General features: G+C 52.5%; 6 protein-coding genes and 1 long non-coding RNA gene across 19 annotated transcripts; 2 read left to right on the top strand and 5 right to left on the bottom strand.

Moving 5' to 3' along the window:
• Positions 1-3,625: 3,625 nt before the first annotated feature.
• LOC122374161 (myosin heavy chain, muscle-like) lies at positions 3,626-43,577 on the bottom strand. Of its 13 annotated transcripts, none has more exons than XM_043352750.1 (41): positions 43,523-43,577; positions 35,763-35,897; positions 35,308-35,461; positions 35,030-35,173; positions 34,561-34,717; positions 31,140-31,167; positions 29,420-29,522; positions 28,985-29,077; positions 28,436-28,598; positions 28,134-28,237; positions 26,397-26,534; positions 22,351-22,470; positions 21,474-21,623; positions 21,164-21,334; positions 20,764-20,943; positions 20,056-20,218; positions 19,863-19,915; positions 18,023-18,110; positions 16,407-16,524; positions 16,055-16,172; positions 14,713-14,849; positions 14,464-14,590; positions 13,788-13,997; positions 13,270-13,509; positions 12,815-13,088; positions 12,140-12,282; positions 11,781-11,906; positions 10,529-10,632; positions 10,132-10,210; positions 8,583-8,726; positions 8,113-8,280; positions 7,764-7,870; positions 7,272-7,503; positions 6,934-7,086; positions 6,370-6,801; positions 5,963-6,103; positions 5,596-5,783; positions 5,285-5,411; positions 4,584-4,724; positions 4,165-4,308; positions 3,626-3,909 (listed from the first exon to the last, which is right to left on the bottom strand). In XM_043352750.1, the coding sequence occupies exons 2-41, from the start codon at positions 35,816-35,818 to the stop codon at positions 3,799-3,801; spliced, it is 5,829 nt and encodes a 1,942-aa protein (XP_043208685.1). In that variant the 5' UTR covers positions 35,819-35,897; positions 43,523-43,577; the 3' UTR covers positions 3,626-3,798. The 13 variants fall into 13 exon arrangements, with proteins under 13 accessions (XP_043208685.1, XP_043208682.1, XP_043208693.1 ...); XM_043352747.1 differs by lacking the exon at positions 26,397-26,534 and adding an exon at positions 26,207-26,344 and having other exon boundaries at positions 43,523-43,559; XM_043352758.1 differs by lacking the exons at positions 10,132-10,210; positions 26,397-26,534 and adding exons at positions 9,780-9,858; positions 26,207-26,344 and having other exon boundaries at positions 43,523-43,559.
• On the bottom strand, positions 43,523-51,795 carry LOC122374162. The gene is made up of 4 exons (XM_043352761.1): positions 51,310-51,795; positions 49,222-50,355; positions 47,663-47,795; positions 43,523-43,695 (listed from the first exon to the last, which is right to left on the bottom strand). The coding sequence occupies exons 1-3, from the start codon at positions 51,544-51,546 to the stop codon at positions 47,670-47,672; spliced, it is 1,497 nt and encodes a 498-aa protein (XP_043208696.1). The 5' UTR covers positions 51,547-51,795; the 3' UTR covers positions 43,523-43,695; positions 47,663-47,669.
• Positions 51,796-59,229: 7,434 nt separating this feature from the next.
• On the top strand, positions 59,230-62,274 carry LOC122374164 (serine/threonine-protein kinase meng-po-like). The gene is made up of 3 exons (XM_043352762.1): positions 59,230-60,174; positions 60,337-60,500; positions 60,653-62,274. The coding sequence occupies exons 1-3, from the start codon at positions 60,088-60,090 to the stop codon at positions 61,638-61,640; spliced, it is 1,239 nt and encodes a 412-aa protein (XP_043208697.1). The 5' UTR covers positions 59,230-60,087; the 3' UTR covers positions 61,641-62,274.
• A 7,309-nt stretch (positions 62,275-69,583) lies between these two features.
• LOC122374159 (growth factor receptor-bound protein 2-like) lies at positions 69,584-77,951 on the bottom strand. The gene is made up of 5 exons (XM_043352746.1): positions 77,544-77,951; positions 76,185-76,282; positions 75,099-75,218; positions 71,420-71,585; positions 69,584-70,754 (listed from the first exon to the last, which is right to left on the bottom strand). The coding sequence occupies exons 1-5, from the start codon at positions 77,619-77,621 to the stop codon at positions 70,581-70,583; spliced, it is 636 nt and encodes a 211-aa protein (XP_043208681.1). The 5' UTR covers positions 77,622-77,951; the 3' UTR covers positions 69,584-70,580.
• A 5,889-nt stretch (positions 77,952-83,840) lies between these two features.
• Positions 83,841-93,535, bottom strand: LOC122374166 (annexin A8-like protein 1). The gene is made up of 9 exons (XM_043352764.1): positions 93,363-93,535; positions 88,279-88,340; positions 87,858-87,972; positions 86,803-87,007; positions 86,235-86,387; positions 85,917-86,025; positions 85,538-85,602; positions 85,062-85,243; positions 83,841-84,551 (listed from the first exon to the last, which is right to left on the bottom strand). Exons 1-9 carry the CDS (start codon positions 93,366-93,368, stop codon positions 84,498-84,500), a joined length of 951 nt encoding a protein of 316 aa, XP_043208699.1. The 5' UTR covers positions 93,369-93,535; the 3' UTR covers positions 83,841-84,497.
• A 3,875-nt stretch (positions 93,536-97,410) lies between these two features.
• LOC122374156 lies at positions 97,411-108,935 on the bottom strand. Its single transcript, XM_043352745.1, has 14 exons — positions 108,217-108,935; positions 106,238-108,128; positions 105,789-105,994; positions 105,089-105,386; positions 104,514-104,657; positions 104,021-104,155; positions 103,741-103,808; positions 103,058-103,172; positions 100,458-100,668; positions 99,875-100,027; positions 99,425-99,545; positions 99,022-99,071; positions 98,417-98,607; positions 97,411-97,686 (listed from the first exon to the last, which is right to left on the bottom strand). The coding sequence occupies exons 1-14, from the start codon at positions 108,933-108,935 to the stop codon at positions 97,633-97,635; spliced, it is 4,356 nt and encodes a 1,451-aa protein (XP_043208680.1). The 3' UTR covers positions 97,411-97,632.
• A 2,323-nt stretch (positions 108,936-111,258) lies between these two features.
• On the top strand, positions 111,259-112,189 carry LOC122374158. The gene is made up of 2 exons (XR_006255166.1): positions 111,259-111,423; positions 111,685-112,189. It is a non-coding gene; the product is annotated as an uncharacterized LOC122374158 (long non-coding RNA).
• The last annotated feature ends 12,862 nt before the right edge of the window (positions 112,190-125,051 follow it).

Genomic DNA, 125,051 nt, shown 5'->3' with positions numbered 1-125,051 from the left:
AAGCTGCCAGAGGCGGTTGACCCCTACTTACCCTCACGAGCCTACTGGTTGATCTGACCTGACCTGACCTGACCTGATTGAATGCTTAAAGACATCATCGGGATCAAAACTAATACGATATTCGTGATCAGCACGCCGAAAAAACAAAAGAGCCCTACTTAACGACTTCTAGCAGGTCCCGATTTTCCCTAGTTTTGGGTCATTGACATGACCTGGAAGGTCAACCAATGACCTAGGGTCTTTGAATTGGGTATCATCGGTTTCGTCTCGTGACGGGCAACACGCTCGTTTTTTTTCCGCGAAGCTCTAGGTCGATCAGGGGCTTAATAGCAGCCGGCAGCTGCTGCCACCTAGCGGCACGGCCCGGAACTTAGCGGTGCGCGCCGGCGCGGTCGACGCGGCAGTCAGTTGGCTTGCGGACCGCGAGACGAAAGGACGGGGACGCGGGGCTGTCGACGGATGTGTAAATAGTGTTGAGGGATGTTGACGGATGTGTAGATAGTGTTGTGTAAAAGTGAAAATACAGAAGAAACGTTACAAACTGGCGCGGTCGGTAGGACGCCACGACCAAAAAACCGGAACTGGTGAGCCAGAATCACGGTAAGGTAGCCGCGACCGGCATTTTGATCGATGTTTTCGGCAGATTAGGATATCGTGTAGTGTAAATATTACGATCGGTTAATATCAATTTGAGTGAGAAATGGATCCCAGGTTGATTTTTATGTCAAAGGCAAATGGGCTTTGACCCTATACCTACCGGTGCAAATGGGCAGGAATGGCGCCGCTGGCTGACCCGTTTCGAGGCACAGACTTGCTTGGTCTGCACCGGAACGTCTGCAGTGTTTGCCGGCCCTGCTGGAAGATGGGGCTCTGGACCTATATGCGTCGTTGTTGGCGGCTGCCCAGGCCGATTATGCACAGGTTGTCGAGGCGCTGAGTGTGCGTTACGGCTCTGAGGCTGGTCCACTGCATGCACAGGCGGAACTGACACGCGCGATGTAGACACCTGGAGAGACAGTAGCCGATTTTGCCGATCGTATCCGTCAGCTGGGACGCGCCGCGTACCCAGACGAGGGCGTGAAAGACGCCACTGTCGAGTTCCATTTGACGAGCCGTTTTCTTTGCGCCTTGCGGGCTGCATAACGAGCAGCTTCAGAGTCAGCTGTGCAATAACGCTGGCAGCTGCCATTTCTGCAGCCCGAGAGCTGCAGACACGTCACGATGCAAAAGCGGCGGAACACCTTCAATTAAAGGGGGCACTGTCGACTTTTGGTCCCATTCTTTCCATGCAACGCCCATAGAACTAATGTTAAAATGCCAAAATCAAAGGGGGCACAGTGCTCCGGTGCCCTCCCCGTTCTGCCGCCTATGTCACGATGCGATGCTGGCAGTCCAGCAATTGGCTGCGGCGGTGGCTGGCACCGTTGCAGTGGCGGCTCCTGCTGCTAACTCACAGGAGGCCGCAGTCGCGGGTCCCGTGACGGCGCTGCCGCGCGGTCGGGAAGCAGTATCAATCGCCGGTGGCTTACCGGCCGCGGGGCGAGGCGGCGATGAGACAGACGGATCGGGTGCGGGCGCTGGAGCGCCGCATGGTGGAAATGCAGCAGATGCTGCACGAGCTCAGCACGTCTGGCCACCACGGCGGGCAGCTGGGGGGCAGACAGTCTGGTCAGCTCGCCTATGATCAGTCAGCGGTGGCTTTAACGACAGCCGCGACCCCGGTCAATCTGCGCTGTTATAACTGCCGCCACATCGGTCACACGCGGCGCGCGTGTACGGTGCAGGAACCGCAAGCAGAGGCCGCCAGTCCGCCGAAAACGGAGGTCGTTGCTTGTGAGGTGAGGCTGGGCACATGGTGCGTAACTGCCCGCGCTCGGCTCGACAGCCTCCCACACCACAGAGACTATCGTTCTGTCTCGGCTGCGGTAGGGACGGGCATTGGCTGGCGGATTGCGGCATGCTTCCAGTCCCGATGGACCAGCGGTCGCATACCGGACCAGTCCAAAGCAGCCGTCACGAGCCCCAGTACACCGGTCAGGAAAAATGATGGCGGCCGGTGCTGAGGGACAAGCATCGGCCCGGCGTCCATCAGGGTCCCAGATCACGGCGTCGGTGGTCGAGGTGCAGTTGGGAACACGGCGAGTCTGGACCCTGGTGGATTCCGGGGCGGACTTCACGATGATTCGCGATGGTCTGCAGGAGCATGTCCAGCGGGAGCTGTAGTGCCGGCTAACGACGCCATCCCAGACGGCGCGAGGGGCGGGCGGTGAGCCGCTTCACATCGCGGGGGTTGTTCAAGACCTGACAATCGAAATCCAGGGAAAGACATTCGCCACTCCCAGCGCCCCAGTGGTCAAGGGACTGATGTACGAGTTGGTCCTGGGGCGTGATTTCTGCTGCCGTCATGGCACTGTTATCGATGACGAGGCGGGAGTGATCAGACTGGCAGGGATGTCAATCCCTCTGCCTCCGGACAGCGCCATTCGACCCAGTCGGGCGAGAGTTCTGTTGGCCGCCACGACGGTGGTGCCGGCGCGGTCAGTCATCGTCGTCAGAGCTTCTGTGGTACCAGTCTACGGGAGGGTGAGGAACCCGTGTGCGCTGCAGGGAGTGATCGAGCCCAGTCACACGGCGCAGAGGGAGGACCTCCTGATTCCGAGGGAGGTGGTGACTGTGGATGGTAGTGGCACTGTTCCGATACAGCTGACTAATGTCGGTTCCCACGAGGCCAGATTGCTTAAGGGCAGCAATATCGGGACGCTGTACACGATTCTACCGGGGGGGGGACAGCGAATTCGACCTGAATGAGGATGATGATCTTCACGCCGGCGCTGTCAACGGTGGCGGGTCGCCGCGGGGCAGCGACGGCGACCAAGGCGATGATGATGTTCCGGCACCAGTCACAGCAGTCAACGTGGACGGCTCCGACATGTCTGATGGTGGTAAGTCCCGGTTAAGAGGCCTGGTGTCGAAGTACCGGGACATATTCAGTCAGCACTCAGGAGACATTGGACGCACCCACTTGGTGCAGCATCGGATTGACACAGGCGATGCCACCACGATCCGGCAGCCGGCCCGCAGAATACCGACGTCAATACGAGACCAAGTGGAGCTACAGAACGAGCAGATGCTGAGGGACGGGGTGATAAAAGAGAGCACGAGTCCATGGTGTTCCCCCGTCGTCCTGGTGCGAAAGAAAGACGCCTCTTTTCGCTTCTGTGTACACATGAGGGCGGTGAATGGAGTCACGAAAGGAGTGGCATACCCTCTCCCTCGAGTTGATGACGCGTTGGACTCCCTTGCCGGTGCGCAATGGTTCACCACCCTGGATATGGCCACCGGTTATTGGCAGGTTGGCATGAGCCCGGAAGACAGAGAGAAGACGGCCCTCGCGACGGGACGAGGTCTGCAACAGTTCCGCGTAATGGAACACGGCACCCGCCCCATCCCCCCTCGACCGGTGAGCGTTTCAGATTCCACACCGTTCAAACGTTATCTCCCCAGTTCCCAGTTCACAGCGCTACAATCATAATAGACGAGCGCTTACGCTGGAACGGTCACTTCCGGCTTGGTTCAAGCCACTACGGTTCTCCGTACAGTTCTTCACCGATCTCAAAACAATCCGTTTCACCTTGGTTTTTTATTCATCGTTGCGTGACAACACACGAGCACCGCGACATTCTAGCGTACTACAAGCGGAGGATGGGACAGGGTGGGAGGGTGGTGGGGCGGCAGGCGCGAGCCCGCGGCGCCAGGGGCTGCCGGCGGGCGCCCGCCACCGCCGCCGCCGTGCGCCGTCTACTTGGCCGGCGTGACACCGCGCGCCGTGGAGGCGCCGCGGCCGCGCGCGCGGAACTTGGCCAGGGTCGACTCTGCCTGGTCGCACCGCTCCTCAGCGGCCTCCACCTCCTGTGGACAGAGGATGGTGGGTCAGACGACAGAGGACAGCAGCCGGTGGTGGCCCATCTGGCTTGTGATTTATCCGAGGAAAAAGCATGCTAATCTTTGCTATACTATTCAATACAACTAGCGAAAAAAGCAATACATAGGCATATTTGTCAGTGAAGTTGAATCGATGCGCGTCGCATATTACTTGCTCATGAGCGGCAGTTTAAGTTGAACGACACATTTAACACACAATCTGACGGAGTGCTCCCCACTAACCTGTTGGCACTTGCGATACTTCGCGAGATTGAGCGCGGCAATCTCCTCGGCCTCGTCGATCTGCCGTTTGTAGGTCTTGATTTTCTGCTGCAGTGAGTCGACCAGGTCCTGCATGCGCACGTGGTTCTTCTTGTCCTCGTCCGCCTGCGGAGAACATGGCGGGGCTGATTTAGATGCAGGGTAACGTAAGGATTCCACAAGAAATTCAAACAAAGCCAGTTTAGTGGTGAGTATCCGACGTTTCTTCTTTCTCGGGGTTCAGATGATGCCGTCAAGACAAGGATGCGAGACGATGGTCAGCTGTGCTCTCATACACTTTGACTTTAATCTTAGTTTCTGACCGATGAGCACAAAACGAACCCACTGTCGACGCGCCCTAAAATATCAACAAACAAACGAACAAAATGTCCGTTCCTGACCTGGAAGACGAGCTCCTTGATGCGCCGGTCGGCCTTCCGCAGGTTCTTGGTCACGTCGCTGTGGCGGCGCTGCTCGTGGTCCAGCTCAGACTCCAGCGATCGCAGACGCTCCTCCAGCTTCGAGATGATGCGACGGCCGTTCTGTCGATCAAACAGAGCCGGTTAGGTAGTGTGGGAGGAGTCGTTTGCAGGAATGGAAAGTCAGCTGCAGAGGAGTTATCGGAAGAATGAACTATATGAGGAGGAGGATATTATAACACACAAGTGCCGCTGTGAACACAATCAAATACGTCCAATTCTTTAAAATTCAGTACTCAAAAAGGGCGATGAGCACAGCTCAGACCTGAGCTGGATAAAAGGCTTCCAGTATGAGGCATGGGAACCAGGACCAAGCAGCCCCCGGTCCCGGCGAAGCTGAAGTGTGACACCCTGCTGCACCCGACACTGGTGCAAAGCACCACACCAGTGCTTAAGCAATACACTACAAATAGTGATTGGCGCTTGTCAACGGGGTCTTGCCAAACTGGGATGCCAGTCTTCCAACAGTATCTCACACCAGAGGCTTCAATAATTGAAAACTTATCCGGGCCGTATGTTGAATGAGTTGCACAACATGCTCTAAGGCAAATTACGTCTCTTATCGTATGCGTCCTGTCTCAGCACTCGTAGTGTCCCGCGACTGTCTCGATCCCCCGGGTTACCTTGACGGCGTTGGCCTCAGCCTCGTCCAGGCGGACGGTGAGGTCCTTGACGGTGATCTCCATGGACTTTCGGCTGGCCTCCTGCTGCTGGGCGTTCTCCTGCTCGGCGCGGAGCTCGTCCGCCAGCCTGCGCACGCGAGGAAAGATACGGTCAGACTCAGAGACCAGATTCACGTGAGCGAAGCTTCAACAGTTACCGGACTGTACCATAACGAAATTGGCTGGCTTGTTGAGTGCTTCTGTCTAACTCTGAGCGTAAAGCAGATCCACAACACGTTGCAAAACATGTTACAAAAGCATGTTTTCGTTACCTGGCGGCGTCGATCATAGCGCGCTTGGCCTTCTCCTCGGAGGTGCGCGCCTCGTTGAGCATCTCGTCGAGGTCGACGTGCAGGGTCTTCACCTCCTCCTCGAGCTTGTTCCTGGCCATGGCGGCGCTGTTGTAGTTTGCCTCCGTCTCGGAGAGCTGCTGCTGCACGTCGCCGAGCTCCGCTTCCGCCTGGAGAAAGCGACCGACCAGGTCACTTACAACGGATCATTCAACGGATGAGGAGTAAGCGAATACATCTCCGAGTACCTCCTTCAGAGGCTAACCCACCTGACTGGCCTGCCAACCATTGGCGTTCATGCGACCCCTTTCCCCGTAGGTACTCCTGTCGTCCCGGAGAGTGTACTGACCTGTCGGCGGCCGCGGTCGGCTTGCTCCAGCAGCGTGCGCGTCTCCTCCAGCTCGTTGTGCAGCGCGTTGGCTCTCCTCTCGGACAGGCCGAGCGCCTCTCGCACCTCGGCCTTGGAGCGCTCCTCCTCCTCTAGCTGAGTCTGCAGACGGCATAACGTTCAGCGTTAATGACAATTTTCATATGAAATTAAATGAAGTGGACAATCCCCTTAGTCTTCGTATATGCTGGAAGAGGGGGTGGAGTCCTCACTACGTTCTCAAATCTGTGTAATTTAACGATGAAAGACATTAAAAGTCAACTTTATATACCAAAACTGAGTTTTTAGAAAACGACATCGGTTGGAGACTTTCTCGTCATAATTCCTACCACACAGCAAAGAACAGCGTATCAGATGTCCTGCCTTACCTGCAGTTCACGCAGCTCGTTCTGTACGCGCTTGATGTTCTTCTGGGTCTCGAAGGTCTCGACGTTTGCGCGCTCGACGGCCACCTCCAGCTCGGTGATGTCCTGTTCGAGTTTCTTCTTCATGCGCATGGCCTCGGTGCGGCCCTTGGCCTCGGCCTCCAGAGAGGCCTGCATGGACTCCATCTGGCGCTGGTGGCTGCGGCGCGCGTTCTCAAACTCCTCCTCCTTCTCCTGGATGCGGCGCTCGATCTCCTGTCGCGCCTGGCCGAGCTCCAGCTGGCCGCGCAGCACCTTGTTCTCCTCCTGCTCCAGGGCGGTCTCGGCCTCCTCCAGAGCCGACTGGAGCTCCTCCTTCTCCTGCTCAACCCGCTGGCGGAGTTTCTCCACCTCGGCCAGGCTGCGACCACCGTCCATAATCTGGTCCATCAGGTCCTGCGAATGGGGACGGGCAAACGGCATCAGCAACGGAATATCCCACCCAGCTCACGATGTGTACGTTACACACCGCATGGTACGGCAGTTAATCACGTGTTTAGAAAGCAGCAGTACCTATTCAGTACCTACCTTGACCTCGTCGGCCAGGTTTTTGTTCTCGCGCTTGACGGCCTCCAGCTGCTCGTTGCTCTCGTCGAAGGCGCCCCGCACACGGTACAGCTCGGTGCTGTAGTTACGGCAGTCCCGCTGGGAGGCATCCAGCTCCGAGGCGACGTCATCCACCTGAGAGAAACGCCGGCCCAGTCAGCCATGAGCGCTGCGGTGGTTCCCATGACGCCTCCATCTCTGTTAAAGTGAGCTTAAAGAAGGCGCAAGCCGAAAGCCCTTTAGGGTAAGATGATCAAATGGAAACACTTTTTATGCACCGTAAAATGCCTGCAATGGTGCATGGAGGACGTTTCTATCACCTTCATCTTCCACTCGGCGATGATCTTGTCGAAGCCCTTGGCCTTCTTCTCCATCTGGGCTGCCAGCTGCTGGGCGCGCTCGACCTCCACGTGCATCTCGTCGATCTCTCCGGTCAGCCGCAGCTTGATCTTCTCCAGACTGATGTTCTTCTGGTTGAGCACCTCCAGCTGCTCGGTGGCCTCCTGGAGGCGGACGGCCAGCTTCCTGCGCTGCTCCTCGAGCTCCTCGGCCCTGCCGGAGCGCGGCACTGCGTCAGCAGGGTCCGCCGAGATGGACAGATGGCACTGCGAGCACCAGGCTGCTTCAGTCTTACCGAGTCATTTGTTCCGGAAGTTATTAGAACAGCAGCAAAAAAGACAAGGCTGCAAACGGGACATGGTTACATCTTTTACACTACAGCCGAAGGTGTTCCAAAGTGTTTGTGTATCAAACAGCGATGAACGAACTATTTTCTAGCTTGTACCTCAACCAGCGAACATCGGCTGTCTCACCTGGCGACGCCCTCCTGTTCGTATTTGTTGCGCCACAGCGAGCACTCGGCCTGGGCCTTGGCCACCTGGCGCGTCAGGTCCGACCTGCTCTCGGCCTCCTCGTCCACCTGTCGAGTGTCGAGGTAAGCACCGCGGTAACGTATCGAACATGCCTAGTTCGTCATCAACGTACAAAATCAGTCATAATGATGGTGTTGCTAGTCGTAAGAGTTGAAGTAGAGCGACGTTTTACTGCTACAAAATTGGAATATGATAACAACATGGCAATATGAGGACCTAGAATAGGGTATGCGTATGTCAGTATCGTCGTTCCACGATAATCTCTCCCCTCCCCGTTGCCGCCACTGACCGACTCTCGCATGGTGTCCAGGTCGTGCTCCAGGTTGCGGTATTTGCCGAGGATGGTGGCGCGCTCGCGGCTCTCCTCGTCACAGACGCGGTTGCACTCGTCCAGTTGCGACTGCAGACTGCTGCGCAGCTTCTGCAGCTGCGACACCTGCGACTCAGCCTGCTCCACCTGAGGACAGCGGTCAGCAGAGGTCAGTAGAGGTCAGCAGAGGTCAGCGGTCGGCGGTGGAACGGTCGGTAGAGATCAGCGGGTACCACCACTCAGCGAGAATTGTCAGTGGAGACTGATACAGCGACGTCGGAGAGCGGTTGCATCGAAAGACCTTTCTTCAAATGCAACTTATTCATCAAGAATGGTCTTTTGATGCCTACCATCGCTTCGAGCAACGTCCTTTCCGATAAAGTGTATTGTGTGCTACCATAGCTTGTATTTTCAAACGTTCCGTCAGAAGTGATGGCTAGGACACTAACCTCGTGCAGCAGGTCAGAGTTTTCCATGGCCAGCTTCTTTTTGGAGGTGTCGAAGTCGCCGAGGGTGCGGTTGGCCTCCTCCAGCTTGGAGTTGATGCTGGCCAGCTGCTCCTGCAGCGCCTTGGTCTGCTTCTCCTCCGCCGCCTGCCAATCGATGACGGTCAGAGGCCGAACGCACCGAGCGAAACCGGCTACTGAGGCCGCATGTAGCAGCAGAACTGGCCAATGAGGCCTCCCATACCGGGCAGCGGCATGCCAGCCAAACTATGCATCAGTTTACCGACACTTCAATGGACAGATTTGGCGATACAACGTAAACCGACTCTCGCCTCCGTCAGCAGCAGCAAGATTTCTAATCCTACGTGGAACAGAAAGGTACATGGGGATAGCCGCTGAAGTAACTTTCACACGCTTAGCTGGAGTGCAGTGTACATATTTTCGTTATCATTAGATGAGACGATTACGTAAGTACAAATATTTACCAGTCATTAATGAGATTGCTGTGAGACTCACTTGATGCATTTAAACGTGACACTCCTTTTTTATTTAATTATTGTTGTATCGCTATCCGAGTATCGAATCAATGTCATGCCTGAAAGTTGACTGGGCAATTGCTTTTAGGAAAGCAACGGACCGATGTACTTTAATATAGCTTTGGAATTATTAGGAATGTTGATATAATCGCTGGCTGAATAAACATCCTTACAGCTGAAGTGAGTCATATGGGTAATTATGTAATTAAATATCAATCACAACATTTTATAATGACACACTGCATGGCAGTTTACGTTTAAATAGGCCAGTCAAGACAGCCGAGCGCCAGCTCCGCTGTCACCGCAGTTTAATGGTTAGGCTATCACGGAGCGCGGGATAGCTCGAAATGGGAGAGGGACCCCATGCAGAGAAGCGCGCGCGGAGTGTTACCGTCAGTTGGCAGCACTTTCCCAGCAGTGCGCCTAGTGCCGCCGCGTCGCTCCTCAGATGGTCAGTGTGCCGCTCTATGCTACAAACACAAAAGAACCAAATCCTCGCAAACATTAACGAAACAGGCGGAAACAAGTTTCTCAGAAAAATATCAGTATGGCGGGCAAAATCAGCATTCCTGCAAAATAAAAGGTGTTAGCTGGGTATCAGCTGGACTCTATGATACAGCGGGCGGCGGGCCGTGTGTTGGTCTATGCTCTCAGAGAGCGCTACCTTCTCGTTGTTGGTGAGGTCGAGCGCGGAGCGCAGCTCCTGGGTCTCACTGCGCAGGTGCTCGCCCTCGCGGTCGGCCCTGAAACGGTTCCGGCCGTGCAGACAGATATAGCGGGCGGGCAGGCGGACCCGGGGTGCCGAGCGGGCGGACAGACACAGACACGGAGTCACTCGGCCACTGCGGGGCGGCTACTCTAGGCACAGAGGTCTAACACATTGACTACCGACTCGAACGGGGGCACTGTTCTACACGAGTGACTAGAGACAAGGACCGTGGAAGCGAAGCGCGGGAAGTCGCCTGGTCCGCTGCGCAGACGGACAGAAACAGGAACCGTCCGACTAGCAGGTATACCTTCTCGCCGTAGACGTGGTCAATGGCCGAGCGAATCTCGTGGCACTTAGAGCCATTGTCATGCTTCTCCTTCTCAGCCCTGGGGCATTGTGCAAGAGCGCGATGTGGGGCAGGAGTTGTAACCGTCCGAGACGAATCACTCACACTTGGCCAAATGGCTAACCATGTGCTGCTAGCAAACTTCTCTACACTTGAAAATACGATATACAATAATTGCCAATCAAGGAATAATGAAATAAACTCGACCTGTCTGGCGTTATCTGCATACGTGATACGTGTAAACTCATCAGAGCACCCTCTCTTAGTTTTGAACGTTTTCATTCCAAAAGAAGACTCTGATCACCGATCCTGAGTAGTCATAAAAACGGCCTAGAAACCGGCTCCACGGTTAACTCACTTGGCCTTGGACTTGTTGAGCTGGTCGATTTGTTCGGCCATCTCCGTGATGGCGTCGTTGTGCTTGCGTCGCAGTCCGGCCATGGTCGCCTCCTGCTGGATGGTCTGTAAGCGGCCAATCGCCGGATCAGAACACCTCGGAGAGGACATTCAGGCTTACACATCAACTGGATGGTACAACTACATACAGGGTCCGGCAAAAGTCTTGACGTAGTTTTAAAATCGTTCCACACTTCAAGCCATTGTAAATAAAAACGTTGTTCAGCGCTCAATGTATTGTCCACGGACAAGCAAACACTTGCGAACACGGTTCGGCATACTGGCCACGAGAGTGGGGAGCACAGACGGCTGGATTCGTGACCACGCAGACTTGAGCTGCGTCTCCAGCTGCGCGAGGTTGGTTGCTGGCGTCTGTTTGTCGAGGTCTTTCTGGACGATCGCCCACAGCTCTTCAATGGGATTTAGGTCGGAACTGTTCCCCGGCCCCTTTTCCTTCACCCAGAAGTGCGGCAGGTTGTCTCAGCACCACTGCTGGGCTGTGGCAGAGCGATGCGCTGGAGCCCCTTCCTGCATGAAGATGGCTTTCGACCTCTCAGCCACCATCCGTCGCTTCAGAACAGAGCCATTTCTGGGAGTTCCTCCGAGATGGTCTCCACATAATACTTGGTGTCCACCTTCGTCTTGGGCGGGATGACATGGAGCAGCTCACTGAGCACTTAATGTGACACCATCTCCCACACCATCAACTTCGCTGGGAATTTGACAGGAGCTGTGGGCACACTGGCTGCGTCGGGCGCCCAAACAAATGCGGCCATTCTGGCGATTTGGTGGGTGTTAAGTGCTTCCACCACCTTTGCACTGGTCGGAGAGGGGCGCCGACATTATTCGCGACCAGACTTTGTGACATTCCCGCTTGAATCATGCCGATGGCTCGATTCCTGAGACTGACATCGTAATATTTGACCATGGTGTTTTCAGCCTTCATTTCAACTGCACGCTCGCTACTCAAATGACCTCGCACAATCGGCCGCTGACCCTTAGGTTATCTGTGGTCTCATACCCCGGGGCACAATAGATGCGCTGACACAATGGCGTTGGAAGCAAAACGCTGGGTGGGGCAAAACGCGCATGGGAAGACACAGAAACTAGAATACCACATACGACAAGACTTTTGCCGGACCCTGTACATACCACGGGGAGCGTCGGTGTGCCGGTGAAGGGGTAGTGCCGCTCCGCCGAGCCCTGGACCGTACCTGTTCCTCAATGTCGCGGCGCAGTTTGGCGATTTCGTTTTCGCGTTTCTTGTTGAGCTCCATCTGGGCGGCGGTGGCTCCGCCGGCCTCTTCCAGACGCTCGGTCAGCTCTTCCAGCTCACGGGCCTGTCGGCGGCAGCAGAAATGTCAACAGCTGCAGAGGTACCGTGACTGTGGACGAGAACGGCAGCAAAACCGGCGCGTCGAGTTCACAAAACAGCTGAACTTACTACAGACGCTAAATTGTAACAACGTAGCTCTTGTACATTGCATAGTCGCTCGCGGAGGTTAACGTCCCTGGGTAAGATAAGGACGTAAAAATACCGGACAGCTGTCATAGCTGGCCAGTGGCCACTGACCAGGTCGGCACGCTGTTTCTCGGCCTTGGCGCGGCCCTGGCGCTCCGACTCCAGCTCCTCTTCCAGCTCCTCGATCCTGCCCTGGAGCTCCTTGATGATCCTCTGCAGCCGAGTCACCAGGGACTGCTCCTCCTCCAGCTTGGCTGAGGCCAGAACACAACGTCAGGCTGGGCGTGGAGGAAGAGTGATAACATCAACGTCCGAACTCCGAAACACAGTACATACATAACTATACCCTCACGGCCACTGTCTTGAGCGCTCTCCGTTGTGAAAATCACAAGTATCAAAAAGCAGTGATTCGTGTCACACTCAGGATGTTCGACTTCATAAATATGCAAGATATTACAACAAAAATTACCCGACGTTTCAAATTGGATGGAATATTTCAAATGGATTTTTTAGGCTTGCTTCTGTGGCCGCATCTTTAGTCAGGAGAGATTATGATTTGTGAATTGTTTCTTTGTGACCTGTTTGCAGACAGGAAGTGTTACTACGAAGAATTGCCCGCGCTGTTACACATCCCATGTTCTCGTAGATAAATGTGTGTCTTTTCATTACCCTTGAAAAAGTTATAATAAACGAAACGTCGGGTAATTTTTGTTGTAATATCTTGCATATTTATGAAATAATCGTCACATTACAAACTCAACATGTTCGACTTCCTTTGCTACTTACTGGACAGCTGGGCGATCTCGCGGTCCTTCCTCAGCATGGTCTGCTCGAGCTCGCGTTTGTTCTTCTCCAAATCAGCCACGGCCTCCTGAGTCAGCTTGAGGTCGCCCTCCACCTTCCGCTTGGCCTTGTCCATCTCGGCGCGCGTCTTCTTCTCGCGCTCCAACGAGTCCTCCAGCTCGTCCAGCGTCTGCTCCAGTTTGGCCTTCACCTTGAGCAGGTGGCCGACCTTGTCCTCCTGGCTTCCGAAGTCGTCCACCGTCTTCTGCTGGTTCTCCTGGAGGATAGAGAGTGAAAACATTCAGATAGAGTACAAGCATCCTTTATTGATCAGGTCGTTTAACATTAAAAGCAATCAACGTTTTCTGCAGGACATTGACCTGTCATTATGAATGAAAGCAAATAGAGTTTTTAGGTAGGATACAATCAATGTAGACCAGTAGTCAATCGTATCTAACCTGGAGGCGCTTCTTCTCGCGGTTCAGCTTGTTGATCAGCTCGTCCTGCTGGGCGATCTCGTCGTTGAGCGTGCGGATCTGGTGGTCGCGTGCCGTCTTGTCGGCGTCCAGCTTCTTGGCGCTGAGCTCGACCTCCTCGAGGTCCTTGCGGAATGAGCTGATCTCCTGCTCCATGCGGCGCTTCTCCTGGGAGAGCTTCTGGCGCTCCTCCTCCTCTGCGGTGAGGCGCTCCTGGGCATCCTGTGGAGCGTTGGGACGGGAGATCAGACATCAGTCCTACTGAGAACGGAGCGGTGGGACGGGAGATCAGACATCAGTCATACTGAGAACGTGACTACGCAAGGTGAGTCCTGCTGCAGAGTTTATGTGACCATTGGTGCATACAACGTATAATTCGAACGTTGGAATATTCATGGCTCCAAGTACATTTGAGTTTCAGCAAGGAATAGTTATGACATCGATAAGTTTCTCTCTCGCCTTGGTTGCCGAGTACAGAGACGTCTGTGTGCGGCACTCACGTTCAGCTGGCTCTCGAGGTCGGCCTTTTGCGCCTGCAGCTTCTGCTGTTTGGCGATCTCGTCTCCCATCTCGCCGCGCTCAGCCTCCAGCCGGGCGGCCAGGTCGGCCTTCTCCTTCATCAGACGCACGTTGTTCTCCTCGGACTCCTGGCGCGCCTTGGAGATTACATCCAGGTTGGCCTCAGCCTCCTCAGCCTCCTCCTTCAGTTTCTGCCGAACCGGGAAACACCAGAACGTCAGTCTGACGCGCGGTCTTGTGGCAGTCAGCGGCTATCTGGCATCCGACCTGGTGCATATGACGCACACAGCACAAAAGCATACAGCATGTACTGTTTCTGAGCTGATTTCGATATTGAACGTACCTACGACCTTCGCCTAAGGTTATCCGTTGTGCCTGGTACGATTGCCAGCCGGTCGTCATTGATCTTTGCGCCATAAAACTCTGACAAGGTGAACACGTCAATCGTTTACAAGTGCTCGGCTGGCGCAAATATTTACTGACGAGAATAAAGGAGAATAAAGAGCGTTTTTCGCTCTCCGTTTTCGATACCGGCGTTTGGCGCTGTCCCGTCTACTGCATTTCAGGTTTGAGCGTGTTACGTCTGGCTTGCCCTGCTGACTGTCATCTACACTGAAAGTGAGTGACTCGACTCTCATTGGCAGACCGGCCGCGTACCTTGATCTCGTCCTCGATGCGAGTCTCGTAGAGCATGGGGCGGACGCGGATCCAGAGGCGGAACCACGGCCAGCCGTTCAGACGCATGTACTTGCGGATGGCGCGCTGCACCACCAGCAGCATAGACCTGGGCGTGGCGAGCGCAGGGTCAGACAGGAAATAGCCAACAACGACACCAAACAAAACGTCAGACAGACACATATAGGATATCTGACATCGTCAAGCCAACTAGTGAAATCACTTGGTTACCTCTGTTCCTTGAGCTTCTCGTATTCTCTTCGGGAGAAGTAGGAGCGGATCTGGGCCTGCATCCAGGAGAAGATCATGTTGAGCTTGTCGTCACGCAGCTCCTCGAGGTCGCCGAGCACACCGGCACGGAAGAACACCTGGCAGCGGCATATCGAGGTCACCAAGAGGCAACGGGGGAGGCACTAGTGCAGTGGATAGTGAAACGCTTAGAAAGAACGTGCCGTTTCGGAGGCTGTTATGGGACGTGAATGGAAATGAAAAAAATGGAAATGAACCATTGAGTCAATAGTCTTATCGTGTGAAAACGAGGCATTTATTCGTTCGTCATGTGAACTCCTGTGGTAACCTATACAGCAGAGCGCCTGCATCTCTCTGCACGGTTGACGGACGCCTCGGCGCTGCCGCACATGCCTTGGTAAGTCCGAGCCGGTACTTTTCCTGGTCGAGCTCGATCTTGTTGAGGATCGCGGCCGAGGCCTCCTTGTCGTCCTTGATCTTGTTCACCTCCTCGACGGCGAGGATCTTGTAGCTGTACAGAGGGTGCGAGGGGTGTGCTGGTTACTACGTCAGCCGCGGGCGTCAGCTCTCAGTGCCGGCTGAGCCCCAGGATGAGGGGAGAGCTGGTACCGTTCTGCTGCCCCCCCCCCCATTTGAGTGACTCACCCACCCAGCCCAGCCATGGGAATGTTCAATAAATTTTGGTGGCGTTTGCCGTTGGCAGAACAAGTACGAGCTCTTCCCTTATCTGGTTTAGGCTATGACTCAACTATGCAAAATGGACGGCACGATCATTTCTACGAGCTGGGGCAGCCACAGGCGATTGTCATTGGTAAGGCTAGATTTCAAGTGTGAGCGATTGTTACGCATTGGTACAGTGTAAAACTTGTGTTGAGAGTGACCCGAGCTCTTTAAGCACCATGCGTCAATCGCCCATGGCTGCAACAGCTGTTGTCCCTTGTTATGTGAACGACGACACAGCTACATTGCATCGCCATCTCACTACGACCAGTGCAGCTCGCAAACGACACATCCATGTTAACGAAGTCACGTCTAGGACTAACACTAAAACAGTCTACAACAGGACACTAGCGGTGCACTACATCACTACGCGTCTGCCGCTGCTGGAAGACCTGAAGACTGAGTGCTGGAGCAGCATGGTAATCACTTGACTGGCTTAACTAAAAATCGAATCACTCTGTGAGCACTAGAGCAGCCACTATTTAAACGGACGGCTGACGAAGCGCTGGTCAGGTGCCCACGTCGCCGCGTCATGTCGTCTACTGGACTGGATCTACTGCATGCCACTGCACTGCGGGACGAAAGGACCACCTGGCGGGTGTACCTTGGTCAGACCGAGGCGGAACTTATCCTCGTGCAGGTTGACCACCTTCAGACAGGCGGCGCAGGCCTCTCGGCCATCCTTGAGAGCCTCCATCTCCTTTGTCGCCAGAATGTTATAGCTTTGGGACACGGGGGTGGTGTCAGCTGTCTGTCCGTTCCCGCTCAGTTCAGTGTGTCACCACTGGCTGAATTACGGCTGGCCTAACAGGGAGGTGATGGCACCGGGTAGCCGGACCCTCGAAAGCGTCTCTTTATTATGTTTGATGAGTGGGGGTGCGCCCTATCGGGGATACCATCTGTGGACCGTAGGAGCGAGGTGAGGGGTCAGCGGAGGTCGCAGGGTGAGCACGTACCGGTGGCGGAAGTCGTGGTAGGGCAGCCGGTTGGGGAAGCCCTTGCGGCAGATACGGATGCCCTCGAGCACACCGTTACAGGTGAGCTGGTGCATCACCAGGTGGGAGTCGATCACACCTGCGGACGAGTCGGCACGGAGTCAGTGGACCGACCGAACGGGGACGGACCCGCAAAATCTCGGCTCACCGGCTAATGAAATTAGACGCATCAACTCTCCCACCTTAGTGGCTACACCTCAAAGAGATGTTGCTCTATAAAAAGTGGATTTTCATTGCATTGTTTCAAGGACACTTAACTAATGCTTTTGGAGCTGTTGAAGAGCTGGGAAAGCCATGAAAAGGTCGATATTTATTGAAAACAAAAAATACGCGGAGGTAAAACTTATTAATATGTTGATTAAATACGGTAAATAACCAGTAATGTTGCATTTAAACAGCGTTACAAGAAGAGAAGGCGGCACAGATAAGGCGTTTTTATGGACGCGCAACAGAAGACTATTTTGTGAAAGCGAAATACAATGCAAAAACGTATTATCTTTTTAGAGGCTTATAATAAAATACTGGATTTAGATACCTACCGCGAGCATTTTATAAAGAACATTTAACGAGCGTAATTACTTGACACCACCAAAGCGTAAGCTACTGTCTATGTATTCATTGATATTGAAATTGAACAGCTGGCTGCAGATGACCAGCGACATCGTCATGCTGCGTATGTGTCTGGCAGGCAAGTCTGGCTGTATGACGCGGCTCAGCCATGCAGATTCAGGACACTCAGGCGCCGGGGCGCGGCTCGGTCATGCAGAGGACGTCACCCAGGCACAGGATGCCGGGCCGCAGACCATGCCCGGCAGACCTTACCGGGCGACTTGGTCTCATTGGGGATGATGCAGCGGATAAAATGGGGCGACGTGGCCTGCAGCGTGGCCATCAGGTTGTTCAGCTGCTCCTGGGACACGGAGCCGGACGGTTAGCGGGGTGCTCGGCAAGGGAACGACGCCTACCGCAGGGTCAGGCAGGGTCAGGCGGGGTCACTACGGGGTCATCCAGCCGTATGTACACCTGGGGTCACTCAGAGGTGCCGACTGGCAAGCGGGGCACTCCAAGCGTAACACAGGTGAAAGGCCTGTCCTCTGGTCTGAGACTCGGGGTTGATTTAGGGTGTTATGAGGAGGTGAGTAGCGGATGTCGTTCGCTGGTGATGGGGAGCCAGCGCCGGGGGGCACTCCGGCGCGGCAGTCTGGAGTTTCAGGTACTCAGGGGCGGCAGACGGAGGGTGCTCAGCCGGATCTCGGCCTCAGCCATCCACAGCCAAACGGTGCTCAGCCGTTTGTAGGGTGCACCGGGTCACAGGGGCATCTCACGCTAGGGGCCAGGGTAGCAGGCAGGTCAACACTGAGGGAGGCAAGGCCATCTTCACACGCAAGGGCACATTCGGCCACACACCGCCTCAAACAGCAGGCTCTCGGTCCAATCCTGTGCAAAGGGGAGGGGAATTTCCACCGCTAGGTCAGGGCACAATGCAGGGTCAAACCATTCTCTGGGTCACGGCACGGCTCCCCGCCGGTGAGGGTTCACTGCCGGCGGGTGTGTGGTGCGTCGGGCCGGGGCCTTACCGGGCGATTTGGTCTCGTTGGGGATAATACAGCGGATAAAGTGCGGAGATGTAGCGTTCAGCGTGCTCATGAGTCCGTTCAGCTGCTCCTAAAACACCGGTCACCGGGGGTTAGCCGCCGGCAGCTCACCGCGTCAGATCGTGACAGCGGGACACCGGGCGCGGGGCGGTCGCCGAGAGATCCGACCGCCGCCCTGGAACCTCTACGTGGCTGTAATTAAGACAACCGATTTCCTGTGATCTGTTCAGGGGGAAAACCTAACGATAAAATGACAAAGGAATTGTTCAAAAGCATAGCCATATTTTATCATCCGTCACGCTCCAAACGTAATCAATATCGCCTCAGAAAACCGCTCAGAAATCAGGTGTGCACTGTGCAGTTTTGTATACAGTGCTATCCTTACTAGCGCGCAGGCATGGCACTGATTTTTGAACGATTATGCTTTCATCTGTATGAACTGAAGATAGAAATTATTTTTGATTTTTTTAAGTTGGTTTGTTACACAGCTGATCATTTATAGTATTATGTAACATTTAGCATTATGAGTCCTTTTTTGTTCATGCAAACAATGGCCGAAGAACAAACACAGTGCGTCTTGGACTTTGCGAGTGACTTTAGCATCTTTTTCGCTATAAAAGGAAAAAACAGAAAGCACGAGTCAAGAATGGACTTTTGCAAGCATGATCTCGAAGGCGCTTAATTTCAACTCTGAAGACAGAGCAGCGTGTCACAAGAGAATAACAATTGCTTTGAGTGGTCCGATGGGGTACGTTCTGACGAGCGTTGTTGCATCACATGCTGGACTATCCGGGAAGGTGCAGACAGCTAAAGACGCATACCATACTGGAGTGCAGGGGCACAGGGTACTCACTACTCACACTCTTGACTCTAGATATTGAGGGAGGGGAGGTGGCGCAAACGGCGGCCGGGGGCGGGGGGAGGGGTCAGGGATTTTGCCAAAGGCGCTCACTAAAACACCATCTGTTCAGAAGGGTTGAGATGCGGGACACATTGTCCGAGGTGCTGATCACACATCTTTGGTGCAAGGTAAACATATTCCCGATGCATGATGGCAATCATTCCCTCCAATGCAGGGCTCATGTCTTTCCAATGCAGGATATCCAACTCTCCGATGCAGGGTGATGCAGGGTACTCGTCTTCTGGTACGGGGTACACTTGTCTCTAGTACAGAATGCACACTTGTACGATGCGGGGTGTACGGCACGGGGTGACGGTACAAAGAATCACTGATAAGGGGCGGGGAGCGGGCCGCTACACGGGTTGGCCAGAGAGGGACACGGGGTCAGCGGCCCGCCCAGTGGCGGCGCGGCAGCCGGAGACCCGTATACGGAACACCACTGGTCCGGCAGGGGTCACTCTGGGTTGACGGGGGGGGGGGGCGGGAACGGTCCGATGTACAGGCATCACATCGAGCGGGTGGAGGTGGGGGGGGGGGGGACCGGGCAGGTCAGCCATCGGCCTACAGGGGACACATTGACCGGACAGTCGGGCAATACCTCCTGCAGAGCTCAGCGCACTGGGTCAACTGTCACTTGGAAAGCACGAGTGAGACGCAGCGTCTTCAGCATCGCAGCGACGCCCTAGTGATGAGCAGAGGAGCGTCAGAATATTAAACAATTGTAACTAGCATGAAATGTTTTTGGTGAATGGTGAAAAATATTGATCAACAATGAAAAATGGCTAAGAACGAATACAAACATTACGGAGAGCTCGGCCCCGACAGAGTGGACCCCAGTTGAGTGATAATCCCTGACTCTGCTCGGTGAAGAGGCGACAGAGTGGATGCCGCCGTCCCCAGTGGTCCGATCCCGGTACTCACTCTGTACATGGCAGATACGGTCTGGAACGCGGAGCCCTTGGCGCGCTTGCCACCTGCGGCAAAATTCGGGGGAGGGGGGGGGGGGCGGACGTCAGCTATGCGTCTCCCTCAGCTGGCCCACTCGTACCCCGCTACCCTCCGGCCCCTCTGTTTCCCTGCCGTCCTGCCGCGGCTCTGCGCCTGCTCCACCTACCCTTTCCGCCGCCGCCGCCCTCCTCCTTTGGCGCCGATTGTCCGGGATGGTCGGCGAACAGGTCGACCAGCAGGGCGTTGCCGCTCTTCTTGAACTGGTCGACCACCGTGTCGTTCAGTGGGTCCTTGTTCTTCTCCAGCCAGCCCACCAGGTTATAGTTCACCTGTCCGTAGTAACGTGTCATGTCACCACGTTGCGCACCACCAGGTAAAGTGCACTATCCGAACTTCCATAGCGCACACGTTCAAGGGGAATGGATGAACATTGAACACTGAGCTCAATTAAAAATAAAAAGTGTCACATAGATCGCGGAACATTAGAACTTTGCAAGCAGGTGTACCCTAAGCCATATTTATAATTATCAAAATTCAGATTCAGATTCAGATTCAGATGTGTTTCGAATCATCCCACTTACGTTGGCTTCATGTTTGAATCACGTCATACTTGGTAGTTGCAGATATAAACACGCGAGAAAAGGCACATTACAAATGGCATACAAGGTAAAATAGGGAAAAATATGAAACATATTAAACATTTACGTGTCCAGGGCAGAGATAAAACCAGCTCTGCCGCTACATCCAGGGACAGTTGGCGGCAGGCTGTTCCAAGCGGACGCCGCCCTATTTGAAGAAAAAATGAAATTGAAAAATGAAGTGACGATAGTGAGATAATATTAGTCTCCTACGGTGTCGATCCCGCAACTCTTACCGTTCCGGCGTAATGCACGATGGCGAAGTGCGACTCGCTCTGTCCCGGCTTGGCCGGCTTTGGCTTGACGAAGAGGGGGCACTTGCCCAGGTGGTTGGTCTTCAGCTTCTCCTCGAACGTCTTGTCGGTGGCCTTGGGGAACATACTCTCCTCCTCGAGGATCGAGAGGACGCCCATCGGCTGCCGAGCGCATAGATAGGGTGTCAGATGACACGCTGAGGTCTTACATCACACAGACGTCTGGCGCAGCCGACTCCTACACAAGAAACAGACTGCAACATACTCAAAACTTTTCATTAGTAAGACGGCATAACATACGATTCATCCGCCTGCAGGCAGATAAAATCATGGCTATAAACGGTTCCAGTGTATCATGCAGGGGTCCCGGTAGACGAGTCACCTTCTCCATGAGGTCGATGCATGCCTGCAGGTCCATGCCGAAGTCCATGAAGACCCAGTCGATCTCCTCCCGCTTGTACTCCTCCTGCTCCAGCACGAACATGTGATGGTTGAAGAACTGCTGCAGCTTCTCGTTGGTGAAGTTGATGCACATCTGCTCAAAACTGTTGAACTGTCAAACAGAACGGGGTGCTCTGGTCAGCGGCCACAATTCTTGCCGGGTAAGTATATACATTTATTTAATTATGACTAGTCCTCTCGAATCACACATCCTGTCGATCCGATGCCATTTTCCCAGTCGCTGAACTCACGTCAAAGATCTCGAAGCCAAAGATGTCGAGCACGCCGATGAATGAGGCGCGCTTCTGCTTGGTGTCCAGCGTCATGTTGACCTTCTTGACCAGCCACTTGAAGAGCCGGTCGTACATGTTTTTGGCCAGCGCGCCCACGGAGTAGTACACCTGGGCACAGGCAGGGGCGGCGTGTCACCCGCTGATCAACACGGCGGTACGGACGGACCGAGCGCCTCGGAGCGGCGACTCGCACGCCGCCGAGCGGCCGGCGAGCTCGTACTGCGGCACAGCCTACCCTCACGGCGCGCAGGACACTGCCATCTAGCGGCCGGACGGAGCAGACTCGCACTGTACTGCGGCACAGCCTATCAGTCACGGCGCGCAGTACACTGCCATCTAGCGGCCGGGCGGGGCAGACTCGCACTGTACTGCGGCACAGCCTATCAGTCACGGCGCGCAGTACACTGCCATCTAGCGGCCGGGCGGGGCAGACTCGCACTGTACTGCGGCACAGCCTATCAGTCACGGCGCGCAGTACACTGCCATCTAGCGGCCGGGCGGGGCAGACTTGCACTGTACTGCGGTATAGCCTAGCAGCCACGGCGCGCAGGACACTGCCATCTAGCGGCCGTACGGGGCGTACTCCCGTTAACCCACGTAATGCGAATGTGAGCAAATATTGCATCGTGCTATCCTCCCTGCCGATGATGGTTCACAAAGCTGAAAGGTATCAATATGACGTTTGCTTATCAGAATATGTCACTCACATAAACTGCTGTGAAATGATTCATAACTCATCCAGAGTAAGCTGACATGGTCTTTATTACGCCGACCTAGAAAGTCGCCCGTGAGGTCACCAAGCGAGCACTGGTTGTGCGGCTCTCAGGCCACTCACCTGATCCTTGTTGCGACCCTGGTTGACAAAGTCGTTGCCGACCTTGATCCTGGGCTTCAGCAGGTTCTTGTAGAGCTCGACGCCGTCTGTCTTCAGCAGCTTGGCGACGTTCTCGCCCTCCTGTGACGCGCCGAAGAGACAATTCGACGGTTATTTGGGCTCAGGTCGGAGCACAGCCAACCAGTGGTTACCACAGGGAGTTGCGGTTGGTCACGAATAATCGGAGCAATCAAAGTTATCATTGAGGGCAGCACATGAAATAATATCACAAGGAGCTATAGACGGCCATGACAGTAATACAGACGTCACAAGAAGTTTCCGGTGAATGTCAAAACAATATGCTGTGGGTAGCACAGAATGTCATCAAAGCAAGGCGCAGTGGGTCCCCGGAGACTGCGAGAGTCGCTTGAAATAAAGGAATTGTCAGTGGTATTCAATGGTTCTTACCAGGCTGACAAGTTTGAAATTCAGTGATAAGGAACGATTCAACTAGTCAGCAAACTCTATTATTGAAGGGGCTGAGATGGGAAGAGGGAAACATAGTACTGTCATGAGTGCAGTCATTAGTTCCGGAACTGTTATCAGTATGCACATATTTCATATCATACACAATATGAACACGACCCATCTCAATGTCTCCTGCCAAGTTGACAAGAGATTTGCATCCGTTGGAATCATTTTCCATAAAATTAGACGCGACTATCACGCGACAGTCGACTGATATGGTAGTGACAGACCACACAGATTCTGGGATTTGTCGTATTCGAGGCTTTACTTCAAATAGCGAATAATGCTCCCCTCCACTTGGAGCCTCACATACAATATGAGAACATTCACAACAGTCCGTCTGCCATTTCTCTGGCCTTATAGCAATTAAACACAATTTTAGTTCCTGAACACCAACCTACATATCACTATCAGCAACAGGGCTGCGGAGTCGATGGATTTTAAGGTGACTCCGACTCCGACTCCGAATCCGGCTTCAAAAATCGACTCCGACTCCGACTCCGACTCCGCCTCCTACTCCGGACGGTTCTATTGAAATCCATATCATGATATTGAAGTTTATGATGGAATGTTTTTTATCTTGCCTAGAACGATCCCTTATGCATTACAAGGTTTTGCGTTGCAAATACATATGCATTGAAAATAGCATGCAGAATTAAAAAGCAGGTTCTGGGGAATTCACCGTCTTCTGCTTCTTTCGCTGAAAACGTTCCTCCAAAACAGAAAAAATGGTCCTTTTTCGACAAAATCTTATTTCGGGCGCAGTATCGTCACTCATACAGGTGCAGTGCATGACTTTGGGCCATGCAGCGTCAACTCCGATTCCGGAGTCGGAGTCGGTAGGATTATGGCGACTCCGACTCCGACTCCGACTCCGGGAAGAACTGTCGACTCCGACCGACTCCAACTCCGACTCCGACTCTGACTCCGCAGCCCTGATCAGCAACATACGAGTCTTACAGCAATCGGCTTTAACCCGCGCACCGACGGGGGTCTGCGCCAACTTCGTACCGACGGGGGGGGGGGGGGGGCGGATGACCGCCCCCCCCTGAGATCTCGAGAACGAAGCAAGATAGCGACAAGCGGTAAACGGCATCGGATACGCACGGCCAAGATCTACAATTTTTACTAAGGTCATTTTCAGGTCAGGTCAAAGATGACGTCACAGGGGTCGAAAAAGTCAAAATGGCGGCGCTAGATATGGAGAGAGTTTTTGTCGAATAACTTTCGAACTAGTCAAGATAGGAACAAACTAAGGGCATCATCGTGATCCTCTTGTCAATCCGCATCGAATGATATATATGTTGACCTCGAAAGGTCAAGGTCAAAGGTTGACCTCAGGTCACGTGACCTCGAGGTCATCATGCATATCATTCGATGCGTCTTGACGAGCTGAACACAATGAGAACATCCACGCGTCTGTATCTTGTTCCTGTACGGAGTTATTGGCCAAAAACCTTTGGTGACCTTTGATGACGTCACATGACCTCACAGCTGCCCAACAGCAAAACAGACCTCAAGGTAGTGAAGGTTGATCGTATATGAAGTCATGTATGGTATATGGGGCCATTCTGACCCGTTTTAGTGGTAAAAACAGGGAGTTGATTTTTCCCCCATTGACTTATAATGGGGAGGTCGCGAAATTGACCTGACCTTAGGTCACCGATATCAAAATTCCGAGATAAACAAATTGTAGCTACTAATGACCTAATAATATCCTGCGACTTTCAAAGGCCTCCGACATCTACTGTAGCTCTGGCACGGTGACAAAGTTGCAAAAAAGTGACTTGAGGTTGGGTCATTCAAAGTGACCTGGTGACCTGACCTTAAAAGGTAGGAGGTTCAAACTTGCACACCATGTGTAAAATTGATGAGGTTATAGTCATACCAAATTTCGTGGCGCTACGCGCCGCGGTTTTCCCGCTATTCGCGAAAAACCTCAGGGGGGGGGGGGCGGATATCCGCCCCCCCCGTCGGTGCGCGGGTTAATAACAAATATCATTGTTTAACTTCTTCAGTGCCCAATGTAACGTGTTAAAACTAATGATTCCAAGGCCACTCCCATCATCTCAAACATTTCTGCTGGCAGGTTTTAGTGTTCAGATCGTGCAGAGCTGCCTGGGGGACATTCCCAAGCAGTTCAGTGTCGGGTTTCGTGCGGGTGTCGAGCTCGGACCGGGTAACCCTCCAGACACCGGATCTCAGGGCAGCACGGGTCACAGAGGGGTGACACAGAGGGGTCACACAGTGGAGTCACACGTGCTGGCTGCACTGGTCTAGCGTCGCGGTCTCGGCTCCAGAAACATGCTGACGGACGGGGAGGGGGGGGGGGGGGCTGGGTGAGAACAGAGAGGGTCAGTCTGCCCGGGGCGCCAATCACACGAATTACTCTGAAAGGCATTCCGGTCACTAATGTTCACACAAAGGGGTTCGTGTGCATCCACGGCCTTCAGGCGAGTTCCAGGGGTGCATTCAAGGGAGGGGGGGGGGGCATATTCCGCTAGATGTGCTCGTTCGCTCTGCGTGCTCCACTATCTTGCCCTGAGGGGACGTGGGGTCGAGTGCCAGGACAGTCGTTGGTCACGTGACTTGTGTGTGGACACAGCAAGAGGCGTCAGCTGTTGTAAAATGACGTCATCAGCAATAACATGTGGTTCGTACCATGCCAGGTGTTTCTAGCTAGCCTTACACACACACACGTGCAGGGTTTGAGAACGACTCATGTAAGGGTGATAATACAATTAGAAATTAGATCATAGCAAAGTGACATAAATTCCAAAGAGTCCACACACATTGCCGTCCTTTGAGCTATTCAGCATGCGTTTGAAGCATTGGCACACACAAACAAATGGTCATGCATTTAAAGATATTTAGGTGGCGTCTATAGTTAAGAATGCGTCAACAAATCACCTCAACCTCATATTTAAGCTGCCATGAAGTGGCGATGGCACCCACAGTAAGTCCCTCATTCGTCTAAAACCCACGATTGTAAGAAGTGAGAAATGATTATTCGACGCTGAGACCTGGTCTAGCCTTTTATGATAATCATGATATGATAATGAGGGTTTTCTCATACGACGTATATCTCAGAATTCATCGAAGTGAACTATTCGTTTTCTAATTCAACAAACAAAGCTTAAAAGATGGATGGCAAGACATTTTTTTTCTGATGAAATGCAGGACCAGGACTCAGCAGGAAGCCTTTCGAGAGAGCCAGAGCATAAGTGAGGGCCTTCATGAATTCAGTTTAGCAGCGACCAGCTCAGCACAGCTCGGCGGCGATCAGCTCAGCCCAGATCAGCAGCTCAGCAGCTCAGCCCAGAGCAGCAGCCCAGCGGCTCCGCCTTACAGCCGTGCCGTCCGCCTCCGCCTGCTCCTCGCGGCCGCGCTGCTTGAACTTGAGCGTGCCCATCTGCATCACTGACGAGACGATGGCGTAAATGTTGTCCTTCTCTGCCTGGGTGAAGGCCAGCACGTCGAACGCTTGCTGCGGGTCGACAAGGCGGTCAGGTCAGCGGGTTGGCGGGGTCAGCACGTACTGAGGTACCGTCGGCCTCTGCCTGCTCCTCGCGGCCCTTCTGCTTGAACTTCATCTCTCCGAGCTGCATCACCGAGGCCACGATGGCGTAAATGTTGTCCTTCTCCTGTTGGCTGAAGTTCAGCACGTCGAAGGCCGTCTGCGGGGGCGGGGGCAGCAGGGAGGCGGCGGATCAGCAACTAGCAAAGAGTGTGGGCGACAGCACCGGGCCCTGGGGCACGCCACAGCTCACAGCGAGAAAGAGAGGGAGAGAGACAGAGAGGAGGGAAAGAGGGAGAGAATAAGGGAGATGAGATGGAGAGGGAGAGGGAGAGAGAGGGGGAAGAGAGAGAGAGAGAGAGAGAGAGAGAGAGAGAGAGAGAGAGAGAGAGAGAGAGAGAGAGAGAGAGAGAGAGAGAGAGAGAGAGAGAGAGAGAGAGAGAGAGAGAGAGAGAGAGAGGAAGAGAAAGATTGCGGACGGCAAGCATGAAGCAAACAAAGCAGTAAGATAGATCATTGCACCAGGCAGCAGAGGCATTACGCATGTTGACTGGATGTTATTTGCGCTTAGAGCTGCATCAACAGTTATCCAATCCGCGGCAGGAGTTGACAAAGTTCTCTTCCTACTAAATTGAAACTTAACCCACGAGCCGCTGGGGGGGGGGGGGCATAAAGTTGCCCCCCCTTTACGTTTTGTGGAATATCTCCGAAACCTGATGAGCTACGAACGTGAAACTTGGCATAGCTTCAAATGAATACCTAGGCAATGTCTGAAGAAAGTTTGGTGGTTGTAGCATCTAAGATGACGTCACAGTGACGTCATAAAGTTTTGTCGTTTTCCGATATGGACCGTTTCTGATGACGCTGAGCATGAAACTCAACTGTAAATGAACTAGACAGCACCTGCTGTCATCCTAAAACATCTAAGTACACTTCCATCTAGTTCGTAACCAATAATCGGCCCTTTATATTCGGTCCCATATGCCTGATGTATCGTGAGGAAACTGAGAGTCGCAAATCTATAATTTGACTTATGACGTCACTGTGACGTCATTTCAAATGGGATCGACACCAAATTTGGACACAACCTCGGCTAGGTATTCAGGAAGGTGTGTGCAAAGTTTCGCTTCTCTATCTCGTCGCGTTGCGACGATATCGCCGCGGAAGTAAAGGGGGGGCAACTATATGCCCCCCCCCCAGCGGCCGGCGGGTGGCGCGGAGGCCCAGCGGCCGCCGGGTTAATATTGAATTTTTATTTTGTTTATAGCGCCGGCAGGTTGATAAAGACGGCAACATAAGCATAGATAAGCATTACCGCCGACGATGAATACAGAAAAGACGCTCACGGGATCTGATTGCTTAGTGTTTACGTTTGAGGCCCAAATAATTCTAAATAGCCCACTGGACTCACCTTCACAGGGTACGCTGTAAACTTTTTCACAATGTCAATCACCTTTTTATGTATATCACGCTATTTACAACTGTTCCAGTAAAGTCAGGATATAAAAATTGACGTAAGAAACACAAGAGAATATTTTTATTGATTCGTAACATATTTGCAATGACGAAAAAGAATGTGAAAAGTGAATACAAATGATGGGTAGCGTGAACATTCCTAGATATATAGAATATATGCAGTGACCGAAGAGCTGTTCCTGCACCTCTACTGAGAAAATATCCTGACCGGTTCCCTTGTCGGGATCGGAACATGAATTCCTCCGAGCGTTAACAGTGACGCCGCGAATGTCGATGAACTTACGTCCGTCATCTTCATCTCCTCGTGGTCGTCGATGCTGTCCACGGTGGTCTTGCCGTTGGAGACGTAGTGGTAGTCGTAGATGTCCGTGGAGAGCAGCAGACGATCTGGGGAACAGACAAGGTCACATGACTGACCCGATGACTCCAAACGGCTCCTCGGACTCACCACAGTCCACAATAACGAATGATCACTCAGTGGGCCTATTGGAGACACCGAGGATATATGTGGGCTGCAATCGGATGTTGTTGAGCCTCTGTCCCTCCCCGCGCCGCTGTCCCGTGTGTCTGTCCTACTCCTCTCACCGAGCAGGCCATCGATGGCGCCGGACATGATCTGGTAGAAGATGTGGTAGGAGCGCTCCAGCGGGCCCTGAGAGATGACGCGCGCCTTCTCCAGCAGGTAGGTCTCGATGTCGGCGCCGGCCAGCTTGCCCAGCGGGCCGAAGTGGATACGGATGAACTTGCCCTGCGCGCAGACAGGGGACGGTGAGCAGTGGTCCAACTCGCGACTGGCCACGGTGGCAGCGAAACAGAGACCTCATCATGCTAGCATCGGTATAAATGTAGTGCAGCTCGGGGACGGCTCTGAGCTGGGTTGTATTGTTTTTACCAAGCCGCCCTCACAATTACACCTGAATGAGTTCGTAAAAAATATTTAGGCGTGACATTGATACGGAGCCACCGAACTGTTTCCCCAGTCCTTCATACAAATTGGTAAAACTGTTCACTGACGGTCTACATCTCCGCAGTGATTGTGTCCGCAGATATTGCGATGTCCGAGTCGTTTCTGATACAGAGTCGCGCTCGGCCCTGCTGAATCGGCCGCCCGGCGCAGCGCAGACCAGGACTCACGAAGCGGGACGAGTTGTCGTTACGGGTGGTCTTGGCATTGCCGAAGGCCTCCAGCACGGGGTTGGTCTGGACGACCTGGTCCTCGAGGTTACCCTGCGGCCACCAGAGCTCACATAGGTCAGCCGCCGCCAGATAGGGGACCTGGTTACTAGGTACATTGACGTGGTGGCGAGATGGCGACAGATTCACAACACCGCTGCTCTGAGTCGTACGCGCGTGAGCAAAATGAAGCGGTGACGCAATGTCCTGCTCACGCTAAACATACAAGAGTATGTGGCTGCTGCATATTTTCCACATCTATTATATTACGTCAAATACAATATGTTATCGGTGAAAGACACCCTTCGCCAAAATAATCCTTAATTGGCATTTTCTATATGTTAGATTACGTAGCATGTTAATGCGTATACGTCGGTGAGTCTAGGTGCAACTCGCCTTGCTGGGCTCCTGGGTCTTCTTTTTGCCAGTGGCGCCCACATTGGCGAAGTAGGTGATGACTTTCTTGGTGTTTTCGGTTTTTCCGGCTCCAGACTCACCGCTGCAGAGTTGAGAAGGTCATCAGAGTATACCGGGGGTAAACACTCGCCACTCCAGAGTCAAGGAGGTCAGCAGAGTATACCGGGGGTAAGCACTCGCCATTCCAGAGTCAAGGAGGTCAGCAGAGTAAACCGGAGAGAGAGAGAGAAAGTCAGAAGTTCCCTTCTCGTGGCTCAGAGATGACAGATGTGCAGGGATTTGAGAATATTTGAGAAATTCAAAGTTATATTTAAGATTTTAGATAGAAAAGCCAAGTAAAACGTCTTATTACTTATGATATTACGTAGAAAGCATTACGTTTCGTGTCAAATATCATTCTTTTTAAAATCACTTTTCAGCGAACGTAATGATTTGTTGAGTTTAACATCGAAGGCATGTACAACCAATTTAGTTAACCCGCGCCGTGCTGGTGGCCTGAACTTTCCGCCGAGTGCTGGGGGGGGGGGGGGGGGCGTTTTCACGCCCCCCGTCTAACTCGGCTCCTGGGCCACGTAGCGACACGCGGTAAGCGGCAATCGAAAGAGCGTCAAAAATAAGGACGAAAACACTTCGGTCATTTTTTGGGTCAGGTCAAAGGTCAGGTCACCAGAGGTCACCAAAGGTAAAATGTTGACTATTTCAACATTTTGGAAACTGCCAACGGCTATCTCGGGAACCGATAGAGCTACAGCGCCGCGGAAAAGCGCATTCGATAGCCCTTTTACAGACCTTTCTGAGTAATGTTCTCAGATTTGACCTCAGGTCAACGGTTTAGCCTCCAGAGGGCAAAAACTCCAAAAATAGCCGTTTTTACGAAAAACGTTTTTTCGTCAATAACTTTTGACTCATAAGCGCCATGACATTACTTTTGCCAGCATCGTGTTCCTCTCGTCGAGACGCGTCGAATGAACTATTCGTTGACCTTGAAAGGTCATTTTGAAAATTTGACCTCAGGTCAAGGTCATGACCTGACCGAAAAGGGTCATGTTGCATATCAGTCGATCCGTATCGTCGAGCTGAACACATCTGACGTGTTTTCACCGCTCTAGCACGTCTCTATCAAAAGTTATAGCCAAAAAACTGCTGGCGACCGTTCATGACCTGAGATGACCTCAGGGGCACACAGAGGGGTCACAGGTGCATTTTTCCTATTCAGTGTGTCATGTTTACCTATGAACCGATGTTTGAGAGCGTTTTGAACGATATTCGTCCAAAAGAGGCGCATTTCAATTTTCTCCCATTGACTTATAATGGAGAGGTCGCAAAATTGACCTGACCTTAGGTCACAGATATCAAAAATCCGAGATATACATTTTATACATACTGTTACTCATATCAATCGCTGAAAGTTTCAAAGTGATCGTTCAGTCGGTGTAGCTATAGCGAGCCTTTGAACTTTTTCTGAGGTAAGGTCACTTGACGTGACCTGGTGACCTGACCTTGAACGGCCTAGGTCTGAAATTTTCACAACATGTGCGGAAATGATGTAGGAACACGTGTACCAAAAACGGCGGCGCTGCGCGCCGCCGTTTTTGAGATATTCGCGAAAAACCTGAGGGGGGGGGGCGTAAAAACGCCACCCCCCCAGCACGGCGCGGGTTAAGACGTTTGTCAAAAACACACGCATACCCCTACTTACGTAATAAGGATGGACTGATTCACTCCATCTGAAATACAATAGGTGTCGTTAAAACATGAAGTATACATATTATGCTAGTTTTCATCAAAGATGTTTCCTACATTCATTTAGGCCAGGTCGGGTCAGGTCAGGCAAGGTCAACCTGTAGAAGTCCCGCTGGGTATTCGTAGGTAAGCCGCCTCTGACAGCCTCGCAACATGTTGCGAAGGCACCAAAACTACTTCGTAAATGTTCAAATAGTTGCTAAATTCGGATTCGACTAACAACTAGCCTAAAAATAAATCGAACTTGGAAGAGTGACCCGAGGTCATCAGAGGTCAATAACCTGACCTGAACTTTAGGTGACCTTGACACCCAACCTAATGTATGGGACCGGCGTCATATAACATGCTTCAACGCTTGAAACTACAAAAAGACTGCAAACGCGCGGCTAATGCGAGCTGACATAAGCCGAATCGCGATTCCGGCCAAACATGGTCTAAAAGTAGGTCGCAGGTCAAAGGTTATTTGGTTCAGGGTCATAATTTTTTATGATAGGTGTTAAATAGATTAACGCGAGGGTAGATTTCGTCGCGATCGACCACTTTTTACGCAAGTTATTTGCGGAAGACCTTAGCCCTATTCCTGGCGGGCTCCGCCGGGACAAGAAACTGGCGGGGGGGGGGCCGATTCGGCCCCCCCCCTGAGATCTCGAGAACGAAGCAAGATAGCGACAAGCGGTAAACGGCATCGGATACGCACGGCCAAGATCTACAATTTTTACTAAGGTCATTTTCAGGTCAGGTCAAAGATGACGTCACAGGGGTCGAAAAAGTCAAAATGGCGGCACTAGATATGGAGAGAGTTTTTCTCGAATAACTTTCGAATTAGTCAAGATAGGAACAAACTAAGGGCATCATCGTGATCCTCTCGTCAATCCGCATCGAATGATATATATGTTGACCTCGAAAGGTCAAGGTCAAAGGTTGACCTCAGGTCACGTGACCTCGAGGTCATCATGTATATCATTCGATGCGTCTTGACGAGCTGAACACAATGAGACCATCCACGCGTCTGTATCTTGTTCCTGTACGGAGTTATTGGCCAAAAACCTTTGGTGACCTTTGATGACGTCACATGACCTCACAGCTGCCCAACAGCAAAACAGACCTCAAGGTAGTGAAGGTTGATCGTATATGAAGTCATGTATGGTATATGGGGCCATTCCGACCCGTTTTAGTGGTAAAAACAGGGAGTTGATTTTTCCCCCATTGACTTATAATGGGGAGGTCGCGAAATTGACCTGACCTTAGGTCACCGATATCAAAATTCCGAGATATACAAATTGCACATACTGGTACCCTGACTAAACCCTGAAGAGAAGAAATTGATCGGTCAAAAACTCTAGCTCTGGCGTGATTGCAAACTTTTCTGAGGTAGCGTCACCAAACCGCCTCTGGTGACCTGACCTGAGGTCAGATCAGCTCAAAATTTTCAGACATGTTGCGTAGAAGCCTTTTAGGAAAAGTCAGAAAATTTGAGCTTCCTAGCTCAACGCGTTTGGGAGATATAACCAAAAAACCTCAGGGGGGGCTCCTGAGCCCCCCCCCCCGCCAGGAATAGGGTTAGGGGGATTGCATTAACCCCTCCCCTGTGCCGACAAGGATTGATTCAGGCTTCCATTAACCCGCGCCCCGTAGGGGGGGGGGGGCCGAAACGGCCCCCCCCTGTCCTTTTCGGTCGATATCTCCTAAACGGCTGGAGATATCGCCACCAAACTTTCAGGACCCCTCCGGGCATCAATTTTACACATTCTGACCAAAAATTTTTCCAGAGGCTATGATAGGTTGGCCACAAATGACGTCAGAGTGACGTCATGTTCTGTCATTTTCGACCGAAAAAAGACCTTCGCGAGAAGACCTGTCAGGACTACAGCTTTGAAGATACAGAAAAATGATCAGGACATAAAAGGTGTAGAATTGACAGGACTACAAAACTGCTATCTCGAATTTTTGAAATTTTTGAGTTTTGACCCCCAAAAATCAAAAAAAGCATTTTTTTGGATATATTCGCCAAAAAATCCAAAAAGTTTTTTGAGTTTCGAAAAAACCGGAATATATGTGATAGTGCCTACCGTCTTCTATCTACATACCAAATTTCAGATCGATACCTCGTTTTTTGGCCAAGTTATAGCGAAAAAACTGTTCAAAAATGATGACGTCAAATTTTCAAACTCAATTTTTGGCAATTCTAGAACTCGTAGAGCAAAACGAAGACCACCATTAGACTCCCCGTGACAAGCTGCATCGAATCGATACCCATTTTATGCAAAAATATCAACTTTGAAATTTGACCTAATTTGACCTGACCTTGACCTGACCTTCACAAAAACGTGACCTAGGCTGGCCCCAAAGGCTGCCTAACCCACATAATCGCATTTGTCATGTAAAATGGACCATAAAACATGTATCACACGACACATTCATATTGTGACCCCCGGTGACCTGACCTCGCTGTGACCTGACCTGGTATCAGTGACCTCAGATAGCAAAGTATGTGTTTGACGAACAATGTACCATCGATGGTTTTCAATAAATTACCAATTTACTCGCTTTCACAGCACATTTCTTGAATTGCCTGTGAACGGTGAAAATCTGACCTTTGACCTGACCTGTGACGTCATCGGTTTGACCTAGGTCAATGAAATTTGGTCACAAGGTAGTTCCCGGGTGGGGCTATCGAACGCCGTTTGAATTTTGAAAATCGGCCGGTAACTTTCCGAGATCTTAGGGGGGGGGGGGCCGATACGGCCCCCCCCCTACGGGTGGTAGGGTCCGCCGGTAGCCCTACGGGGCGCGGGTTAAGTATCCAGGACCATTTCCATCAGAGTATACGGTTGGCGATGGTCGGCTGTCGTTTGATGAGGCCGGCAGAGGGCCTGGGCGGCTGCTGGGGGCTCGGCCCGCGGCCAGGTCACCAGATCTCCGCCGCGCCCGCCCTAAATACGGCCAGCCGGCCGGCTGGAGCGGGCTTCCAGCCAACGGCACCGCCGCTGGGGCTAAATCGGGCTGCCTGGATCCCCCTCTCTCCCTCCCTCCTCCAGTGGGGCCGCCGCTGGAACCGCCGCGCTGGCAGCGGCGGTGGTGGTCCGGGGGGGGGGGGGCGGACTCGTCCGGGGGCCGGCTCTGGACCGGCAGTAAACGCCGCCTCTCCGGTGGATGGCGCTGTTTTCACCGTCTGACTAATGATGACGGTGATTCGGTTATATGAGGCTCCTAGCGGCGCAGTCGGGGTCCGCGCCAGCAGCTATCGTTTGGATACACGGGGGGCCGGCAGGGATCGACCGAGCTGGTCGGCGCTGAGCACGACACCACAGGACGACTGCTCCCGACTGCCCGGGGACCTGGTAGGACAGCCACGGCCGATCCCCTGCGGCACTCACTGGCCATCATGTCGTGGTAGGCCTCGTCGGCCAGCGCGAAGATGTGCGGCGGCACCTCATTACGCCTCTTGCCCTTGTAGATGTTGATGGCGCGTAGGGTGTAGATGGGGAACCGCTTGTACGGATTGATGGCCACGCAGAACAGACCCGAATACGTCTGAAACGGCGCGCCGGGTCAGGTCAGAGGTCACTGAGGAGTCACCGGGTCAGGTCAGAGGTCACTGAGGAGTCACCGGGTCAGGTCAGAGGTCACTGAAGAGTCACCGGGTCAGGTCAGAGGTCACTGAGGGCTGAAACAGAGGAGCAGAGTGGCATAACACACACAGATGTTGGCCTCTTGCAGTCTAATAATAACCTTATACGTGCTTACTAAATGTGTTTGATTTGTTTTCAGCAAACTACAATCACAATGTAAAGTTTTCACTGCTACCCGTCTTCCACACGGGCTGCTCCGTCCACTAACACTTACGTAGATGAGCTTGGTGTAGTAGCGCTGTTTGAGGTTGTGCAGCACCGAAGCGTCGTTCAGGTAGGTCAGGTTGGACATATCCTCACATTTCTCGAACTTGGGAGGGTTCACCTGCTGTAGCGACGTCTTCTTGAACTCCTTCTCCTGCGGGGGGCGAGGGAGCCGGAGGGTCGGGGTTTGGAACGGACAGTTCAGGAACAAATACCGACAAGTAAGTTCAAAAGATGAAGACTCTAAGCACATCTTAACATTGTAAACCAGTTATAGTTGGTGCGAACCTCAAAGTTGGGCATCTGGACGATGGTCTTGTCGCCCTCGGTCTTGACGATCTTCCCCAGGAGGAAACCCTCCTTGGGGTCGGGCACCCAGCAGGCCGTCTTGGCATCGTACGGCTTGGTGCCATCGATGCGCTTCTGCTCGAGAGAGACGAACCTGGGAAGGGACGGTGGAAGGGCACGACAGTAAAAGACGAAGTCCCGGGGGGAATAACTTAGGCAGCAGCACCAGGCATTTGGAAAGTCAAACAAAACTTATTGAGCTTACTGTTCTGATATTGCTTATGTGTTGTGTGATGGCTATGGCTGAGTAAATATTTATTCAATAATAAAACAGAGTGGCGGGGCACCGGCACGACTGAGGTGGACGGTCTAATGTACCGTCGCGAGGGAAGGCGGCGGGGCGCGCTGAGCGGAGCGGAGGAGAGGTATGACCCGCTGAGGGGCGGCTCACTCACAGGTACGGCTCGGGATCCGGCTCGTCCTCCGGCTTGTACTGCTTCTCGATGACCATGGCTGCCGGCTGCGGGGCGGCTCAGAGCTGAGAGATCGGCGACCTACGCACTTCGGCTGCGGCCTCGGAGGCTGGATTCCTGCGGGCAGAAGAGCGCGCCGTCAGCGGCGCTGACAACGGGACGCTGCGGACGAAGCGCGGACTGCGGGCGGCTCCGTGCACATGTCAGGTGGACCCACTCCCTATCAATGTCTCATTGCCCAGTGATATGGAAAGCTGCACCTCCACCCACCCACCCGCGGTATTACGTGCGTGGGAGGCACCCCAAGGCCTGATTCATTCGTCAGAGGCCGAGTGGGCCATCGGAGCTCGGGGTTCAGACGTGAGAGCACAAACACGGCCGAACGTGACTGAAGCCGCCCGCCCGGCGCGGCGTATGCAGCTCCGGTGAGTCAGTCTGTTTTGCCGGGACGCAGTCCGCGGGCTCTGGTCAGGGAGGCCACTCAGTCAGTCTGACCGCGGTGCGGGTGTAGAGAGGAGCCGCCGAGGGTTCGCGTGCACAGTGGTCAGTCCGCGAGGCCGTGAGCCCCAGTGTAGTGGCGTGAACATGATGTGCTGGTTCGGTGACCCATCCACAGTCAGTCACCGTGGACGCACTAGGCTGACGAGCCAAGGTGCAGCGGTGTGAATTAGAGGTGGCAAAATGTGGACCCGAGGACCCGGTCCAAAGAACCAGTCTGGACCCATATGGGTCCAGACCGGTTCCTGGAAATTTTCTGACGGGTCAAACCGGGTCCTACCATAAACTATACATCTTGCACACTACACATTATTGCAAAATATGCAGTGAATGTTTCTTTGCACACAGTAGCTCATGAGCATTCCCAGTGGGAAATAGGCTGTTTTACATGATGCCAACTAATGATACCTACAAGTAGTTTGTATTAATTGACTTTTGGGGAACGGGTCCAACTGGTTCCGATTCCAACTAAGACCGGGTCCGACTGGTTCCAGAAATGTCCAGCCGGGTCTGGTTCGAGTCTGGTTCCCAAAATTTTCATCTTTTGCCATCTCTAGTGTGAATACTCTGCTGCCCCGGCGACAAGGACCCGCCGCGGGTGAAGAGAAGTGAATTGATCATGTATCCAGTGATAGCTCCTACAGTGCTCTAGATTAAGTACGGAGACCAGGACTCAAAGATCAGAGTTATAGTCTACAATATTATGTTTGAAGGTGGTGTTACCTGTTTAATACCCCAACTAAGGGTGATGGTGCATCACCGGTGCTACGTTCACTAGATGGACATCAAAGTGAACGACCGATTGTGAATTCGATGTGATTATGTCCAATTACAAACATTTATGAGTAGACATATGCTTTTTCTAAATCTTAGCGAAAAGAAAATGGTAGAATAAAAAGGGGTTGTTTAGGTTAGGGGGGGGACATTTGAGCCATTCTGTTCCGGTTCATGAATTCTTCGCGCTGCCAGCCATGTCTGACTTGAAATAAATTTAGCTATCAACCCATGAGCCGCTGGGGGGCAAAAAGTTGCCCCCTCCCTTAACCCGCGCCGGGCCGGTGCTCTGAAATTCCGCGCCGGGCCGCGGGGGGGGGGGTGTGTTTGAACACCCCCCTTCTAACTCGGCTCCTGGGCCACGTAGCGACACGCAAAAAGCGGCAATCGAAAGAACGTCGAAAATAAGGACGAAAACACTTTGGTCATTTTTTGGGTCAGGTCAAAGGTCAGGTCACCAGAGGTCACCAAAGGTAAAATGTTGACTATTTCAACATTTTGGAAACTGCCAACGGCTATCTCGGGAACCAATAGAGCTACAGCGCCGCAAAAAAACGCATTCGATAGCCCTTTTACAGACCTTTCTGACTAATGTTCTTAGATTTGACCTCAGGTCAACGGTTTAGCCTCGAGAGGGCAAAAACTAAAAAAATAGCCATTTTTACGAAAAACGTTTTTTCGGCAATAACTTTTGACACAAAAGAGCTATGACATTACTTTTGTCAGCATCGTGTTCCTCTCGTCGAGACGCGTCGAATGAACTATAATATGACCTTGAAAGGTCAACTTGAAAATTTGACCTCAGGTCAAGGCCATGACCTGACCGGAAAAGGTCATGTTGCATATCAGTCGATCCGCAACGTCGAGCCGAACACATCTAAGGCGTTTTCAGCGCTCTAGCACGCCTCTATCAGAAGTTATCATCGAAAAACTGTTAGATTCTGCTCGTGACCTGAGATGACCTCGGGGACATAACGAGGGGTCACAGTTGCCATTTTCTGGTTCAGTGTGTCTATCTTACCTACATCTCGATGTTTGAGAGTGTCTAGAATAGCGTTCGTGAAAAACAGAAGCTTTTCAATTTTCTCCCATTGACTTATAATGGAGAGGCCGCAAAATTGACCTGACCTTAGGTCACCGATATCAAAATTCCGAGATATACATTTTATAGATAGTGTTGCTCTTATCAATCGCTGAAAGTTTCAAGACAATCGTTCAGTCGGTGTAGCTATGACGAGCATTCTTATTTTTTTCTGAGGTGAGGTCACTTGGCGTGACCTGGTGACCTGACCTAAGGTGACCTGGGTCTGAAATTTTCACAACATGTGCGGAAAAGATGCACGAACAGGTGTGCCAAAAACGGCGGCGCTTTGCGCCGCTGTTTTTGAGATATCTGCGAAAAACCGCAAGGGGGGGGTGTTCAAACACCCCCCCCCCCCGGCCCGGCGCGGGTTAATATTTTGTCTGATACCAGATAAGGTAGGAACTTAAAACTTGGTATAACTTTGAATCAATACTTATGCCATATTCAAAAAAAGGTTTGCTGGTTGTAGCATTTATGATGACGTCACAGTAATGTCAAAGTTTTGTCGTTTTCCGATACCTATGAAGCTTTTTTATCACTAACCATGAAACGCAACGTTTAACCCGCGTGTAACAAATTAAAATGTTCGCCGTGGAATCTTCTGATAAAAAGAGTTCAGTTCGGCACCTCACTGTATTTCTTGACTCGAGACAGACGAGAGATAGAGTCAGTCCAGGAGAGTGACCGAGAGCAAGAGAGACTGAGTCACATGGCGAGTGACCGAGCGCGAATCGTCGGTGGGCTGCCGAGACTCGGCAGAGACTGCCCAAGACTAAGACCGACCGCGACTGAGACCGAGACCGAGACCGAGACTAGACTAGACTGACGACCCGGCGGCGGCCGGCGCAGTCGTCGACTCCGAGTAGAGGTCGCCTCGGTCGTACAAGCTCTGACATATGGCCTACAGCGGCTGACACTGTTACACCGCGCCCCACTGGGAGAGGGCTATTCATAGCCCCCTCCCGTTATTCTGCAATAACTTCCAAATCCCTTGAGGCATCGACGCCAAACTTTCAATACCCTCGGCTGCATCAATTTGACACCTTTTGTTAGAATATAAACTTCGTAGCTATCATAGATCGGCTGGAAATGACGTCAGAGTTACGTCATGTTCTGCCGATTTCGACGCAAAACATTTAACCACGGCAATCGCTCCCAAGAGCTCAGTTTTTGAGCCAGATCCAATTTCCGTTCATGAGAGGACTTAAAATAGACTGCGCTATCAAACTGCAATCTCGGATTTTCAAAACTTTGATAGTTTTGGAAATTATATAGGTATATTAAAATTCAAAACTTATAATTTTATCTTTTTCCTAAACGTTTTTTTTTCTCGAAATAAAACGGAATATATGTGATATAGGCGCATGCTCATGACCTACTCTAGTAAGTTTTAGCCAGATGTCTTCAAAAATGGCCAAGTTAACGGCTTATAGCAAAAATCTCACAATTATAAAGTTTTCAAATCAATTTTTCCAGTACGTATTTGAAATCGTACAGCAAAAATAAAGAACACTATCGTGTTCCTGAGCTCAAACTACATCTAACAGACACCATTTTTATTAAAGAAAAATTAAACTTTAACCCTCGCCCCACTGGGGGGGGGGGGGTGCTAATTTGCCCCCCCCCTGTGGTTTTCCTCAATAGCCAGAAAACGGCAACGCGCAGCGCCGACAAATTTTCAGTACCTTCCCGGGCATCAATTTGACACCTGCACACAAAATTTCAAATCTTAGGTTACCCTAGGTCAGAAGTTATTGAGGTCAAACTGAGGTCATGTTCGAGCAAAAATGAGCAAAAAGATGCAATCTTGAAACGCTCACAAAAGCTACAGTTACCAAGCAATTTTAAAGTGCTTTTGATGGTCATTTAGAGAAAAGACTGCGCTAGAAAACAACTATCTCAGATTTTCAAAATTTTTGGATTTTGACCCCCAAAAATATGCATTAATATGCAATATGACCCGTTTGGTCACGTCTAGAACTTGACCTTTTGTCAAATTTTCAGCTTAACCGCTTCAGCTTAACTTTTATTCATTCCACACGTCTCGGCAATAGAAGTATTATGGTGATCACTGATGGCAACGTGATACCACCTTTATGTCAAAATTTATTGTAGAAAACGCTTTACGCAAAGTCATTTAGGTGTACCTAAGATCTTGCCCTCGAAAGGCGCAATTGTTGACCTTAGGTCAAATCTACGCACATTTTTCAGAAAGTGTTTAACCCTATTAGTGGCAGGGGGGGTTGTTTTTATCCACCCCTCAGGTTTTTCGGGAATATCTCCGAAACCGCTGAAGCTACGATGCTGAAATTTTCTGACTTTTCCTAAAACTAAATTGGGCACATTCCCTGACAATTTCAAGTTCATAACTTTACCAGGGACGGCTCCAGAGCACTGGGAATTGGGGGTGCTATTCGTGAAGCGAGTCATTTGGGCGAAGATCACGATGCTGCACCAGTTTTACGAACAGTGAATGAAAGGTATCATGTGATAACATATACAAAGTTATTGTGCATCCTCTTTTGACACGTTTTTGCTATAATAGGCGGATCCAGGCGTCCAAAAAGGGGGGTTATGTTTTACCTCCCAACATAGGTGCCCTGACACCGCCTATGCATGACCAATACAATTGTAGTCGTTCTCTCATAAGAAAATTGTAACATAACAAGACCATTACCACCCTTTTTAGAAACAGTACCAACAAAAACCTTATTTACTATACTTTTTGTGTACCCCCAATCTCAATGATCTGTATCCGCCTATGATTTTTGAAAATGCATATTTTTAGGATCCATGTGAATTCCTGGTTCATTCTCTATCGATCGGCAAAAGTTGCGTTAAGATTGGTTCAGAAACCTGGCCGTGATAAACAGTCTAAAATGTATCTGCAATTTGCCCGTTTTTACCCCCCTCTACCCCCCCCCCTATTGACATTTTTTATTTTTATTTTTTTTTAGAAATGTAGATCTCGTTGAGCGAAATCGAATGCCGTTTGAATTTTGAAAATCGGCCCGTTAGATCTCGAGATATCAAGGGGGGGGGGGTCGTAAACAGCCCCCTTGCCACTAATAGGGGTAGCCAGGAGCCTGCCACTAATAGGGTTAAAAGGGCTATCGAATAGAACCTATGCTTTTCCGAGACGCTGTAGTTCCCTATTCATTCATGTTTCTTAAGTTATGCGGCGATTTCTCCAGAAGTGTTGAAATAAGGGATATTTGACCTTTTAACCTTCGCCAATCGCCGTATTGGGGGGGGGGGGAGGGTATTTTCACGCTCTCCTCCGCGTCATCGTTTTCGACAACAAGCCTGTTCAATGTTCATACATCCTCAACAAACATGCTGTAAAAATTTCAGATCCGAATCATTCAAGGTCAGGTCACCAGGTCACTTCGAAACCTCACTTCATGAAAAGTTTCAATGCCTGCCATAGCTACACCGAGTGGCCGATCCCCACTCGCATGTCCAAAATGTATGCCTCTGAAACTCGATGTCCGCATGACCTAAGGTTACATCAATTTTGCGACCTCCCCATTGTAAATCAATGAGAGAAAATTGAAACGCGCCTCTTTTGTACGAACGTTATTGTTAACACTTCCCAGCACCTAATTACAAGTAAAAATGACACTCTGAATCGGGTAATGGCACCCGCGACCCCCCGTTATGTACCTGGGGTCATCTGGGGTTACAAATGGGGTCTAACAGTTTTTCGCTAATAAATTCTGAGAGATGTAAGCTAGAGCGATGAAAATACCTTAGATGTGTTCAGCTCAACGAAACGGATCGACTTATATGCACCATGACCTTTTCCGGTCAGGTCATGACTTTAAACTGAGGAAATTTTAAAGTTGACCTTTTAAGGTCTAATTATAGTTAAATCGACGAGTATCGACAAGACGCAAAAGTTATTACAGAAGGCTACTTTCTCGTAAAACGGCTTTTTACAGTCTTTGCCCTCTGTAGGCAAAACCGTTGACCTGAGGTCAAATATGAGAGCAACGTTCAGAAAGGCCTTCGTTGCAAAAGGCGACATGAAAACTCAGACCACCAGCATGGCGCAGGTTAAGACATTTGGCGGACCCAGCCTAAAATTGGATCCGGCACTAACTTCGCTATATCAAACGGCGCTTACCGCGGGTCGTTGCGTGGACTAGGAGTCGACTTAGACGGAGACTGTTCACCCCTCCCCCTCCAGCCCAGCGTGGATGGCGCCGAGCACCAGGCATTGTTAGCTGATTTAGAATTGAGTGCCCATTTCAACAATTGAGAGCTGGTGTTGGCAACATATTGCAAGACTCGCACCGTGTTGCAGGGCCAAAGCATCAGTGGTTACTGGTTAGATATAAAACTATTATGAAAGTACGGGACGCTTGCCTGTTGATATGACCTGGCCTGACCCACCAATCCAACTGCAAGGATATATCTTCTTTGATCAAAACAAATGCAAAATCCGAAATAAGGGTCCAGGAAAGCTTCTTCTTGAAGAAATTCTAGCTGGTTCCCAGATTCCCGACGCTTGTGTCATTGACCTAGCCCGGAAGGTCAACTAATGGCCAATGACTTTAGTGATGTGCTGAGATCGTATCTGCTTGGGCTGTCACCGGCGGATGTCACGTGTAGTACGCACACCTGTGGTATGTGCATCCAGCCACCGGGTCGCCGTGTTGTGTACGGAACGTGCAGAACGCATGCGGTACAGATAAAGACCGTGTACAGGGGAAGACGTTTATTGCCCGCTCTCTCACACAACCAGGGGCAGACGGACGGCCGGACCGACTGATCCTGTCAGCGCCCGGGGACAGGGCGTGAGTGTGACAGACGCATTACAGATCAGACAGGCGAGCCAGTCCCGTGCCGGGCCGGTGAGGACGAGCACACACACACACTACAAACCGCAAACCAAACCGAGCGAGGGACAGCAGGCTACAAACCATTCAGAGCAGAGGAGCAAACCAAACAAGAGATCCCGGCGATTAAAATTCCGTCAAATACTCCAAGTCACAACAACTTCTAGCTCATAAACACCAACATTCCTTGGCAACACCTGTCCCATTAGGAAATGATGCGTATTTGAAGCTCCGTGCTTCTGTCCATACTTAAATTGATGATTTGACAGATTTTTCGAAATTATTTAACATTTACAAACGTGATGGATTTCCCAAAATAAGGACTCCCGCCGGTTTCAATCAGAGGCATGCCACGTCTGGGTACACCGGAGTCTGCAGTCCGTGTTAATGTTGTCACCCTATATCGTGCTAGGGCGGCCGGGCCGACTGGACCCGGCCTGGCTTGGTGGGCCGGTCGGGTCGCGTTACCTGCCAGCCGGCTCACAGACACACAGACACACACACACAGACACGGCGCACACTGGGTCGGCTGCAGTCCGTACCGTGTCCGCCCTGAAGTCGCAGTGAGCTCGGAGAGCACCTCCGCCGGCGACCCGACGCGGCCGACACCCGAGACGGGCCGGCCGACCCGCACCGGCGACGCCCATTGGCCGGCCGGCCCGCTGGAAGGCGCTGCCGACCAATCAGAGTCGTCCAGACTGCGCCCACGGCCGCACTGGAAGCACCAGGACCCGATTTAGTAGGGCTCTGGAAATGTGCCTGGCAGCCCCAGCTGCTGGATGGCACGGGGGGAGGGAGGGAGAGACGAGAGGAAACCGAATTCGAGGTCATTTTCACCCATCCAAACCCCCAAACACGTATAAATCACTTATGGCTTAATTACTTCAAATGTCTTCCATGATTCCCTGTCCAGAAGTGATCTCGCTATGACCCATCACCCGAGCTGAAGCTTCTTGTTTCTCTTCTTACATGCCACTCTTAAAAAAATGTATGGACTAACCTAGCGTTAACACATCCTGCAAGGTTGAATCAAGTTAGATGAATAACTATAGTTTTTATGGATAACATGTTGTATTTTTAGTGACATATTGACAATGTACCGGTTCTAGTGATCTTGTGACCCAGTGTAAAGGCAAAACTACTATGTTGGGTCAGGTCGTGTTGGGTCAGAGGCTGGGTGCCCAACATAGTAGTTTTTGCCTTTGTGCGGCAGTGCAAAGGCAGGAAACTCCCAGGAAACGTGTCAAATGAATGTCCCAAGTGGTGTCTGAAACTTGGTGGCGCTATGCGCAACGGCACTCACGCTTTTAACGAAAGGCTCTGTTGTTCTGATGCTGCTCAACTAGCCCAATTTCATCCTGATCTAGTGACCTCTGAGGTCAGGTCAAGGGCCCCAGGGTACGGCTCAGTTTTTGGTGAATAATTTCGCAAAAAAAAAAAAACGGCCGCAGAGCCGCGATTTCGGCAGCATCGTGTTTGCCTCGCTCAGGCGCGTCGAATGATATACTTTTTGTTTGGATGAGCACCCTAAGTTGACCCTAAGTTGAGTTGAGACCCACCCTAAGTTGAGGTCAACACCCTAAGTTTTCGCCCCCAGGTCACGAAATTGGTCGCGACCAATTTCGTGACCAATTTCGACACGGTAGTTAGGAGCCTGACCAACATCGATTACCTCACCAGACAGCTCCAGAAGGCGTGGGCTAAGCTCTGGCCAGCATTGCCTTACATCCTGGTAGTGGTGTCAATCATGCCGGAACGGTTTTGTAGTTATATTGTACAGAAACAAGGATATAGTAGCTAATAATATTTTCATGTCACTGCCGTTTTTTCCATCGTTAGAAGGCGAAAAAGTATGCTCACGTAGTGACTTTCCACCTTGTATGCTGTATTTCTCCGCATTTTTTTTCATTAATCGCCGAAACTTAACCCTCGCCCGCACATGCCATTTTCCCATCCTAGAACGCACATGGGGGGGGGGGGGTGGTTGCCACCCCCCCGCGCCATTTCGTTCCTGTTGGAGATAGAGCTTAGCAGTAAAGACCAAAAAGATTCTTTGGGAAGAGACGAATCCAATGATACCCAGTTTTACCTTCTCAGGTCAGTCATTGACCTTCCAGGTCAGGTCAAACTAAAAAATGTTGCTGTTTTGGGTCACCGTTGGATATCAAGTGCGCTGCTTATCAAATACCGATGACGATGCTGTTTTCTGGTGCCAAGCCAGCTAGAACCTCTTTGTCACACTATCCGACCAGAATTTTGCTGCTGAGGTCATTTCAGGTCAAGTTAGGTCAAGGTCAGTTATATGTGTTTGTATGTCTGTGTGTGTCTGTGTGTACACGGATGTGTGCACCGATTGTTTTTGGGTCCATATCACATGAAATCATGATCTGAGAAGCTTTTACCAAAAATGCAGTCAAAAAACTTCACAAAAAGTAAATTCAGCTTGCCTAAAACGCAATTATCTTAGATGACCTAGGTTGACCTTGACCCTGACCTTGACCCCTGTACATCGTCGAACAACATGTTTCATGATAGGTGGGAGGTAAGACTGGCAAAAAAGGCCGAAATCAGGGTGTCAAAAGCTCACAAGGCCCATGGCAAACGCAAGATGTTGAGAATTGGCCATTTGGGTCATGACATGACCTGAAAAACAAGGTCATATCTCCCAAACCAAAAATCACAGAAACTTGAAATTTTCAGTGGACATCAAAAAAGGATAGACGAGCAGCTATACGAAAAATCAGCCTTCTAGCTCTAAAAATGTTGAGTGCAGAGCAGAAAGACTGCCTGGGGGGGGGGGGGGTGGCAACCACCCCCCCCCCCCATGTGCGGGCGAGGGTTAATCAGGATACCAAAATCAGTGATGTAAAACTGTTGATTGGGGAGGGACTCGAGGGAGAAGCGTTTGGCTGATGAAGAGGGGTAGGAAATGTTGATAAAATGTCTTTTATAGACCCGACTTTATAAAATATGTGCACGATAAAGAAACACATATATAAGGGTAAGCAGCGTTCGAGGCTGGCGATTTCGTATCTCCGCCGGCTGGGGCCGTCGGCGGCTGGCCCGTGTCCAGAGTAGAGATAGTAATTCGTATTCGTTTCGGGCTACACTGAGGTAAAAAATTGTTAAAAACCAAATATTTCGGCTTTATTGAGTAGCCTTGTTCACTGGTTTGAAATATGAAATACAAAAAGACGATACAAATGTGATGACATGCGAAACAGGTTCGTGCTATCAATGATCTGTGACTTCCTTTTTTTTACACTGTGCATACGCTGAAACAACCATACAGTTCAAATCATCACACATCGTAATGACAGTCGTAATAAGATATTATAGATCGTCTGATTCGTATCATCGTCGAAAGTCGGAAACGTATATGCGCCAGACGGTCTCTTATAAAATGCATTAAAACCTGTACTTTGGCTATCATGCAAAGACAAGAAAGAGTACCTAGATACTTTTGAGATGCAAAAAAAAAACAACTATGGTTCCCCATTTTCTCTATAAAACTAACACATGTCAACACAAAGCAACGTCCCAAATCGGGCTAATGGTAGCTTTGCCCACCCCCCTATTCATTGCTGACTTGTGTATCTTTATCTCTAGAGCTTCCCGAATCGTTCTTCTTTTCCAGTTCCGTTCAATGGCCAAGGTTGTAGCTTTTCGCGGGTCCAAATCTCTAGCACATGAGAAGGCGTGTTGTGCTGTAGCCGATGTGTCCGTGCGACCATGTCTTATATCAGCCACATGTTCTTTCAGCCTCGTAAGCTTGGGACGTCCACTTTCTCCGACATAAGACTCCCCGCAATCACATTTAATCTGATAGATGACACCCTTTTGCATTTCTGGATCCGTCTTGTCTTTTACTCCGACTTTCGACGATGATACAAATCAGACGATGTATAATATCTTATTACGACTGTCATTACGATGTGTGATGATTTGAACTGTATGGTTGTTTCAGCGTATGCACAGTGTAAAAAAAGGAAGTCACAGATCATTGATAGCACGAACCTGTTTCGCATGTCATCACATTTGTATCGTCTTTTTGTATTTCATATTTCAAACCAGTGAACAAGGCTACTCAATAAAGCCGAAATATTTGGTTTTTAATTTTTTTTTACCTCAGTGTAGCCCGAAACGAATACGAATTACTATCATTTACCTGAGGAAGATTAGAAATGACACTTCGTCAATAACAGAGTAGAGATGTCAATCGGATACCAACTTTTTGGTATACCGATACCAAACCGATACCCACTTGGTACCTATTTGGTATTTCAATCGTAATGTGTTTGGTATTTTGTTGGTATCATGAACCCTCACTAATGTATAAGTGGCTAAGAAATCGGTAAAAAGTTGGTATTTTCCTCATTTTCCCAAGTTGGTTTGGTTTCGGTATTTCCCCGTGGTTTTGGTTGGTATTTGGTTTGGTATCGGTATTCCGATTTACCGTTATTGACACCACTAGTCCAGAGAGCGGCTCCGGCAGCGGCTGGCCCGCGGCCAGAGCCAGGCGGAGACTCTGGAACGCTGGAACCGCTCCCAACACCGTCTCATGCCATTGGAATCCAGGCAGTGCGGCCGAAAAGATACATTACAGCATTATGAATACCAGAGGCGTCACACAGAGGACGGAATACCAGTGTTGTCAGATACGTCACAGGGGTGGCACGTACCGCTGGGCTACCCGAGCCGTGGCGGGGCCGCGGTCAAACACTGATGGTCGAGGCCTTCGGGCCCACAGATGCGGATGTCGTCAATGGCAATGCTGTCCAGAGGCTGGGTGCCGCGCGAGCCGAATATGATAATCTGAAAACAAACGCCGAGGCTCACTAGGGCACGGTGTTTGGCGCCAAAAGACGCACCACAGGCGGCCGGACGTATGGGGAATGCAGAAAACGCAGAACAGGTGATAGGGATGAGAGCTTATACATAGGGGAAGGTGGGGTAAGACGGCCCAGCGGGGCAAGACGGACCACCAGTCCTCCCGGCTGAACCGCTGCTGGTATCTACTGCTTTATGCACTCACTATGTTTGTTTTCCTTCGTAACAATGGCCACCTTGAGCTCATGCTGCTAGGATGCATAGCTTTTGAGTTATTGAGAAAAATGTTGTTTTTCGTCAAACCGATCTAATATAAGAGGTCTACGGGTGATTCAATTACGGCGCCTTTCTTGCATGATTAGTTTCTATTTTGCACTTTACTGTGAAGAACAAAGTTATAAACTTAGTTATAGTCACACTTTAGGAAAGGCAAGGTTTTGCAATGTTGGGCTATTTGACATATACGTCATGATAATGACAGAATTTAGATTTGGGGCAAGACGGACCACTGACTCCATCTTACCCTGTGGTGGTCCATTGTACCCTGCATATGGAAAGTTCTTTTCCAAAACATTGACACAAGTTTAAGTAAGCTAATTTTTCAGGAAGGAGTCTTTGTTGCACGTGAGCCATGCATGCAAGTGCTCAGTTAGCATGCATTCATGCCAAACGACAATCAACACACATGTTCCCAGCTTTTAGCTGCACCTCCATCACACATGAGTAAAGAATAAAGGCTCATTTTGTTATTTTACCATTCTGGTTACTTTTTCTTACAAGAGTACAGAGCAGAGGTGTAACACACATGAACGGATAGCAGGCACTGCTGGGTGGTCCGTCTTACCCCACGTTTTTTCTTGTCTGAGTTTTTGACATGTCCCTCTTTAAGAGCATCCACCACCTAGATGTCTTTAAGTTGAAATTTAGTCTTTACACATATCAACAAAGGAAGGATTGAGCATTCCGAAGACTATAAATATATGAATTACGAGAGCAGTGTAGCAAGATATGCGGCCTCAAACCTTAGCTGGTCCGTCTTACCCCACCTTCCCCTACATGCTGCGTTCTCGGCAAAGGTCCAGTGAATTAAAGTGAATTGTCCATACACAATACATATTCTTTGTACACCGTAAGCATATCCACAACACTAGATACACAGTTATCTGACTATTGCTACTGCACCTGATCTGTTTTAGCCTGCCTGTTGTGTTCACACACCTACACTCTGACACTAGCCGGTGGCGGTATGCGGCGGGCTGGGATCGGCCGCTGGCCGCGGCGGTTCGTTACCTATCCCAGCCGCCGGCCGCGGCGGTTCGTTACCTTGGCCGGCCGCGGCGGTTCGTTACCTTGGCCGGCCGCGGGTCGGCGGTTCGTTACCTTGGCCGGCCGCGGGTCGGCGGAGCGTTACCTTGGCCGGCCGCGGGTCGGCCGGCACGGCCACGCTGACCTCCGTCCAGCGGTCGTTCCCGGGCGCGGCTGTCTCGGAGAGGTCCAGCAGCGACTCGCGGTCCTCCTCCTCGCCGACGCACCGTTTGACGAACAGCGCCGCGCCGGCCGGCACCTGGGAGCGCAGCCAGTAGCGGAACGAGAGCCGCGACCCGGCCGGGAACACCAGCTCCGCGGTCATCTGCAGCCGCGCGGCCGCGAAACTGCTGCCCGCCGCTGGCGTCAGGAAGACCAGCCAGTCGCCGCTGGCCGGCGCCGGGAAGTCCGGCACCGTGTCCCGCAGCCGGGAGAAGGCGCTCTGCTCCCAATGGCCGCCCGAGTCCCACCGGCTCTGGCGCCAGAACAGACCAAAGTCGTCCGACTCGAAATCGTCGCAGTACTCGCCCGGAACGGGCGCCGGAGTGGTCGGTGTCCAGCGGGTGGTGGGATCCTCCGTCCAGCGGGTGGTGGGATCCTCAGTCCAGCGGGTGGTGGGGTCCTCAGTCCAGCGGGTGGTGGGATCCTCTGTCCAGCGTGTGGTGGGGTCCTCCGTCCAGCGGGTGGTGGGGTCCTCTGTCCAGCGGGTGGTGGGATCCTCCGTCCAGCGGGTGGTGGGATCCTCTGTCCAGCGGGTGGTGGGGTCCTCCGTCCAGCGGGTGGTGGGGTCCTCTGTCCAGCGGGTGGTGGGATCCTCCGTCCAGCGGGTGGTGGGATCCTCTGTCCAGCGGGTGGTGGGGTCCTCCGTCCAGCGGGTGGTGGGGTCCTCCGTCCAGTGGGTGGTGGGATCCTCCGTCCAGCGGGTGGTGGGGTCCTCCGTCCAGCGGGTGGTGGGATCCTCCGTCCAGCGGGTGGTGGGGTCCTCCGTCCAGCGGGTGGTGGGATCCTCCGTCCAGCGGGTGGTGGGGTCCTCCGTCCAGCGGGTGGTAGGGTCCTCCGTCCAGCGGGTGGTGGGATCCTCTGTCCAGCGGGTGGTGGGGTCCTCCGTTATTGTTGTAAGTTCTGTGGTAGTTGTCAATGAGTTGCACTCCTGGTTTAGCTCCATCGGCCCACATATTGTGACGTCGTCGACAGCAATGTTGTTCTGTTCATGATTTGCGCATCCACCGAAAATGATTATCTGAAATGATTAATAAGTGGCACTTTGTCATACGTCATTAAATGATGAATAAAAAGAGTATTAGGTTCATAAAAAAGGAAAGTCTACCAAACCAGAGGAGCATACTAACCCGCCCCGTGCTGGGGGGGGGGGGGGGGGGTTCACCATTGAACTCGTTTGTTGTTGTTTTTATCACTCAATAAAACGTCCCCCCTCCTTTCAGCCTTTTCGCAAATATCTAAAAAGCGGCGACGTGCAGGGCCGCCGTTTTTGACAAACCTGTTTTTACGTCTTTTCCGTATATGTTGTAAAAAATTTCAGACCCGGGTCACTCAAGATCAGGCCACCAGGTCACTAGGTGAACTCACGTCATAACTAATCCAATGTCTTCCATAGCTATACCGAGTGACCGATCACTTTGAATCCTTTATTGATTGGTTAGAACAACAGTGTGTACAAAATTTATATCCCGGAACATTGATATCGGTGACGTAAAGTCTGGTCAATTTTGTGACCTCTCCATGATAAGTTAAGTTATGGGACAAAACTGAAATGCACTCCTTTTAGACGAACGTCGTTCTTAACCAGCGCCGGGCCGGTGCTTCGCGACTTCCGCGCGAGGCCGGGCAGGGGGGGGGGAACACCCCCGTCTAACTCGGCTCCTGGGCCACGTAGCGACACGCGGTAAGCGGTATTCGAAAGAGCGTCAAAAAAATAATGACGGAAACGTGTCAGTCATTTTTTAGGTCAGGTCAAAGGTCAGGTCGCCAGAGGTCATCAAAGGTCAAATGTAGCCCATTTCAACAATTTTGGAAATTGCCAATGGCTAACTCGGGAACCAATAGAGCTACAGCGCCGCGGAAAAGCGCATTCGATAATCTTTTTTACAGACTTATCTGAATAATGTCCTCCGATTTGACCTCAGGTCAACGGTTTAGCCTCCAGAGGGCAAAAACTCCAATAATAGCCGTTTACCTTCTGCGGCCGACTGCTGTCGGGGATGGGCACGCTGACCTCGGCCCACTGGGTGCTGTTGGGCCCGGAGGTGTTGGTGAGTGAGAGCAGCGGCTCCTTCTCCTCCACGCCGTCCACCTGGCGGCGCACCTCCAGCGTGCCCGAGCCCGGGTAGTCGGTGCGCAGCCAGTAGCGCAGCGACACGCTCGAGCCCGCCGGGAGCACCAGCGCGCTGGCCATCTGCAGCCGGGCGTACATACACGTATATCTGGTAGGGGTCGGCCGTCAGGTAGGCCACGGTGCTGCCGGCGGCCGGCGGCGGGAAGTCGGGAACGGCCGTGCGCAGCTGCTCGTAGCCGGTGGCCTTCCAGTGGCCGCGGCTGTCCAGGGGGCTGGTGGACCAGAACGGGCCCAGCTCGCCCCTCTCAAAGTCCTCGCAGTAGTCGCCGGCGGCCGGGGTGCCGGCGGCGGCCCATAGCAGGAGCCAGGACAGCATGCCGGCGCGGCGCGGGGGTCGGCAGAGTGAGCTCGACAGGGCCGGCCGGCGGCCGCTCCACATCGGCCTGTATCGGAGCGGCACGGCCACCTGGTCGGTCCCACCGCTAGTGACGGCAGCGCTGCTCCGACAGTACGCGCCGGGATGATCCTCGATATGAAGCCGAAGTGACAGTCATAGTGAGACGCATTTCTGTACCGCTACAAAACGTATATGTAGGTTCGGACCCCCACCCCCACCCTGCGTCTCAGGGTTTCCTGAAGTACTCATAAACCGTTATATGACTTTCGCCGGCTAGGTAATCACCTTCACCTTAGATTAGATCTTAATTTGATATTAAGGAGCATTTATTCGGCGTATGTCGACGAGAAAAAATGAGCCGGTAAAAGAAATCATTCAAAAGACTCATGCGTCAAAAATTATCGACGAAAACATGAAAACGTAAGCAATTAGTGTCTAAAAAAGAGGGTAATGTGTAAACAAAGGAAACGTCATTTTTTGTTTAGTTAAGAGTATATATCCTGGCAGGCGGTGGGCCTCCTGGTCACCATCCGCGCGGTGGGTGAGGGGGAGGGCATTTTTTGCTCCCCTTGTATCTCCGAAATTACTAGGCATTAGACAAATTCGTAAAATTCAAACGGCATTCGATAGCCCTGTCCAATTGAGTAAAACACTCCGCAACCCAGCGAATGTTTTGGCATGGGGAGTGTCGAGCGCTTGGACTTTGTAAAATTTGAGCGGTGTGTGTGTCTCAGAAACAGATGGCCAACACATTCGGCTACGATATGATGCAAAAAAATTACCCGTGGCACCTCCCGTCTGTTCAGGAATGTGGTCGTTTTGAAACAGAAAATGGTGCCTTGGATGTCGGCGCCAGTCATCGTGAAGGAGTTGGTGCCAGGAAATACCTACAAAATACTCGTGAGTGGTGTCGATGCAAGCTGTCGGCTTTCAGGGAGAAGCAAATGTGGCCGGGGAGCTCATCAAGCCTAAATCCGACGCAGAAACTGCAGGGGATTTCCCTGCAAAAGCTTGAAAGCAGTTCATCTTTTACCATCCTCCGACAGCTGACGGAGCGACGAAAATGGGTATCAGCAAATATTTTTGGAGCTACAGCAAAGGATTTGGTTTCCAACATTCCAAATTCGCTGTCAAAGTACGTATATTTGTCTAGTGTACGCATAGGCATCAAAGCCGTATATTTTTGGCTCATTCTTATATGCTTTATTAAAACCCGCGCCCGGCTGGGGGTCCTGGATTTCCACGCCCTGCTGGGGGGGGGGGGGGTGTTTGAACACCCCCCCTTGTAACTCGGCTACTGGGCCACGTAGCGATACGCGGAAGGCGGCGTTCGAAAGAGCGTCAAAAATAACGACGAAATCACTTCGGTCAATTTTTTGGTCAGGTCAAAGGTCAGGTCACCAGAGGTCATTGAAGGCAAAATTTCGTCGATTTCCAGGTCGAGTGTCGAAAATTTCCAAGAAGCCAACGCATAACTCGGGAACCAATGGAGCTACAGCGCCGCGGAAAAGCGCATTCGATAGCCCTATTAACGCCCTTTCTGAGTAATTCTCTCAGATTTGACCTAACGTCAACGGTTTTGCCTGCAGGGGGCAAAAACTGCAAAAATAACCGATTTTTTCGGAAACAGTTTTTCTGCAATAACTTTTGACTCAAGCCTTGTACGAGCTTACTTTTACCGGCATCGTGTTCCTCTCGTCAAGACGCATCGAATGAACTATAACTTGACCTTGAAAGGTCAACTTGAAAATTTGACCTCAGGTCAAGGTCATGACCTGACCGGAAAGGGTCATGTTGCATATCAGTCGATCTGTATCGTCGAGCTGAACACATCTAAGGCGTTTTCATCGCTCTAGCATGCCTCTATCAAAAGTTATTTGCGAAAAACTGTTAGACACCATTCGTGACCTAAGATGACCTCAGGGCATAAACAAGGGTCACGGACACCATTTTCATGTTCTATGTGACTAAACCACTTGTAGTTCGGTGTTTGGGAGTGTTTATAATGTCTTTTGTCCAAAAGAGGCGCATTTCCATTTTCTCCCATTGACTTATAATGGGGAGGTCGCAAAATTGACCTGACCTTAGGTCATCGATATCAAAATTCTGAGATAAACATTTTGTACATGCTATTGCTCTTAGCAATCGCTGAAAGTTTCAAAGCGATCGGTCACTCGGTGTAGCTATGACAGACATTGAAACTTTTTATGAGGTGAGGTCACTTCAAGTGACCTGGTGACCTGACCTTGAATGACCTTGGTCTGAAATTTTCACAACATGTGTAGAATTAATGTATGATAAGGTATACCAAAAACGGCGGCGCTCCGCGCCGCCGTTTTTGAGATATTCGCGAAAAACCACAAGGGGGGGTGTTCAAACACCCCCCCCCAGCAGGGCGCGGGTTAATTAACATGGAAAATGTGTCAACGAACTTTTGAGACACCCTGTAGGTTAAATTTCAAGGTATCTGATCAGATACATGTATCTGTTTATTTGTAATAAATTTCAGAAGTTATATTTGTATCTTTTTTGCAATATCTTTCATTTTTCGAGAACACAAAACGAAACATATAGACTGTGCCACAGTGCTGCTCGCTGCAGCAGCGACAGCCAGCCGGACAGCCCGGCGGTCGTAAAACGGTAACAATAGTTACACCCACCTGCTAATTTGATCGAAGCTATTACGATACGGTGCAAGGCCCTCTAACCAGGTATGGACATCGGCCAATCGGGGCGAATCACGGCCGGCGGGAGGATGACGTCATCGGCCCATACTCCGCCGACTCCGCCCACCCACGGCAGCGAAACTGAATGGGGTTTGCGCCAATTGTTTCGTGATCGATTTTATCCAACTGGAATGCAATAAACGTTCAGCGGCCTCTTAACCCTTTGACTCAATATCCTTGCAACCTTTCAACAGCAAAAAATTGCAGCTAACTTTCTCTATTTTGCAGTCGGTGCCGACGGTACCGACTGCTGTACCTAAGCCGTGGGCCCGCCCGTAGCAAACGGGTAGACAGAAACTAGGTGACCAAAACACAAAACCAGCTGTTTTGTACACGATCATTAGCATGTCATAGGTTGATATAAATGCCAAGCTATGCACAACGCACATTCGTGGCTAGACAGCATAGAAGTTAGAACCAAAAATACTGTCAACAAAATACTGTCAACTACTGAGTTCAAGCGCGGATCCAGCTTGGAGTTGGGGAGGGGGAGGGGGCAACTGTTCATCGACGGCGGACATAGTGACTGTGTGGAACTCATTGTAGTTTTGGTTATCGGCTCGGGAACGGTCGACGGCACTGTGCTGCTGCTAGGTGCCTCCTCTGTCGTTTGACGGGGCTCTGGACTTGGAGCACCTGCTAAGCTTTGACTTACCGCTACGGCTCCGGTGCCATCGGCTCAGAGACCAACAGGCTGTACCGGCCGGAACTGATCGGCGATTCTAATTATGTTAGGCTGATTAAGAGATTCTGCTAGTGCGGGAGGGGCAGATGGAGCCTGGCCGGTGGGTTCTGCCTCAACGCGGGGCTGATGGGGTAAGGTGCAGCCCATATACAAAAAAGTAAAAGCGTTGGAAATATCGCTTCACAAAGTCAGAGCATTTAGCATGGAAACGCTATGGCCCTAGGAACTGAATGTCGTGGCGAATTTCGATGCAACCAAATTTCGGCGGGGACTTGCATCCACCTGCCGCTGGTCAGCCGTGCCACGGACGCTCTGGACTTGTCGCTGCCGGTGCTGGCCGAGCTGGCCGCGCTCTGGGCCGACTGCGCCGAGCCACTGCGGCCATGGTGCCCGACCTGTACCAATAGTAGCTGACGCCGGGGCGGCGCTCGGCGAGGCCGGTGCTAGTCGGAGATGGGGCCGCTGCCGGCTGCGGTGTCGCGCGGTGCAGCTGCTCGGCACGCTGGCCACGCCGCCGCCACCGGCTTGATGGCAGACAGCTTGCAGGCGCAGCTGGCCGCCTGGAGTCAGCGGCCTGTGCTTGAGCTGGCCATGCCATTCGGCATTCGCTGACATGAAGACCAGCCAGTGACCGTATACATTCCTGCCGCGTGTCGTCCAGCTGGCGCTCAGCTCCGGCAACGCGGAGCTAAGACCTCCGGGCTCCGCGTGCCAGCTTGCTGAAAGCCGTGACCGCGTTCACACTAGGTGAACCGCTTGCTACACGGCGCTATCACGAATAAGGCATTTACGCGATAATAACCAGTTCAGAAGTCTTGTACTTACGCGAAAAGCTGAACGAGGGGGTCCAAATGGGTGAATTCCAGATAAAAAGGTCAAATTAGGTCACGCTGGGTCATTTCAGGTCACAAAGGTCACTTTAGGTCACCTCAGGTCACCCTGGGTCAGGTCAGGTCACAGAGGTCACCCAGGGTCACGATGGGTCAGGCCAAGTCACAGAGGTCACCTTAAGTCGCAATGGGTTGGATCACATTGGTCAGGGCTATCATGGGCCGATGACGTCATTCCTGCTCATCAGCTGGCTACAACATCGGCCTATGGCACAGCATTACGGTGTCACCCCCCTGATACGGTGTGAAAAACGAAAAATCGCATCACGCATAAAACTTACCAGCTTCGTCACAAAAAAAGCATTAAAGGTAGTGTGCCACCTTTGAAAGATTTCCCATTTTATTTTTCCTAGGATAAGAAGCGTCTGTTTTTACCTAATATCGCAAAAAAAATCAAAAATGGGCCTGGAATAGTGCCTTTTTCGCCTAAAAGTTTATCGGTTTTTCGATATGTATAACAAATGTAGTGGGCTCACCTGCAAACAGGCGTCGGCAACAATCGCGAATGCGGCGCACATGTGACAATAAGCAAAGGTCATTATAGTGTTACGACGTACGGGAATGAGTTATCAGCTGTCTAATCGTAGACAACACAATGTCGAGCCTTAAACTGTAAGCCTGTATTGGTATTGTTTCTTTTATTTGGCTGTCGAACATTATTTATGGTTTGAAATATGATTTTATGTAAAATAATTGATATGAAAAAGCCGTCTAGTCATAAGTTATGACCCCATTTCACCACACGCGAGTGGCAGAAATGACCATGATCAGCTGACGCAGTTTTCTTGGCCGAAGTCAGAGCGCGCAGCCCGACGCGCCACCACCGCACCACAAAGTATGAGCAGAAGCCGCGCCCAAAGCCAGGGCCCCGGTAACGTGAGGTAGCCGAGTCGGGGCAGCGTGCGCTGACCCAAGCCGGGGCCGCAGCTTTGGGCGCGGTCTACCGCATCCCCGCGGGCAGCCCCGGGCTATCACATGACACCGGGAGGACGCGCGGCTCAGGCTTGGGTCAGCGCACGCTGCCCTGACTCGGCTACCTCACGTTACTGGGGCCCTGGCTTTGGGCGCGGTCTACCGCACCACCTAACAGGCGTGTTCGAAACCGCAGGAGCTGATGATGAACGGGTTTATCGAAACTTGATTGGATGAGCATATCGGTAATAGCGATTTCAGTGTGTGCATTTATTGTTCATAGTGGTGTGAAATGTGGTTGGGGTACGACCGACAACCCGTCGGGGCGAATTTCGCACTGGGGTACTCAAAATTTGAAGAATTTAAGACGTTTCCATGAGTTTTGAAGGTATGGATAAGTTCTAAAAATCCGGTTCTCCTTATCTGGGCCATTAACTCCATACGGTCCAGGAAAGCTGGCACACTACCTTTAAATAACCTATATTGGGACAACACACCAATCGCATAATTCCTCTAAAAATGCCAACTCGTACAAGGTCGAGTTCATTTATGGCCAATATTTTTCTCAGGTTTCAAAGAGACCTCGCCGGCTCGCCTGTCGTACTACATCCTCAATCACTCCGAGCACAATATATTGCTACCACACGGCACGACTCCGCGCGCCGGCCACCTATCGGCAAACGTTCTCGCCGCCGGCCTGGTTCACCAGGTTCCGTTTGCCGGTCTTGAGCAGCTCCTCGCCGTGCACCGTGTTCCCCTTGATGTGCACGGTCACAGAGAAGACGGTGTGCCAGCGACTGTCGGCAGCGGGAACGTGCCGTCAGGGGGTTACCGGTAACGGAGCACTGCACGTCACGGAGACCGCGGAACGAGCCATCGTACCATTCAGGAGGAGGGGGAGAGCGAATCGTCACACGGGAGGCACGGTGGAAATTATCACAGAAAGCACGTAACGTCACGGAATCACGGGGCTTAAACACCCAGCAAACATGCCCACATGGGTCCCATATGGGGTGAACATGGGCCAGATGGGCCCACGTGGGACATGGGCTACAGATGGGCTACCCACATGGGCCCCATATGGGATAAAAATGGGCCAGGTGGGCAAAACGCATGTGGGCTGGAGATGGGCATCCCATGTGGGTCCCATATGGGATGAACATGGGCCAGATGGGCCGACGTGGGACATGGGCTACAGATGGGCTACCCATATGGGTCCCATGTGGGCGCCGCGTGGGTCCCATATGGGGCCTACGTGGGCTGGCCCATATGGGTCCCACGTGTCACCCACTGCCATTCCCATGTGGGACCCATATGGAAGAGGTGGGGGGCCCATGTGGGCCCCATATGGGAACCATGTGGGCATGTTTGCTGGGCAGCACAACCGCGGAACGAGGCAGAAAGCACATGACGAACTTGTGGTGTCGCGCCATCTATGTGAAGGGGCGATACCGGTAGTGAGCGCGCCTGCCTGCCGGCGGGGGCGCACCAATCGCCGGCCGGCGCAGCTCGGGCAGCCGTCTCACGGCGGCGCCCGACCGGGCAGACCGGGATTCGTTTTACGCCTAGAATACACCTTATACAGCTGTGCTCGGATGGCGCGCGGGAGCTCGAGTGGAGGACGGATTACCTCGAGCAGAGGCCAAAACAGGACTTCGTGAAATCGCGAGTTTTACTTTGCAAGAATTTGACGCTGCCACTTACAAGGTGCTGAAAAAGCACCCCCTGAGATTATGACAATCTCCACTTCTGACAGTGACATCGGATGTCAGCCTGGCGGTGTCGCGGTGCCCGCTGACAGCTCTCCGTTGTTGTGACGCCGTCACTGCCGATAGAGATCCCACCTCGCGTGCCGGCAGTCTGCCAGACGTGCTGGGCGGAGGCCAGGTGCCGTCAGCTACCGGCCGTCCGCGCTGGGGCAGTCTTATGATCTGGGACAGTCCAATGAGCTGGGACAGCACTATGAGCTGGGACAGCTGGGACTCGGAGACGGGCTCACTGCTGGGACGCTGCAGGAAACGCTAACTACAAACGCTGCTAATGAGAGGTTTAATGGAGACGTTTGGGACTTCTGTCGAAGCTAAAGTGTCTCGTGTAGGAACCACTGCCTGTGCCGGGCCGGGGTAAACACCGGGCTGCCAGGACGGCTGCTCTGGAGACTGCGGCCCATTCCGGGCCCGCGGTAGAGCGGGACGGTCTCGGCGCGCGCTCAGTCGGGCCGGCACCGTCGGCCGAGTCGCAGGTGCTGTGGCACAAGTGTGGTACTTAAATAGCGCAGATCGGCCGGCGCGGTGGTCACGACAGTCGGTGGCAGAGCCCGGCCCGTGCTGCTGACAGTGGCAGAGACACCGGAACAAAGATCGGAGACGGAGACGCGCAGACGGAACGGAGACTGAGACTGAGGCAGAGTCATAAAGACGAACAGGCGGGAAGACGTAAGTAGAGAAGAATACTTAGACGGACAACAATAGACGGACAGCTAAGCGGAAAGGCGGTATCGTCGGCGGTGTAGTGAGCTTCTGTATACCATGGAGAGCTGCCGACGCTGGTTCGAAGAGCGGCTGAGCGGCTGCTGAGCGCTGCGTGAGCTGCCGACGGCGGGTGCCGCCGGTGCCAAACACTGTCTGTGCGCGGCGCACCTACCCTGCCACGGGCCGGCCGACGGCGCTGTCAGCGGCGCAGTCTGGCAGCGGGTGACGAGGTAGGCGGAGGGCGGGCAGTGTGAGGGCGATCCGAGAAACGAGCTGGCCCAGCTGCAGTGAGGCGGTGAACGGAGTCACACCAGATACAGTGACCCAGAGAGCAGGATTTGTCACCTGTAGTGACTCGCGGAAATTATTCGTGATAATTACTTTATGCATGATAGAACCGCGCCACAAGGTGTGCGAGTGCTGAGTTAGTTCAGGTGATAGGTACCGTGTTACCACTGAAGTGGTAGAAAAAAGTGTCTAAAGTGATTTCGTTTGTCAGTGATGTCTCACAGCGCTCATGCTGACGGAGCAAAGTGAAGTGAGCGTCTCAGTGACAGCTTCGGTCGAACTCGAGCGGGGTACTTTCCAGTGACTGAGCATGAGCGACCGGCCCAGAAAATCCGGCCACAGCTCCAGTGAAAGGAAGGGAAGCATTCACCAGATCAGGAACCTGAAGCTGGAGGAGGTAAGTCAGCCGCAATGCCGGATATCCCATTGCACGATAAACGACTGCAAATGCTGACAGGTTGCTAAATGAGCGGTTTGATTTGCTACAGACGCTGAATGTCTGTGTGACTGTGACTGGTGAAATAGAGACGCGTTCAGACTCTGGCTTCCTCCATGTCAGGTGAAGCTGGAGGAGCAGTATGAGGTGCTGCAGACTCTCTGCGAGGTGTGGTCCGGCCGTATTTTGCTGGCTGAACACCGCGCCAGCCGACACGAGGTCATCCTCAAGGCGCTTCACAAGGTGGCCACCAGCCGGGCCGACTTTCTGCGCGAGTTCCACTACAGGTGAGCTCGGCCGCTTCCAGTGTATCCCCCCGGTACTGAACTACGCTCAAGACGGAAGCCATGGTCCACTCTGTCTTATAAAGGGTGATTGAACGGATGATCGCTTCGTGTGTGACGCGTGTGCTGACCCGTACCTCCCACCCGGCCGGCAGTTACTTCCTGAGTCCCCACCGGAGCATCGTGACCACGTACGACGTGGCGTTCAGTACGTCCGACATGTTCGTGTTCGCCGAGGAGTACGCTCAGTTCGGCGACCTGGCCTGCTACGTCTCCAACGGCGGCATCGGCGAGCGCAACACCAAGCTGCTGGCGCCTCAGCTGGTCGCTGCGCTCGACTTCATGCACAGCAAGAGCCTGGTGCACCGCAACGTGCGGCTCGACAACATCCTGGTCTTCAAGAGCGACCTGTCGCGCGTCAAGCTGGCCGACTTTGACCAGACGCGGCCGGTGGGCTGGCGCGCCCGGCGCGGCGACGAGTGGGCGCCGTACGCGCCGCCCGAGGTGGTCAGCCAGCCGCGCGGCGAGCTGTACACGGTGGCGGCCGCGCACGACACCTGGCAGCTGGCCGTGGTGCTAGTGGTGTGTCTGACCGGTGCCCTGCCCTGGCAGCGCGCCGACAAGACCGACGCCCGGTACGCGGCCTTCTGCCAGTGGCGCGGCTACCGGGCGCTGCGCGCTCCGCACCGGTTCGGCGAGTTCTCGCTCCGGCTGCAGGGCCTGCTGCGGCGGCTGTTCGAGCCGCGCGCGCGCCGCCGCTGCGCCGTCACCGAGATCGGCCGCCACCTGGGCCACCGCTGGACGGCCCGCTCGGCCTCGGCCGCCGCCGGTGACGGCGTGGACGCCGGCGACGCCACCTCGGTCTGCTACTCGACGTGGTCGGTGCACTCGTGTCAGCAGCAGAAGAACGCCGTGCTGGCGCCGCTGCGCGCCCTCGGACTGGAGACGGTCGTCGATCACGACGCCAAGCGGCAGCGGCTGCGGGACTGGGTGGCGCTGACGGCGCGCGGGCCCGCCCTCGAGGAGGGTGAGCCGGAGCTGACGGAGGGCCGCGGCGGCGGGAGCCAGAGCTCGGCGGCGTCGGCGGCCTCCTGTCCGCGGCACAGTCCGGCCGGCTCGCTGGCCGAGGAGGACGCCGAGTAGACCCTGAACTGTCGGGTGAACTGGCGTGGTAGAGAGCTCCGACTCCAACGACTGGACTCGGCCAGACTCGTGCGCTATCCAAGTGGTATACGATCAAAAAGGTCACGATCAAAATGGTACTCGATCAAAATGGTAGACATACGATCAAAATGATAGATAAACGATCAAAATTAAATAGCGTACTTTTACAACAACAAGTACGTGTTGACCAATGCTGTGCACTGGCAGATGATTGTAGATTATTTACCAAGTCTCGCCGTGGCGAAACTCCTAAAACGTTTGTATCACGGTGAGGCTAAATATCCCGTGTCTGTGCAGTGTGAGCGCATGTCGATGCCGCTATCGTTGCTCTGTTGTGACTGTTCGCTGCATGATTGCTTCGTATGACTGCAACTGCCAGCCGCCAGAAGCTGAGATGAAGCGACTGCCTCTTGGTGTGCCTGGACACAATCGGTGGCTTTGGACCTGGGCCGCCGTCTGCGGTTCATGTTCCATGTAACGAGCATCACCTATTTACCGCGTGCATGTCTTCCTCGCATTATTTTTGTGCCAGACCAATCGGATTGATCCTCACACATGTCATAAGTGAACGGTGTGACATTTGATATACCGAAATAAATGATATTCATTGTTAGTGCTATGTGTGTCCATTACGGAGAAGTGTTCTGTCTAGATGGAAACGGCGGTCGGTCCCCAGGCCTATATATGGGGTGCTTATCTATCAGTCTATTGTAACTTGTTGTTTACCTAATAGGATGTGCTCATTTGTTCGCATAGGGTATGGAAAATTGTGCTATTCTCTACCGGCCTCATAACGTTCTATCAAAACGTCCCAACCGGTCGTCGGCCGTCTGACGTACCCAGGGCATATTTTAAGGATTTTTCACTGCGTCCCAAAGGTGGCATAGGGCACACGCTTTGATCGGAAAGGGCACATTGCAAGCGAAATAGTAGCCTCATGAGTGGGACAGTGCCTAACGCCTGGAAACACGCTCTGGTCACGGCTCTACCAAAGACCGGTGATTTGAACGATCCTTCCAAATTTAGACCCATCTCTGTGGTGCCTGCAATTGCAAAGATAGTTGAAAGAATTGTCCACTCTCAACTTAGTTCATATTTTAGCCAACACGATTTATTCTCACATGCACAGCATGGCTATCGAATGCATTTTTCCACTGAGACCGCGCTCACCGTCATCATAGATAAGATCCTCATGGCCATGGACGCCGGTGATATCGCATTGTTAGTTCTGATCGATTTGTCCAAATGTTTCGATGTTGTTGATCATCAGCTGCTCTTATCCAAACTCAAAATGTATAACGTAGACACCACATGGTTTGAAAGCTATCTTAGTAAACATACACAACAGGTTCAGATTAAGCATCCTTCCGGACACACTGTTCGCTCTCGCAGCCTCCCCAATGAAATGGGCGTTTTCCAGGGCACTGCTCTGGGGCCACTCTTGTTTTCAATTTTTTTCGAACGATCTGGCGTTGTATTCAGGGGACGCTATGGTAGTACAATATGCCGATGACACGCAAATTTTAGTGACCGGAAAGAAAAACAAGCTACAGCAACTTGTGACAACCATGGAGAACACCTTATCGGTCGTGCTTGATTGGTTCACTAGCCACTCCATGAAAGTAAACACAGCTAAAACACAACTGATTGTATTCGGTACGAAGGCTATGCTGCGTCATGTGCCTCCTGTTAGCATTAAGTTCGGCTCAGCTGTCATTACTGAGAGTCCCACAGTAAAGAACCTTGGCGTGGTGATGGATAGACACCTTACCTTCGAACCGCACGTCGATCAGCTTGTAGCGAGGTCAACAGGTATACTGATCGCCCTGTCTCATGCCAAACATGTACTTCCCAAAGAGACGTTGGTTCGTATCGTCAGTGCACTTGTGCTCTCCTCTATCAGATATTGCATCGCACTGTATGGCACTTGCGGTGTAACGCAGCTCCACCGAGTGCAAAAGTTGATCAATTTTTGTGCGCGGATTGTGAGCGGAAGGAGGAAGTACGATCACATATCTGATGTCGTAAAGGACCTTTGTTGGCTTAGGGCTGATCAACTGGTCTGCTATCACACTCTCTGCCTGCTGAAGAGAGTCATGTTCACGGGTCAGCCAGGTGATATAGCCGCGATGCTGACTACTGCTGACCATGGCTATGATACGAGACAATCTCACCAGCTAAGGCGCTCACATGCTGTAAGCACCTCAGGAGTCCGCCGATTTAGTTTTAGAGCAGCTGATTTGTACAACCACCTCCCACCCGATGTACGTAATGCCCAGCATATCTATCAGTTCAAGCGCCGTCTTAAAGATTTTCTTCTAGACGATGATATGATGTGAGGCGATGATACGGATGTGTCTGGTTGGCCGATTGACCTCTGACCCTAGTGGTGGTGATGTTGTGTGTGTGTTTTTTTTTCATGTCATCTTTTATATTATCTCGTTTTATGTCCCACCTTTTTATTCACAAGACGTGTAACTTTTAAACAGCCACTGTAAAGTGGAAAGTTGCTAAATACATGAATTGAATTGAATTGAATTGAATTGAAATAGTATATAATGCAAGTGAGATAATGTACATACAGATACATTGTGTACTGTGCTGGTGGAGGGGCACTGCAAGCGGGATATTGGGAGCGGGCTGTGATTGCTTTTGGCCAGTCTCGAAATTCGCCCAGTCGTAGTGCGTTCTTTATCCGCATTCAAAGGGTGGACCGGCGATTTAATGACATTTACATTGTTAGTCACTCGTTTTCCTGAACGGCGTTGGGCGTGTTTGACCTCCCTTGACGCACCAAATTGTACCTATGCTTAGAGAATAAAAATGAATATGCACATGATTAAAATGTGATACATACGTCTCTTCATGCGTTTTTCACCCTTATCAATCGATTAAAAATAGAGGTTGACGTGTGAAACATTGCCAATTTGCATTGAAGATACTATGTGTTTGAAAAAATTAGATGACGTAAGGTCAAACAGTACCCACCTAAGTTGTGACAAGAAATCATCGGATTTTAAAGCTACATAAAAAATCCATCATAGATTAATGCTTTGGATGAACGGATGCTTTGGATGCTTCGGATTTCGCTTCCTTACTGCCTATCATGTAATATAACCCAAACTTTTCCCAATGGAAGTTCCTTTGTTTAATTATTATGCCCAGAAATGTGTCGATTTTGTGCCATTTCCGGGCGCTTTGGGGGGGGGGGGAGCATGGCCCCGTGGCCCCCTCTATATCCTCCTATGGCCAGACGGCCATGACGGCCCTGATCTGACCGTATGCCATCAAATGTCAAACTTCGCAATGATGCGATATTTTTTTTTCGGAAAACGTGCCGGTGTCTCAAAAACTATTATAGCTAGGAGTGCGCAATCGATAGGAGAAAAGCAATCGATATATCTTGAACAGCTCTTTCGTCAATATTTCGTCAGAATTGAGTTCAGATCAACGGTTAAGGCTCCATAGCCAAAAACGGGTAAAATTACAATTTTTGTCAATATAGGTTTCATGAAAAGCTTTTGAACTAAAAAAAGGTAGAAAATTTTCATTTGCACGATCGTTCTTCTCTCATTTTTACCTCGAAATGTCAAGGTCAGAACTTGACCTCACATTAACCCGCGCCCCGTTGGGCTCTGCCGAGCAACGCGCCCGGTTGGGGGGGGGGGGCATTTTGGCCCCCCCCCTAAGATCTCGAGAACCACGCAACATAGCGACAAGCGGTAAACGGCGTTGGATAGCCCCAACGGGGAACTACCTTGTGACCCAATTTTATTGACCTAGGTCAAACCGATGACGTCACAGGTCAGGTCAAAGGTCCAATTTTCACCGTTTACAGGCACTTCAAGAAATGCGTTGTAAAATCGAGTAAAATGCATTTCTTTGAAAATCATCGATGGGGAAATGTTCTTCAAACACATTTTGCTATTTAAAGTCACTGATACCAGGTCAGGTCACAGAGGTCAGGTCACGGGGGGGTCACAATATGAAAGTGTCGTGTGATACATGTTTTATGGTCCATTTTACATGACAAATGCGATTATATGGGTCAGGCAGCCTTTGGGGCCAGCTTAGATCACGTTTTGGTCAAGGTCAGGTCAAGGTCAGGTCAAGGTCAGGTCAAATTAGGTCAAATTTCAAAGTTAATATTTTTGCATAAAATGGGTATCGAATCGATGCAGCTCGTCACGGGGAGTTCAATGGTGGTCTTTGTTTTGCCGTACGTGGTCTAGAATTGCTAAAAATTGAGTTCAAAAATTTCACGTCATCATTTTTGAACAGTTTTTTCGCTATAACTTGGCCAAAAAACGAGATATCGATCTGAAATTTGGTATGTATATAGAAGAGCGCTGGGACTATCACCTATATTCCGTTTTTTTTCGAAATTCGGAAATTTTTTGGATTTTTTCAAAGTTTTTCTAAAAAAATCAATTTTTTGATTTTTTTTTTGGTCAAAAACCAAAAATTTTGAAAATCCGAGATAGCAGTTTTGTAGCGCCGTTTTTTGTCTCCTAGATCATATAAAGAACTTTGAAATTGCTTGATAACTGTAGATTTGGTGAGCGTTTCAAGATTGCATGTTTTTTGCTCATTTTTGCTCGAACATGACCTCAGTTTGACCTCAATAACTCCTGACCTAAGGTGACCTAAGACTTGAAATTTGGTGTGAAGGTGTCAAATTGATGCCCGGGAAGGTACTGAAAATTTGGCGGCGCTGCGCGCCGCCGTTTTCTTGCTATTCAGGAAAAACCACAGGAGGGGCCAAAATGGCCCCCCCCAACGGGGCGAGGGTTAAGGTCATTTCGTGACCAAGATAGATCATGTCGCATATCAGTCGATGCGTTTCGATGAGGTACCTCAAAACAATGATACAATCCACTGTGCATGCAAAAGCCCTGTAGGGCCGGATTTTGGGCCAGGCTCCGGGCCTGCGGGCTCGACCTTGACATCTCTAAACAGGACCTCGGGGAAGGGCAGGACACAGAGTCTGAGCCCTAAGGACAGGGCAGGCACAGGCCATGAAGCTAAGATAAGACGGATACTTGAGGGCTGGGTAGGATGCAGGGTCCGAGGGCAAGGCAAGGCGCGGGTCTGAGGCTATCATTACACAAGGCCGGAGAGCAGTGTAAGACACAGGGCCTTAGAACACCTGATGATCAACACACCTGGTGGCAGGGCAACACGCAGGATCTCAGAGCAGGGCAAGAAATAGTACCTAAAGGTAGAGCAAGACATAAGACACAGGTATGGCACAAGGCCCGAAACACCGCCCACGTCTTGTCATACCTTCGGGCCCCGAAGGTATGACAAGACGTGGGCGGTGTTTCACGGACGCTGCTATCAAATTCCGCGAGCTGACGTCATACTTGTGGTAGTGTTTGAGCAATGGGCCTGTTGATGTCTCCATGGAAACCCAATTTGACACGTGTAATAGCAACGTGCTGCTATCACCGGTGAAACAGGGCCAGGGTATGGGGCCTGAGGGCAGTGCAAGGCTCAGGGCATGAAGGCAGAACAAAGCACGGGTTCTGAGGACATGTAAGGGCACGGGGCATGAGGACGGGAAACGGCACGGGACCTGAGGGCGGGAGACACCACAGGGCCTGATGACAGGGCAGGGCACAGCGCCTGAGAGCGGGCATGGGACACGAGACCTTAGGGCAATGCAGAATACAGGGCTTGAGGGCAGAGTAGGAGACAGGGTCTCATGGCATGGGACGGCACAAGGCCTGACGACAGGGCAGAGCACAGCAACTTAGGGCGAGGCAGGGCACGGGCCTGAGGGCGATACAACGCATAAGGCTTAATGGCAGAATAGGGCACAGGGTCTAAGGGCAGGGCAATGCACATGAGGCCTGGAAGCAGAACATGACAGGACAGGGCCTGAGGCAGGGCAAGGCATTAGGCTCGAGGATGGGCGCGGGGCCGGGGCATGAGGACATGGGAAGGCACAAGGCCTGATGGCATGGCAGGGCACAGTACCTGAAGACAAGGCAGCGGCACGGGGTCTGATGGCAGGACGTGTCACAAGGCTTGAGGGCAGAGAAGGGCAGGGGCCCCAAACTAGGGTAGGGCAGGGCACGGGGCCAAAAGACGGGAAGGCAGCGCATCAAATTTCCAGGCAGAATATATAAAGTATCGTGTTTGAGGGCAGGGCAGAGCGGGGCACAGGGCCTGAATGCAGAGCAGGGCACAGGGCCTGAAGAAAGGGCAGGGCAAGGTACAAGACCTAAGGACAGGGCACTGGGCAGGGCACATATCTTAGGGGTATAGTAGGGAAGAACATAATAAGGTGTATGACCAAGGGTAGGGCAGGGCACAAGGACTGGAGAGGGCATGTATGTGCTTAGGTACATAGTAAATCAGGGTACAAAGCAATCGGAAAGCCAACATCTTTTACACAGTAAAAGACCGAGGCATGTTACTTATTTTTGCTCGCACTTTTCGGCTGAAACCGTGGCATTTCAGTGTGGGACGCAGTGGTCCAAATTTCGCGAGGGCTACGTCCCAAAGGCAGGGGGCTGCGTCCCAAAATGGGACGCAGTCAGTATGTTAAAATATGCCCTGGACGTACCCCAAATCATTCCCCGGTCACCTGTTTCAGCACCGTTTCACACCTCGGTGCGAAGATCGGTTATAGGTCGGGCCGGGGTGGCTGGAGGAAAACCGGGTCGACGGAAGTGGTGCACGTCGGCGTGTTTTCGTTGGCAGGGGCCGCCGAACGCCGGGCTCCGCAGGCCCGCCCGGCGCCCGGCGGCTGTCGGCTGCCGGCGGGGCGTGGCCCGCCGCCAGACGGGCGGCACGCCGAGCACCGCTAGGGGGACCGAACACCGCACTGGAGCACCGTTAGGGGGACGGAACACCAGACGGGGGAGCACCACTAGACAGGCGGGACGGAGCAGCTGACGGAGGACGGAGCACCACTTCACGGGGGGGGGGGGAGTGCCTGCTTCTGCTGACATTCTGTGTGACAGGGGGTCATCTAACAAAGGGAATGGCAGGTCGACAGGTGCGGGATGGCTGTCACCACTGAGGAGGAAATACAGTCACCCGGTTACGAATAGATGACTAACAGTTCCATAGGCCGATATTTTTCTCGTCCCAGACTCTTCCCTAGCTGTCCGTTCAACACTGTCCCGTCTGACGCCCGAGATAAGGCCGTGGTATGTAGTGGTCACCTGTTACGCCAGATATCCCGAATCCGAGAGGTGCCAACAGCCACCGGGCGGGAACATTAGGGTCAGGGTCAGCGGGGAGGGGGGGGGGGGGGGCACGTCCCACAGACCGAGGTCAGCCCCGAGCTGAGGTTTCGGGTGCGTGTGACCCGCGCAGGTGTCATCCCAGGGACATCAGTCATGCAATGGAGTCTCGGATAATCTGCTCCAGACTTCCTTCACAGCAGTTGCACCAGGTGACGATCAAAGCCGAGACCCGTGCCAAACGGCCCTTCACCAGACAGAGACGGGATTCAGACGCCGGCAGGGAGCTGCGCGCTAACTCCGTCCCGGGGCTGAGTTCTTTTCACGGTAGTCGCCGCGCCGGGCCGCTGATCTGAGGCTGCCCGGGACGTCTCACTGCAGACGGGTGGCAGGCTCTGTCAGTCGCAGAAGCTCTGTTTACGTTCCCCACTCAACTCCGGCAGTCCCCGCCAGATGTCAGCGCGGTCGGTCCGCCCGCGGCGGCCCGGCGCAGACACTACTGAAGAGTTATGTGTGATGACAGGTGTTATTTGTCCGTAGCCTGAAGGTTAAATATGATAACAGATTACTCAGCACACCGTTGTTGGCACGTACCCACCCCAACACATAACTTCAAGTCGGCTAGACGTGTAGAGCTTATAGACGGCGAGCGCGAACCCATCATCCCAGCTGGAGAACATCATCAACCCAGTCATATACACTACAGCACATTAAACCCTGGTCCTCTCGTCATCCGTTTATTGAAAAAGTCATCTGCGAAGTGCATGGCCGGGGCCGAGGGCTGCGCTATGTACAAAACGTCCTCCACACGGCCGCCGGCCGAACCACTAGTTCTGCAGCCGGCCGGCAGATGGCAGGCGCGGCGCCGTCCACCACGGGACGCCGCTAGCACAGGAATCAAGCAGAAAGCACCATTTCACGGGTTTGGCGGGCGGTCGCAGCGCCCCGAGGGCATACATAGCGGTGATCAGCGGACGCCTGGTAAACAATACAACGAATAAACTGTTAGAAACCAGCAACTTAACTAGCGCTGCGCGGGATGGCCCGTCCCGGCCCGCAGCCGCCGCCGCGCCGCCGGCGACACGTACAATTCGTTGTCTATTTAGTGGCCGGGCGCGACGGTCCAGCGGCGCCCTCTGAGACGCTCCGTCTAAAAATATCGCACGGCGGTCCGGGGTCGCGGCCGTCTCTCTCTCTCTCACACACTCTTTCTCGTTCCCTCTCTCCACATTGGGACAGGCGAGAGGGCCGCGCGACACATCATGACTACACCGGGCGGCCGGCCGGTCCTGCGCCGTCCGTTCGCCGCACTCTGTCCATCGGTCCGCCGCTGTACCACTGTCCGCCGGCCAGCTCCCAGCCAGCAGGGGGACGGCCAGCCGCCGCAGCGCCGCCCGTCAGCACCGGTAACACCCGGCCACCTCACCGGCCGGGTCGGCGCGTCTCTGTCTGTCTGTGTCCGGGGGCACGGCCGTGCGCGTCCGGTTCTGTCTGTATTCGGCTGCTTGTTACATGTAGTCTGTTCAGTGTTGCGTTTGTGTTTTAATATTATCTTTGGCCGGACGCCGGGGTCCGTGTGTGTGTGTCGGTTTGTGTCAGTGATGTCTGTACCTCCCTCTCCCTCAGATGGCTGGCTGTGCGCTCTATCGCCGGTGTGCCTCCCTCCGTCCGGGCGGCGCCTCCCGCGGTCCGGTCCGGCCCGGTCGGTCCTCCAGCCGCTCTACGTGTGGTAGGCGGTGACGTAGGTGTTGGGGAAGAGGCCCTTGCGGTCTCCGATCTCGCCGTTCCACCAGTGCTGGTCGGAGCGGTCCGTCACCGTGATGATGTCGCCCCGCTGAAACTCCAGCTCGCCCTGTTCCTGTGGCTTGAAGTCGTACAGCGCCTGCACATGGTACTGCAACGGACCGAGACGCGGGCTCAGTCAGGCGGGACGGTCCCGCGGCGCTCCCAGTCCGCCGGGGGGGGGGGGGGCTCCGTCTGATACTGGCAGGTCGGCCGCGGGACACCGGTGTCCGCGGAGGGACTGGGAAAGGCTCTGTCTTATACCAGCGCACATAGTACTGAGATACCTAAGGGTTCCAGTGACCAGTTGTCAGGGTTCTGTGAATATCCCCCGCCGCCCCAGCCACCCCGCTGTGTAATCGGACCGAGTATAACCAGCCCCGCTCGAGTGAGCGCGAGGGCGAGGGTCTTACTTTTATCCAAGCAGGTAGAAAATTTATATTGAGACCAATAGGTTCACTACTCAGTAGCGGGGACGGCCGAGGGGTACACAATACCGAGAGGGGCACTAGGAGTTGGGACTCACGGTTTTCCATTCTGGGTACCGACAAAACACTTGAAATGGGCTGTGAATACTGCCACTACTGATACGTGAGACCATGTCCCTAGTAAGAACCCTCATTGACCCCCTGTGAGACCATGTCCCTGAGAACCCCACTGACCTGTGAAAACATGTCCCTGAGAAACCCCACTGACCTCCTATGAGACCATGTCCCTCAGAACCCCGCACTGACCTCCTGTGAGACCATGTCCCTGAGTTAAAGAACTCCCACTGACCTCCTGTGAGACCATGTCCCTGAGTTTGATGTCCTGAGAGCGACTGACGCTGGCAGAGCGGTGGTATTCGACCAGCTCGTTCAGTGAGCTGAACTTGACCACCCAGAGGAAGAACTTGCCGCTGGCGTCCCTCAGCACCTTGAAATGCTGCACGCCGTCCCCGCACCTAGAGGTAACGGGGGGGGGGGGGGGGGGTCAGTCGGTGGGACAGGTGGGGTGAGGGGTCCCACACAGGTCCGGTGAGGGGTCGGTGGGACAGGTCCGGTGAGGGGTAGGTGGGACAGGTGAGGGGTCAGTGGGACAGGTGAGGTGAGGGGTCGGTGGGACAGGTGAGGTGAGGGGTCGGTGGGACCGGTGAGGGGTCGGTGGGACAGGTGAGGTGAGGGGTCAGTGGGAGGGCAAGGACGGATCAGTGGGGAGGAAAGCCCCCCGCCGGGCTCAATCTTATAAACCGGGGCAATAAAAGATTCCGCTCGATCAATCCATCGATAGCATGCAATCTTATCAACATCGTAAGAGCGCCTCTCCTATTCACGGGAGTTTATCACAGGACCTTTGCCAATCTGGTTATGCTCTACTGCATTAGTAACATTGTCAGACACACCGTGGTCACCTTCATAAAAATACATCGCCAATAACAAGCTGCGTCCACCTCCTATCATGTGCAGAAACCACACCGTAAAGGAGTTTGTAGCGTGCTTTTAGCTACTTGCAAAGTGTAACACACTAACGGCTATAATACTCCACCTTTTGCATTATACTAACGTTGAGCCTACTCCACACTGAAATAAGCTGATGCGGGGTGGATGAATATATTATCCATAGCTTTGTGTGGTACTTTTGACGCTGCAAATAAGCCATATCGCTATCGCCGGCTGCTCCCAGCAGCAATGGCGTAGTATTTGGAGAGTAGTACGCCAGCTGATAAGATAGGACCGGCAGCTGATTGTAGCGGACTGAAACTGCTGTGGGCGCTGGGGAATCCGTCCCCCGTCAGCCCCTCAGACAGGACACTGGACGAGGAACCAGCGCTGATCGAGGGCCGACCCGCACAGCCGGGCAGGGAGCCGATCACCTCCCCGGTACCGCCCGGACACCCAGTAGGGGGAGCCACCACCCCAGTACCGCCCGGACACCCAGTAGGGGAGCTAACACCTCCCCGGTACCGCTCGGACACCCAGTAGGAAGAGCCACCACCCCGGTACCGCCCGGACACCCAGTAGGGGGAGCCACCACCTCCCCGGTACCGCTCGGACACCCAGTAGGGGGAACCACCTCCCCGGTACCGCCCGGACACCCAGTAGGAAGAGCCACCACCTCCCCGGTGCCACCCGGACACCCAGTAGGGGAACCACCTCCCCGGTACCGCCCGGACACCCAGTAGGGGAGCCACCACCTCCCCGGTGCCGCCCGGACACCCAGTAGGAAGAGCCACCACCTCCCCGGTGCCGCCTGGACACCCAGTAGGGGAACCACCTCCCCGGTACCGCCCGGACACCCAGTAGGGGAGCCACCACCTCCCCGGTACCGCCCGGACACCCAGTAGGAAGAGCCACCACCTCCCCGGTGCCGCCCGGACACCCAGTAGGGGAACCACCTCCCCGGTACCGCCCGGACACCCAGTAGGGGAGCCACCACCTCCCCGGTACCGCCCGGACACCCAGTAGGAAGAGCCACCACCTCCCCGGTGCCGCCCGGACACCCAGTAGGGGAACCACCTCCCCGGTACCGCCCGGACACCCAGTAGGGGAGCCACCACCTCCCCGGTGCCGCCCGGACACCCAGTAGGGGGAACCACCTCCCCGGTACCGCCCGGACACCCAGTAGGAAGAGCCACCACCTCCCCGGTGCCGCCCGGACACCCAGTAGGAAGAGCCACCACCTCCCCGGTGCCGCCCGGACACCCAGTAGGGGAACCACCTCCCCGGTACCGCCCGGACACCCAGTAGGGGGAGCCACCACCTCCCCGGTACCGCCCGGACACCCAGTAGGGGAGCCACCTTCCCGGTACCGCCCGGACACTCAGCGCCCGCGCTATCACACGGGGAACACCGCCGCTAAACACGGCGACACGCGCCGCACGACCGGTGACAACGCCCTACCGGAGCCCAAAGCAGATATGGAGACGATACGCAGGTATGTCTAACACCAAACGTCAAGGAAGCGAAGGCCCTTAAAGTCTCTGACGATAGCAGAGTACCACTAATACAGTGTCTGAGTGACCTGAATGCGCCGGGGAGGGACGGGGTGACGCCCCCACCCCTCCCACGGAGCGGGCCGGGCCGTTTGGAGTCGGCCCAGCCAGTCGGGAGCCGCCCATGACGCGACGCACCGGGCCGGCCACACCGTGACGTCATACTGACGTCACCCGAGTCGGGCCGGACCACCGACGGCGTCCGACACCGGCGAAACGGCCCGCGCTCCGCCGCCGCCACACAGCACAGCTCAGCCGCGCGCTGACAGTGCGGACTAGGTACGGACTTTCAGTTGAATTTATTCACTTAGATCCGAGTTATCTGGAGAGCACACGAGGATAGAACCGAGGAGCTGATCTCGCCTACTTTGATCCCATGTAGAAGAATGGTGTTATTGTTTCCGTTTTTTAAACTCCTGCTTGAACCAGTAGTTTTGACAACAAGCAAAATAGTTTTGACTTTTGGTCAAGAAAGCAAAAGACACGATTTTGTCTTATTTTCTTAGCCTCCAATGTGTCATTCTCGGTCTCATACCTGAACAATTATTATGAACGAGCGCAAAGTACCTAGTCCTTTCACAGAAAAAGCCTTAGGAAGGGCATTGGGCAGCCTAGCCTGTAGCACTTTTCAGAGGCTGATGTCACAGCAACTGCTTGGAGCCGAAAGACTTCTAGTCTATTGCTAGGACCTAGCATAGGCACATCCCTTCTTCCTAAGCTCAAACTACTTTCTATGTCTCGAACCCAGTGGATGACCACCACTGTCTAGCGCACGTGCCACGTGCAATATCAAGAGGTGTCAAAATCAGACGATGCATTTCCAAACAACACGGCTGGGTCGTAACTTTACGAGGGTGGGGGCAGGTGGCGATTCCACACCTCCAGAGGGGCTGAGCCGGTTGTGCGACAAACTGGTACACTGCTGACACCAGCTGGCGGCTGCCTCAATGAGTTTTGGCCTCACGGTTCCTCAAAATTAAGTCAGTGGTCTCTCTTTGCAAGTGCTCAGGGCTATGGTTCGCGTTCGTTTGTCGCCAAGCTCGCGTTCGTTTGTCGCCAAAAACGCTTCTTACCTGCTGGATAATACTTTGCTTTACATACTAGCACCCTGCTAGCACCCAGGGGGTTACGGATATATGCTGCCACATAGGGAGGGCTCAGTAGACAGATGCCGTCACGGGGTGTCAAGGTTTTGTCGATTTTCAAGACTTTGCTGTGCAGTAAATTATCTTTTTTTCAGGCTCTAAGGGAGCCTAAAGGTCGATAACAAACTGTCTTAGAGTATAAAATCCTCGGAAAATTAATATTGGCGAAGATTGGTATACACCCGCTGACGTCATCTGTCAAGGTCACCGATGTAAACAAACGGCTAACCATTCTACCTCCATATACGGCCTTGCTAGCACCTATTTGTTGGCTACATGATCCCTGTGAATTCCCTCGGGCAGTCAGTGTCGGTGAGGCGGGACGGACGGCGGCACTCACTTGACGCTCAGCGAAAAGTCGGCCGGGGAGCTCTCGCTGACGCGCACCACAAACGCGCCCTCGTGCTTGTTCATCAGCATCTTCTCGGCATCGGCGCGTGTGATCCTGCCGTAGTACCAGCTGAAAACACACATTCTGAGTCAGTATCAGCTGAAAACACACACATTCCGAGTCAGTATCAGCTGAAAACACACATTCCGAGTCAGTATCAGCTGAAAACACACACATTCCGAGTCAGTATCAGCTGAAAACACACACACATATTGAGCCAGTACAACTGCTGTAAACGCACATACAGTCACTACCAGTTGAAAACACACATGACTCAGTAGCAGCTGAAAACACATACAAGCTGTGTCACTACCAACACTGGAATGTCAAACACATTACCAAGCACACAGTGCCAGTATCAACTAAAAACAGAAGCACAAACACATAGGTACTGAGTCACTACCAGCTGCAAACAAACACAAACACAATTTTGTGTCAAACACACTAACTTGGTGTCAGGACCACTTTCAAATATACACAGTGTCAGTAACAGCTGGAAGTGAACAGGCTGTGTCAGAAGCATACTGACAGGAGATCACCTATCACAAATAGGAGTATCCACTGGAAAACAGCAGACGAAACAACGGGGAGGACACTAAAAACAAACAGGGGTCAGCTGACAAACAGTAGCCAAACAACAGAAACAACACCAACATAAACAGGAGGGTTAGCTGGCAAACAGCATCCAAAGCACAGAACTGCAGCACCAACAGAAACAGCCAGCAGAGCCAGCAGCAAGTAACAAATCCAAACATTCCACCTGAGCTGCTGCCACTTATCACAAACATTTTCCAGTATGCCCCAGTGTGTAGGTGAAAGGGAGTATCATGTATCCGTAAGCAGCTTCCAAAAATGTGAGGCATAATGAATGTTTTTACTGATGTCAAAGGCAGCAAGGAAACTAACAATACAAGACAGATATGAAAAATGGTTCACTTATGAGCTGATAAACCAGATATAGGTCACATTACAGCAGAGAACAGCTGAATCACAATGATGTCCAACTGCAGAAGACAGTGGTGTAGGAATACTGACTCATGGGGCTTCATCTCGATGTAGTTGCTGGGGATGAGGCCCTCTCGACTCTCCAGCTCCGCACGGTACCAGTTCATGTCATCCTCCATGTTCAATATCTGCAACCACACCAAGGCAGAGGGTATCAATGACATTTAATCAATAGGTATATTACATGTTGGACACTAATTACATCATTAATCAAAACACTCATTAAGATTGTCTATTGGGAAGCAGTTCTAATAGGAAGTAGTTAATCTTTGCAGTTTTAATGCATTGGTATGAAAACCTAAGCTGCTTTCACTAATATTATTTATTTGGTGAAATCTATTCATCCCATTCATATATACAACCCATTTATCAGGAGAGCTGGTGCTGTGTGACACAAACAACAAAAGTGGATGCATTCACAACTGTAAAATCAGCTATTGAAGATGAATATAATGGTATGCCTCACAAGCACAAAAACAGTTTTCATTTAAGAAGATGGGTAGGTCAGCACTCCAGATATCAAGTAGTTGGTTGCAAACATCACAATAATAGACATGCATTGATGTATACCCCTGTAATGTAGGCAGTTAAGGCTAACCAGCCACTCTGGCTGGAGGACCGTACCTAGTGAAAGCGATCTGCCAACAACAAATAGAGAATGGCTGCCCAATGGCAACACCAGAGTAGTGAATGATACAAGTTAATATTAAATTAATCTATCAGTAGTTTAAAGGAAATAGTTCACTTTTTAACATGGGTTTTGAACTGGAATAGCAGTTCCGTAGCTTGGGCTGAGACGAGCATAAATCAGGAGCTTTTACAGCCCAACGATCGCCCTAGGCAAAGATATTCTATTTCTCGTCCCGAAAAATGTGTCTTGCGTTGAGGATGTGTGCCTTGCATATATTCGCATCCAGTATGAAACGAGCATAGGTCCCGAAAATTCTTCAGAAACTAGAGAAATTATCTACGAGAACTCTAGAGAAATTCGCTCCAGTGAGGCGCTCCAGTAATAAAAGCACGAGCAGATCGCCCAAATGCCGGTGGCCGCGATAATTTCTAGTTTCTGAAGAATTTTCGGGACCCGTGCTCTTTTCATACTGGATCGCGTGTGCCTTACAGAAACTGAAAAGTTCTTCCTATATCAAAAATATAGAAAATAATCTTTTGTTGTAAAAAGGTTTTATTTTCTTTGCTGATCATTTTGAACATAAAAAATCACAAATCCATTGCAAAAAAATAATTTCGTGAAAGTGAACTATTTCCTTTAAGGGTCCCTTTGTAAAGCAGTAAAAGGGAGAGGCAAACACTGACATTGATATTGCGGAACAGAAACAACTTTCCCAATGTGAATGCAAATTATTGAAAGTCCCACTCAATATAACTCACCTTTAAGACATTTCCTTTTCTGAAGCTAAGCTCATCTTCAGCTGTTGCTGCAAAATCGTGCCTGGCAATGGCCTCCATCGTCCCAATAGCCAACGATTATTTCAATATTTTCCTAAGGGGCCAGGCCCTTGCACAAATTAGGCGAAACTTGCGCAGCTGACAGTGTATTTCAACGCCCCTTTTAAGAACTGTCCAACGGCAGCACAGTAATAAAACACTTCACCGTGGTTTTGCAACACTTTTCTTCGAATAGCTATGGGTGTTCTGTAACAATAATTTCAAAATACGGAGCAAACAGGGCACAACTTCACAGCAACACACCGGATCCGACCCAATAAATGTCGAGAACTGTTGCACTGTAGAGCTGGACAATCTGGAACAGAGTCTTCTGAGAGTTATTTGTTGTCTGGGTCTTATACACAGGAATAGATAGGCAAGTTACATATAAATAAGTTGCCAAATTATTTATTTAATTTATTCAAATAGTGCTATGTTGTAAAAGAAGTAGGAAATTTTGTGAACTCTTAAGTGAAAAATTGGAAAAGTACTTGAATACTTCTCACTAAGAGTGGCCAGATTTAGTTAAAAGTTGAAGAAGAACGTGCATCCAACATTATTGCAACATTGGCAACATTACAAAAGGCTTAATTAAAAATGTTTTACAAATTATATCTATTTCTTAAATTTCTAGGCCTTATTCTGGCATGAAAAAACTATTAACCAGGGCCCCGTAGCGGTCGGCCTAGCAACGCGCCCTGTTTGGGGGGGGGGGGGGTATTTTGCCCCTCTCCCTAAGATGTTGACAACCACGCCACATAGCGACAAACAGCAAACGGTGTTGGATAGCACAACGTGGAACTACCTTGTGGCCTAATTTCATTGACCTCGGTCATACCTCGATGACGTAACAGGTAAGGTCAAATGTCGAATTTTCATCATTAACGGGGCTCGGGCATTTCAAGAAATGTGTTGTAAAATCGAGTAAAATGCATGTCATTGAACATCATCGATGGGGGAATTGTTCGTCGAACACATATTTTGCTAGTTAACCCGCGCCCCTTAGGGCTATCGGCGGACCCTATCACCTTTATAGGGGGGGGGGGGGGCGTTTCGCCCCCCCTAAGATCTCGGAAATTAACCGGCCGATTTTTAAAATTCAAACGGCGTTCGATAGCCCCACCGAGGAAATACCTTCTGACCAAATTTCATTGACCTAGGTCAAACCGATGACGTCACAGGTCAGGTCAAAGGTCGGATTTTCACCGTACACAGGCATTTCAAGAAATGTGCTGTGAAATCGAGTAAATTGGTAATTTATTGAAAACCATCGATGGTATATTGTTCGTCAAACACATAATTTGCTATCTGAGGTCACTGATACCAGGTCAGGTCACAGCGAGGTCAGGTCACCGGGGGTCACAATATGAAAGTGTCGTGTGACATGTTTTATGGTCCATTTTACATGAAAAATGCGATTATGTGGGTTAGGCAGCCTTTGGGGCCAGCCTAGGTCACGTTTTGGTGAAGGTCAGGTCAAGATCAGGTCAAATTGGGTCAAATTTCAAAGTTAATATTTTTGCACAAAATGGGTATTGATTCGATGCAGCTTGTCATGGGGAGTCTAATGGTGGTCTTTGTTTTGCTCTACGAGGTCTAGAATTGCCAACAATTGAGTTTGAAAATTTGACGTCATCATTTTTGAACAGTTTTTTTCGCTATAACTTGGCCAAAAAATGAGATATCGATCTGAAATTTGATATGTCGATAGGAGACAGTAGGTACTATCACATATATTCTGTTTTTCTCGAAACTCAAATTTTTTTGGATTTTTTGGCTAATATATCCATAAAATTGCATTTTTGATTTTTGGGGGAAAAAACTCAAAAATATAAAAAATCCGAGATTGCATTTTTGTAGCCCTATTAATTCTACACCTTTTATGTCATAATCATTTTTCTGTATCTTCAAAGCTGAAGGCCTGACAGGTCTTCTCGCGAAGGTTTTTTTCGGTCGAAAATGACAGAACATGACGTCATTCTGACGTCATTTGTGGCCAACCTATCATAGCCTCTGGATTTTTTTTCGTCACAATGTGTAAAATTGATGCCCGGAGAGGTCCTGAAAGTTTGGTGGCGATATCTCCAGCCGCTTAGGAGATATCGACGGAAAAGGACAGCGGGGGGCCGTTTCAGCCCCCCTACGGAGCGCGGGTTAACCCGCGCCCCACTGGGGGGGGGGCTATTTATAGCCCCCCCTCCCGTTTTTCTGCAATAACTTCCAAACCGCTTGACGAATCGACGCCAAACTTTCAGTACCTTCGGCTGCATCAATTTGACACCTTGTGTCAAAATTTGAACTTCGTAGCTACCATAGGTCGGCCGGAAATGACGTCAGAGTGACGTCATGTTCGTCCGATTTCGACGCAAAACATTGAACCACGGCAATCGCTCCCAAGAGCTCAGTTTTTAAGCTAGATCCAATTTCTTTGCATGAAAGAACTCAGAATTGACCGCGCTATCATACTGCTATCTCGGATTTTCAAAATTTTGAAAATTGCGAATTTTTTTATAATAATATTCAAAATTTATATTTTTATATTTTTTTCAAAAAGTTTTTGACTTTTCGAAAAAACCGGAATATATGTGACAGAACGCATGATTATGACTAACTCTAGCAAGTTTTAGCTAAATATCTTCAAAAATGGCCAAGTTATACGCATTATTGCAAAAAATTCACAATTATTAATTTTTCAAATCAATTTTTCAGTACGTATTTGGCATCGTACACCAATATAAATGGCACCATCGTGTTCCTGAGCTCAAACTGCATCCAATAGACACCTTTTTTGTTGAAAAATATCAACTTCAAAATTTGACCTTTTTTGACCTGAAAGTGACCTGACCTAAGCTAATTTCGACTCAAAATGACCTTGAATGACACAGACGACATCAAATTCGAAATCTATGGCCTAAATGGACCATAAAACATGTGTCACGTGACCGACGCATGATATAATATTTTCGTGACCTGTGATGACCTGACCCCGACCTGAAAATCAAAGTACAATTTTGGTACCCTCAAGGTATCTAGAGCATCTGTTCACGAGTGTGGAAACCAAAAATGAGCCTGATCTGACTTGTAAGACGGTGGCCAGAGCCCAAAATGTGAACAAGCCAAAGTGCTAATAATTTTTACTTTGACCTGACCTGTGACGTCATCGGTGACCTCGAGGTCAATGAAATTAGGTTTCGCTCGACAGTTTTTCCGGGGCTATCAGACGCCGTTTGAATTTTGACGATCGGCCCAGTAGTTTCGGAGTTAGGAGGGGGGGCTATGAATAGCCCCCCCCCCCCAGTAGGGCGTGTTATACACAGACCCCAGTGGGGCGCGGGTTAATATGTAGATAGACGAACGCAGGGACTATCTTATATATTCCGGTATTTCGAAATTCGGAAAACTTTTAGAATTTCTTTGCGTTTTTCTTAAAAAGTGAACTTCTTAATTTTTGGGGGTCAAAATCCCAAAATTTTGAAAATACGAGATAGCAGTTTTGTAGTGTCCTTTTTTCTCTACACGACCACATAAAGAACATTCAAATTGTTTGTTAACTCTAGCTTTTGTGAGTGTTTCAAGATTTTATGTTTTTTGCTCATTTTTGCTCGAACATGCATGTTCTCAATAACTCCTGACCTAAGGTGACCTAAGACTTGAAATTTTGTGCGAAGCGTTTTCTTGTTACAGGAAACACCAAAGGGGAGCCAGATTGCCACCCCCCCTCCCCCAACTGGGCGAGGGTTAAACATTCTGAAGACGGCCTTCAACGGCCAAAGATTGTAGGGTAGCCTGGGGCAAGACGCCCCAGATAATTCATTTTGCTACATAACTTTTGTCCCACATCACCTGGAAGGCCAAATTTGTGCTCAATGCGTTCTTTGGACATTTTACTTTAAATTACACCCCTCAAATTCATTCACTTATGATCGGACTCCCAGCTAGGAAGTGATTTGTGAAGCAACTGCAAATAGGGCGTTTTGCCCCAACCCCAGGGCAAAACGCCCCACGGCCTGGGGCAAGAAGCCCCATACTCTAGATTAAAGATTAAACATGCTAGTTGACTAAATCTTATATGAGAGGTCCGTTAGACCTTGGGAGGCACGGCACTGAAGTTAGCACCTTCCATCCTATCAGGTGTTCAGCTACGACACTATTGTATGAGCAGTTTTTTCACCTGCCTCAGAAGGCCAAATAATAAATTATTGCGATGCAAATGTTAACAAAATACTTCCTTTGCCATCCAGTTGCTGAGAAAAGTACATATAAATGCATAGAAACATGCCTTTCGCCAGCTACCGAACATTAGGAAGTGGGTAGTCCAAACAACACATGAGGTAAAACGCCCCATGGGGCTTTTTGCCCCGCGACCTACTGGGGCGTTTTACCCCATCACGTAGTTCGGTCAGAGAACAACGCCTTGCACTCCAGGAAGACATAATTTAACACGAACCAACCCGGCATTATAAGCGTTAGACAATAGTCGTTCAAAAGACATAAAAGTCGTTAACCTGATGTGGACGATAAAAGAACGCCATGATGCATAATCTGACAACAAAACATAAAAATCACTCCAAAAACACATTTTTGGCTATGTCTCCCTAAATCGTCATCACAATTTCTTTCCAGTCTGCTCATATAGTGATCGTATAGTGCACGTTTTATAGAAGAGAGGATGTTTCCCCAGAACCTTGCCAGTTCCGAGAAACATCGGTGAGGCGTTTTACCTCGGCGGGGCGACTTGCCCCGGTCTACCCTACTATTCACCGATTCTGTTGCGTGATCCAAAGAAATAAGCATACCTATATCTTGTATAACATATTACATAACCTATAAATGACTTAAAAAGTAGTCCAAAAAATTAGTCCTTAACCCTCGCCGGCACAGGGGGGTTGATGCAACAGCCCCCCTAAGGTTTTTCGCGAATAACTCGCTTACCTAAAAAGCGGCTGATCGCGACGAAACTTACAGTACATTCGCATTGATCAATTTTACACCTACCCTGAACATTTCATGACCCTGACCCAAATGACCTTTGACCTATGACCTCTTTTCCGAGACCATGTTTGGCCGGAATCGCGATTCGGCGTAGGTATGTCGGCTCGCATTAGCCGCGCGTTTGCAAGCTTTTCGTGGTTTCAAACGTTCAAACATGTGATTTGATGTTGCTCCCATACATTAGGGTGGGTGTCAAGGTCACCTGAAGGTCAGGTCAGGTGATTGACCTTTGGTGACCTCGGGTGACCTCGGTTCACTTTTTCGAGTTTTACATGTTTATAGGCTAGTTTTTGGAGCTGAATTCGAATTTAGCAACCATTTGAACATTTACGAAGTAGTTTTGGTGCCTTCGTAACATGTTACGAAGCTGTCAGAGTCGGTTGACACGTATTACGAATACCCTTCACAACCTCTACCAGTTGACCTGACCTGACCTGACCCGACCTGCTCTAAATGCTTAAAGACATCATCTCTGATCAAAACTAACACGATATTAGTGATCAGCACCCCGGAAAACCACATAACAGCCACACTTTACGACTTTCTAACAGGTCCCGATTTTTCCGGTTTTCTGGTCATTGACCTGACCTGAAAGGTCACCCGATGACCTAGGATTTTAAAATTGGGTATCATCGGCTTACTCTCGTGACGGGCAACACGCTCGTTTTTTCCGCGAAGCTCTAGCTCGATCAGGGGCCAAACGCGAGGGGGGGGGGGGTAGTACTAACCCCCCCCCCCCTGTGCCGTCGAAGGACGCAAAATGGCCTGTGCCGGCGAGGGTGAACTTATCAAACAACTTATGAAATTAGGATAGCATCATCTGCCTTTCTGACTATTTGGAGACGATGTGGCTGGAGTTATTGTTGAGAGCAAGACAATGCAATGCCCACGGCTCAGCCGCGCCAATCACAGTGCACGCATGATAGTTGGCAAGCAATCACGAGGAGGGCGGGGAATGGAAATAGGTACTTGTGGAAGGAAATAAGCGAATAATGTCGACTTGGAGTCCTCGAGGATGAAGACCCAGTAGCCCACCCAGTACCAAATACGTAACAAACACGCTCAGTAATCTCCCGATCGCGGGAAGCCTTCAACGGGCTAGGTCCGTTCAATCTGAGTAATAACTTCTCAAAATGAGCGATATTTTTTCTGCATAGTCGTTATTGTGAAAACAATGACTCAACCAACGAGCAGTCGGCAGCATTTATATTTCCCGTCCTCATCCAATACGTCTAAACACATTCATAACTATTTTCACACGTTTATTAAGCTGGACGATTCGTGTTAAAGCTAGCAGAAGTATAGAGACTCGTGAAGCCTAAAAGCGTATGGTTCTCGGTGATGTACTAAGAGGCAGTCGTGGACTGAGCGAGATTGTGAAATGTAGTCGGACACTAGTTCGACACTATAAAACTGCGCCCTTTCTTTCCTCCATGGTGCGGGTACATTTGACAACTCAATCTGACTTGGCAGCACGAAAAAAAAAACACCAGAGTACAATCATCCGATTCACAGCTCGCCTATAAAGCGTTTTAGGCACATAGTAACAACCGGTGACACATGAGAATGGCAATTCAGCTGCTGCAAGCATTCGTTCACAGTGTTCCCAGCACCCGCGCCCGCTGTGACCGGACGGCGCCTCGCCCCCTCCCCCGCCCCCCCCCAGTGTCGGAGGACGGCGCCCGCAGTGTCAGAGGACGGCGCCCGCAGTGTCAGAGGGCGGCGCCCGCAGTGTCAGAGGACGGCGCCCGCAGTGTCAGGGGACGGCGCCCGCTGTGTCTGAGGACGCCCTCAGAGACAGCGGAGCGCCCCCTGTGACCGCGAGCTGCAGAACGGCGCGGCAGGTGGAGCCGCGGTGTCCCGCAGAGCCGCCGCCACCGCTCGGTCTGACCTATGGCGGAGTGTCTAACCGCGGACCAGTGCCAGAAGCGCGTTCTTGTACGCTCCGGAGGTCTCCCGCTGGGAACAGAGAGCATCCGGTATCACAGGGGTCATAGAGGTTATCAGAGTCACAACACAGGTCACAGGTCACATACAGGGTCCAGGGTCAGGAAGGTTTCACCGGAGGAGGGCAAACCGCTTCAAAAGGTGGCGTGTATATCATACAGTGTACGGCTCTCGCGAGATTAAGCGGTAGGTTTTGCACCACTTTACCTTTCCGGCTATATCTCAGAAACTAATCGATCTACGATGAAGCCATTTTACACGCTCATGGCCGGCTAATTACCCAACAAGTCGATCGCATCTTCAACACTTAAAAGCTTAAGACGACGAATATATAGCCTGAAGTACACTAAATGTTCTAAGTGCAAAACCTACCGCTAAAACCCGCGAGACCTGTACCTTTTATAACCAGCCACCAGCCATACAGCCTATGGCATTCCCTGACATGAGCCCCTTCCTCGTCCCGCCGTCCTCCCCTTTCCCGTTAGTCCCTCTGAGAGCCTGCCCTCGGCGGTCGTGTCTCACCTCGATGGAGTGGTCGAGCGTCTTTCCGTACTTCTCCAGGTACTTGGCCTTGATGGCGCCCAGGTCGAGCTCGCTGCGTGACACGACGATCCGGATCAGGGTCTTGTCGTCGGTGCCGGCGCCCTGCATGCTGTCGTACAGACAGTCGGCGTAGTACTCCACCTTGTCCTTGGCCACCGCCACTGCGCGGAAACACAGCCACCGACTCGGGTCAGAGGAGGGGAGACGTAGACAGACAGGTGCGCAGACGCTGCGCATTTGGAATACGGCCGTGAGATAAGCGGGTACCATAATGTAAGACGAATATCAGCTAAGGTACCGTTTATAAATTTGTCGTTACTGACACGAATATAAGTAATATTTGTTTTTCCCTTCTTTTGATTTGTTTTACCGGTAACGAGTAACTAATAACTTTGGACTATTGCCTATCTGTGTACGCCATTCGGACCAGCCGGGTAGTTAGTACGGCGACTCACGCAGAATAAGCAGGGCCTTCTGGAAGCTGCCACTGAGCTCACTCTTGATGGCCTCCTGCAGCGTTCTGTCGGTCAGCGGGATGGTCAGCGGGATGGTCAGCGGGATGGTCAGCGGGATGGTCAGCGGGATGGTCAGCGGGACGGTCAGCGGGATGGTCAGCGGGATGGTCAGCGGGATGGTCAGCGTCGGGCACGGTGAGCGCACAAGATACGAGCGTATGCACACTAACAGACATAAGACAAACACTCAATAAGGGCACTGAATTTGGCGGTATGTGAACAGACATTCTCATTCGCCATTACGGACGCAGTCATTTCCTGTTTAATTTGTCGTAGCGGAGCGGATATTCGAACTGTCGGCCGTTGGTACCCGTCTTACTTTTTCGAGATGGCCTCGTACTCCTTCTCGATCGCCAGAAGCTGAGGTAGACTCTCGCTGGCAAAGATATTCCGGAACGCTTCTTCGTTGGTGCCCAGCTTCTTCTCGCCTGAACAAGAGCGAAAAAACGAGTGAAGGGTTTTAGAACTAGCAAGGGACAAGTCACAGAAGTGACAGTAGCAGTACCTAGTACTGCAGTATGAATTATTGAACAAAGCGTTCAATGCATCTTCAGTATCGATTTGCATATCCCAATTCTCAGGAAAATATGTGTTGTTAAAGGCGTCCCGTGTCATAACGTCCAGCGCTGTGACGCACCGGCCTTGTAGAGGTCCTGGGCCTGCTGCTTGGCCTTCTGCTGGTCGACGCGGTCCGTCTCGTCCCGGCTGCCGCTGAGGATCGACACCAGCAGCTTCTCGATGTCACCCTTCATGCCCTTCCGCACCGCCTCGTCCAGCGTCGAGTGGCACTCTGGGGAGCACGGGCGGCATGTAAATCTGACGAGGGAACACTAACACTACATCGTCCGCCACCTCCAGAGGCGCTCAGAGGATGCTGACAAGGCAGCTATCCTTACCTCGTCAATACCTATACCGTCCAACTTATATACTGATCTCAGGCAGCTTTTGCAAAATTGTCAGGGAACTCAGGTTTGTTTTTCAATAGAAACACAATTCAGACGAATAGTGTTTTAACGTATTGACAACAAACCTTCGAATTAAGTTTTAACTTTAACCACCCACAAGAGTTCAAAGTCATATATAGCCGTAGTTTGTGACCAGCTTCACACCTCTCCTGACTATTGGTGAGCCCCGATCGAGGTCCGTACGAATCAACTCGCCAGCCGGCTCGGCTCCCGCCCGTGTCCGGTCTCCCGTCCACTCACTCTTGGAGTAGGTGTCCTGGAGCAGGTGCATCTCGGCGTTGTTGCGGGTCAGGATGATGTCCAGCACCACCTTCTCCTTGGTGGACATGCCCTTGAAGGCGCTCTGCAGCTCGCGCGCCAGGTACTCGAAGTAGGAGTAGGTGAGGGCCATCATGATGGTCTCCAGGTCCCCGCCGAGCTCCTTCTTCAGGTCCTCAGCCAGGTCCTGCGGGGCGGGGACGCGGGTCAGGGGAGGGAACAGAAGGGCGGGTCAGGGGGAGGGAACAGGAGGGCGGGTCAGGGAGGGAACAGGAGGGCGGGTCAGGGGAGGGAACAGGAGGGCGGGTCAGGGGAGGGGACAGGAGGGCGGGTCAGGGGAGGGAACAGGAGGGCGGGTCAGGGGAGGGGACAGGAGGGCGGGTCAGGGGAGGGGACAGGAGGGCGGGTCAGAGGGAGGGGACAGGAGGGCGGGTCAGAGGGAGGGGACAGGAGGGCGGGTCAGGGGAGGGGACAGGAGGGCGGGTCAGAGGGAGGGGACAGGAGGGCGGGTCAGAGGGAGGGGACAGGAGGGCGGGTCAGGGGAGGGAACAGGAGGGCGGGTCAGGGGATGGGACAGGAGGGCGGGTCAGGGGAGGGGACAGGAGGGCGGGTCAGGGGAGGGGACAGGAGGGCGGGTCAGGGGAGGGGACAGGAGGGCGGGTCAGGGGAGGTGAAAGGAGGGCGGATCAGGGGAGGGAACAGGAGGGCGGGTCAGGGGAGGGGACAGGAGGGCGGGTCAGAGGGAGGGAAGGGAAAAGGAGGCAGCGAGGGGCGCATGTGTTTGTCGTTAACAATATGAACTCGAACTCGGTTCCGAGCGTCATCTCATATCCAGATGGAAAGTAAACGATATTAACTCTGCTGACGACGTTAACTCGACAATAAAGTTGTTGCGATAGCAGGATTCAACGTACCGTCATCAACATAAGCCTTAAACACACCAGTTAACCTTCATTTACCTACTTTTTATTAGCTGCTGTTACTATTCGTGTAACAACCAAAGCCGCTCCTCTAAATACATACCCATTGATACGCACCTTGCCGTACTCCCGTTTGTAGCACTCGGCAATCTGCACGCGCTGCTTGATGCACCGTTTGGAGAGGATGGCCACGATGGGGCCCTCGTCGCAGCCCATTCCCTTCATCGCCTTCCTGAGATCGGGGCAGGCAGAGCGTCGGTCATAATACTATAGAACATATAGACATATAGAACGTGACAGTTTCGCTACATCTTAGCCAAATAATTGCCTAATTATCAACGAAAACTATTCCACACCTCTGATTTAAACAATTTACTTATTCAATTTTAAGTGATTTTATTTGATGCATGCTGCTTTGTCCTTTCCGTCAAGCTTAACGCTAACACCCAGAGCTGCAAAGTTCGCGCTTTACAGTCTATCTACATAAAAGCAGGCGACCCGGGCTGAGGTCGCTCAACAAAAGCAGCTCCGGCCTCACTTGATGGCGGCGGCATCCTCCTCCGGGTTGAAGCCCTCGTGCGGCGTGACGGTCGGGAAGTACTGGAAAAACACACGGGACACAGATGTAAATCGTCACAGAAAATATCGTATCGGGAGACAGAAGGGATCTGGAATACCTAAACCAAAACACGGGAACAATATATGGGGATCCTCTATAAGCATCATCAATCAATCAATCAATATTCATCAATAGGCTTCATATCGAAAGATCGATGTAAAATGAAAATTGTTCTTAACTGTGTGACTGCATCTAACCTACACATTCCTAATCACACTCGTTGAGTGCGAAGACGATAATGTGTTATGTTTCGGTCCCGTGAGATTCGTCTAGTAAATCTGTTCCCTACCCCGTCGGCAGGCCGTTCGTCGGAGCCGTTGTTAGCCCAATCACGTGCCAGGCAGCTGACTGCCCCCCCCCCCCCACTGAGGTCTCCTGTCGCGGAGGGGGGGGGGGGGGGACTGGCAAAGGGAAGACGCTCGGCGCCTGGTGGTTTCAGAGAAAAACCGGGTTGACCCGGTAGCAGGAGGGGTGGAGGGCGCAAAAACTGGCGCTGGGCGGACCGGCGCGGTGTAGGGCAGAGTCGGTAGCGGTACTGACGTCTGACGGTGGTGAGCGCTTTACGAAAGGAGAATGAGAGAGAAAGAGAGAGAGAGAGAGAGAGAGAGAGAGAGAGAGAGAGAGAGAGAGAGAGAGAGAGAGAGAGAGAGAGAGAGAGAGAGAGAGAGAGAGAGAGAGAGAGAGAGAGAGAGAGAGAGAGAGAGAGAGAGAGAGAGAGAGAGAGAGGAGGAGGAAGAAATGCAGTGAGATAGAGACAGATGCAGAGATGAAGAGCGAGAGAGAAATTCGGTTATTGGCCCCTTCTCCGTTTATAACCAAGTGGCTTTAAAGCCGTTTAAATCCGAAGCCGAACCCCAGCAACAAACCACTCGGGCAACACCGTAGTCAATCGCTCCTGTAGAAGAGCAGCCATGACAGCCTACCGTTCCCCTGATCGGCCGCCGACCTCCAGTCTCCGGCCGGGGTCTCAGGAAGCGGTTCCCGCGGTAGCCGCCGGCTCTGTTTGTAGGGTAAACATCTCTCACCACCAGCCGTCTCTGAGGCCGGCGGCGCCCTACCACCGCCCGCCGCCGGCCCCGGCTGCAGGCGCCGCTCGCGCGTGGTCGCCCACCCCATGGTGTGACTGTGACGGCAATGTGGGCGAATCTGGCCGCCGGCTGCCGGTCAGGCCGGGTTAGGTGCCAAGTTCAACCTGCCTGTGTAGTTTCTGTGTAGGCACAAGTCTCTGTGTGTAGTTGTACAGACGTTGCCCCAGTAACCGTCGCTAAAGTGATGGTGATAAATCAATATATGAACACAATCATCCCAGTGGTAAGACGGTTGCTATGTCGTCAGGGCCTGAGACGGCAAACATTCCAGCTGGAAGACGGGCTGGTCACCACACAGATGACGTGTTTCTCGGTCAGCTGACTTATGACGTCACGTGTCTGACCAGCTGACGCGGTGAAATCATACAGCGTGACGTGTCTGACCGCCCACGGGCCTACTAATTCAGGAGAATGGAAACGAGATAGGTACTGTGAATAGCCGCCAAAATGCCATTCATTCGGGTATGAATGGTGTTTAAGTCAGAGTTTGACTGTAAAAAAGAAAGACTAACTTGATTTTATTTAGTTGAACTTATTTTTGAAAGACAGCTTCTACTCCACTGGGATGATTAAAAGAAACATGTCCAACCCTTTTTCAGCCTAGGTGAAGTGAAACCCCCGGGTACTTACGGGCGAAGGGAAGGGATCGGGGAGGCCGGGAAGGGGAGTGGAGGGGGGGGGGGGGGGCGGGCGATAACAGTGTCGGCGCCGGGACCGATTTGTGTGGAGACGGCTTACACCGCGACGTAACTGGCTTAGAGCGGCTCAGTGGCGGCGGCGCCCGGCCTGAGGTCTCTCGTGAAGCCAGCGGACGGCGGTGGAGAGGAGGGGTCAGTGGAGCCAGCCCTCCGCACCCTTCACAGCCCTCTGCAACCTGCTCACCCCTGTGCACCTAGTGCACCCAAAACACCCGGCACTTCTGCGCTCTACTTCCTCCCCGGACCGAATAAGGCCGCTGTGAAGTAACCGGGGAGAGTGCTAACCCGAGTCTGTCCGTGAGGCGTGAGGTATGGTATCTGTATACCCAGAGTCCGTTTAAATTGCTGTGAGGTGAAGCTGCCAACGTGCGTGTTCGATCACAAGACAGGCCATAGTTTCAGCGCCTGGCGTATGAAACACCCTCTGGGTTTGGCCGGCGGGCCGTCCCTCGATCGACCGTATAGGGCAGACTCGATCAATGTGTGCGGGCGGGCGGCGGCGGATCCTCGAGCTGGAGCTCACGAGCCGGGTCAGTCCTAGTAGCAGCTACCTCCACCCACTCAGTGGTCAGTCGGTCATACTGGGGCAGACAGACTGCTGACCAGTGATAACAGCGGCCGAGTGTCAGCAGACGTGATCTCAGCGACAATAAACGGCATGACTCACCAGCTGATCAAGCGATCACGCTCTGGGCTCCGAGGTTTGCTGTTACCAGCATGTAGGTATGTAGGTATTGTAGCATTATATTGCAGGTTTAGAACAGTGCGCATTGTGATTGATACGATGGGATAAGTGGTCGGACGCCTTCGAAGATATGATTTCAGTTTTCCCCTGTTTGTGACGAGTGCGCCGTCTCGATAATTGTGCATCACATACCGAGCCGATCCTCGCCTCTGGGACTCTCTGAGCACCACCATTCCAGCGGACCGTCTTTCGCCGAGGGCGGTGGCAGAGAGAAACTGCTCGTGGGTCGACCGACGCCCGCCCAGCCTTGGGAACCACTCCAGGGGTGACCGACCCGCCGCCGCTCCAGGTGTGGTCGCGGACCGCAGACCTCAGGGGTGGACGACCCTCCCCAGGCGTGGTCCTGGATCGCGACAGACCGCTAGCCGGCTCCAGAGGTAACGGACCAGGGACTCGGACCCATGGATGTGTCCGTCTTTCGACTTCGGTGTCATGGTTTTATATCAAAATTAGCTTCCGGTTTATCGAACCGTATATTTATCAGATAAATAAAAGCGTCTCATTAGGTATGCCTGACGGCGAAAATAGAATAAATCGCTTACTTTAATTTGGCTGCGAGCGTGTCCACCAATATAGGTACAATGTGTATACGGTACAACACACTTTTGTCACAGGCCACCGGTTATTGACCAGAGTATCGGAGCTTCCGCGCTAGCTATCCCTTTTGTAACCTCGGACGGTTCCCACCTGCTGTCTGCGCCGGTCCGTCCGTGGGTGGGCCACCCCTGGACATTGCCGTACGATCACCTGACGGGAGGGCGGTTCGGACGGTTCGGCCCGGCCGGGGGGCGGGGCGCTCGGCTGGGGGCGGGGAGGCGGCGGGACGGGAAATTAGCGCTCGCCGGTGCTGAGCTCAGCTCAGACCGGGGCGGTGCTGGACTCAGCTAGGACCCAGACAGCTGGGCCCATAGGCCGGGCAGGTATATGTGAGTTGTCGCTCAGTGCAGAAGAGATTAGCTGCAGAGGCGACCGGGTCATGAAGAAGGCTCCAGAGCGTTTTTTTTTTTAGGTGGGAGAATGGTTTTGACTGACTACCTTTGGCTACTTCGGATGTTTGTTTGTACATACTTTTAAGTTTTATTTAGTTCAGATCCATGCGATTTTGGCCTAATCTCGTATTAGTGAGTAGCAAATGCTGCAAATGCTGCAACTCGTGGGGGCGGTATAACGCCTAAAGTGGCCGCCGCACCAGGCCGGCGGCTCCCGGCTCCGCCAGCACCGGCAGCACGCTGCACGCACCGCCGCGCGGCTACTGTGCACCGAAAACCGGCTCCGGGGGGGGGGGGGTGGCGTCACCGTCTCTCCGTGTCGGGGGGGGGGGGGCTATCGCCATCGGAGGTGGGAGCGGGCTGACTGAAACAACAGTGGACTGATGGCCGATTGTCAAGCAAAACATACACTGCACGTATAATGACTATTACCCATTCAGGCTTATCATCTTAACAAATCAAGCCACACTATCAGGATTCGTTATATAAGCAATGCATATGCCAATCGTCAACCGACGAATGGCATTCGATATTGGTATGATATTGGTATGACGCTCTGTCGCTAGTGTCGGTGCGGCTCAGCAGGGCGCTCCACCAAAGTTAGCTGTACTTGTGTCCCAGCGGCGTGCCAACCCATCTGTGCCTCACGGAGCTGTTTGCCGTCCTCTGAGGGAGCCGAAATACGATACCACAGCACGGGATCACTGACGACGTGCCCGTGCGTTAGAGCCGTCTGAACAGGTGCTGCTGAAAGCACGGCGTGCATTGGAAACCCGCCCGGATGACTGTGCAGGACCTACGCTGGACGTGTTTTTCACACGCGCTCACAGGTCGGCAGCAGGTAGGTAGGTATGTGGGACCGAGACACCCCTATACCTGCCGCGCGCCGCGGACCGCCGCCCCAGGCCGGGACAAGGGCGGTGGCTGCCCATCGCCAGCGGCGCGGCCCTTCGCTGAACGCGGCGTGGTGTCGACCGCACCCGGAGACAGCGCCGTCCGTGACCCCTGGTGACCCCTGGTGACCCCGGCGGCGGCGGCGCCGGGTCAGGGGGAGTGCGGCACGCACCGCCCGACCCCGCTAACACCGCCCACAGGGCACGGGGGGTGTGGGCGTGGCGGCGGAGTCCGAATTGCCGATCGATTCTGGCGTGGCTCCAGGGAGTGCCCGGCCAGCGCCCCCTGGACCGGCGCGGCGGCCGGCCCAGCCCGCCGTACCGGCGTGGTGACCTTCGATACGTCCTGGGTGCTTAGCGACTTATAGTGAATAATTTCTGCTTTGAGATTGATAACACGACTTTCATCTCTGTAAATAAGCAGAGCTGTCTAGGTACTACCGACACCGGCCAGCGGTCACACCTGGACAAAAGGGTTACGCCCACAAGTTAATAACACCAAACACACCGTCAAACTATCACCCAATCGAGAGATTCCACTCCCGAGGGTCGGAATCTGCTGCCCGTTCAGCGGTCCGACCTGTACTTACCACCATGGCTGCTGTTTCAGTAGGAGCGCTGCTGTCGGACGGACTACGGACGACGGACGGACGGACGGACGGACGGACGACTGGGCGCCGGCCGGCACCGCCGCGCCGCCTAGAGCTGGGCAGCGCGCCGGCCGGAACCCAGTACCGGTACTTGTGGCGGCCCGCCGCGCTGGTCGGGCCTATATGGCTAACATTATTCAAACTTTCTAGTTTTAGTTTTTTCCGATATTTTTGTGGCAGAATCACAAGTTTCTCAGTGGTAAGATTTTTACACTTTTTCTTTGACCCTCCAAAAGGTCAAGTTAGAATTCACAGGTCATGGCCATCCCCGATGGTCCTGTAGGCGAGGAACGCATTATAGGTAGACAGACTATGCCGCCCAAGTAGGTACTTACCAGTTAGGAAACGATCGGACGAAAAGGGCCTACTGATGCGGTAGGTACTACCGTCTTTTGAAGCTATAGTTCGGAATCAAAACTAAGGTTCAAGTCAGAATTAAAGATTGAAAAAGTTTCACCTCACCGTAATAAGCATTTTGGTACCTATTCTAAATAGCGCGAAAGCCTTAATTCTACGAATATCGACCTGAACGCGAATATAGTGCATTCAAGGTCATCGATATTGGGGACGAATATGAATCTGAATGTCGCAGAAGGTTATCGATATTCGGACGAACCTCAATGTGGATGTGGAAGTAAACATGATGCAACTATACGCACATACCATGTGCGCTTTTATCCCATTAGATGGCAGTAACATTCGCGCCTGCAGGTAGGCTGTGCCGCAACGCTCTCCAAGTACTCGTTTCTCTCACTAGATGGCAGGAGTGATACGCGCCTGAAGCTAGGCTGTACCGCAATGCTACCCAAGTATGCGTTTCTGCCACTAGATGGCATTAGTATTAGGCGCCTGCAGGTAGACTGTGCCGCCAGACTGCGTAGCTCACATTCCCGTCACTAGATGTCACTGGTGTCGGGCGCCTGTAGATAGACTGGGCCGCCGGGCACTACTTAGTGTGGGCGGACGGACGGACGTGCAGCCGGCCGGCGGGGTAGGGAGTTGGGAGACGGAGTGAGGAGTGGGGAGATGGAGTGGGGATACGGAGTGAGAGAGTGGGGAGACGGAGTGAGGAGTGGGGAGACGGAGTGGGGAGTGGGGAGATGGAGTGGAGAGTTGGGAGATGGAGTGGGGAGTGGGGAATGGGGAGACGGAGAGGGGGAGACGTGAGTCACTGGAAATAAACACTGCATTGAAGTTCATGAGTGTTACTTTGTATCCGCCGGCTATGGAATAGGTGTGAGTCACACCAGTTCCATAGCCAGTGCGGTTAGGGAGGGATTTTTCGTAACTGTTAGTGTTATCAACGATCTTCCCGTGTATCCACCGCGTGTAGTTTTATGATTCCTCATTATATTTTTGTTGTTGTTTTAATACCTACAAATATAAAAACACCTACAGCCATGTTAATTGTTTCTATGGACTATGAATAAGGATCCTGATTATTTTGAAACGTACCTATTTGGTGATTTGACCCAGCAAAATACCTATATTCTTATTATTTGTTTTTTTTTTTTACAGTTGCACACGCTCCGAACTCCATATCTAATTGTTTATGAATTATCAGAATAGATTTAGTGCCATTTTCTCGTTTTCTTTCGTTTGCTCGTTTTCTGTTTCATTATTGTCTCGTCCATGTAGTTACCTACCGTTCCTAGCCAGCCTCGTTTCCAGCCCCCTCCAGTCCGTTCTCAGCCCGGTCCCGCCTGTTCGCAGCCCCGTCCCGTCCGTTTCCAGCCCCGTCCCGTCTGTTCCCTTCCCACTCAGTGGCGTTTCGTCCGTGTCCGCCTCTCTCAGCTGTGAGAGGCGGGTCGTGACTGCGGAGACGGACGGCGTGGGCGGCCAAGGGTGGGGCGGGAGCCAGGGACGGGGGAGGGTGCATTTATGACCGCCAAACCGGCTGTGCCAGCCCGCCGGCCGGCGCGGCGCCAGGGGGAGGGGGAGGGGTGCGGCGGCACGCGGGGTGATGTCATCACAGTGGCTGATGGCTGCAATCCGGCAGAGGGGGGGGGGGGACAACAGCGACCGGGCGGGACAGAGCAGTGGGAGCTACAGGTGCCGGCTAGGAAAGAGCAATGGGAGTCACAGCAGCCGGCCAGCACAGCAGCGGGTTCTGCACACCAGCAGCTACCGGCAGACATCCGCGGCAGTGGCTGGAAGTCCCAATGACGCAGTGTTTGCCGTGCCGTTTGGCAGGGGATCACAGCAGCACCCACCCCACTGAGTCAGCTCGCTGTCGCTATTGAAAGTGGGCCCGCCGGTGTTCCCGACTCCCCACTGCTCACAGGGGGATCGAGGCCGGCTGACTGCAGACTGGGAGACTGTTTCACGGGCACCTCGCTATCAGTACCTATTCAGCAAGCTATTGGGATCTCGTCAGACCGTCAATGCACGCTATGTAGCGCGTGAAGTCCGGCTGACGTTTTTACCGTGCAGTGCAGGTCCGGTCTTCAAACTCCCTCACATTCCACTCATTCCAGTACCCGTCCGATCTGCCGATGCGTGATATGCTCAGGTACTTGTTCCGGCGTCGACAGGAGGCGGTACTTGTCCATCTCTATGGTCGCCGGCCGGTGAGAGGGCGGCGGCCGCCACGTGCATCCCACCGCTCTCCCCCCCCCCCCACCGCCCCCGCCACCGCCCCCACATCAGCCGTCAAGGTAGTGACATCGCACCTTACCAGACGCGGATAACACCTCCCTGACGTTTTTAAGAGGGACAAAAAGAGAGAGAGAGAGAGAGAGAGAGAGAGAGAGAGAGAGAGAGAGAGAGAGAGAGAGAGAGAGAGAGAGAGAGAGAGAGAGAGAGAGAGAGAGAGAGAGAGAGAGAGAGAGAGAGAGAGAGAGAGAGAGAGAGAGAGAGAGAGAGAGAGAGAGAGACAGAGACAGAGACAGAGAGATACAAAAAGCGGGCGGACATTGATGCCAGGTGAAACGTATCGACAAAACCTGTTAACTACAACAGACAACTATCAAATGCTCCATGTTGATGTAGAGTAGAGGCGCTAGTGCTTCCAAGTTCCAGCCCATAATTCGCCGAGTCTAAGCAGTAGCGGCGGAACACCCTCAAGCAAGGGGGGGGGGGCACTGCCGACTTTTGGTCCCATTCTTTCCATGCAACACCCATAGGGCTAATGTTAAAATGCCAAAATCAAAGGGGGCACGGTGCCCCGGTGCCCTCCCCGCTCCGCCGCCTATGAGTCTAAGGCTGCTACAGCCTGGTGGCGAGTTACTGTAACTACAACTGTAAACCGCTCGATGTAGAGGCGCTACATCAAGTGAGGCGCCAAAGGTGTGAATGCATACGACACCGCCTATATTACGTAGCGTATGATACATATGGCCACCTACTTCACGCCATATCGACTTTTTTTTTAAACCCCACATCTGTTCTCCGGTGAATTTCCGGGAAGCACGAAAGATCTTTTTAGAAGTGTCCAATCGTCCGATCCTGATCAAATTTGTGTGTTCGTAAGCTTGCTCTGGCATTGCTTGATCTGCCAAGATATAGGTACAAACTTGAGAAAAATCGAGTGACTGTACCTTTTTTGAAGGTTTCTAAACAACTTGTCTGAACTTCACGGGAGAACAAATGTGGGGTTTTAAAAAAAGGTGTCGATATGTGACCGTCATTTAATATTAAACGTGCTAATGTAATCGTCTATTTATATTTCCCGCGGAATATGTGACCGCCTATTTGCCGTGACCGCCTATTCGCTGTGACCGTCTTTTTACCGTGGTTCAGGTGTTCGACAATGCTGGACAGTGTTCGTTGTTGACCGATATTCGGACTGATTAACATACATATATGTCAAAAAGGCGTGCACCATTTTATTATCTCGATTGCTGGCCACCGTGTATTGCGCAGGAAGCTCAGTTCACCGTCTAAAAATAAACTACCTTTATAAAATATACATTTAATGTCTGATGATGCATTCGCATTTCTCCGGGATCCCCATTTGATTGCCCCTTTGAGCGAGCCAAACACTGCATACAGTCTCAATTGTATATTGTCACAATACCACTTTATACAGTCAGTGTTCACGGCTGTCAGTACAGCTCCCTCCCCTCTGAGCACACCCGGGTCCTCTCTCCGACTCCGGCGCCTCTGTCTGGGGCGCCCCGCGGGTCACCCGTGGCCGCCGGCCGGTCCACATACCGGCCCCGTCCGGCGGCCCGTCCGGTATATCACATCAGCAGTGGACAGTTGACGGCTAGCCGCCAATCAGCGATACCAGTGCGTCTTCATAGTCGGACGTGGACTTGGTCTGGAACGGGTAAAACACTGGCGTCACTACATCGCGGGGCGATCATACGGGCCAGAATGGAGGAGCGGGTAAAACACTGGCGTCAACATCGCGGGGTGATCATACGGGCCAGATTGTAGGAGCGGATACATCAGTGACACGGGCCAGAGTGTAGGAGCAGATAAATCACTGGCGTCTGGCGAACATATGGGGAAGTTAGGCCGAGACTATCGGAACGAATATAACACAGGTAAATGCGGAAAAACTGATCACATGGCAAGGTCATTGGAATGTTTATGTAGATTTTAGTACTTAACGTCGCCAAATTACGAAAATATATTTAGGTTCTTATTGTCACATACCTAGTCATCATATTTTTCATTTATGACTACATAAAATTGCTGCATATATAAACAAGTAACTAACACATCAACGTGGATAAACGACACAACTTGAATAACTTTACTAAGCTGTGCAATGTGCATTGTGCTGAAGTTCGTACGTTAAGCGGTGTACGGTGTATGCTGTGGTATGCACTGGGTGAGTCTGAGTGTCCCTCGGGCTGCCCCCGTGTCTCCTCCGTACCTCGATATCGTCTTTGAGCGAGTTCCCGCAGCGGCGCTGGCACTGTGTGCAGTTTTGGTATGTGTGCTGTGTGCTGTATGCTGTGTGCTGTGTGTGCGTGCGGTGTAGGGTGATGGTGCACTGTGTATTGTGTGTTGTCTGTGACCGGTGATACCGTGTGCCGTACCTCGATATCGTCTTTGAGCGAGTTGCCGTAGCGGCGCTGGTACTCCTGCGCGATGGAGCCCAGGTCCCGCTCGGCCCGCGAGATGATGATCCGCCGCAGAGACGAGTCGTCCTTGGAGATCACCCCGCGGCCCCACAGTGCGTCGTACAGCCGGCCGGCGAAATAGGCCGGCAGGTTCCTGGTCACCTCCACTGCCGAAGGAGCGGGACAGGGCGGTCAGAGGTGGGGAGCGGGGCAGAGGGGTCAGAGGTGGGGAGGGACAGAGGGGTCAGAGGTGGGGAGGGGCAGAACGGTCAGAGGTGGGGAGGGACAGAGGGGTCAGGGGTGGGGAGGGACAGAGGGGTCAGGGGTGGGGAGGGACAGAGGGGTCAGGGGTGGGGGTAGGGGCAGGTCAGCCTCATCAATTGAGTCCCCGATGGCACGAGCTAGAGTAACATGACGTGTGCAATTTAGCCATCACCTAGAGAACGACTGAAGTCAAATGCGAGATGGTGAGCTTCTTAGACATTTATCAGTGAAGTATTTACCCGATTTATAACGTTTAGAACTGTCATCCCCCAGTATCACTATTGTCGTTAGCCCCAGTCCTCCCCTCCCGTCCTCACCGATGGCCAGTACGGCGTCCTCTGTGTGCCGGCTGAACTCGTCCTCCAGCCCCCCTCCTCTCCTCCCTGTCCTCCCCTTCCCTCTCCCCTATGTCCCCAGTCCTCCCGTCCTCACCGATGGCGCGTACGGCGTCCTCTGTGTGCCGGCTGAACTCGTCCTCCAGCCCCTCCCCTCCTCTCCTCCCTGTCCTCCCCTCCCCTCCCCCTACGTCTTCAGTCCTCCCCTCCCGTCCTCACCGATGGCCAGGACGGCGTCCTCGGTATGCCGGCTGAACTCGTCCTCCAGAGCGTCCCCTCCCCTCCTCTCTGTCCTCCCCTCCCCTCCCCTGTGTCCCCAGTCCTCCCGTCCTCACCGATGGCCAGTACGGCGTCCTCGGTATGCCGGCTGAACTCGTCCTCCAGAGCGTCCTCGAACGTCTCGCCGGCGAGCTGCTCGTACTCGGAGAAAATGAGCGCCAGCTGGGCGTAGTTCTCGTGGGTTAGATAGTACTTGAACGTCTCCTCACTGGTGCCCAGCCCTTCACCTGGCCGAACAGGGCCATGGAAATCGGTCAGAAACTACCGAAACGGCAGCGGAATACAGATCCAAGGCTGCAATACCAGAGCGATCTTCTTACTATCCCATATCTATTAGAAAGCTTTCAAATTTCACGCCGCCTCGCTCTTTCACGTTGTTCTCTTATCGTTTTGAAGAAGTTTCCACTCATCGCGGAACTGATGAAGAACTTCAAGTACGTCAACTTATATGAAGATAATGTTAGTAGGGATCACGGCATCCCTTGGCCTTCCGGTTTCCATTATATTCGAAGGCCGTAGTAATCACCCCGGCCTGTTGAGACCCCCGTCCCCGTACCTGCGCTGCGCAGGGCGGCCGCCTGCTCGCGGGCCCGCCGTCGGTCCACGGTGAAGCTGCTGTCGCGCGTGCCGTTGGCCAGAGCCACCAGAATGTCCTCCAAGTCTCCGGAGAAGTCGTCGGCAATGTCGGCCTCCAGCGTGTGGCCGGACTCTGCGGGAGCCGGACGGTGTTAGAAGGCTTAGAAACACATAAATAGTGGAGGCCATCGGATAGGACGGAGAGTCAACGAAGGAAATAATTTTAGAACTAAGGAATATGTCAATGCGAAACGAGCGGACCTAAGGCCGGAAGAAGGTCAGGGTGGACGCTTTTTGCAATGAAAAGGAATAGTGTCCAACAAATATCAGCGGCATTCGTCAATGTGTTTGAGTCAGCAGATTACAGACGTCTAGGCGTCTGTAAGTCCCACTGTAACGCGTCTGTACAGACGCGTCTGTAAGTCCCAGGATACGCATGAGCTAACCAATATTGCATGTGATGGTGGACCAGACGGCACCTAGCGTCAGAGACAGCGAACGATTCCCTGACCGCCTCGCCACCGACTTGCATAGAATTGGGGTTTTATCTCTGGTCCACCGACCTGCGTAGAAGTAGGGTTTGATGGCGGCGATCTCCTGGTTGGTGCTGCTGATGAGTGTCTCGAGCACCACGTCTTCGTCGGTGCCCAGCCGGTCCATACCCTCGTGCAGCCGCTTGGCCAGGTACTCCTCCATGGAGGCGCCGTCCAGCAGCTCCACCATCAGGTCCTCGTAGTTGCCCGTCGAGTACCTCTCGATCTTGTCCGCCAGGTTCTGCGGCACAACACGTCAGATGTGTGAGACACAGATCAAACATCATCAATTGGTGTCAGTAGGTTGACGCGGTCTAGAGTTGATGGCATCAGAAGACGGGCTGGCGATCAGTCCATATCATCGCTTTTGTTCGGAGTCAATGATGATGATTTGGAGTGACAGGGCGCACCAGCTGCGAGGCTATGCTATCATCGACCGTTCGTTCTTGCGATTTAATTTCGTCTCCCTAGTTTAGCGAAATTATGCACCCTTTCATAAGCATATTATTAATCCCCATATCCTACAGCATATTCTGCACCATTACCCCGTTGACATGGGCAGTCTCTGTATGCCGGCGGACTGAGCTATATGTGCCGCAGCTGAGACGGTCTACGCTGCTCCGTCCCCCGCCCCGGCCACTGGCGGCTCTGTGACCACGGTTCGTCGGAAGGTCATCTCAGGCTCAAAAGAAACGATATATACCATTCGAAAGCTGACGGTGAGCTGAATCCAAAAATGTAATTTTTATCAAAATCGATCGATGGCCTTTTTTGAAAATTGCGTTTTTGTAAAAACTTTATAATTTTTTATTCAACGGGCTGTCCCGGACATTCTTGAAAACATAAACATGTATTTTTGAGTTCCAGTAAAAGCTGAACGCCTAAAGAACAATATTTAGCGAAGCAATATTTCCAACCATTAATATGCGTCTCCCACAGCCGACAATAAGGCGCAATTACACATCTCAATGTCACGATGGACCAAAGTCAGCCACACAGAACCGTGAAATGACCCTTATCGACTCGCAGACCCGGCGCTCCCGGCCCGCCCACCAGCCACGGAAAGAACGTTCGCCTCTCGTTCTACTAAACAAATGTCATATTTGTCAGTTTAACTGTCTACATTGCTATTAAAGTTATTCAGGATACCTGTGAAGAAAATGCATTGTTCTGCTTGATTTACAACATGCTTTAATTTACATTTTTCTTATACATGTTTTGTTCCATCCAGCTGCGCTCAGTGCCCGCGCAGGGGAAGTGAGCGGGGTTTCACCGTCAGAGGCTGTACTGGTGACAGCTGCTCGGCCGTGCGACCGGTCAAAGGTTACCCTGCCCCACCGGGCGCTACCCCCACTCTACCCGAGCTGAGGTCGGTACAACCTCTGACATTTCAGCGCGGCCAATTTTCCTTATATGGGCATGCCACCAAGCTCAATTGAGCAAAGTAGACGTGAACAAATGCAAATTAATGCGTGGTGTGAAGATGACAGAGCAATGAATCTTCTGCTCATGTATCCTGAATAACTCAAGTACCGACTTGAATCGTTAAACTAACAAATATGACGTCTGTTTAGTAGAACGACAGCCGAACCTCCTTGCCGTGGCCGGTCAGGCGGGCCGAGAGCGCCGGGTCTGCGAGTCGATAAGGGTCATTTCACGCTTCTGTGTGGCTGACTTTGGTCCATCGTGACACTGAGCTGTGTAATTGCGCCTTATTGTCGGCTGTGGGAGACGCATATTAATGTTTGGAAATATTGCTTCGCTAAATATTGTTCTTTAGGCGTTCAGCTTTTACTGGAACTAAAAAATACATGTTTATGTTTTCAAGAATGTCCGGGACAGCCCGTTGAATAAAAAATTATAAAGTTTTTACAAAAACGCAATTTTCAAAAAAGGCCATCGATCGATTTTGATAAAAATTACATTTTTGGATTCAGCTCACCGTCAGCTTTCGAATGGTATATATCGTTTCTTTTGAGCCTGAGATGCCCTTCCGACGAACCGTGTGACCGCGCGGCCCGACGCCGGCGCCTGGGACCCGTCTCCCCACTGTAAACACACGGCCGACCTCGGCCGGCCGCAGCCAGGGGCCGCCGCCGGACCGGGGCCAGCGGATCTGGAACAGCCGGCCACCGGCGGCACTGGACGAAAACACGGCCACGGGACGAGGCCAGCGCTGGACGACATCGGGGCCTTAGTGAAGCAGCTCAGGGCCGGACAAATGTCGGACAGGCCTTAGTGAAGCAGCTCAGGGCCGGACAAATGTCGGACACCCGGGCCAGGCACCGAGTTTAATAGAACCAGGGCTGCACCGAGAGTCGGCAGTAGCCTGGAGCAGCCGGGTGTATACCACGAACCAGCAGTTTAGCAGAGACGAACCATCAGTCTCCTCCAGTAGCTGATAACCAGAACTAGGTCACCCAGCCGCCAGTAGCAAATGGAGCAGGACCGGGTAACCTCACCATCTTTTTAGCAGCCCAGTGTTTGACAGTGGTGACCTAAAATCGCGTCCCTCAACGTCTACCAAATGGATACTGAGAGTTGAGAGTGAGAAACTCCAGTACTGCTGTCAGTGATGGCAGCAGCACGGGCGTTCTCACAATATCACCCATGTCCCATATATTACTCACCGAGCCCGTGAGCCGCGCGAAGGCCTGCTTGATGAGGGCGCGCTCCTTGAATGTCCTCTTGGTGAGGATACCGATCAGGACGTCGTCGTCGACTCCGAACAGGCCGAACGCGTCGCTGTGGGAGATAATATTCAGTGTCAGACGGGGGATCAGCTATACTGAGAGGCTGGGAACAGAGGTGGGGCGAGATGACAGCGACACATGACGGGTTAGCTTACTACGGCACAGTCCGGGTCAACTGTTAGCAATGTCACCATATTAGTCGACTGTCTCGCTGTCAGATCGCAGTCAGCTGACAGTCAGCAGTGACCCGACTCTGCTCAGCTGATTGTCGGCGGTGATATCACCTCGGTCAGCTCCCAGCGGGGGCCGACCGTGCCCGTATCAGAACAGTCCTAACATTCCTAGTTTTCCGTCGGCCAGTGTTTACGGTGGCTGTGACGAGAGGCAGGCGTCTGCGGCGGTCGAGCGGGGCCTGGTACCGACAGGACCGGCACACGTACAAACCTCCACTGCCGTCTAACATCCACTTCATACAATCTTATTCAGCGGCCCCTGACTAGGTCACACGGAGCCTACGTATAAATCGGACCCAACATTGAACACGATATTTGCTCGTATAGGATCTTCCAGATTATGTAACGGCTGTTCTCAGCTGAACAAAAACAAACGATCGTACTCACTTCAGCGCTCTGGCGTCTCGCTCAGCGTCGAAGTACGGCGTAGGACGGAGAGCCGGCAGCACGTTGAACTGAAAAGGATTGGAAAAAATGCTAGGTTATCAGCAGTGAAATAGGAACCATTCTCGGAAGGAGCAATACATTACTATCTCCTATGGAATATACCAACAAAATTGTTTTTTTTTTCTGGAGAGCCATCGACCCCCGTTTGCGTACCAGCGGGTTCCTCACTCAGTGAGTTACAGTGTGAGTTTCTCTCCCCTCGAGTCACCCCGTTTCTCACCTGGTGAGTGCTGGAGCAGGCGACGCTCAGCGGGTACGACTTGCAGAACCGGTACATGTCGTACTCGATACGGTCCAGGCTGCTGGCGGGCGGACGGACCGCCGGGCCGCCCGACTGCGGACGGGAGCAACACACCTGCAGAGGGGGGGGGGGGGGGGGGTCAGAGTGGCGGCCCGAACGGAGCGGGCTGAGTCAGTGTTCCGAGGATCGGTGACCTCTTTAAAGACTGACCCTCTTGACTCGTCCCCTTTTATTTACCCGTCCCCCTTTTACTGACCCGCCCACCCCCTTATTGACCTGTCACCTTTCACTGACCTGCTCCCTTTTATTGACCCATTTAATGACCCAGCCCTATTTACTGACCTTCCTTTCATGGACCAGTCCCTCCCTCTTTATTGACCCACACCCCTTTATAACCGACACCCCATTCCCCTGTACTCAGCGGGTACAGGTATATCACACAGGACCCGATTCTGGCCCTGTCCACACTGACCTGAGTGCCGGGACAGGTGGGCGCGTTGACGTTGGTGTAGCGGGTGAGGATGTCCTGCTGGCGGCACTGGTTTCCGGGCACACAGCTGCATGGCGCCGGCGGGGCCGTCGGCTGCACCTGGGCCCACGGCACCGCGCAGCACACCTGAAAACGGACAGCACAGTGTGATGGCACCGCGCAGCACACCTGAAAACAGCACGGCACAGTGTGATGGTACCGCGCAGCACACCTGAAAATGGACAGCACAGTGTGATGGCACCGCGCAACACACCTTAAAACAGCACAGCAGAGGAGAGACCGTCAAATGTCCAACGGTCACAGCGAGGGAGCGTATGTATACGGTAATTTGCGATAAGCACCGGCGGTGAACTACCAGAGCGCCCATTAGTTATATGACAAAAATTGTCTCGCTTGGATATCACTTCACCTTTCACCTCAAACCATTTGTCACCTATCACGTCACCTTTACTATAAACCACTTCTCACCGCGGAAACTCAAGTCGCCTGTCATCTGTCACCCCATCTGTCACCTCTCACCCGTCACCTCTGAGCTCACCCGTCACCAGTCACCTCACCTGTCCGTCGTAGCTGCAGCGTCCCGTCTGCGACACCTGGCGCATGTCGACGAGCAGCTGCTGCGAGGCGCCGATCTGGCCGCCCTGGCACAGGTACGAGGAGACGCACACGCAGGGCCGGGAGCTGGCGACGTGCGGCGCCAGCGGCGAGGAGCGGCCGGCCAGATCCAGTTCGGCGGTCGGCACAGAGGTGACCACGCCCGGCCGGAGGCCCGGAGTGGACTCCAGCTGACGGAGCACCTCCGGCGGCGTGTCACAGCACACCCGGAACCCGGAGCACTGCTTCCGGGAGCCGATACTGCCGGACGGACACAGCGTCAGTACAGACCCGGGACACAGTCAGTACAGACCCGGAACACAGAGTCAGTACAGACCCGGAACACAGTCAGTGCGGACCCAGAACACAGAACGAGCCGATACTGCAGGATGGACACGGGAGGGGAGGAATCAGTGGAGAGTAGAGACACATATATAATCACGGATAGTTACGACACGAAATATACTTTGACTCTGAACGATGACGGTAGAGGAACACTTGCTGCTACTACTCTTACGAACTTATCTCTGCTACTACTCGCAGGTCTATATGTCTGGATGCCCGGATTAGTAAATGCTGTTCGGGCTGATGTAGGGAGACCCAGTGAAGTGTTGAAGGTCAGGTTTCACCCACCTGAAGTCTGACAGGTCAGGTTTTCCCCACCTGAAGTCGAGCAGGTCGGCGCCGTGGTGCAGCAGGTTGCCGTCCGAGCAGCGGTCGAAGCGCACGCAGACGCAGCTGTCGCCGGCCTGGGCGGCGGCGCGCGGCGTCTCGTCTCGGCCGGTGAACAGGTCGGTCCAGCCGCGCCGGTGACGCTGCGACTGCTGCGAGTAGCTGCGCCAGTAGCTAGAGCCCGACTCCAGCGGCGCCTGACCGGACAGATAACCGTAAGGGGGTGGATTGACGGCCTGGAAGACGTCAGAATATACAAGAAGCTCTGGCAAAGTGGCGGCTTCATGTGCCATACCAACGAGCAACGATGATCACTCAGTGGTATTTGCTACGGAGTACGGGAGCAGCACACAAAAGAACATATCTGTGGAGCATGATGGCAAAATGCCAGCCATACTTCTTAGAGTGCTGAGTCAGTGACTCGGGCGCCTCGTACTCACCGCCTGCGAGGAGTGAGAGCTGGACGAGTAGCGGTAGCTGGAGCCGCTGCCGCCCGCGGAGCCGGCTGGGTACTGGTGGGAGCCGCCGCCGGCCGGCACCAGTCCTCCCGAGGAGCCGCTCTCAGAGCGGGAGGACCAGGAGGACGAGGACCGGTAGCTCGAGCCGCTCGAGTAGCCGCCCGAGGAGCCGCCGGACAGACCCAGGTCGCCGCCCGCCAGGCCCAGGTCGCCGCCGGACAGGCCCAGGTCGCCGCCGGACAGGCCCAGTTCGCCGTCGGCGTCCCCGGACACCACGCGCCGCTCGGAGTAGTGGCGGGACGAGGTGACCGACTCGCCGCCGGAGAGGCCCGCGTCTCCGCCGGCCAGCAGGCCCGCGCCGCCGCCGCCGCCGCCGCCGCCCGAGGTGGAGTGCTGGGCCGAGTAGCGCCGGGAGGAGCTGGTCAGCTCCGGCCGGGCGCCGTGCTGGCCGCGCAGACCGGCGCCGCCGGCCAGCAGCGCTGCGTCGCCCTGCTCGCCGGACGAGGTCGAGCTGGACGAGCTGCGGTAGGAGTAGTGGCGCGAGCTGCTGGAGGAGTCCAGCTGCGGGCCCGGCAGGTCGACCGGCCGGTCCGGGTAGCGCGGGTAGCCGCCCGTGGTGGCCTGCTCGCCGCTGTCCTCTCCGGAGACGACGCGCCGCTCTGAGTAGTGTCGGCGGCTGGAGATGACCCGCGAGCCGCTCTGCTCGGCAGAGTCCTCCTTGTCCGTGTACCCGGAGCCGTGGGCGCCGGACAGCAGGTCGGCGCCGGCGCCGCCGTACCCCGAGCTGGTCCTCTCGTACGAGTGGGTGCGGCGGCTGTGGCCGGCGCTGCCGTCGGCAGGGTAGAGCGGCCGGCGCGGGTCCGCCGGCTCGGGCAGCTGCTCGCCGGAGGAGCTGCGGCTGCGGTAGCTGTAGTGGCGCGTGCTGCTCGTCTGGCCGCCGGTGACGGCCGGCAGCGGCGCGGCGCCCGAGGTCTCAGTGCGCGAGTGCTCGGTGCGGCTCACCTCGGAGCGCCGGTGGCCGCCGGAGACGTCCCTGGCGTCATCGTACCGCGAGAGCGAGCTCTGCAGGCCGCGGAGGTCGACCGGCCGCTGCACGGGCGCCCGCTCGTCCGTGTCCACGTGCTGCACAATGTCCCGGAACAGGTCGCGCTCGCGCTGCACGAAGGCCGGGTCGGGGGTGGTGTGCCGGGAGACGGGGGCCGGCGTCGGCAGCAGCGGAGCCGGCTCCGTGGCCGGCTGGTACGGCTGGGACACCAGCTGCCGCTTACAGCAGACCATCGGGCGGCGGCACTTCTGCAGGCCGGCCAGCGAAAAGTCGCGCTCGCGGTAGGAGCAGGTGTCGCGCGGCACGCAGTTGCAGGCGGGCTCCTCGCGCACCTGGGGCTCGGCCTGCGGCCGGCGCACTCGGCTCGGCTCGGTGGGCGCCGGCCGCGGGTAGTCGGTGGTCACCCGTGGCAGCAGTGGCCGCTGCTCGCGGCAGCACACCTCGTCGGCCCGGCAGCGGCTCAGCGCGGCCGCCGAGACCACCCGGTCCGAGTACAGACATCGCGAGCGGGGCACGCAGGCGCAGCTCTCGGCGCCCTCCTCGCGGCGCGTCTCGGTGCGCTCCTCGCGGAAATATGATGTGGAGCGGGACCCGGAGGACCCGCCGTGTGTCGGCCGCCGGCCGCCCGACCGCGAGCCGTACTCCGACTCAGCAGAGTCCGAGCCGAACTCCGAGTGGGACCGCGACCGCGAGTCGGACCGCGAGTCGAAGCGCGAGTCAGACCGCGAGTCGGACCGCGAGTCGAAGCGCGAGTCGAATCTGGCGCCGGAGCCGCGCACGCCGTGGATGTCGAACACGTCGTCGAAGCCGCGCCCCGCCGACCATGCTCTGTCGGCGCCGGTGGTACTCGGCCTCCGAGATGGTGGCGCGGTCGAGCACGGTGCCGTCCGCGTCCCGGATCAGCTCCAGGCCGTACTCGCGCACGCCCTCGCTGTTCCGGCGGCCCGTGATGCTGGTGGTGTGCGTGCCGTTGCTGAACGAGTAGTGCGACTCCTCGCTGGAGAAGCTGGTGGTCGAGTGCCGGCCGTGGCCGCCGCGCCGGTGCGCCAGCCGCCGTTCCATCTCCGTCAGTAGGTCCTCGCCCGAGAGACGGCGCGAGCTCAGGCCGTGCAGCTCTCCGCCGCCCAGCGACTCGAACCCGAAGCTGCCGTCGGAGCCGGTGAGGCCGAGGCTGGCGCGCCGCTGGCGGTACTCGGCCTCCGAGAGCACGGCGCTCTCGATGACGGCGCCGTCGGCCAGCCGCGTCATGCGCAGGTGGAACTGGGGCACGCCCTCGCTGGAGCGCTTGCTGGTGATGGTGGTGCTGTGCGTGCCGTTGCTGAACGTGTACTCGGACTCCTCGCTGGAGAAGTGGTAGGTGCGCCGCTGGCCGCCGCCGCTGCGGCCGAGCAGGCCGGGCCGGTAGCGCGGCGCCAGCTGGCCGGAACTCGTGTAGCGACTGCTGTGGGAGGAGGTGCGGTAGCCGCCGCCGCCGCCCGAGTGACCCCCGCCGCTGCCGCAGATGTCACAGCCCTGGTCGCCGCCGGCCGCGGCCCAGTCGGGCTGGCCGCCGACCAGCACCGTGCGGAACCTGTCCGCGGCGACCGGCGCCGTCAGCGCCGCCGCCACCGCCAGACAGGCCACCAGCGCGCGCATCGCTCTCCGAGGGGCCGGGGAGGGTCAGTCCAGTCCAGTGCAGTCCAGTCACACACACTGCTGCCACCGAGCGCCGCTGGAGGTCGGCGAACCGACTGGTGTGTGCCCCGGCGGCCACGGCCCTCTATATAGCCGCGGAAATATAAACACAGCGGGCGAGACGGACGGTGGCAGGAGCCAGGGACGGGACGGCACGGGCTGGCGCGTACGCAGCTCATTAGCTGCCAAATATCATTGGCCACTAGCTACACTGCTGCAGTGGCAGCAGCATCGCCATCTTCAGAAGCTTCAGCGGAAACGGCTGGGGCACCGAAGAAGTTTCAGTTGCACTTGCGGATCAAAATGCATTGCATTTTGCGGTACCCATTCAAAGACACAGTCATCCGAGCTGTCATCAAACTATTCTATCACTGCCGGATCTTGTGCCAGATTGGCCGATTGCGGAGCCACCGGCGGTAAGTTAATGACGTCATGGAGTAAATTCATGGAATATTGGATGACGGCACGAGATGTTTTCGCACTGTCGGGTAGATTTCCTGAAACGTCGCTCACTCCGATCTGTCGAATGGTTCAACTGTGAACGTCAGCCTCCGGTGACCTCTATAAAGGTCAATGGCATACATTCATCACCGTCGGAATCACATCAGCCTCTGAGCAAATGGCTGGTCCACCAATGGTAGCGATTGGCGAACGTAGTCGTGTGGGGCATGGACTCTTAACACTCGCAGAGCAGCATCACCAACATCACACCGACTGCCTAATGGAAGAAAACTGGCGAGGATGGAAGCAGCCTGCAGAGGGATTCCTTAATTCTTAAGTAGGATATGAACAGCCACTGGGACTCCCAGCGAGACGGAAGGGCACGCCGCCCGATGAGGTAGGACGCCTGAGACCGTACATACATGTAGAGTACGAATGTCACGTATCTGCGTCGTCCGTTTTTTTCTGTTTACATAGAAGCACGGTCAGCCCAGTCCCCTCACTCCCCCCCCCCTCCCTTGGTGGTCGGCGCTGGCCGCCGAGTCATAGGTCATGATAATGATTCAGAGCCCCCACCCTCCTCCGGCCAGGGGTGTCAACGTCCGTGACAAACCCATGGATGGCTCGTGACAGTGATGGCAGCGACCCCAGAGGACTGCCAAGGGTTTCGTAACAGCCAGGTGGGCGTGGGCTCGGCGACCTTTCCGCTGCCGCTGCAGCCTCTCTGGGGAGGGGAGGAAAGGCTGAGGGTAATTGCGCAGTGCGCACACTGCACACTGCACAGGGTGGACGGCTCTTGCTCAATAGCAGCTGAAACAACATCCGTCCGTAGAAAGCCATAGCCACAAACTATTAAAAATCCCATGTCATATAGACCTTCACATTTCACATCAAAGCACAGTTGCCTTTTACGGATCATAGCACGTACATTTTGGGTCTACTAGGAGAGTGCAGTGAGCACACTCCTTTGCACATTTTGCAAACACCTATGTGAGACGTAAGTACGTTGTCTGAGCATCCGTTTCGGCGAGTTTTGCCTTGTATACTTTGGCGGTGTGGATTTTCCACTCTAGCGCCACTGGAGGCCGTATGAGCTGCCGCCGTACCGTCCGGCACGTGCCGAGTATCTCTCTCAGTTGTTTTGACTGGTCCCGGAGCCCCGGTGACGTCAGCACGCGACTGTTTCTTCTCGTGGCCAAACCGCTGCGTCAGGCGGCGATACACCACAGGCGGTTCCCGGAGTCGGTGCCACTTGGGCACAGCGCGACTTGGGGTATGTATACCGCCGCATAGTTCATCCACAGACTTTCCATGTCATAGCCCCAAGCCAATGTGTAGAATTTCGACATTCTATAGAATCCCTAGACATTCTCTTAAATGCCTGGACGACCAGCTATCCCTCTAAACGACCAGGCATTTTGAATGCCTAAGCGTTCTGTAGAATGCCTGGTCGTCCAGGCATTCTATGGACTGAGTAGGCAGTCTGTGGAATGCCTAATATTCAGGCATTCTACTCTATGGAATGCCTCAGGAGCCGAGTTAGACGGGGGGCGTGAAGACGCCATCCCCCCCCTCGTACACCACGGAAAAACTTAGACCACCAGGACGGCGTGGGCTAAAAACACATCGGCTAACCAGCCACTTTTTGCTGAAGGGCCCGTAACTTCTGGTCTCTGGTCGAGGGCACAGCGAATCTTATTTTGAAAGTGCAAATGTCCGTCCAAGCGACGATTCACTTCTGAAAGGACAGCGCGCAGTAAAACAGGAAACTCTCCATCCTGTTTTACCAAAAATTTAAATCGGACAAGCCAAACACATTTTAAAATGTCAACATATTTTTCAGCGTTTACGATTCTAGGAGCGGACGACACAGGGGTGACCTATGGGGCACCATTTTGACAGTTCAGGCCGCTATAAAAACAGGCTGGGGGCCGACGAGGCTCAGAACAAACAACCATGAAGTTGGTCTTCCTTCTACCGGTGCTGGCACTTCTATGTGCCACGCTGCGTGAGTATATACCTATAATATAGTGTGGTTATTTCATGGGCAGTTAGTTGTTGTAGGTACGCTGTAAAAGATGACTGCGTAAACAAATAATTCATGTATGTAGCGTCGTTTTGTCGGTAAAATTTCATTTGTGTGATGTATAATTATAGTTCTGGTGATAACAACAGAAATCATGTTCTCAGCAATGTGTGCAGCTCTGTTTCTGTGTGCGTTTACTTCGGTGAATATGAGCACTAATTTAGTGCAAATACTCAATTGCAGAATCGGCGAGCGCGTGGCAGTGCCCCCGTCACCACATAATTTACCTACGGACCTACAAGACATCGGCCAGCGCCAGCAAGTGCTACTGCTCCCGGCCGGGCTGGAAGTGCTGTCCCACCAAATGGGGATACATGTGCCTGCCCGTCTGTAAGCCCTACACACACTGGAAGATCAGGTGTCCCAAATACAAGCACCGCTGCGGACTGGTCACCCAAACCAAACACTGGTACTCCAGATGCTTCTGAACGTCACACGGCTTCGAATACCGGGGGAAGGACGGCGCAGGGAGAAGACGAGCCCGAGACCCATCGTCCGGAGCAGGGGGAATCACGCACAGCTTTATATCACAACCCTATCCGAACCAGGCTTTGTCAGACATGACATCTTCGTTTCTCCTCCAGTTCGTAATAAATGCACAATGTACCTACCAAAGCAACGAGTAAAGCTCTCGTGACCTGTATATTTGGCTTATGAAGAAACAATGCAATATAATTTCGCTGGGGAACGACTGTTTCATGGGTTAAAGATCTGAGGTGGAATCATCGGCCCACTGAATTGGAGCCGAGGGAATGGACATTCGACGGTTACCCCGGCATAGGTACCTATACCTACGTCCTACTGTCTTCGCTATCCCCATCGGAAGCTTACTGCTTGATCAAGACCACAAACTATTTTTTGTCCGTACAAAAAAGGGGCTATGCAGAAATCGTATATCTACCCACCACTCAGTTTCGAAAAGCTCGGACAAGTCAAACATATTTTCAAATGCCAACATATTTTCATCCGCTCACGAACCTAAGAGCGGGCGACACAGGGGTGACCTATGGGACACAGGGGTGACCTATGGGGCATCATTTTGACAGTTCAGACCACTATAAAAACAGGCGGGGGCCGGCGTAACTCAGAACAATCAACGAAGTTGGTCTTCCTTTTAGCGCTTCTATGCGCCACACTGCGTGAGCATAGATATTAGACAGGTACACACTACAGACCTTACAAGCCTATACGAAACTACCACCAACCTATAATTTGACTAGGCGGTCTACATAGTCCGTCCAGCCCGGACCAGCCCGTCAACAATGAATGGATCATGGACACCAAACAGGTATTACATATATGTCACCCATAGGCGCAAAGAAACAATCTTTTGGGAGCAGCATGCACAATGCACATTGCACATATATGCTTTCATTCATTTTTTAGTCTTGCACAGTAATAAGCTAGTTTTTGTTTTTTAGCTCAGTCGCGAACCTCTGAGTCCACTTTACAGTCCTTGTCCCAGCCCATCCACACTCACCACAGCCCATCGATTATTTATATTGAGGGCCCAGCCCAGCCCATGACCCATTGGCTGGCCCGGCCCATGGCGAACACTGCCATATAAGTCCACTCGCCAGAAAGCCCGTCGTGAAAACGGCTATTTTTCGGCAGACTGGCTTCCGCTTCGGGTATAACTTTGAGCCATTCAGTTAGCGATGTCGATTCTGCTCCGGAGTCGGAGTTAGTAAGATTTTGGTGACTCTGGGTTCAACTCCGATTCTATATACTGTCCTGGCTCAGACCCATTCTAATCTTGCTCCACCCCATCATTCAGATCGCAAATTCGCCAAATTCTAAGATCGATGGAGATCCTATATCGATAAAAACGCGCATTGATCTAATGCGAAAAGGCTCCAGACCAGTCACATGCATGGAAGAGATTATACCATGGAGCAACCTATGTTTTTGGCGGCGTTTCAAGCTAACAGGCCGGTTACCTTAGTGTTCGTGCAAGCATCGTGCAAGTATCTCTAGGGGACGAGAATTGTTGACGACACGTGCGAAACGTCAGAAATTAGTGAAAAGCCTGTGTGAATACCACCGTCACTTATTTTCCTTCTCAGTAGCAGTAACCTTGGCAGTAACAGCGGGAGGTCTGGGAGAGGGTCAAAGCGTCCAACCCTTCTGGCGCCCGTGCCTTCGCTATCGCTTTCAGGAACACGCGCGCGGCCGCTATTGTGCGCCCGTCAAACCCAGCCCGCCCTTTGACAGCGGGCGGGTCATCAGCGGTCCGCCCGCGTCCCTTCCTGTGACGTCACTACGGTCCTGGAATGCAAGCGAAGCGTAGTCCAGCGGTGCATTGTTGTCATTGTTGTGGGTACATAGGCATTAAAAACAATCAGCTCGGCTAGCATCATGTTTCTCTCGTCCAATAGTGTAGAATGGTGTAATTTGACCTCCAAAGATGAACATTTTTTAAGGTCGAGCTCATGACCTGACCGGTAAAACTCATGTGGCATCCCAATCGATTGCCTATTGTAAAACTGAACGCATTGCAGCTGTTTTTACTGCCTTTCCACGTCTCACTCACATGTCAATTGTCCAAAAGTGCTTTTTCGACTGCTTAACCCTCGCTGGACGCCGCCACAGGGGGGGGGGGGAGGGGTATGCAACTATCCACTAAGGTTTTTCGCGAATAACTCGCGTATAAAGCGGCCGATCGCGACGAAACTTTCAGTCCCTCGCATTGATCAATTTTACACCTACCCTGAAAATTTCATGACCTTGACCCAAATGACCTTTGACCTGTGACCTACTTTCCGAGACCATGTTGGGCCGGAATCGCGATTCGGCGTATGTCGGCTCGCATTGGCCGCGCGTTTGCAGTCTTTTCGTGGTTTTATGCGTTCAAACATGGGATATGATTTGCTCCCATGCATTAGGGTGGGTGTCAAGGTCATCGGAAGTTCAGGTCAGGCCATTGACCTTTGGTGACCTCGGTCCACTTTTTCGAGTTTTACATGTTTCTAGGCTAGTTTTTGGAGCTGAGTTCGAATTTAGCAACCATTTGAACATTTACGAAGTAGTGTTGGTGCCTCCGTAACATGTTACAAAGCTGTCAGAGGCGGTTGACACGTATTACGAATACCCGTCACGACCCCTACTGGTTGACCTGACCTGACCTGACCCGACCTGGTCTAAATACCCAATGACATCATCTGTGATCAAACTACACGATATTCGTGATCGGCACCCCGGGAAAACCCCATAGCAGCCACACTTAACGACTTTCTAATAGGTCCCGATTTTCCCGACTTCTGGGTCATTGATCCCAGGGACTGACCTAGGAGGTCAATCGATGACCTAGGACCTTAACCCTCGCCGGCCGAGGGGGGGGGGGGGGGGGGGGCGCGGGTGCCGCCCCCCCCCCCATAGGTTTTTTTCGCGATAGCTCCGAACACGCTGGCGATAGAGAGCTGAAACTTGGCATACCTGACCTTTGATTCAAGCCGGATCTTTTGACACTAACCGCATTTGTGAACCTCTGCACGGTCTTCAGATGTCGCAACTTCGCAACGCCCTCACTGCCAGAGGAGATGTCACAGGGAAATGAAACTTGCAGGATCTAGTATCCATTATGAGTCTCACAACTTGTATATCTCAGATTTTTCCTAAAGGTCATATGAGATCAGGTCATTTTCGTGGCCTCACCATTATAAGTCAATGCAATGGGGAAAAAAAAACTGCTATTCTGGCGCCGGCAACGATCTACAACTATCTCAAGCACACAGAATCGTGATTTAATGCGCTCCTTGCAAGGTTAGATGCGTACTTTTGCAATGTTGAACTTGCGTTACGTCATTTATGACGTCATCAAGGTCATATTATTTTTTCGTCAATAACTCTTGATCAAATTGAGCTAGCGAGTCGGGAAAGCCACCAATGGACTCAGAAAGACCTGCCGAATCGAATGATATGCGACATGACCTCTTTCGACCAACTTCGTGACCTGGGGGTGCTGACCTGACCTTGACCTGAGGTCAACACCCTAAGCTGACCTGACCCGAACAAAAGTATATCATTCGACGCGCCTGAGCGAGGCGAACACGATGCTGCCAAAATCGTGGCTCTGCGGCCGTTTTTGCGAAGTTATTCACCAAACACTGAACCGTGCCTTGGGGCATTTGACCTGACCTCAGAGGTCACCGGTTGACCTAGGACCTTACAATCGGGTACCAATCTCTGCGTCTCGTAACGGCGCACACGCTCCTTTTTTCCGCGACGCGCTAGCTCCACCAGGGGCGAAACGGCGAGGGGGTCGTACTCGTCCCCCCCCCCCGGCCGGCGCATATCGACACCTTTTTTTAACCCCACATTTGTTCTCCCGTGAAGTTCAGACAAGTTGTTTAGAAACCTTCAAAAAGGTACAGTCACTCGATTTTTCTTAAGTTGTCTGTCTTGGCAAATCAAGCAATGCCAGAGCAAGCTTACGAACACACAAATTTGATCAGGATCGGACGATTGGACACTTCTAAAAAGAGATCTTTCGTGCTTCCCCGGAAATTCACCGGAGAACGATGTGGGTTTAAAAAAAGGTGTCGATATGTAGAAAACCAATAGGGCCGGCGAGGGTTAAAATTGGGTATCATCGGCTTCCTCTCGTGACGGGCAACACGCTCGTTTTTTCCGCGAAGCTCTAGCTCTCAGAGGAGTGGAAGATAATATATTTCTGCCCGGGGCCGGGATGATTCAATAAATGTCACCGAGGTTTTTTAGCGAAAACTCCGAGGGCCGTTAGGCCCGAGGTGATTTTGCTAAAAAAGCGAGGTGACATTTATTGAATTTCCGGCCTTAGGGCTGGAAGGTGTTTCCCATACAGGTGCCAAAAAGCTCACAACTATGATAGTGACGTCAGCAGCCGTGTGGTTCAACGTGTTTAAAGGAAAAGGGCCACCTTTAACATGGGGATTGAAACTGAGATAGCCATCTTGTAGCCCGTGTCCGAAAACCTGTCTGTTTACCTCCTTACGGCCGATTTCGGCCTCCATTCGTAGTTATCGGCAATTTTAAAAGAAAATACGCCAGGAATGCGTCCTTATCCCAGGAATGCGTTCTTATCCGACAATACAGCCACCCGCGGCGAGGCTTTGGTTTTTTACCAATCAGCTCCAACCAGCTCAGCTTTAACCAATCAGCTTATCTGACACAATCCGACGAGTCTGTCTTCTGAACGCTGATTGGCTTGAGTGTGACGTCATCGCTATGCCATCATACAGTAGGTGCCGTAGAGAGTATCAACATAGTACCAATATGTTAAATAGTTTTAAATACTTTTTCGCGAATTGTGCACTTCTGGCACCAGTTTTAAAAAGAAAATGAAAAATAATAATGTCAAAATGAAAAACAACGATATCTTCATATTTCACGAAGGTGGCCCTTTTCCTTTAACCACACCCCTTGAACCACACGGCTTGTAATATTAAAGCATTGCATTAAATTTTGAAAAGTGTGGTACAGTGCACGTGCCGTTTAAATGCCTGGATGTCTCGATTTAATCATGCAATGTAGCAGGTATGGGAAAACGGAAAGATATCAGCATTTACATATAACGGCCCGGCCCAGCCTGTACGCTTTTGAGAGGCATGTATTTCATGCCTCAGTAACCGTTGCAGTGGTTGGGCTGATCGACCTGCCGCCCTTTTTGTTGGGAAGCCTATTTCTTCTACCCCGTAATTAATTGCTCTTAATACATCTACATATAACATACATAGGTGATCGTCGTGGCAACTGGCACGTGTCACGCGAAAGCTGTTTTGTTGAAGTAGCACTTTTGAAAGACCTAAACCTTTCTAGTAGAGGTTTTAGCCAATGGGTCTACAGTGCAGGGATATTTCTATCTTAACCCTCGCCGGCACAGGGGGTGGGGTTGATGCCCCCCCCCTAAGGTTTGTCGCGAATAACTCGCGTAAAAAGCGGCCGATCGCGACGAAACTTTCGGTACTCTCGTATTGATTATTTTTACACCATACCCTGAAAATTTCATGACCCTGACCCAAATGACCTTTGACCTGTGACCTCTTTTCCGAGACCATGCTTGACCGGAATCGCAATTCGTCGTATGTCGGCTCGCTTTAGCCGCGCGTTTGCAAGCTTTTCGTGGTTTCAAACGTTCCAACATGTGATTTGATGTTCCTCCCATGCATTAGGGTGGTTGTCAAGGTCACCTGAAGGTCAGGTCAGGTCATTGACCTTTGGTGACCTCGGTTCACTTTTTGGAGTTTTACATGTTTCTAGGCTAGTTTTTGGAGCTGATTTCGAATTTAGCAACCATTTGTACATTTACGAAGTAGTTTTGTTGCCTTCGTAACATGTTACGAAGCTGTCAGAGGCGGTTGACACGTATTACGAATACCCGTCACGACCCTACCGGTTGACCTGACCTGACCTGACCTGACCCGACCTGGTTTAAACGCTTAGAAACAAAATCTCTGATCAAACTAACACGATATTCGTGATCAGCACCCCGGAAAACCCTATAGCAGCCACCTTTACGACTTTCTAACAGGTCCCGATTTTCCCGATTTTCGGGTCATTGACCTGACCTGGAAGGTCTCCCGATGACCTAGGACCTTAAAATTGGATATCACCGGCTTCCTCTCGTGACGGGCAGCACGCTCGTTTTTTTCCGCGAAGCTGTAGCTCGATCAGGGGCAAACGCGAGGCCGCAGGCACGTACCCAGGATTTCGCCCTGGAGGGGGCCACCTGCTTCCGAAGGGGCCCTTAGGTCACCCGGGGCCCCAGGCCGCCCAGGCGAACAGGAGCCCCAGGCAACCAGGGCCCTCAGGGGTCCCAGGCAACCAGGGGCCCCCATGCGACCAGGCCCCCGCTACCTGGCGACTAGGGGCCCCAGGCGATCAGGGGCCCATGCGACCAGAGGCCCCCATGCGACCAGGCCCCCCGGCTACCAGGGCCCCCTAGGCGACTAGGGACCCCAGGCAATCAGGGGCCCATGCGACCAGGCCCCGCTACCAGGGGCCCCCTAGGCGACCAGGGGCCCAGGAAACCGGGGGCCCTCGGATGACTGCAGGGGCCCATCGGGTAACCAGGGCACATAATGAAACTTTGACATCATTTTTTCTTCCTAGTAAAAGACGTTTTATCCAGTGTTCGAAAAATATACCGGGCCTGAGGGCCCCCCCCCCTTGGGTACGTCACTGCGCGAGGGGGGGGGGGGTCGTACCCCCCCCCCCCGTGCCGTCGATGGACGCAAAATGGCCTGTGCCGGCGAGGGTTAAAAATTTCGCTTCGCTTGCGCGGTCCGTTCGCTCGTATATTTCTCCTTCGTTTTAACCCTCGCTCGTATTCGTGTTTGCCAGCGTCTAACGTATATGGGGGGGGGGGGGGTCCGTTGGACTCTACTTGCCGTTTGGCCTCTGATGGAGCTAGAGAAAAAAAACGAGCGCGTTGCCAGCAACGAAAGTAAGCCGATGATACCTAATTTTATGGTCTTATTTATGTCACTGGTTGACCTTCCAGGTCAGGTCAATGACCCAAAAATCGGAAAAATCGGGACTTGCTGGAAGTTCGTAAAGTGAGGTTGAAAACGGGATTTTGTGGGGTGCTGAACGTAGTTCATGCTAGCTTTGATCACATATCTTTGATGTCAACCTCGCCCGCACATCCATTTTCCCATCCTAGAACGCACATGGGGGGTGGCAACCACCCCCCCCCCCCATGTGCGTTCTAGGATGGGAAAATGGCATGTGCGGGCGAGGGTTGACATCAAAGATATGTGATCAAAGCTAGCATGAACTACGTGTTCAGCACCCCACAAAATCCCGTTTTCAACCTCACTTTACGAACTTCCAGCAAGTCCCGATTTTTCCGATTTTTGGGTCATTGACCTGACCTGGAAGGTCAACCAGTGACATAAATAAGACCATAAAATTAGGTATCATCGGCTTACTTTCGTTGCTGGCAACGCGCTCGTTTTTTTTCTCTCTAGCTCCATCAGAGGCCAAACGGCAAGTAGAGTCCAACGGACCCCCCCCCCCCCCATATACGTTGACGCTGGCAAACAAATACGAGCGAGGGTTAAAACGAAGGAGAAATATACGAGCGAACGGACCGCGCAAGCGAAGCGAAATCTTTTTAACCCTCGCCGGCACAGGCCATTTTGCGTCCATCGACGGCACAAGGGGGGGGGGGGTACGACCCCCCCCCCCCTCGCGCAGTGACGTACCCAAGGGGGGGGGGCCCTCAGGCCCCGGTATATTTTTCGAACACTGGATAAAACGTCTTTTACTAGGAAGAAAAAATGATGTCAAAGTTTCATTTATGTGCCCCTGGTTACCCGATGGGCCCCTGCAGTCATCCGAGGGCCCCCGGTTTCCTGGGCCCCTGGTCGCCTAGGGGGCCCCTGGTAGCCGGGGCCTGGTCGCATGGGCCCCTGATTGCCTGGGGTCCCTAGTCGCCTAGGGGGCCCTGGTAGCCGGGGGGCCTGGTCGCATGGGGGCCTCTGGTCGCATGGGCCCCTGATCGCCTGGGGCCCCTAGTCGCCAAGGTAGCGGGGGCCTGGTCGCATGGGGGCCCCTGGTTGCCTGGGACCCCTGAGGGCCCCTGGTTGCCTGGGGCTCCTGTTCGCCTGGGCGGCCTGGGGCCCCGGGTGACCTAAGGGCCCCTTCGGAAGCAGGTGGCCCCCTCCAGGGCGAAATCCTGGGTACGTGCCTGCGGCCTCGCGTTTGCCCCTGATCGAGCTACAGCTTCGCGGAAAAAACGAGCGTGCTGCCCGTCACGAGAGGAAGCCGGTGATATCCAATTTTAAGGTCCTAGGTCATCGGGAGACCTTCCAGGTCAGGTCAATGACCCGAAAATCGGGAAAATCGGGACCTGTTAGAAAGTCGTAAAGTGTGGCTGCTATAGGGTTTTCCGGGGTGCTGATCACGAATATCGTGTTAGTTTTGATCAGAGATTTTGTTTCTAAGCGTTTAAACCAGGTCGGGTCAGGTCAGGTCAGGTCAGGTCAACCGGTAGGGGTCGTGACGGGTATTCGTAATACGTGTCAACCGCCTCTGACAGCTTCGTAACATGTTACGAAGGCAACAAAACTACTTCGTAAATGTACAAATGGTTGCTAAATTCGAAATCAGCTCCAAAAACTAGCCTAGAAACATGTAAAACTCCAAAAAGTGAACCGAGGTCACCAAAGGTCAATGACCTGACCTGACCTTCAGGTGACCTTGACAACCACCCTAATGCATGGGAGGAACATCAAATCACATGTTGGAACGTTTGAAACCACGAAAAGCTTGCAAACGCGCGGCTAAAGCGAGCCGACATACGACGAATTGCGATTCCGGTCAAGCATGGTCTCGGAAAAGAGGTCACAGGTCAAAGGTCATTTGGGTCAGGGTCATGAAATTTTCAGGGTATGGTGTAAAAATAATCAATACGAGAGTACCGAAAGTTTCGTCGCGATCGGCCGCTTTTTACGCGAGTTATTCGCGACAAACCTTAGGGGGGGGGGCATCAACCCCCACCCCCTGTGCCGGCGAGGGTTAAGATAGAAATATCCCTGCACTGTAGACCCATTGGCTAAAACCTCTACTAGAAAGGTTTAGGTCTTTCAAAAGTGCTACTTCAACAAAACAGCTTTCGCGTGACACGTGCCAGTTGCCACGACGATCACCTATGTATGTTATATGTAGATGTATTAAGAGCAATTAATTACGGGGTAGAAGAAATAGGCTTCCCAACAAAAAGGGCGGCAGGTCGATCAGCCCAACCACTGCAACGGTTACTGAGGCATGAAATACATGCCTCTCAAAAGCGTTACAGGCTGGGCCGGGCCGTTATATGTAAATGCTGATATCTTTCCGTTTTCCCATACCTGCTACATTGCATGATTAAATCGAGACATCCAGGCATTTAAACGGCACGTGCACTGTACCACACTTTTCAAAATTTAATGCAATGCTTTAATATTACAAGCCGTGTGGTTCAAGGGGTGTGGTTAAAGGAAAAGGGCCACCTTCGTGAAATATGAAGATATCGTTGTTTTTCATTTTGACATTATTATTTTTCATTTTCTTTTTAAAACTGGTGCCAGAAGTGCACAATTCGCGAAAAAGTATTTAAAACTATTTAACATATTGGTACTATGTTGATACTCTCTACGGCACCTACTGTATGATGGCATAGCGATGACGTCACACTCAAGCCAATCAGCGTTCAGAAGACAGACTCGTCGGATTGTGTCAGATAAGCTGATTGGTTAAAGCTGAGCTGGTTGGAGCTGATTGGTAAAAAACCAAAGCCTCGCCGCGGGTGGCTGTATTGTCGGATAAGAACGCATTCCTGGGATAAGGACGCATTCCTGGCGTATTTTCTTTTAAAATTGCCGATAACTACGAATGGAGGCCGAAATCGGCCGTAAGGAGGTAAACAGACAGGTTTTCGGACACGGGCTACAAGATGGCTATCTCAGTTTCAATCCCCATGTTAAAGGTGGCCCTTTTCCTTTAAACACGTTGAACCACACGGCTGCTGACGTCACTATCATATAGTTGTGAGCTTTTTGGCACCTGTATGGGAAACACCTTCCAGCCCTAAGGCCGGAAATTCAATAAATGTCACCTCGCTTTTTTAGCAAAATCACCTCGGGCCTAACGGCCCTCGGAGTTTTCGCTAAAAAACCTCGGTGACATTTATTGAATCATCCCGGCCCCGGGCAGAAATATATTATCTTCCACTCCTCTGAGAGCTAGAGCTTCGCGGAAAAAACGAGCGTGTTGCCCGTCACGAGAGGAAGCCGATGATACCCAATTTTAACCCTCGCCGGCCCTATTGGTTTTCTACATATCGACACCTTTTTTTAAACCCCACATCTGTTCTCCGGTGAATTTCCGGGGAAGCACGAAAGATCTCTTTTTAGAAGTGTCCAATCGTCCGATCCTGATCAAATTTGTGTGTTCGTAAGCTTGCTCTGGCATTGCTTGATTTGCCAAGACAGACAAACTTAAGAAAAATCGAGTGACTGTACCTTTTTTGAAGGTTTCTAAACAACTTGTCTGAACTTCACGGGAGAACAAATGTGGGGTTAAAAAAAAGGTGTCGATATGCGCCGGCCGAGGGGGGGGGGGACGAGTACGACCCCCCTCGCCGTTTCGCCCCTGGTGGAGCTAGCGCGTCGCGGAAAAAAGGAGCGTGTGCGCCGTTACGAGACGCAGAGATTGGTACCCGATTGTAAGGTCCTAGGTCAACCGGTGACCTCTGAGGTCAGGTCAAATGCCCCAAGGCACGGTTCAGTGTTTGGTGAATAACTTCGCAAAAAACGGCCGCAGAGCCACGATTTTGGCAGCATCGTGTTCGCCTCGCTCAGGCGCGTCGAATGATATACTTTTGTTCGGGTCAGGTCAGCTTAGGGTGTTGACCTCAGGTCAAGGTCAGGTCAGCACCCCCAGGTCACGAAGTTGGTCGAAAGAGGTCATGTCGCATATCATTCGATTCGGCAGGTCTTTCTGAGTCCATTGGTGGCTTTCCCGACTCGCTAGCTCAATTTGATCAAGAGTTATTGACGAAAAAATAATATGACCTTGATGACGTCATAAATGACGTAACGCAAGTTCAACATTGCAAAAGTACGCATCTAACCTTGCAAGGAGCGCATTAAATCACGATTCTGTGTGCTTGAGATAGTTGTAGATCGTTGCCGGCGCCAGAATAGCAGTTTTTTTTTCCCCATTGCATTGACTTATAATGGTGAGGCCACGAAAATGACCTGATCTCATATGACCTTTAGGAAAAATCTGAGATATACAAGTTGTGAGACTCATAATGGATACTAGATCCTGCAAGTTTCATTTCCCTGTGACATCTCCTCTGGCAGTGAGGGCGTTGCGAAGTTGCGACATCTGAAGACCGTGCAGAGGTTCACAAATGCGGTTAGTGTCAAAAGATCCGGCTTGAATCAAAGGTCAGGTATGCCAAGTTTCAGCTCTCTATCGCCAGCGTGTTCGGAGCTATCGCGAAAAAAACCTATGGGGGGGGGGGCGGCACCCGCGCCCCCCCCCCCCCCCCCCCCCCCTCGGCCGGCGAGGGTTAAGGTCCTAGGTCATCGATTGACCTCCTAGGTCAGTCCCTGGGATCAATGACCCAGAAGTCGGGAAAATCGGGACCTATTAGAAAGTCGTTAAGTGTGGCTGCTATGGGGTTTTCCCGGGGTGCCGATCACGAATATCGTGTTAGTTTTGATCACAGATGATGTCATTGGGTATTTAGACCAGGTCGGGTCAGGTCAGGTCAGGTCAACCAGTAGGGGTCGTGACGGGTATTCGTAATACGTGTCAACCGCCTCTGACAGCTTTGTAACATGTTACGGAGGCACCAACACTACTTCGTAAATGTTCAAATGGTTGCTAAATTCGAACTCAGCTCCAAAAACTAGCCTAGAAACATGTAAAACTCGAAAAAGTGGACCGAGGTCACCAAAGGTCAATGGCCTGACCTGAACTTCCGATGACCTTGACACCCACCCTAATGCATGGGAGCAACATCATATCCCATGTTTGAACGCATAAAACCACGAAAAGACTGCAAACGCGCGGCCAATGCGAGCCGACATACGCCGAATCGCGATTCCGGCCCAACATGGTCTCGGAAAGTAGGTCACAGGTCAAAGGTCATTTGGGTCAAGGTCATGAAATTTTCAGGGTAGGTGTAAAATTGATCAATGCGAGGGACTGAAAGTTTCGTCGCGATCGGCCGCTTTATACGCGAGTTATTCGCGAAAAACCTTAGTGGATAGTTGCATACCCCCTCCCCCCCCCCCCCTGTGGCGGCGTCCAGCGAGGGTTAAGCAGTCGAAAAAGCACTTTTGGACAATTGACATGTGAGTGAGACGTGGAAAGGCAGTAAAAACAGCTGCAATGCGTTCAGTTTTACAATAGGCAATCGATTGGGATGCCACATGAGTTTTACCGGTCAGGTCATGAGCTCGACCTTAAAAAATGTTCATCTTTGGAGGTCAAATTACACACCATTCTACACTATTGGACGAGAGAAACATGATGCTAGCCGAGCTGATTGTTTTTAATGCCTATGTACCCACAACAATGACAACAATGCACCGCTGGACTACGCTTCGCTTGCATTCCAGGACCGTAGTGACGTCACAGGAAGGGACGCGGGCGGACCGCTGATGACCCGCCCGCTGTCAAAGGGCGGGCTGGGTTTGACGGGCGCACAATAGCGGCCGCGCGCGTGTTCCTGAAAGCGATAGCGAAGGCACGGGCGCCAGAAGGGTTGGACGCTTTGACCCTCTCCCAGACCTCCCGCTGTTACTGCCAAGGTTACTGCTACTGAGAAGGAAAATAAGTGACGGTGGTATTCACACAGGCTTTTCACTAATTTCTGACGTTTCGCACGTGTCGTCAACAATTCTCGTCCCCTAGAGATACTTGCACGATGCTTGCACGAACACTAAGGTAACCGGCCTGTTAGCTTGAAACGCCGCCAAAAACATAGGTTGCTCCATGGTATAATCTCTTCCATGCATGTGACTGGTCTGGAGCCTTTTCGCATTAGATCAATGCGCGTTTTTATCGAT

Source organism: Amphibalanus amphitrite, unplaced genomic scaffold (genome assembly GCF_019059575.1).
Source record: "Amphibalanus amphitrite isolate SeventyFive unplaced genomic scaffold, NRLGWU_Aamphi_draft 001614F_arrow, whole genome shotgun sequence".
NCBI lineage: Eukaryota > Metazoa > Arthropoda > Thecostraca > Balanomorpha > Balanidae > Amphibalanus > Amphibalanus amphitrite.
The sequence above is the reverse complement of the archived record's forward strand: the minus strand, read 5'-3'. Positions and strand labels throughout refer to the sequence as shown.

Coding starts and splice junctions, on each gene's coding strand:
- LOC122374161 (XM_043352750.1), bottom strand. CDS start 35,818: ATGGTCATCGAGAAGCAGTACAAGCCGGAGGACGAGCCGGATCCCGAG. Junction 8,727..10,131: donor ACCACGTCTACGGCGAGAAG/GTATACCTGCTA, acceptor ATCGATTGGCAG/GCGGCGGAGGAGAAGCAGAC. Junction 7,087..7,271: donor TCGCCGAGTGGAAGATGAAG/GTGATAGAAACG, acceptor CGTTTCTCTCAG/GTGGATGACGTCGCCTCGGA.
- LOC122374162 (XM_043352761.1), bottom strand. CDS start 51,546: ATGTACGCCCGGCTGCAGATGGCCAGCGCGCTGGTGCTCCCGGCGGGC. Junction 50,356..51,309: donor ACAGCAGTCGGCCGCAGAAG/GTAAACGGCTAT, acceptor TAATCATTTCAG/ATAATCATTTTCGGTGGATG. Junction 47,796..49,221: donor CCGACCCGCGGCCGGCCAAG/GTAACGCTCCGC, acceptor GTTTGTTTTCAG/ATTATCATATTCGGCTCGCG.
- LOC122374164 (XM_043352762.1), top strand. CDS start 60,088: ATGAGCGACCGGCCCAGAAAATCCGGCCACAGCTCCAGTGAAAGGAAG. Junction 60,175..60,336: donor GGAACCTGAAGCTGGAGGAG/GTAAGTCAGCCG, acceptor CCTCCATGTCAG/GTGAAGCTGGAGGAGCAGTA. Junction 60,501..60,652: donor CTGCGCGAGTTCCACTACAG/GTGAGCTCGGCC, acceptor CCCGGCCGGCAG/TTACTTCCTGAGTCCCCACC.
- LOC122374159 (XM_043352746.1), bottom strand. CDS start 77,621: ATGGAGGCCATTGCCAGGCACGATTTTGCAGCAACAGCTGAAGATGAG. Junction 76,283..77,543: donor GAAAAGGAAATGTCTTAAAG/GTGAGTTATATT, acceptor GTGTGGTTGCAG/ATATTGAACATGGAGGATGA. Junction 71,586..75,098: donor GACTTTTCGCTGAGCGTCAA/GTGAGTGCCGCC, acceptor CGTTACCTCTAG/GTGCGGGGACGGCGTGCAGC.
- LOC122374166 (XM_043352764.1), bottom strand. Junction 87,008..87,857: donor ACAAACGGGAGTACGGCAAG/GTGCGTATCAAT, acceptor CCCGCCCCGCAG/GACCTGGCTGAGGACCTGAA. Junction 86,026..86,234: donor CCAGGACCTCTACAAGGCCG/GTGCGTCACAGC, acceptor GCTCTTGTTCAG/GCGAGAAGAAGCTGGGCACC.
- LOC122374156 (XM_043352745.1), bottom strand. CDS start 108,935: ATGCGCGCGCTGGTGGCCTGTCTGGCGGTGGCGGCGGCGCTGACGGCG. Junction 105,387..105,788: donor GCCGACCTGCTCGACTTCAG/GTGGGGAAAACC, acceptor TCCGTCCGGCAG/TATCGGCTCCCGGAAGCAGT. Junction 100,028..100,457: donor CAAACCCTACTTCTACGCAG/GTCGGTGGACCA, acceptor CGGCTCCCGCAG/AGTCCGGCCACACGCTGGAG.